Source organism: Scardinius erythrophthalmus (genome assembly GCF_964197995.2).
Source record: "Scardinius erythrophthalmus genome assembly, chromosome: 17".
NCBI classification, from domain to species: Eukaryota; Metazoa; Chordata; class Actinopteri; order Cypriniformes; family Leuciscidae; genus Scardinius; species Scardinius erythrophthalmus.
In genome coordinates, this window is record NC_138237.1 from 29,044,430 (window position 1) to 29,188,608 (window position 144,179).

General features: G+C 39.7%; 4 protein-coding genes across 9 annotated transcripts; 2 read left to right on the forward strand and 2 right to left on the reverse strand.

The window, feature by feature from the left end:
- Nucleotides 1-4,525: 4,525 nt before the first annotated feature.
- klf5l (Kruppel like factor 5 like) lies at nucleotides 4,526-22,374 on the forward strand. The gene is made up of 4 exons (XM_081390235.1): nucleotides 4,526-4,873; nucleotides 10,275-11,061; nucleotides 11,182-11,241; nucleotides 21,746-22,374. Exons 1-4 carry the CDS (start codon nucleotides 4,703-4,705, stop codon nucleotides 21,922-21,924), a joined length of 1,197 nt encoding a protein of 398 aa, XP_081246361.1. The 5' UTR covers nucleotides 4,526-4,702; the 3' UTR covers nucleotides 21,925-22,374.
- Nucleotides 22,375-30,452: 8,078 nt separating this feature from the next.
- On the reverse strand, nucleotides 30,453-102,061 carry klf8 (Kruppel like factor 8; the record flags this gene model as incomplete). Of its 2 annotated transcripts, none has more annotated exons than XM_081390417.1 (6): nucleotides 30,453-33,250; nucleotides 34,344-34,486; nucleotides 36,437-36,548; nucleotides 43,707-44,163; nucleotides 67,092-67,196; nucleotides 101,777-102,061. In XM_081390417.1, the coding sequence occupies 6 exons, from the start codon at nucleotides 102,059-102,061 to the stop codon at nucleotides 33,069-33,071; spliced, it is 1,284 nt and encodes a 427-aa protein (XP_081246543.1). In that variant the 3' UTR covers nucleotides 30,453-33,068. The 2 variants fall into 2 exon arrangements, with proteins under 2 accessions (XP_081246543.1, XP_081246544.1); XM_081390418.1 differs by lacking the exon at nucleotides 101,777-102,061 and adding an exon at nucleotides 89,570-89,907.
- A 990-nt stretch (nucleotides 102,062-103,051) lies between these two features.
- rbm41 (RNA binding motif protein 41) lies at nucleotides 103,052-109,852 on the forward strand (the record flags this gene model as incomplete). Of its 5 annotated transcripts, none has more annotated exons than XM_081390422.1 (8): nucleotides 103,052-103,123; nucleotides 103,748-103,864; nucleotides 104,573-104,774; nucleotides 104,898-105,102; nucleotides 105,183-105,667; nucleotides 106,262-106,409; nucleotides 108,440-108,491; nucleotides 109,542-109,852. In XM_081390422.1, the coding sequence occupies 7 exons, from the start codon at nucleotides 103,116-103,118 to the stop codon at nucleotides 108,445-108,447; spliced, it is 1,173 nt and encodes a 390-aa protein (XP_081246548.1). In that variant the 3' UTR covers nucleotides 108,448-108,491; nucleotides 109,542-109,852. The 5 variants fall into 5 exon arrangements, with proteins under 5 accessions (XP_081246548.1, XP_081246546.1, XP_081246549.1 ...); XM_081390423.1 differs by having other exon boundaries at nucleotides 103,066-103,123; nucleotides 104,608-104,774; XM_081390420.1 differs by lacking the exon at nucleotides 108,440-108,491.
- A 1,421-nt stretch (nucleotides 109,853-111,273) lies between these two features.
- Nucleotides 111,274-119,974, reverse strand: cldn2 (claudin 2). The gene is made up of 3 exons (XM_081390684.1): nucleotides 119,931-119,974; nucleotides 116,229-116,379; nucleotides 111,274-112,682 (listed from the first exon to the last, which is right to left on the reverse strand). The coding sequence occupies exon 3, from the start codon at nucleotides 112,625-112,627 to the stop codon at nucleotides 111,812-111,814; it is 816 nt and encodes a 271-aa protein (XP_081246810.1). The 5' UTR covers nucleotides 112,628-112,682; nucleotides 116,229-116,379; nucleotides 119,931-119,974; the 3' UTR covers nucleotides 111,274-111,811.
- Nucleotides 119,975-144,179: the final 24,205 nt, after the last annotated feature.

Below are 144,179 nucleotides of genomic sequence, written 5' to 3' on the forward strand. Positions count from 1 at the left end.
AGAAATATAAATTCACTTTAGATGAGCTCCCAAAAATAGTTAACTGAGAACTACTAAACTACCTGAATTAATCATGAATTACAGTAGGAATACATATTAATAAAATATTTATTAACAAACTGAGTAACTATTACTATGTCTAAATAATATGTATAAATGTACTTTAAATAGTTTATTAATCATTTACTTACACTTTCCAAATGATCTTTAATCATTTACTTACACTTTCTAAATTATCAAAATGATCACTGACAACTCCTAAAATACTTGTTTGTAAATAATGTAATAATTTAGAAATGATAAATTGATCACTAATAAAGTATGAAAATACAATTATTAAACGCATTATAGATATGCTTATAAATCAAGAATAACGCATTTATAGCTGTATTCTTACTAATGTCTATTAATGTTGGCACAATGCTTTATAAATTATGAATTAACTATTTACTTATGCTTAACTAATGATTCATAGCATGCAGTTATTATAAAGTGTTACCAACATTTTGAACAAAAAGCTGAGAAAATTGTTTGTTTGTTTTCTTTCAAAGACTACAACGTGCATTAGCAAATCTCCTATCGCTTGTTTCTGCTTCTTCTTCACCTGTATTTTGATCCGGAGATTCTGTACTCTTTCAGAAGATGCGTAATAGCACCCCCCACCGTACAACAGTGAAAACATGGATTGCCGGAAAATTCGGTCAATGAAAGAGTTAATAATGTTCTCAAAACGTCAGCACAAAAACGTCATTTTTGTGAAAGGTTTTTCCTGATCCGTTTTAATCGGATGTTTGTCTAATGTTTTTAAATGTTGCTATTTGTTTCAGAACATTTAGAGAACATTTAAAAGTAATGTTCCCATTATGTTTGAAGAATGATAAAAAAGAATGTTCCCATAACGTAAAAAAAAAAAAAAAAAAAAAAAAAAACGTTCTTAAAAGAGAGAGAATGTTCCAGAGAATATTCAGAAATAATGTTTTCAAAACTGGGAATGGTTCCAAGAACATATTGTTCACAGATGTGTGGTTAGCTTTCATTTTAGCTGTTTTGGTCAATCCGGTCACTCAAGACCTTTAAAGCAAGAAGCAATAGGAAGTCATATTTTAAATTTGTATTTTTATGTATTTATATGAGGCAGCATGAAAGAGAGAGAGAGAAAGAGAGAGAGCCATACAGCTTATGTGTTGATAATTTCTCTAAATGCTCTCAGCAGACAGCATAATAACCCAACAGTGAGTTATAGAGTACTGTGATGTTTTTTTTTTGTTGTTGTTTTTTTACATGAGCATTGTGTTTTAGAAAGTGGCCATAGTTTGTATTCACTGGAAGAACAAAAAAAATCTATTTTTCACCTTTTGTCACACTACTCATTCTGTCATTTCACAATGAGAGTCTAGGCGTGTACACGGTTGGTTGGCGCTGCACGGTTTGCTTAGATCAATGCTGATTCTTACCGTATTGAAAAGTACACATTTTAGCTGCAGTGCTGTAATAGCGGAGAACAATCAGAGCCTATTCAGGGCTGAAGGACACCCTCCCTCAGTCAACATTTGGCTCTCAAATCCATAGCCGGCACTGGCTCTCTGGCCCCCGGAATGCATCAGTTACTTTCAATGCTCAGATATTCATTTACAGAGTTGTTGTGTGGCCACTTTAAGCTGTTCACTGTGAAAGTGTACTGAAAAAAGTTTTCCAGCAGTGAAAAAAAAAAGATGCTAAATGTTAGCATATCTGTCATACTGTCTGACACGGCAATTAAACAATGAAGCAAAGTGGCATCGAAACACAGCGTGAGTGGATACGTGTGTATTGCCCCATAGCACACGTGTTCAGGAGTGTGTGTGAGAGCTGCTGCTGTAATTTGACCTCAGGAAGGTGAGCAATTGCAAGCAGAGCGCTAGTAACCACACACTGAAACTCACCGCAATCCATCAACCAATTGCCCATGCAAATCTGATACGAACCAGGCAAAGACAGGTCTGTTGATTACACAAGCACACATGCCGCCCTCAAGGTGCTCAGGTGAGATTCTTTAATAGTTAGTGTATTTAATTCTGCATAAGTACACATTCAGTCTCCCAGTGATTCTTTCTCCAAATGTTGTCCCGGCACTGGCCCTCTTAGAAGAAAAAGGTTCTGTAAAACTGTAAAGGATTTGTAAGATGCAGGAATGAATGAATGAATATCTATCTATCTATTACAATACTTTTTGAAGTTATATGAATATCTTTTCATTTTGAGTCATTTCAATTCTACTTTTATCAAATTTAAAGGGGACCTATTACGCCCCTTTTTACAAGATGCAATATAAGTCTCAGGTCTCCCTTAGAATGTGTCTGTTAAGTTTCAGCTTAAAATACCGCACAGATCATTTATTATGTTGTAAATTACCATTTTTGAGTGAAAGAAAAAGCATGCTGTTTTCATGCATGTATCATTAAATGCAAATGAGCTGCTGCTCCCCACCCCGCTTTCCAGAAGAGGGCGGAGCATGTACAGCTCGTGCCTCAGGTACTCTGCCAAAAACTAAATTGAATTCGAATTCATACGAATTAGCCACCTTGTAAAATTCATTCGAATTGCCGTGAGATTGGGTTGGATTTTCTGAGCGCACACATCCGAAGCTCGCGTCTATGAGAATTAAACTAAGTTCTCTTTCACGTCTTAATGCGCTTAACTGTCAAATACATACAAGGTTATGTAAAAAATACACAAAGTGCACATAAACACAGTCGGTTATGTCTGTGAACATAAACAGCAAGTAAAGAAATCGCTTGTGTATATACTGCTATATATGCTGTTTATATGAATCAAACAACAAAAGAAAAACAGAAAAAACTCACTGCTCTTGAATGAATAACTATAGCTTTACATTTCTTACTCGAATGCTGCTGTTAAATGCTCTGTCATGGCAGACTGTGTACAGTTCACTGAGGGCGGGGTCTATGCCAATAGGGCAGAGTCTTTAGCAGTCGTGGGCGGGGCCTAAGCATTTGTGAGGTCACTCTGCTAGAATCTGCAAACTGTTTGTTCTGAGACACTGCTTATGATTTATTGGGATTAAAAAAAGAGGTGTGGATGAATTTTTACCATTATAGGGTGGTTATTTACACGCACTGCTGACACACATGTACTGTATGTTCAAACATGTAAAAGTGAATTTTGCACTATAGGTCCTCTTTAAATTAGAACTGCATCCTGTCTATTTTACCGCAATTCAATTTCCATTCAAATTCAGGAACCAGAGAAATACAAATCACTCACATTAAGTAGCCTACTCTATATACCTTCTTCTCCAAATATAAGTTCACATCATGCAAAGATCTCCAGAATACTCTGGAATGTTTGAAGTGATGTAAGATTGATGAACGCCGAAAACTTATTGTTCTGAACTGGGAGGTGTTGACTCCTAACAACCATCATTTTGCTGAAAATTATTATAATTAAAGTCTATCACAGCCTGTACTGTCACCAAGGTCGTTCCTTTCCTCACTTTGTATGCCCATAACATCCATGAACAAAGAACATTCAAATAAAACAAAGAGTCTTTCATTTTTAAGAAGCAGAGTTTTGTTGTAGCACTCGTGTGCTCTCTTAACAAGATTTTAAATCAAATTAAGCATTATTTGCCTTTTGCATTATAAAATGTACATAATGTGCAGATTACACAAAGCATTTTTGGCATTCAGTAATCTTTCCATGATATAGCATTTATAAGGTAGCAACCCCATTTCAACCAATGAACAGGTGTTTTCACCTTGTCTGACCTTTCTCGCAGTGGCAGTTCACTCTGAATTGGCCCTAAACAGTAACACCTGCAGTGGCCACATCTGTTTTTGACTGACCCTGTCTGTCCTCAGGCTCTTTGATAAAACAGGAGGAATGCAGATGATCCAGTTTCCGCCCCTTCACTTTTTCTTATCCTTCGTCCAAGTTGCTGTGTTAAGTCTAAGAAAATTAATGGAGCAATAGAATGGCTGCTCTAAATCTTTACATCAAGATAAATAATTAAAACTGGTTGGTTTGGTGCTTCCTGTGAGGTATCTGGTGGAAACAGATTCATGTTCAGATGTGTTTGAGTCCGAGATATGCTTCAGACAAAACAATAACAGCTTAACAAGTGAAGTGGGATTTACTGAGTTTCACTTGTAATAAATGGGCATGTTACAATATGCACTAATGCCTTATGTAATGTCTGTGTGGGTTCCACACAACACAAGAGCTATAGAATTATGTTGTTATAATGATTGAGAGAGCCAGACATTGTAGACTGAGACTTTGGCATATAAAAGCACAATTGTTTGGTTCATAAACTAAACAGGGTTCCACCTCAAATATCGTTTATATAGATAGCTGTAATGAGGGGAAAAACTGTTTACAATACGATAGCATCGATGTCATTTTCTTGATGGTAAAGCCTCCATGTTATACACCTCTCAGGTGAGCCACGCCCTCCTGCACTGTGATTGGAGAAGCCGCTATTTCCTTCGCTCTGAATGGCCAAGGCAGATGTCACTCATGTGCTACGTGTCCACAGTGTGATACTTTACAACAGGTAAGGCTACCTGAGGGACACAGGGAGGGTTTTTGGATACACCGCGCGTCTGGATGTACCGACCAGGACGTTTACAATAACCCCGTTTATGTGTATTCGTAATTAAGAATAATTTTTTAATATAATATTCGTCATTTGCATATTGAAATGGCAAGTGTAGGACTGGCCGTAAGCGCCCCGAATACAGAAGAGAGAGCCGTTTTCACGCAGCTTAAACCCGTGCGGATGTGTGGCGCGGATGGCCCGGAGGACTCGTCCGTGTTTGAGGACGTCAAACCCGCGGTTAGAATCCCAACAAACACTGTTGAAATGGCTCAGGTATGACAGGCGCTCTGTGGTGTCAATACTTTCAATATCTCAATACCTCAATATCACAATAAAGATAGAGCAGATGCAGTGTAAGAGAAAGCACCTGATCAGTAATAGAAAATAATCTTTATGAAAGGCTTCCTGCAATGCAAGTATTTGTCTATTTAAAGAAAAAAAAATATATTGATAAAATATTGAATGTAGCTATTACAGGCATCTTTTTGAGGCTGTGTAACCTATGTTCTCATTGCAGTGTGCATGTTACATCCTCACATAAGAGGCCACTAAATTACTGTTTATTTGTCTTGCATTGTTTTTACATTTATTCATTTAGCAGGATTTGTATGAAAAGTTGCTTACAAACAATACAAATATCATTATTATTAACATAGATAACAATTAATCTCATATTTTTAATCTTATTTTATACACTACAGTGTAGATGCACTTTAAATTGTTTATTTTACATAAAAACATTTCTCTTTAAATTTGCATCTAGGTTTTGTAATAAACATTGACGTCATATTATTCTCATACTGTAAATGGTGTAGCTTATACTTGACTGTGACTTGACTTGAATATAATATACTTGGTCATGAATATATTCTTCCAGATAAATGGGAGCTCAACCTGCTTTACAAGGGCACTATGATATTAATACTTAACTTGCTAGTAAATGCACAAGTTTGGCCCTTAACATAACCTTCTTTATAAGAGTGCAATCTTAGTATTGGAAAGCGTATTGAAAAGAAAAATAAATGATCAAAATAGAAACATGTACCTTGATGTTTACTGGGGTACAAGAATACACAAATGCTCAGCAACTTATTTGAAGTTATGTATATAATCATGGTGACAATTTAACACTGGGACAGTGATAGTGAGAAGTTTAATGTATTAGCTTCCCCGCAGAGAAAATTCAGATTAAACCACAAGTTCATAGTTCATTTCAGATTTCTGTTTCTCTATAGTTTGCTCTTTGGCTTTGGCCATGGCCATCCATATCTACTACACATTTCTGTAATGTTGTATTTTCTGTTTTGATGATCGTATTCGGAGTCCACAATGGATGGGTCTGAATGGCATACCGAATGTGCTCTGTTGGATCGTATGGGATCCTAACTAGAACACCAGTGTTTATGACTGGTTTAGCCAATGACTGATGACCTCGTTGCACTCCTTCAAAAGCTGAAACAGCCACAGGGCTCATGTAGGTTGTCAGCTTCACTGAAGGAAACCGCCTGGGCCTTCGCTTTGGCCTTGTTAGCTTGTTGACGCCTGTGTTGTGTTGGTGATGAGAAGCATATGCTGACCTCGTGTGCTTTCAAGAATTCAAGTAATTGTTGGAAAAAAGTACCTGCTATTAAAGGAGTCATAATTACCCATAATCATAGTCTAATTTAAATAAAACTGCTTAAATAATCCTAAAAATAATCCTTTTAAGTTAAGATTATCTTAATTACTGACTGATTTTTCACATCTAATCAAAAGATCAATCCATCTCTGAGTGATACGTCCATCTGCAGCTCTTTTGCTGTAATTTACTTTAATTTTCGGTATATGGTTTCTTCACAGCGTTTAACAAATCCAGAAGTCACTAGTCATATCCACTGCTGTGACGAGCAGTCAAGATGGTTCCTTCACTATTCATTGGCCTGAAAAGCCAAAACAACTGTTATCTATTTCCCCCAAAGCCATAAAACATCATTTTCGTCTCAAAGGTTTTGTTTTCTCTTGCTTCTGCCCCTCGAATGATTTGTGCTGTTATGGCTCTAGTAAACAGACAAGAAGCCTATCAGTTCTGGTTTATTGGGATCTGTGGAAATCTCCATCTTTTTGAATTCCTTTTGGCCATAAAATGCAATTATTTCAAAGGGAAAGACCATTTGTGTTGTAATTCGGAAAAAGGTCTTTGGGCTAACCGGCTACTTGGACCTTGAAATAGGCTGGGAAACTTTGAGAAGGACACATACCGTGGTGCGGTTCTACAAAAGCAATCTTTGGCCAACTATGATCGCAATTTCCATTGAACTCTATTATGTTGGTAATGACGGAACTTGCGACCATAGTTGACTTTGTGTGTGTGTGTGTGTGTGTGTGTCATAAGTCATACAACTTTGGAACAGCATGTGGGCGAGAGACCTGATAACACAATTTTTCTTCTTGCGTGAATCCCTTTAAGAGCGAATGAGATTTTTCAAGAAAGTGAGCCGTATTTTTAAAGAACGTTGATACTGAGCTGCACGAAAACCTCCATCTTATTTATCTCAAAGATTATTTTTATGCCTAACTTGGCTCCCAGTCGTTATCGGTCTCTAAAATACATAACTGAGCAGTTGTAAATGTTCTCCAATCATTAACTCAGTTCTTGGGCCAGGGTTCAGCTGCTGTTCCTTCTCCTCACACATACCCAGTGAACAGAACCGGGTCTCCAAGGCCAACGGAGGCCATGGCCAAGTGCACTTGCCTCTCTGCCAGTGCCACCACAACACAAGGCCCGTTTGTGCCCTGGACTAAGAGCAGGGGCAGTACGCTTGCCAGGTCTGGAGATAAAGCGAAAACTATTTTCCATTAATTACCTGGGTTTTAACTTTCCAAAGCTGTCCTGAAGGGGATGAAGGTGGAATTGTTGCGGTTAACACTGAGAGTAGTACAATCGTCTGCAGTAAATGGCTCATCCGCAGCGACTTGAAAAGCTGCAGAAGCGTCAGCATTCATTGTACATTCCCAGAGAGTACATGACCTCACACGTTAGGGTATGAGTTACCTGAAAGGATGAAGATATTTGTACATGAAACCACATCAGTGGGTTGCCAAGGAAATGCATTTTGACAATACACGCCTTATTGTTGACATAGCTGCCACTTCAGACAGCTGGGCATTGCAGTGCTTTTGAAATGTTTATTGTCTAATATAATAACTGCAGTGAGGACAACAATAAAGGCAGTTGTGTATTTAATGTGGGGTCCAAATGTCTGTGATCACATTAATAGAATTAAAAATAAAACTATAAGTAGTTTAGCCTAATCTTGTATTGTTAACAAAACTACTTTGTTAAATATATATATATATATATATATATATATATATATATATATATATATATATATATATATATATATATATATATATATATATATATATATAGTCAAACCAAAAATTATTCAGACGCCAGATTTAATTTTTAATATTTTTTTTACTAGTGGGTGCAGGACACTATAGTTAATTTCATACAGTGGATTACCAGTCAAATTTATAAAAATTTGGGACCAGACACTTTGACCTGACCATGTTTTGCTTAAGTGTTTTTTTCATTAATTGGTAATGCAACCTTTTTACACCACAGACTGAATAAAATTAAGCATTTCTTGGTAATTGGTTGACCTAAATTGGTATTATCTAATAGTGTACTACTTAAATTTAACAGCTGACAGCTATTCAACCTAATTCATTTGTGAGACAGTCTAACAGAAGGATGGACAAAACCAGTGAAATATCAACTGATTTGATAACTCTGTGTTCTTGTCATAATTAATTACCATTTTCTAAATTATAGAGAATAAACTGAGAAATGTTGAAGGTGTCTATATATATATATATATATATTCTTAATCAAAATTATATTGATAAGATAAAACGTCATGATAACGAGAAAAAAAATTCTTGATGGTTACACGCACCACATCATCGAAGTTTAGAGTTTACTAGTTTTTGAAAACCATATGAAAGCAACATGACTACAAAGAGTAGTAACGTTTCAAAGAACTTGAAGCTTGAGTGCTGCTGTCCCAGCAAAAAGATGACATAAATAATCATTCTGAAATGTATTAATTTTTTCGTATATAAAATAATATAAATTGTTATGAAATATGAAAAATAGAAGCATTCTTCACTGGTCTTTATTTTGGTTACACGCTGCAGACACTATGGACTGTATAAACCTGGAACGTTTCGTTCAAGACAGGTATTTACGTTGTTCAGGTTTTTGCATGTGCTAACCATTTCATCATCGCTCATTTGACTTGTCAGTTGACTGGTTTGGTAAATCTGGTTCTTTATAATCGCAAAAATGCCCTCATTTATCAGTCTCGGGGGTTTACAGCAACGTTGCACCTGAATGGCTCTCCAGGGTGCACTCGTTTTTTAGAGTTCTATTTTTATACATTGTTTGTGCCCATATCTCCTCTTGCTATCACATGTCACTGTTTTGGTTTTGCTTTGTGTTCTATAGTCCTTCATGGCTGCCACACCTATGAGGTTTCTGTTTACTCTGTGCTGCATTAGAGCACTATGCAGAGAGCTCTTGGCTTTGTGCGCGCGGTTAAAGCAGGGAATGATCTCCCACTGCTTGTGTCAGGCACTGTGATCACAAATCAACTTCATCTAGTGTGAAAGACAATACATAGTATATTCTTGCCAAATCTCTTCACTCAAAACAATCTTTTTGAACAGCTGCGGTGAAGTGAAATGAGTAAAATGGCAGAACAAATATCTCAGTTTGATGCCAGCTAATCCAATTACCAAGACACACACAAAAGATATCTACCTGGACTGCATGCAGACAAACAAATAAAAATGACATTCAATAAACTTAATTAAATTAAGTAAAATATTTCCAATTAAATTTATCCTTTTCATAAATCCATTTCAATTTTAGTTCTGGTCTTGTTATACAACTTAAAATAATTCAGTTATACCTACTATATACCATGAAAATGAAGTAAATTTGATTTTCTTTTTTTGTCTTTTGTCAAAAAAAATTTGATTGTCTTTTTTTTTCCAAAATAAAGAAAGTCATTGGCTATTTTCTGGCATTGAACAATTCATAAATAAATTACTGTATTTTAATTGAAGTGCTAAATTAAATAAACTACATTTAAAAAAAAAAAAAAAAGATAAATTTCCTGTCACTTGTCAGTCTGGATTTCTGTACATCTGGTTATGCCAATGATTTATATTAAAACGGACTTCCATTTTACAAATTTAGTTTGATTGCATTCAACAAAATAAAATTGTAATAAAATATTCAGTTGAAGCGCAAAAAGATTATTTCTATTAAAAAAATATATTATTACTATATAATATTATCACTATTATTATGTGCAAATCTTTTGATGTAACAGAGTTTTATTGGCATACTCTTAAAAATAAAGGTTCCAAAAGGGGGTTTTCGGGTTCTCCAAAGAACCTTTCAGTGTTAGCGGTTCTCAAAATAACCTTTTTTTTTCTTAGTGTGAAGAACATTTTAATAATCTAAAGAACTTTTTTTTTCCACTATAAAGAACCTTTTGTGCAATGGAAAGATTTAATGAATGTTAAAAGTTCTTCATGGAACCACCGATGCCAATAAAGTAGCCTAGCTTTATTTATAATAGTGTACTGTATCATAATCATCTTCTGTTCATTTCAGACACGGATGGAGATGGATAAATATTTGCCCCAGAGCGGCCCGGTGCTTACCCAAAACATGATGGATAAGAAGTACCGTCGGGAAAGTGCCTCAGTGGTGGATGAGTATTTTGCAGATGAGAAGCCTGCCCCTTACAGTCTCAACATTAACGTTATCCTGCCCAATACCACACATCTTCGCACTGGCCTTTACCGCCCAAATAAACCTCCAGTGCATCAGATCAAAACCGAGCCTGGCGTGGACGAACCTTGCGGCATTCAGGCGCTCCCCGAATTCACCTCCGTCTTCAGTGTGCCCCAGACGGTCAACAGCCTCTTCATCAAACCCGACATGTCTGTCGCAGACGAGCTCCACATCGGCCCTCAGCAGCCGTCAGTCTACCAGATGCCCGTCAGCAGCAGCGACCTCACCACAATGACTTTCTCCCAGAGTCAATCCATGAACGGGATCGGCTCGTCCGGCAGGACCATGCTCAACCTGAACACTGTGGCCTTGACAGCGCAATCTGGTGAATTTGTAATGCCCGAGCCGTTCTTCACTTCACCCCAGCCACACAGTTTGCCTCCATCGCCTCCCAACTCCCAGCCCGGTAGTCCGGAGAACCAGGCAGATCTCATTACCTCCCCTCCCCCACCGTACCAGGGTAGAATGGGAATGAAGGTTGGACAGATGACCCCTCACTCCATGCTAATGGCCCACGGTCAGGGCATCCTCACAGGGCCCAGATACAACCGACGGAACAACCCTGAGCTGGAGAAGAGAAGAATTCACCATTGTGACTTCCCAGGTTAGTGTGCCTTTCCAGTAAATAGTTTGGATTACATGATGTGCCATGTCTTCCAGAAGATGAGCAGAGATTATCAGGGACTTTTGTGAACTAACATTTGGGCAATTTTCTCTGTACCAGGATGCACTAAAGTTTACACAAAGAGCTCTCACTTGAAAGCACACCAAAGGACTCATACAGGTAAGAAACCAAACACAGGCACCCAAAAAATTAAAATGATGCAATTATTTATTCACCCACATGTCGTTTCAATGGCATATGATTTTCTTTTAACTCCGTGGAACACAGAGAAAGGAGATATTGAAGAACGTTTCCATCCAATTACAGTTTATGGAGACTGAGGATTTTCAAGCTTCATAAACGGTGCAAAAGCAATTTAAAAATATCCCACAAGTCTTCTGAAGTCATACAATTGCTTTGTGTGAGGAACAAACAAAATGTAAGTCGTAATCTTGACATCCGCCCTTGTCAATTTTCCTCAATCGGCGTGAATCCAATCTAAGATTCCAAAAGTTTTGTTTATGAACCTTAAGCATTTCAATCCCATTCACATATTACATGTGCATTACTTGTATTCTGAACAAAACGTCAGTCAAAAAGTGTCCAGTCAGTGCACTCAGAACCTGAGCTACTGCAAGCATAATTGTTATTTTTGCCTTGATGACAAATGTAAAAAGAAAGCTGACATATGTCAGAAGAACAAGCTAACATGTAGTAAATATATTCAGTCCCCTCCACTGACAAGTTCATGAACATACAGACATAAACATGCAAGCATACGCATCATGGCAATGATGTTTTTGAATCTAATTGAGAAAAAAGTTGGATTTAAAGGTGCAGTAAGCGATTTCTGAGACATGCTGTTGAAAGTGGATCAGCCCGAGTACCACAACAAACTTGTAGCCAGTCAGCAGAAGGGGGCATGTCCACTCATGAGAGAGATTGAGCAAGAGGGAGATTTGAAGAAAGACTGTTGGAAGAGAGATGGCTGAGAGACATTACAAAAGAGAAAAGCAGAGGAATATCACTGGGAAAAGAAGAGTTCTGATCAGGCAAGAGCTTTAGGCCCCGTGTTAATAATAGAAAAGCTTTCCAGCGCTGGAGAGACCTCAGTGGGAAGGCCTGAAAACGGACGCCGAGGTTGTGTTGTCTCTGCTCCATACAGGGTATGTGAGTAGCATTGGTTTTGAGTGTGTGTGACTTGTGTACTCTGTTCATTTTTTGTTATTTCTTGTCGTTAGTTCATCATCTTCGCTTCATTTTTCGCAAAGCTTTATTTTGCTTTGCTTTTGCTATGATAAAGAGACATAAACTCTTGCATTGTGAGTTTTATGCATTTTGGGGGCAGAGCAATGAAGGGAGGGGGAGTGCTTGGATTGATTTCATATATCAACCGTGTTCAACAATGCTTCTTAGAAATTGCTTACTGCACCTTTAAGCATTTAAATGCTTATACAGTATGTTCCCTACTGATCAGATTTTTTCAGGTCTACACCATCTCTTTCAAACGAATCAAGGATCAAGCTCAATCGGATTGATTGAGGAGCTTACATGAAGGCTTTTCAGTCCAGTTGATCCATCAATCTGATAATAAACAGATTATTTGGATCCATGTAAACTTAGCTGGTGATGCAGTTGCATCATTTAAAAGCTCGCTGGAAGGGAAGATTACCAGTGAATAGTGCCTTACATTTGGTCTGTTTCTCACACAAAGCAGTCATATTGCCCTCAGAAGACTTGGAATATTATTATCACTAGTGATTCATAGTTCTTTTGAATCACCTTTTTGATACTTTTATTAGTTGTAACTGCATGTTAAAGAACGGCAGATCCATTATTCAAAACTTCTTATTCTTGTGTTCCACAGAAGACAGAAAGTCATACAGGTTTGGAACAACATAAGGGCGGTTAACTATTCCTCTAAAGTTAGAAGCAGTTGTTACTACTTGACCAGATGCAATGTACCATCAACACAAAAGCTACAAATACAGCAACAGCTTGCAGAGAAGATGACAGCCTAAGGACAAGCAATGTAGAAAGACAGAGAACAGGGTGGAGGGAGAGATTAATCGACTCTCTTTTCATGCTTTTATACACATTGTGTCTGCATGCCTGTACAAGCCCTGCATGCTTTCCCGAGGGGGGAATCGGCAAGTGGCGGAGGAAAAACCTGTTCCTCCTGCTTTTTCTGTCTGTGTTCGGGGAAGGAGTGAGTCGCTGGGAGAAAATAACTTGGCAGTTTCAGTGTGTTCAACTCTGTAAGATGAAACCCACTGCAATCCCAGCACACTTTAGAATTAAACCGAAATCTTCCCTCCCAACACCTATGGGTGCAATTTTTTTTAACACAATGTTAAGCTGATAAAAGCACCTTTTCCGCCTAGTTACCTTTTTTTTTTTTTTTTTTTCGGGGTGGTCACCGTGAATGCAGAGGGATTCCCTGTAGCCTGAGGTATCATTATTGTTGTACTCAGTTCTCTGACTCACTGATGCCCTAGAGGTTTCTATGTAACTCTGTTTAAGCTTATCTGAATGTTCCCTTGTGGTACGTTAGGAAATCAAATAGGTGTTGGCGCAGTGCAACAAGTACTAGCATGGATGAAACTAAAGCACTTAGCCATTTGAGATTGTGCCTTACTACGTATTTTAGTACAGTTAAGGGTCAGTCCTTGGCATGATTAAAATGAGTGCCTAAAACTACCTTAATTGTGGTAAAAACATGGCTTTGTGTGGTTTATTGCATTATTTTGGTGGCGAACAAAATCATTGAATATGTCGCATCTCACTGCTTTTCTTCTCAGACCATGAACAAAAATTCAATATTTAAAAGCGTGTTTTGAGATTTTTGATTTCTAAATTTTTTAATAGTTTTATTTTTTTCAATAGGCCTAATTAATTCCACGAAATTTACCACGGAAATGTAAAACAGCCTTGAGTGGCTTTTTGCATTATAATAAAAGACACCAGTGTTTAATATATAGTTAATGTATTCTAATAATTTGGCCTGTAAAAAAATAAATGATTTAAAAAATATCAAATAATTACTTGATTAATAATCACAATGCACATAAAGAAAATTATTCGTACATGTAAACATTTGCTGAGAAAAGCCCCTAAATAATTGCCTGGCTAACGTCAGACCTCTTTCTCATTGAGACGTGGTCTGGGAACCATATGTTAATTTTCTCGTATTTGAGGCGTGGTTTATGAATGCCCAGAGCCGTTTATTGGGCAATCTATTGAATGTCTATCAAATGCGCCTGTACGTAGCTCATAGCCAATCGTTTCAATTATACCAGATGATGTATGTAGAGCGACAGAAATTCGACGAGGAAGAAGACGAAATAAACTTGCATTCTAAACTACTTAGAACACGATCTAAAGCTGCATCGAAAGGTAACTTCGCGTCTGCTGCCATGTTGGATCCATAGATATAAACAAACTGCTTCGGTGTGTCGCATTGACGTCGTCATCGTCTTGCTGCTCCCTCCCCGTTCTGTGATTGGTTCCCTTTTTGAGGGGAAAATCTGGTCCATGGTATCCAGGCTGCCTAGCAGCGTGAATAAAATCGTGCAAGGCAGCATGGGGAAACCCAGGCTACCTAAATGAAGGTAATTTAAGAGAAAAATGCAAAAAAAAAAAAAAAAACTATTAATTCCACTAAACCAACACATTAATTTCACAGTCCACATAATAAAAATATAAATAAATTATCTGGCAGAAGAAAAGTTTAATTCAAATAGCCTGTAGTCTGTAAACGGTTGCCGAGTTGGAGTTTTATAGAATGTAAAGTAATATAGAACAGCTTTTGGAGTCATAACTATGTATCTATTTAACACAATCTATTTTCACATTTATTTTTAAATGGAGTATTGCATTAACCTTTTATGAACCTTTTAAAAGCACCGGTCACCGAACATTTAATTTTCGAACTACCGTGATACAACAACCAACATAATAAAATATTGCTAGATTCACTTTTTTGAAGAAATGTCGGCTGGGTTATTTAACCCTCTGTCCATCAGCATGGTATGTTTCTGTTGTTCACGTCAGGTCATCATTCCTCAGGTGGACATGGTTTGGAGTTGTATTTCAAAAGATGTTGGGGGTTGGGAAAGATCCCGCCGCACTGAAAGCTGTCAAACAACAGTTAAGAGCTCTAGAACATTCTGTGCTGACAGATGAAAGTGAAAACAGGTCTATAACACGGGTAATTTTAATGTCTTCAGGAATGATGTGTTCTTTTCACAAGATCAAATAAACTATGTCAGGATGTTCTAGATGTGCTCTGACTAAGCAATTAAATACAAGCCTGCAAAACTTGTTGTTAGCTTTGTAACCTAAGTAGTAATTTAAGCAGTTAGCTTGGGTTATGCTAACGGCTCTTAAAAAAAAAAAAAAAAAACTTTGCCTTTATAGTGGAGCATATCTAAACATGCTTCAAAGGAATTGTACAGAATATATTCTTGCAGCCTTATCCTGTTTATAATGTGCTAGCCCCACGGTTGTCAAACTGGGGTACGCGTACCCCCAGGGGTACGTGGACTGATTTCAGGGGGTACGCGAATTGCCGGTAATCTTGACAACCGCACCACCGCGGTGGCTGAGTAGTACCGGCGGTGGTTTGCCAAAAAAAATTAATGCTGTTTTACATTAATATTATGACACACAAAGCTTTGTTTACAAAATAAATAATAGGTTAGCAATTAAATGTTATATCGCAGCCATGGAAAAGTTTGAATTCATGACGAATGAGAGAGTTGTGCGTGAGCCCATAAACTTAAGCTTAGTCGGCTTTGAATTCTGGTTTGCAATCTGGTCATCCGATTATTAGCGAATTTAAAAATATTTCATTAGTTATTCCTTATAGAGAGCTTGAACCGTCTACTTTTAAACAAAACAATTCAAAACGAAAATAAACCGACTAACATATGCATGTAATCCGTATGAAGTGTGCATTTCTCTCTATAGGCGCGTTCATGCGAAGATGACGAGTCAGCATCGTCAACAACTAACTAACACTGACACAAAAAAACAAACACTTTATTAATAAACTATTCAAATGTCTCATTGCTATATTTGACACATTCATTACTTTTGAAGGGTCTTTGTGACAGCTGTTATGTGCGTTATTGGCAGCGTCACCCTCTGGTTACATGAACTCGTCACCACCGCATCAGCACCAGAACATGGAGATTTTATTTTAGAGAATGATCGCACAACAGACATTAGAACATTAGATATTCTATAATTAAATCAACTAATCGAATATTCAAAAATCGTGACTCATCCCTGCATGGAATCTCTTGTTTCTTTTCCCATATCTTCACTCGCGTCTCACCCATTTCCAAAGGGGATTATAAACGTTTCTTCCTTTGTTCGCTTTTAGGTCGATTATTTTCGTATTCTTTACTGTGTTAGGACAGATAGCCTACATTTTTACTTGTACGTCAAATTCTTTTTAACACAGTTTGTGCTTGTTATTAGACATATGATAATTGGTAAGGCGCGTCAAGTTCATTTGTAAAGCGCGTTTCACACGCGCGGGTAATTTTAGTTTGGCTTTCTCTGGCAGTGCGCAAACATAGCCTAAATGCCATATCAGTGGCTAAATGCCCTTGTGGAAGATAGAATTCGCTCTTCATACCTTTTACAAGTAGAAAACATGAAGATACCAGAAAATAGATCGATGGTCTCTTTCCTGCTCGTGTCCCACATCCCTCTCAAAGAGCAGAGCGGTAGGCTGTATCACGCGTCTTTGTGTGGAAAATTTAACGAAAGTTTTTATTTATTTATTTATTTTTAAATAGATTCAACTTTATTATATTATGTAGGTTACCAGTATTTACTGATATTTATTTCAATGCTTTACAGGCTTTAGTGTGTTGTTTCTTTGTTTTGTTTTTTTATTTATTTCAAAACAACCACCAGACCACCGCAACACCGCCGGTATTTGGGTCCATTACTACCGCGGTGGTAAAAAACTGCCACCGTCACAGCCCTATTTGTATCATATGTTGACTTTTGATTAGATTTGTATCATATGTTTATGATTCTATTCACTATTCTCGACAAAATTGATAAAAATAAATATTAATAATAAAAAAAAAAAAAACTTGTTAACAATTGGTGGTGTTGGGGGTACTCCGGAAGATCTATAATGTCTCAGGGGGTACATGCCTGTTAAAAGTTTGGGAACCACTGTGCTAGCCTAACAGCTTCCACAATGCAAAACTTTCACAGGGGCAGTTTACACGAAACCGTTTTTAACCAAAAACCTTGTGTTTTGTCCATTCATTTACACGACAACAGCGTTTTGCCTGAAAACGCGATTTTTGAAAACATGTTTCGAAGTACACGTTTTTTGGAAATGATACAGTGTAAGCAAAAGCGCAAATCTGTGAAAACTGAACTAGAGAATGTCTAATAAGGGGAGAACTTCCACTCTCAGTAAACTTCTGGCTTCTGAACTGGTCGCAGTTCCACTCTGGTTCCATATGAGGGCGCTCACAGGACGAGTGCAGAATGAATGGAGGTCTATGGAGCTATACCCCTCAAAATCCACTTTTCTCAGGATATAATTTTTGTCTAGTAATTTGAATGTTGTATTGGAAAGGAGATGCAAATAAATTACACATAGCTGGGTGTTAGATTTTTTAGAGTCACTTATTTGCATTAAAAAGTCTTTTAAAATGTCAATGATGCCATACACATCGTACGACCAGAGATACTGCTTTACGGCAATCCTTCAGTCACTTTGGTGCTTTCGCGCTCTGCACTTTCTTTTCTTTCGAGGCATCGACAACACAGCTGACAGGTAAATACACGTGCTAGAAGAGTTTTTGTTTTGTTTGTTTCTGGTCCCGCTTCGGATGCCACCATGCCATCAAGTGGTATCTCTGGTCGTAATCAGTCCTTCACTGACCAATCAGCGTTCATTAATAGAATGCTAGCGTGTTATGGGCAACAACAACTTATCCTGTAAGAAATCGAAACACAAAACAACGTTCATTCAACTTTCGACCTATAACCCATGTTAAACTTGCAAAACCTACAATCAAATCTGAGATTTCTCAACGGCAATCGGGTGAAAGAGACAAATTTAGCCGTCTAGCTCCATAGACTCCCATTCATTTTGCACTCATGGGCGATCGCCCCCAGTGGAACTCTGGTGGAACTACAACCAAAATTCGGTACAATAGGACTTAATAGGGAGTGGCCAGGCTCTCCGTAGACGGGCTCTGACTGAACTCATGCGCATGCGTATTACGTGTTCAGTCTATATGCACATAGTGTTTCTTTACAAAGTGACGTCGCCAACTATTGGCCTGGTAGAATAATACAGCGTTTTTAGTCATTTTCACGAATCCGTATAAACAGGGATTGTTCTGGCGACGTTATACGCAAAAAGCACAAAGGGAAAACTTTCCTGTTTTCAGTACATCGTTCTGAAGTAAATGTACCCTAATTACTTTGAGGGTAATTGGTGCGTTTGTGAAAGCCTGTATTATCTTAGTAATTGAACTTGCTGCCCACCTTCCTCAAACAGAAGCCACTGATAAACATCTTACAATGGTGATTTTATGGCTATCCCTATGAGTTGTGGAGGTTATAAGCGATAATGGTTGTGTTGTAATACTGTTCTCTTTAAGTGAATTCGAATTAATGCTAAAATTAGCATTTTTTATGTCGATTTGCGTGGTTAACCATATTCAACCTCCTTATTTTTATGTCTTTATAACGGCTGTGTGTGCGCAGTAAAATGCTTTAGCGATAACAAATTAGCCGTTGCACAACCTCCAGCTAACCAAATAATATCTCTGTTGTTTGAGCTTGTTGGCCCTTAAACACAGATTCCACAAGCTGAAGTGTTTGATGGGGGCATTACCTTGTTCAAGACCCTGAGCTATTGGAGTCTTTTGTCAGAAGGGCATTTGTTCATCTCCTTTTGAATTCTGGTTTCATGTTTAGAAAAAGAGGAGGGATGAGCGCTAAGCTTAAAGAGCTTTCAGCACCATTCAAACAGCCAGTCAAAGAGATGAATTTGTGCTCTCTTCAGATATTTCCCATATCCGAGAGCTGTGTAGTTTCACTGTGGTAAAGTTAGTAGCTGAACTGAAACATGATATTTCAGAAAACTTATTGTTTGATGTTATGTGGTTAAACAACTCTTATAGAAAGCTAGTGTTTATTGGAGTATAATAAGGTTCCAAAGAGACAAAGAAAATTAATACTTTTATTCAGCAAGGATGCTTTAAAATGATCAAAAGTGACAGTAAAGGCATTTATAATGTTACTAAAGATTTCAATTTAAAATAAAGTCCTTGAGAACCTTGAAAGGAGGTTTTTATGTTTCCACAAAAATATTAAGCAAAAAATATTGTTAAATAATAATAAATTATTATAAAGCATATTAGAATGATTTCTGAAGGATCATGTGAGACTGAAGAAGACTGGAGTAATGATGCAGATTTTTTTCTTTGCCATCATATGAATAAATTACATTTTTAAATATATATATATATATATATATATATATATATATATATATATATATATATATATATATATATATATATATATATATATATATATATATATATATATATATATATATTAAATTGTAATAATATTTCACAATATTAATGTTTTACTGTATTTTTGATCAAATAAATACAGCCGTGGTGAGCATAAGAAACTTTCAAAAACATTTTTAAAAAATCTTGCCAACCCCAAATATTTGAATTGTATGGATTTTTTTTCTTTTTTCTTTTTCTTTTTTTTTTATTAAAACCATGGCCAGTTAGAAGTATTTATAATGGATAATAATAAAAAAATACACATTTTTGTAAGGTGTGGTTAAAAAAAGTTTTGGACCTTGCTCACAGTAATTCAGGTAATGCACAACAACATACCTGTGCTAAAAAAAGTTTTTTTTTTCTATAATGAAACACAAACCTATTATACATGAAAAGCGACCAGAACCTGCTTACATCTGTCAGTCAAACTCCAGTTGTCATGAAATAGCAGTTAACCAAAAGAAAGGGTGGGACTTTCGTTTGACAGCTGCTAATGGAACGCATATAGGATTTGAATTATAACATAAAAATACATACAGTAATAAACAAACTCTTTCTTTCACTTCCCCCTTTTTCTCTGCATCATGCACAAACATACAGACACACATTATTAGTCTATTCATAACATAAAGTGATTTAGTGTGATTTTTGTGGTGGTAGTATCAAAAATGTGTTGAATGAGCATTATCTTTTCACACTGAACGTGGCTTTTCAGGATTCAGTGCTGTGGCAAACCTCACAATGTCAGATGTTATCAGTGTGTGTTAAGCGTCATGGAAATGACTTCCGTGTTTACACATGGGAGTTCTATTACTCTCCAAACCTCAAGCACATGCATGTCTAATTCCTCTATAACTGCCATTTAAAAATGTCACAGTACACATTGTAACATGTTCAAGCTGGACTTTGTATGAGCCTGGACTTCGAAACATTGCCTTGAAATAACATAAATGACAGTCATTTGTCTTAAGTTATCTTTTTGCTAATTTTGAAGCAAAAAATATATATAATATATAATAGAATATATAATATTTTCTTAAAAGTTTTGTCGTTTTTGTAACATTTTGTATGTTTTTTTTAAAGCTAAATCAACAATGATCAAAATTATTCTGTGGTGAAGTAAATACTACAGGAAAAAACTAATGTAATTTCTACATGAAAAAATAAATTCTGTATTAGTACTCAATTCAAGCTTGTAGAAATTAAAGCGTATATATCAACAACATAAAATTAAGTTAAAACTACTTAAAGCTGTAGTCAAAATGTATATAAGCAACTAGTACATCATGAATCCATTTTCCAAACTGTGTTTTTGTCTTATCCTGAATCACTATGGTACACCAATAGTACGTGTTTATATTCTGACTATTTTAGACGCCAACCGCCACGGATTAACCGAGTAACTGCATGACTCGTCATAGACATAAACAAAGAGAAGTAGCTCCGGCTACAATGCAAGACGCATGCAGTTCTACTTATTAACCACTAGAGCGCCAAAAGTTACAGACTGCAGCTTTAACTTTTCTGATACTGATGTTCCCATGATGCACTGGGGCATAATTAGTAAGGTTGATTTTTCGCTGTTTTACAGCTGTATTTACACTGTTTTACCAATGCTTTTGTTGTTAGGTTTAGTAACTTGCCATTTTGTGACATATGAAGTTAATTTTCTACTCAAAAAGACATTGAATTATAGCGTCATTGTGTATTGTGTAACAAGTATTGAGGTCTCTGTGCTCAGGTGCCATGTTACTTCTGTTATGTAGATATGGTATCTACACAATATCTTTTGTATTATTTACGTAGATGTTTCTAAGCATACACTTCAAAGCGTGGTTTAATTCAGTGTTAATTTTTACTTAAACAACATAGAAAAACAACAAAGTAAGCTTCAACTAAGTAGAAATTACTCAACAAACTTTTTCTGGCCAAGTTCAATTTTCTTTGTTAATTTTACTTAACTTAGTTAAGTAGAGTTTACCTAATTCCATATGTGAAATTGACTTAAATCTGTGTGCAAAAACTTGCGAAAGAAAACTAAATTTTATTCTCTTTTTTTTCAGTGAATGTGATTTAACTCTGTTTTCTTTTCTTTTTTTGTGTAGGTGAGAAGCCATACCGATGCAGTTGGGAAGGATGTGACTGGCGTTTTGCCCGCTCGGATGAACTGACGCGGCATTACCGCAAACACACTGGCGCGAAACCCTTCAAATGCATCGCCTGCAGTCGCTGCTTCTCTCGTTCAGACCACCTGGCACTGCACATGAAGCGCCACCAAAACTAATGGATTCACATCAACTTTCATAACAGTTTTATTGTTCTAAATATTTCACAATCATTCACGTATACGAAGATCAAACTAATGAAAGCTCTCCACACATTTTGTCATGAAGAGGACTGGACATCACAGCAAAGAGCTCCAACAGGATGTATACTAATGTACATATGTTTTGTATGTGTTTATGTTTGTAGATTAATGTGAAAAGATGTTATGAATTTTATACTTGACCTCCATCCACTTTGTCTGATTAAATTTGGAAATGTTCCTTGGGAACGTATAGTGTCTTCCTAATAACTTGAAATGTAAAGTTTGATCTATTAATTCCAAGGTGATAGTTAATTGTTCATTTTAGACAATGCTAGTCTATACTATTTATATGGAATTTCCCACTCACAAAAAGTTGTTTGCTTTTGGGTAAGATGCTGCGATAAAAAATAAATGTTTGCTGTTCTCACAGTTGTGTATCCATGGATACAAATCTTTATGAGATTGTAAAAAAGTAGCGCTCAGATCAGTCAACTGTTTGACATTTCGGCTCTTTGTATGACTGTGATGAATGTGAAAAATGAGCTCACAAGAGCCCCATTTGACCATGTGTGCCAAGTTTGTATTTCACACAACAGTTGATTGTTTTATAAAGGTAAGAAACTTTAAAGAAAATAAGTGACGAGAGTGCGATAAGTGGAAAGTTTTGAAACTTCACAACAATCCCTTTCTTTTCCCAAGAACAAATTTGTATTGTTGTGGACATCGTAGCATTTGCTTTTGTAATGGGCTCCAAGACGGGTCTTAAAAGTTCTCCAGTTCCCTTTGTACATGTCCTACTCTTATGAAGGGAACTCTGATGGATCAAAAGGTACTGTACATATACTGTTGTTAAAGTTTAACTACATGTAAATACTTTTCTCTTTGAAGCTGATTGTTTTTATTATGAACAAATGGGATTTTGCTACGTTTGTCTTGAATGTGGGTTAATTGAGTGTGTAGGTCTTGCATACTAAGTGATCAGTTTAACATTTTGTATGTAGTAGTTTGAATACAGAATTTTGAAAATAAAAGAATAATCACATTTCATAGCTAGTGTCTTTTCAAAGTGTTCTGTATGTTAACATGCTTCCTTGACACTTGATGAGTGGAATGACATTTGAATAGTACGTAGTTAATACTTAGCTATGGAGACAGACTTTCCATGTTATATTTATGAGGGGCAATAATTCTTGGAACTATAAGAAGGTGGACTTTTACTTACTCTCTAAGAAATGCTGGGTTAAAAATAACCATTGCTAGGTCATTCTGACCCAGCTTGTTGGGTTTTATACATTTAACTCATAGTGCTGGGTCAAACAACCGGATTTTGCATCTATGCATATCATATTGTGGAAATCTGCTTTTAAATCTACAATTATTATTTTTTTAAACTGATTGCATAATTGGTGTGATGTTCAATTCAGCTCCCGAGATTGAACAATATTCAATTGAACATAAATTCCGCTTGTATTTAGAAACTAGAACACGGTGTTAGAATGTGACCACAGTCTTCATTATCATTCAAACGAATATAAACTGCTCACGTGCAAGAAGACGCAAAAGAAACGTCTCGATTACGTATGTAACCCTCATTCCATGAGTAGGCGAATTCATGACGACAAATGGGGTTTCACTTAGAAAGCCTCTCACCTTTGAGAATACAAAACGAGCCAATGGCAAGAAAATGCCATGGGTCTGCGGAATTTGCATAGCGTAACTCCGCCCCACCTCGTGGGTATATAAGGAATTATGCTTGCAACGTGCAGTTATGTTTTCTCGCTGAGGAGCCGAGATTGAACTCCGGCATTTCAGCGGTACAGCAGAAGTGGCAGGGAGACGTGACGTCAGAGGCTTACAGTGGAAATACACATGTGGGGGTCGCCCAGAGGGGGAACCATGCACATGGAGGCACCTAGCCAACGCGAAAGCTGCCGGTGGCATAACGTGTTGGGTGTCGCCCAGCCTGCAGCTCTGCAGATGTCTGTTAAGGAGGCGCCATGCGCTAGAGGTATCATCCCAAGAGGAAGCCAGTTTTTGTAACATTTTGTATGTTTTTTTAAAGCTAAATCAACAATGATCAAAATTATTCTGTGGTGAAGTAAATACTACAGGAAAAAAATAATGTAATTTCTACATGAAAAAATAAATTCTGTATTAGTACTCAATTCAAGCTTGTAGAAATTAAAGCGTATATATCAACAACATAAAATTAAGTTAAAACTACTTAAAGCTGTAGTCAAAATGTATATAAGCAACGAGTACATCATGAATCCTTTGTCCAAACTGTGTTTTTGTCTTATCCTGAATCACTACGGTACACCAATAATAAGTGTTTATATTCGGATTATTTTTGACGCCAACCGCCACGGATTAACCGAGTAACTGCATGACTCGTCATAGACATAAACAAAGAGAAGTAGCTTCGGCTACAATGCAAGACGCATGCAGTTCTGCTTATTAACCACTAGAGCGCCAAAAGTTACAGACTGCATCTTTAACTTTTCTGATACTGGTGTTCCCATCATGCACTGGGGCATAATTAGTAAGGTTGATTTTTCACTGTTTTACAGCTGTATTTACACTGTTTTACCAATGCTTTTGTTGTTAGGTTTAGTAACTTGCCATTTTGTGACATACGAAGTTAATAGCCAACGCGAAAGCTGCCGGTGGCATAACGTGTTGGGTGTCGCCCAGCCTGCAGCTCTGCAGATGTCTGTTAAGGAGGCGCCATGCGCTAGAGGTATCATCCCAAGAGGAAGCCACACTCCGAGTGGAGTGAGTCTTCACACCAAGGGGGCACGGTCAACCTTGCTGCTGGTATGCCAAAGCAATGGTGTCCACTATCCAGTGAGACAACCTTTGCTTGGAGAGAGCCTTTCCCTTCAGCGTCCCACCATAACAGACAAAGAGCTGGTATGAGGTCCTGAAACACTGCATTCTGTCTACGTAAGCACGGAGGGCGTGTACTGGACAGAGCAGTGCCAAGGCTGGGTCTGCATCCTCCAAGGGTAGCGCTTGCAGGTTCACCACCTGGTCTCGAAAGGGAGTGGTGGGAACCTTGGGCACGTATCCAGGCCGGGGTCTCAGGATCACGTGAGAGTAGGCCGGCCCGAATTCCAGGCATGCTTCGTCAACCGAAAATGCCTGCAGGTCCTCTACCCTCTTGATGGAGGCCAATGCAACCAGGAGCGCTGTCTTCATTGACAGGAACTTAAGCTCCACTGACTGCACAGACTCAAAAGGAGCACTCTGCAGGGCAGTTAAAACCACTGAGAGGTCCCAAGAGGGCACGAGAGGAGGGCGAGGAGGATTCAGTCTCCTTGCTCCTCTCAGGAACCTGATGACCAGATCGTGCTTTCCCACGGACTTACCTTCGACTGCGTCGTGATGTGCGGCGATGGCAGCAACATACACTTTCAGGGTGGAGGGAGACAGCCTTCGCTCCAACCCTTCTTGCAGGAAGGAAAGCATGACACTGATCAGACATTTTCTGGGGTCTTCTCAGTGAGAAGAGCACCAAGTGAAGAGGTTCCACTTCAACACGTAGGCATGTCTCGTGGACGATGCTCTAGCGGAAGTGATGGTAGCCACCACCGCTAGTGGTAGAGTACTCAAACCTGCCTCGTCCCGTCCAGGAGCCACACGTGGAGGTTCCAAAGATCGGGACGAGGGTGCCATAGGGTGCCCCATCTCTGAGAAAGGAGGTCCTTCCTCAGAGGAATTGGCCAGGGAGGTGCTGTCGCGAGGATTACTAGTTCAGAGAACCAGGTCCTTCCTGATCTTGCACAGGGTCTGTGCAAGAAGGCTCACTGGGGGAACATATACTTGCAGAGGCCCCGCGGCCAGCTGTGCACCAGTGCGTCCGTGCCGAGGTCAGGGAGTAAAACAGGCTGCAATGGGAAGAGTCGTGGGAGGCAAACAGGTCTACCTGTGCATCCCACTGTTCCCAAATCAGCTGAACCGATGGGGATGGAGTCTCCATTCTCCAGGAAGAGGCTGAAGCCGTGAGAGCTCATCGGCTGCACAGTTCAGGTCTCCCGGGATATAAATGGCTCGAAGCGACCTCAGATGCTTCTGACTCCATAAGAGGAGGTGGCGGGCGAGTTGCGACATACGGCGTGAGTGTAGACCACCTCGTTGGTTGATGTACGCTACTGTCGCGGTACTGTCTGATCGGACTAGTACGTGCTGGTTCTTGAGCAATGCATGGAAATGGTGCAGAGCCAGCCGTACCGCCAGCAACTCGAGGCAATTGACATGCCAAAGGTGCTGGGGTCCTGTCCAGGAGCCCGTGGCAGCATGTCTATTGCACATGGCACCCCAGCCCGTGGTGGAGGCATCTGTTGAGACAACAAAATGCCTGAAAACTCGTTCTAAGGGCAATCCAACCGCCGTTGCTGCGGCTGCAGATGCCATATGCCCCAGAAGCCTCTGAAATAACTTCAGTGGAACCGAACTCTTGCCTTCGAAGTGTCTAAGGCAAGTCAGCAGTGACTGCACGTGCTCGCTAGTAAGCTTCGCACACATGGCAACCGAGTCGATTTCCATACCGAGAAAAGAGATCCTCTGCATGGGGCAAAGTTTGAAAAGTCACGGGAACTCTCGCAACCTGGAGGCGTCCTGATGCACGTCCGGGAAGAAAGGCACTGGGGGCGAGTGCTGGTAAACCAATCATCCAGCCTACAGCGTTAGGGGCAGGGCGGCGCCAAAAGTATCCCCTCTCGAGGAAGAGATAGATTGGGGTGTGGCAGAAGGGACTCTATACACATGGAGATCATTGAGTCTTGATCTAAACATCGTAAAGAAAACATGACTCATCCATGATGGTTGCCGAGCGTGATTAAGCCAACACGCCAAACAGCACTCGTGACCGTTAGGCAGATGAATCACGCACCCACATCTAGAAACACATGGGCGAGCCGTCTTGAAAAAGACGTGCCATGTGCAGTTCTTTTAGAGAGAGGAAAAAGCTCAGCAGAGTGCTGAAGCACCCAGGGAGAAGCATACACACTGTCGGCAGATCACTGCACAGACCAGCAGCAGGCAATGTGATCTCGCTGGAACACGCCGTTGCACCAGAGCCGCTCGTCTCGTAGAGTGAAGATAATTCAAAATGGCTTGTGGGAGTGAAGAGAACTTTTGGCTCCGAAGCAAAAAACTCAAGGTATCTTGAGTTTGAGAAAAGTTTTATCGCGCTTAAACGGACAAATACACTGATAATTACGTTAAAATGCCAGTTTTGGCAAGTATCCTCGTAACAACAGTCTTAAATAAGTTAAAATATAAAGTCTTAATGAACGTAAACGGTTGGGAAAAAATCTGATGTGTATTTCCATGCATTTGTTCTTAAAGTGACTTTTGTTATAAAATAAAGTTACAAAATCTTTTACGGGGAAAAAAGTGAAATAATTAATGTTAAAGGACATCTCAAAGCTGGAGCCAGGCCTTCTACTAGGTATTAACTTGTATATTGTTAAACACTGTATTGTTAAAACAATGAGTCAGCTTGTAAAAATAAAATGCACCAACAGTTGTAGTTAACGAAGGACTAAAATTGGGTGGGGAACAGATTTTAGCTGAAACAGAAAACTCATAATTACAGTCTGACAAGATAATTTACAGAATGAAACCCAGCCTACAACAAAAGACGATGACTGATGAGGGGAACACCCATTACAGCGCGTTCTGTGGAGATGAAAAGATGAAAATATGTAAACCATTTCAAAACAGTGAGCGCTACTTCTCAGAGTAAAAGTAAAACTGTCTTTATTGTTGAGAATACCTATAGGTATTCTTAAACATAGGCCTATTTAAGCCTTGCTCATTCCTGAGGTGTTAACTGTGCTTATTGTGGCAGCGCAAATCCAGTTAAAACTTGCCCCACTTCTTATACCACTTGATAGAAATGAAGAGACCAGAGATAGACTTTAACATGTCTTGAAAAAAAATTAAATAAGGATATTTCAGATTATTTAAATGTTTACTAAAACAAATTTTACTTTTGTTTGCTGAAATTGCTGAAGGATCAATGAATGCGCATCGCTCAAAAACCAAGACCTTTATAGGCTACTAACCCTTTTTAGTTAGGTTTACTTAAACCATTTTTTTTATTTAGTAATATAGCCAGCCTACTATACACATACTATGACTTTGTAACTCAGAAAATCCAGGTTGAGATTAGGCTACTTGACTGTTTTGTGTAGGACTTCTATTTTGTCAAGCAAAATAGTTGAAGTGGGGCAATTCTTAATAGAATATTCCTCCACTTCTGCACTAATCTTTCTCCCTAGTTGCCTTTGCTCATTTTCCAGTCATCTTGAATGTTGAATTGTCAATACAACCGAAAATTTTGTGTGAACAGCACTTCATAAATTGATGTTGATTTCCTAAAATGGTTTTGTCACCAACGCTTATGGGGATTTGTGTCCCCTTTGGTTGGGCACTTGAAACTTCATTTATGACTAATTATTTTTCATTTATGCAAAAACAAGGTTTGTGCCAGTTTCTTACAATCAATCTTGCTTGAGTCACTCAACACAACACAATAACACTGACCATTACAAAACTATTTTATTTTCTGTCTTTATTGTGCTAGTATACTGACACAATACAGCAAATAAAATGGTCAAATAAATCAAAAAGCAATTGTTTTTTTTTATATAAATATAGGCTACTGTTACTCGGATTCTAAGTTTTACTGACTTAATTTACTAAGTTATAAAAACTTGAAAATATTGATAAACTTTAGGCTACTATATTTTTTCTGAGGCAATACGTTTTCAAGATTTTTTCCAAGTAAAGTTAACAAATTGAAATTTACTATTGTGTAGCCTATCTCAGGGTATGTGTTAATCATTATTGCACCAGTTGAGAAGTGAGTGTCATAAAGATTGTGTTTTGACCATAATTTATCCTCCCAGACACTAGGGTAATATAATCTTAGGAACAAACAAAGGAAGAGCACCACTTCTTATGAACTAAAGTCCTGACCAAGTTAGTGTTGGACTTTGACTTTAATAGTTAGACCATGCCAGGCAATTTTATTGACAAAAGTATAAAATATTTCTTCATAATACATATTTACCTATTTGATACTAGTGGAACGATAAGACTTTAAAAGAGGCCACCGCACAATGCTTTGACATGAGCTGTTACACATCTGCACCACTAGAGGACGCCAAACCGCTGCAGTCGCTGAACCCGAAACAACAGCAGAACATCTCAGCACCGTCTCATGGTTACACAGCAAATTTCTTTAAGATATTGACAGCTGGATTGTTTTATTAAGGCCATTCTCATATTAGAACAAACTAATTAGTATATAAACCCTCAGGTATAGTATTTTGAGTGAGATCGATACCAAAAGTGAGGGACTTTATTTTGCCAAACAGTCATAGGCCTAATCCTAAATCCAAGGATGTTGATCCAGGAACACGTCATACTTTCGTCTTAATAAATTAGTCACCTTTAAAGGGGCAGTTCATCATTTACTCACCCTCATGTTGTTCCAAATCTGTATGAGTTTCTTTCTTTTGCTAAACACAAAAGAAGATATTTAAAAAATGTTAGGAACCAGACAGTTGACATTAGCCATAGAGTGCATGGCGCAGGTATGACATAACTTTGTAGGCCAAAACGCGGACTTTTTAGCACTTCCGGTTCCATACAGAAGTCAATGTTTTTTTTGAATGGGGTTTTGGTTAAATGGATGAAATAAGGTCTGTGGTGAACACAAACTCAAGACACTTTCACGTTTTATTCTACGACATAAAATACATCAATATTACCCAACTCATGATTTTTTTTAAGCTGTTACATGTCATCATGCCGAAAAGGCCTCATCCTCTTTTACAGCATCGTTATACTTATAATTGTGCTCATACAAACTATTCTTACTCAAACGTTCTGGGAAAATGTTTGTAGATAAAAACTGAAAGATTTGTCGGAAGCTTAGTGGTGGTGACGTTGAATTTGTGGGACCATGGTGTAGTTTGTTTATACACTACCTTTAGCTTTTTACTTCTGGCAACTGCATTTAGGCTTCAAAATTCATAAAAGTTGTGTTAATCTGTGATAATTATCTTGATGGACAAAACGTGCAAGTATCATAAACTTTTGTTGACCACAGAGCTTGTTTTTAGGGATAATCCAAAAGCCTATGGGAAAAACCTATTGGGTTTTTGTCGAGGGAACCAGCGTGATGCTAACTGCCTATAAAGTGATGTCATACCTGAACCACTCTTATAGGCTTCCATAGTAGGAAAAAAAAGTCAATGAGTACCGTCAACTGTCTGATTACCAACATTCTTCAAAATATCTACTTATGTGTTTAACAGAAGAAAGAAAGTCATACAAGGTTTTGAACAACTTGATGAGTAAAAGATGACAGAATTTTCATTTTAGGGTGATTTTTCATAATGAAATGGGCATGGGGTCAATTTTTTTTGGAAATACTGTTATAAAACTATTAGAAAAAAAAAAAGAAAAAAAAAATACACAACGCACCGTGTTGCACCAAAACATTTTATTCTATAAAAGGAGTGGGTAATCACAACTGTACAAGGGAAACTGACTTTTAACACCATTTCTCACAGTATCAAAAAGCTTGTGTTTTCCTCGCTGATCTTTACAGACTTGTTCTGTACAAATACAAAAGAAATAACATTAATTACTTGTTTTGTTATAATGATAACTGCATTGCACTGAGTAATATAGTACTGGCCCATAAGTTACTGCATTCAATATAAAATACCTATGATTCTGAAAGTTTAAAAGAATTTAATGATAACCACACTTGCACACATACACATACACTCACACGAAACCCAAACTCTTTCATGATTTGAGCACAAGGTCGCACATTATTTTAAACAAATCATATGCAAGTAATGAAAGCAAACATACTTTTAGATAGACAAGCATGTCACAAAATTCAGTCGTGGGCACTTCAACATTGATAAAGAGGCTGACTCCTAACATTACGCCATCTTGGAATACAATTATTTCAATTTAGGATGGTATGAAGGTACATGTTTTACCAGCATGTCTTGTAGTAGTTATAAATAGGCCATGCATATGCTACGAATGGCCATGGTTGCACACATTTCATGTGGATTATCAGTGCTTATAGGCCACATCTGTCAGGGCACCAACGCTTTGACATGCTCACCGACTTCACAAAGAAAACTCTACTCTCCATGCAACACTTTAGGGGTGTACAACACATTAGGGACTCATTTCAAGGGATTAAAAAAAAAAGAAGATTCAAAGAAACAACAAAAAAGAGAAAGAAAACGAGTATTTCACATTATCTAGTCAGTGTTAAAAATAGAAATCCACCCGTTACATTTATTCAAGAACTTTGTAGATTATATACAGTATGTACATTAACTCTTTAATTATTCATTGTCTGTAAGTCTATGAACAGTTTTAAAAAAAAGAAAGGGATCGCAATCAAATGCATATACTCTTCTAGAAAGATGTGCTTAGTAACTTTGAGTTGAAGCAAGAGAACAATACAAAATCTTACGACTACATTGCTCTCTGAACCAAATATCGTGCAGCTGCTGCAGACATGCACTTAACTCTCAAAGGCTGGAATCAAACAAGCGTTTCTTCTGAAAAAAGGCATAATGCGCACTTAATCAGCTGCGAGCGATTGAAATTATGACCATGGCAATTGCTAGTTAGAGGGAAGAAGTGTCCAGGATACCCTCTCCTTGCAGATTTACATGGACTCAGCCCAACATTTTCATAATATCTCTGACCAATAACTTCAACATATTTTGGGGGGTTAAGGGGGTATTTTTGCATATCATGCATATCAGGGCAGGAGCTGTTAAGACATGTTTGTCACTGTGATCTAGGTGCAAATAGGGATTTTCAGGGTGCCTCACAAAAATAGGGGTCCCAGTGTCGAACCCTGAGGAACTCCGAAACCCTGTTGCGCAAATCAGATTTGCACGTTTACTTCAATTAAGGCTCTGATGGGCTAGAAGTAACAATGCATCTAGACATCTGTACTATTATATCTCTGATTATGTTTTTTTTTTTACAAATATGCAAACAAGTGTGCTTATACACAGACATACACACATACATACCAATTTTAGTAAGCCCCCCTTTCCCTGCCAGCTATGTTGCTTTTTTTAAAACATTTTTTTTTTCACAGCCTTATGAAATAATATCTGAAGGTTAGATTAACACCCATCAAAAGGTGTTCTTTATGTTAGATGCCATTATTGGCAATAAACATGTCTTTTAAAAAACAAAAAGAAATACTGTTTTTTTTTTTGCGCCAAACTATTTTTGGGAAGATGCTTAGACAACAGATACTAATCAAGAAAAATATTTTACAAAAATTCACAGTCTTGTCAGCCCCCTGCCTCTACTTCTCATTTCGGTTAGGGTAGATATAAAAACTGATTTGTAAAAAAAAAAAAATAAAATAAAAAAAAAATTGTAAAACAGGGTACATCTTCAGCTGTCTTTACAATGCGCTCTACGTTAACTTCCTTCCACACAGAAACGTACAGGCCCTAAGATGCATGTAGAGCTTGTGTATACAAATTTAGGACAAGAAAAAGTTTGGATAAAACGTAAGAATTCAACAAGGCAGCTGTAGATGTATCTCCAACCCTCCTATCTCATTAAAATGATTACATTTATTACATAACTTTACTTTTTCCAAACCATCTTGCATAAAATCCTTTACTTTCATCTTTTTCTAACTTACAACAACTCTCAATAAGGGGTACCTTCCCCAGTCTTCACTCTCTGCTTATAGCAGTGCTGCGTGCGGTTTGCCTTTCTTGTAGTCCCTTCAAGTATTGGCTAATGATCAGGCATGCATCTAGACATCTGTACTAGATGAAGGTGGAGGTCACCAGTGGACGGGTGGTTTGTGGCTTTTAGAAGCTTAGCTGAAAACTGCAGTCATGTTCTGACCAGGAGGGGTAACCTATATGATTGCGCCACCCTTTCTCCATATCCAACTCATGTTCTTATCCGGAGACTGGGGAGGTGACGTCAACAGCGTTTGGACTCCCCGGATGGGCGCGCATGTCTCCTGAGGAGCAGGCAGGGAGGTGAGGGCTGGGGAGGGTGGCGGGAAAAGTGTATCACATCATGACGTGGCGCCGTCGGTGAAGTGCCAGGTGGTCAGAGCGGGAGAAGCTGCGGTCGCAGTCGGTGCAGCGAAAGGGTTTGATGCCGGTGTGCTTGCGAAAGTGTCGCGTCAGCTCGTCCGATCGGGCAAAGCGCCAGGTACAGCCCTCCCATGTGCACTGGTACGGCTTTTCACCTGTAAAGGCATCACCACGTCAATCAATATGCCCGATATATATATACATAAATACAAACTTAAAAATATACACTCATGTATATATATAAAGAAACATACACACACTTCTGTTTAAAAGTTTGGGTCGATGTCTAATGCTCACCAACACTGCTTTTATTTACTCAAAAAGACAGTAAAAACAGTAACATTGTGAAATATTACATTTTAAATTCTATTTTAATATAATTTATAATGTATTTTTGTGATGGCAAAGCCATCTTCAGTGTCATATGATCCTTCAGAAATGATTCTAATATGCTGATTTGGTAATCAGGAAACATTTCTTAAAGTCCTCCTGTGGTGAAAATCAGGCTTTTAATGTTATTTATTTGTCTATGTGGTGTTTTTAATATGCTTTAAGACAAACCATGTGCAAATTCATAAGTCAACACCATTGCTGAGTATTTTCTGCTTAAAACTGCAGTGAAACAAAGACAGTCTCAAAAACTCGGTTTGAAATCGCTGGTGTTTCTGACATCACAAAACTGCCTACCAATCACGTCAACGTGTGATCATCAACGAGTGTATCTCTGAGCTGCTGTGAGTGAGTGGAGATGGGGCTAATTTGCATATTCATAGAACCGCGTATAATAAATGAGGCAAGGGTGTAGAGTTACATTAAAGTTATTTTAAGGCATGAAGAAAAAAAATTTTCAAGGAAAAAGTTTCAATATGTAATTTTGGAGTTAAGAGATGAGTTTTAAGAGATACAATTATTGACTACAGGGGGACTTTAATATTATCAATGCTGAAAACATTGTAATAGCTGTTTAATATTTTTGTGGAAACTGTGATAAAAAAATTTTATTTGAGTATTTTTTTTAATTTTTTTTTATTTTTATTTCAGCATTTATGTGAAATAGATTTTTTTTACTTCATAAATGTCTTTACTGTCACTATTGATCAATTTAATGCATCATTGCTGAATAAAAGCATTAATTAAATATATATAAATATATATATATAAGTAGATAGATAGATAAAATAAAAATCATTTCTATAATTTTTATAAATAAATTACAATTGTGCCAAAAACAGCAGAAAAAAGGCATACCTGTGTGTATTCTCCGGTGGGCTTTCAGATGCGAGCTCTTGGTGTAGACTTTGTTGCAGCCGTCATAATCGCACATGTGCACACGTCTTCTCTTCATGTCCGGCGAGTCGGGGTCAACTTGGATGTCCACATCTGTATTCATACTAGGAACAAAAAGTGAAACGTTTTCGCTATTAGGGTGTGGCGATCAATTCAAGTCATACCAAACCTTACCTATCCCTGGATTATCTAAAGATTAAGAGCGCATTTGAGCATGTGAAGGCAGGTACAAACATTCAGCATTATCTTCATGAATAAAACAGATTAATCCATCACTTGGATTACAGTGATCAAATTTGATCAGTGATACATTGAAAACTTTTATTGCAACACTCTTAGCCCTATAAAGCCAATAGTATGATATCCGATACTCAAATTTTTAAGGCCTCTAAATGATCAACATGATCAAAAACCTGCTGTTCACAATCTACAACATGCCTTTGTCTACTTGTATACTTTTTTAGCAAGTTAAAAGGCCTTTTAGTATATTTCTAAATACATCCTCCTTCAGGTCACGGTACATGTGTTCCTTTTTTTTTTTTTTTTGCTGTAAAATATTTACTGATTTAATAAAGTAAATGTAAGTATAACTTTGATATTGTTAGTAATATTCCAAGATGAACATTTTCTGGACAGATGCCTTAGGTTTACTTGATTATAAATACATAATTTATGTTAAAATGTGAGTCGAATCAAGGGAATGGTCAACGGTGTTATTATAGCTGTAATTACAGAAATTAATTACATATTGGTCACAAGAAACTGGAGGGTGAGTGTCACAGAAAGGTAATACCAAGTCTCCAGATGAATCACCCCTTCTTGAGGGAATTTTTATCAACTTGACATCTCACTAGTTTTTAGTAACATTTCAAGGTGCAGTGTTTAAGACCTGTGGCGCTTTCCCCTTCTACTACTTCTGTATAGACTGAGCTCTAATAGAAAACACAGGGACAAAGCCCCATAAAAGAATGCTAAAAATAAGGAAGTGCACTGTGTATTTTATTTGCCATTACATAGTTTCATGTTTGGCTTGGGAGTTCACATTTATCTGACAACTTGAGAAGGGGTTTGATAAAACCAATAGTGATGTAATCAAATATGTGCCTCTAATTTATATGCATGCATAAAAAAAACCTAGCTGTATAAAACACTACCTAAAATGATTCTTGCATCACAGAATTATATATGTAAATAGTACTATTACGACCCCTAGTGCAACAATCCTAACTGGCCAGCAGGGAGAGCTAAAGAGCAAGTGTGTGTGTGTGTGTGTGTGCGCGCGCGTGTGTGTGTATCTAAATTCCATACAGCTGGAGAGCTTCCAGTTCAATGCCGATCTCTCTCCCTTTCCCTTTCCCTTTCCCTTCCTGCTCCAATCCCCCTCCCCCTGCCATGGGTTTTTTTTCAGTCTATGTCTTTCTCCCCTCCTTTCCTTCCTCTCTCTTTCTCAGCCTCTTCCTTTCCCCTCCCTGGCTGCAAACCAGTTCACCCCCCCCCCCCCCCCAACTCATTTCCATCGGATTTCTCTCTCCCAGCAATCACCTGACCGCATGTCCGAACAATTATACACACACTGGCAAAAGACCCTCTTGTTCTCCATCCTGCCCTGTCACCCTGCCACTTCTGTTTGTCCTTCTTTGCGTTTTACTCCCTCTTTCAAAGGTGTGACGACATTGCAAGTTATGTAACATTGTTTACACCCAGTTTGGAGAGAACCCTGCCCAGCAACACACACACACACACACACACACACACACACACACACACACACACACACACACACACACACACACACACACACACACACACACACACACACACACACACACACACACACACACACACACACACACCCAACAGAAGAGGATGCATCCAGCTTAAAATCAACACAAAGAAGAGCCATGGGCCTCCAGTGTGTTGAAGGTTACATAATCATCCAGAGGAGTGGTGCAGTGATGCCATTAGACCAGGATGTCAGATACTCTAGCACACACTGTACATATCCCGGGATTGAGATATTCAGATGTATATGGGATATGGGATATCTCTCTCACCTGGGATCCATCCCTTGCGTGCTGAAAGAGGCCGATCCAGACTCTGTTCCGCTTTCAGCATCACTGTCAGACTGAAACTCCACTGGAGAGGTTGAGCCTGGCTTTATACGCACTGAAATGGCATGATATAAAAGAAAACAAAAGAAATTTGAGTGAAATGCTGAATTGGAAAATCAACATGAATTTCGACATTTTTTAAAGTATTTAACCTTTCAATGACAATAATTGTATATTTAAGTGCCACTATTATACCATTTTAAAGGTTCCTAATTTAGTTTTCTCTTACAATATGTTTACATGCATCCAAGGTCAAAAAACAGTTTAATTTTCTCATTATATAGCATTGCAGCATCACCACTTTTCTGAATATAATGATTAATGATTCGGTCTCTCTAAACCCCTCCTTTCCGAGAGCCTACTCTGCTCTTACTGGTCAGATGGCCCAGTCTGTTGTGATTGGCCAACCGCTTAAAGCACGTGTCTGAAACAAAACGCATCTCTATCCATATCTGAATTTCAGCTCTTCCTCAACACTTGTTTACGCAGTGATACAAACTGAAACAATGGTGTCAGTTTTACCGTGTCAATTCGAGTACGAGTCATCCTTTGGAAGTGCATTTCTTTTGCTTCCACAGCACGAAAAACAGTGTCTTCTTGAATGACATGTCGACAACATGAACCAAAATCTTTCAGGCTTCAGCTACAACAGCAGTGTTTGAGGACGGGTCAAAGTAGATGTGTTTCACGGGCAGCCAATGAAGACCATAGGCAGACATTGTGTAAATCTACATACAAAAGATGTGTTTACACAGACTTTCAATGACTTTTCACTCTCTTTTCTTAGAGGTAGCATAAAATGGCCTTAACCAGTTAGTTTAATTGAAATTATAGTTATTAATATATTGACTTTTTTTAAGATTTATTTAACTATAATAACCTTGGCCTTTACATATTAACTATTCTTTTTGTAAAATACCAATTATTTTTGTAAAATACAACGATGAGCATTTTTACTGTATCCATCCATCCAACAGTCCGTCTATCTATCTATCTATCTATCTATCTATCTATCTATCTATCTATCTATCTATCTATCTATCTATCTATCTATCTATCTATCTATCTATCTATCTATCTATCTATCTATCTATCTATCTATCTATCTATCTATCTATCTATCTATCTATCTATCAACAATGTAATTAATTCTATTTATTAAAACCAAGTATAAATCTCATCAAGTTAATGTTTTAAGCATTTTTACATTTATTCCAAATCAACTAAAGCCTGTTAAACAATATTTGTGTTTTAAACAATATTTGTGAACTGATGTTCAATAGTCAACTTTTGAATCATCAGTCATCAAGCTCTGTATACACTTAAACCTTAACTTCTTTTCGACTGAAGAAAGAAAGACATAAACATCTTGGATGACATGGGGCTGAGTTAACATCATCATTTTGTTCTTCAGACTGATTCACGAACGCGAACGAAGAGGCGGGATTTATTACATGAACCAATCATATCCAATCACATCCAATTATAGCACGATGGAGGCATTGTCTCCTCTCACGTGACTTTCCCTTATTCATTCCCAATTACCCCCGTCAAACGCACCGAACATCTGTTAAAACGCAATGGGCTTGGTGCGGGCTCCTGCTGTAACTTTAACTTTATCTATCGGTTCTGTTCACATGTTTGAGTCGTTTAAAAAGCCTCCCACTGAAATGAGGTGCGAGTCAAGCACTGGGACAAGCAATTCAATCAAATACAGAAAAGCTTTCCTGCCGAAAATTAAATTCAAACAACATCACTTTCAGAACCTAACATCTTCTTTGTGTTTTTTGGCAACCAGATAGTTCTTGAGTCCACAGGATGAAGAAATAGAGAAAAAAATAATAATACAAGTTAAATTCATGTTCAATGTTGACACAGGGTGTGGCTAGTTGAGTACTGGGTTGATATCTCTTGACATGACCTTTAACCACAGACAGAGGAGATGATTTGGAGATGCCCAGGAGTTCGCAAAGATTATCTTCTAAATGAAAGGGGGAGAGGTGCTGCCCATTCATTAATTGTCTACTCTCCCTAAACCCAATTGTCCCAAGTTACTCAAAAGAAAGAAAGAAAAAACATCTACAGAGATACTTAATCTACAGCCTCTCATTGGAGACAACATGGGGTGCTATGGGCCTGTTCAATAAAGCATGCTGAGTCCTCCACCTCGGTAGTTTTCCCATAAATTGAATCCAAAAGAAACTGATCTACATTATGGTTTCTTTGAAGATAATCCCCACCCAAATAACACAATTTACTGACCTTTATAATCTCTCCATTACATTACTTGGTTTCAAAGAGCTACATACAAAGTTAATAACCAAAAACAAAAGAAGCCAAACACAACTCCTCCCTGAGTTTAAAATTTGTGGTTGAATCAGTGTGTTAAACAAGCATTAACATTTTTTTCCATAGTGTTATTTGGGTGGGGTTCTCTCATTAAAAAACATTCAGCAAATTTTATGCATTTTTGGTGTGTTTTAATGTTCTTATTACGGTCCAAGACCTGCATGGTGTCTTTCAGGGGAGACTGAAAGCCCTGAAATTAAAAGGGCAATGGGAAGGAAAAGACCCAGGCGGAACAAACCATTTCACTCTTAAGAAAATGGGGCAGTCGTGGCCCAATGGATAAAGAGTCAGACTGGTCATCCGAAGGTTGCGGGCTCGATTCTCAAGGCAACTAAACCCCAATCCCTCCCCAGGCACTGCAGCAAAATGGCTGCCCACTGCTCAGTGTGTGTGTGTTCCCTACTCACTGCTTCTAATGTGAGTACTGCTCACTAACTTGAATAGGTTAAATTCAGAGGACAAATTCAGAGTATGGGTTACCATTCTTGGCCTTGGGTTACATCACCTCAAAAAGAGGGGTGAAGCATAGGTTCTTTCAAAAATATATATTATGGTTTAATACTTAGTCTAAGGGATTTGTTTGAAATCCCCAAAGACTTTATTGATACAAAGACAGTGCACTTATATCACTATGAATGGAGAACGTGCAACGCGTAATAAGATGGAAAAATCCCGCCTTCTAAGTTATTGCTTTTGGTTCTATAAAAACACACCGTTAACCCTTGCTGTAAAAAAAAGGCCAAATTCTGACAATATCATACCATTTTCCATTAAAACAGTAATATATAGTAGAAAACAAAAATAGCCTACTACAGGAATATACTGTGAATTAACAGCGCTCAAAATCTATGCTCAGAGGCTGTTTTCACAATCACACCCTATACCCTGATTCACTATTCCCTACATTAGTTCACTAATATAGTCCACTTGACAGAGTGAATAAAAAGAAGTGAGTGAATTGAGACACTGATGAATACCTGAAAAGCAGAATCACTGAAGGACAGAGAAACAAGAACAGAAAAAAAGAGAAACACAAGAACTACAACTGACTTCCAGCCACCGAATGTGAAACCAGTTTACAAACCTGTTTACGATTATTTCTTTCATACATGTACAAAAGTTCATGTTGAGAATTAACAGAGATTTAGTTAATAATAAAGTTTGTTGTCACCATAATGGGGATCAGTATTTGCTTTAGTTGGTCTCTTGTCTCTTGACTTCTTACCATTTATCTCTCCCTGGCTGCTGTAACAGTGAATTTATAAAGCACATTTGTTATGGCAAGAAAGAGCCAAGAGGAAGATGATCAGGTGTTTTTGGCTTTTGTGATGATATCACAACCATCCTAGACGTGTCTGATTCTCTGATCATTCCTGAATATATTTTTGAATTTATAGGTATTTCATATTTAGCATATATCTGTGAATCTACAACATGAAATCCTTATTTCCGTAATCGGGTCTTCTGAAGAATATCATAATCATACAGTGCATTAAAACATTTTGAACTCCTGCTTGACTTAAAGACACACAGACATCAACAATCAGCACATGAATCTCAACAATGGTGACAATCAAAAGTTTCATGTCGCAATGCATGCTGGGTTCCAGGATAATATAAAACTCCCAGCATGCACTGCTGGATGAAAAAAAATATATATATATTGCCACCATTGTTGAGATTCATGTGCTAAATTGTGATATCTCTGTGTTTCTATAAGACAGTGTTGCTCTGTTTCTTTGGTTTATGCATGATGTGTTAAAAAAAAATCAGTCATTCTAATTTATTGCTGTGGTTTCACAGTGGTGGTAATGTAACACTTTTAATTGAGGATTAAACTCTGAATGAGTGAGAATGAATTTCCTTAGTGAATGAACAGGCAATATGATGATTTTATCATCATAATCATTATAACAGCAGTCATTCATAAACTATGTGTGTGCATAAGTGTGACTTGCACAAAAACAGCTCAAGCAGCAAAAAAAAAAAAAAACATCAATATTTTAGCATCAGCATCCCAACTAAAGCAAGCACTGATCTCTATAATGGTAACTTCAAACCAAACATTTTCAATTAAACATCTCAATAACAACTTCTGTGGATGTATGACAGGAATAAAGTCATACTGGTTAATAATAAGTATAATAATGTGTAATGGCTGGAAGTCAGTTGTAGGTCTTGTGTTTCTCTATTTTGTGTTCTTGTGTTCCTCTTTCCTTCAGTGATTTTGCTTGTTAACAGCAGGTGTTCATCACTAATGCTCAACAATCAATTGCATATTCCCTTAATTATCTCACTGCAAAACTGCGTCAATGTTACTTTTACTCTTTGTAGTGTGGATTTTCCTGTGGGATTGAAAGGGTTAACAGTGTAAGATAAAAAGACACACCCACAAAATGTATTTTAACAGTAATAAACTAAGTTATAAAACAGGTTTATACTGGCAACACTGTTGCCAGTAGTTTACTGTAAAGTTTTGTTTTTTGGGTCACCATTGTGCAGAAGAGTAGAGCCTGTGCTTCAGTCCAGGAGAAGATCTACAGACATTGTTGATATGCTGCATGTTGCTTTATTTAACAGGCGGTGACTGTGTAGTTGCTGTTCCAGTGGAAATCTCTTTACTTACAAAAGTTTTGTTGTGGTTTCAAATGAAATAAGTTCACAGTAATACTTTGCTCATGTTATTAATGCATTATACATTTTAGTAATACATTTAAATGACAGTTGGTCAATTTAAGGCAGTCGGTTTCTGTAAGTGAAATTAGTTAACTCGAGTTTTAGTGCACTTTTACAGTAACATACTGTAGATTACAGTAAAAACTGTACAATTAACAGTAAATTACTGGCAACAGTGTTGCCAGTATTTTACTGTAAAAAACCTGGTAAGGTCTAACAGTGCAGTCAGTGTTCTGAGACGCACATGAGCATTGACTGGACCATTCTAAAAAATCCAGTTTTTGGTCATGATTTGAGCATTTAGAAACTAAATGTATGAGATCGTCAGATTTCATTTGTGATTTCACATATGAAATTTAATTTTGTACCATTGTAACTATGACATTTGAGGGGAAACTGTGGTAAAGTTATATCATTTGTCCTGCTTAAAAATTAAATGCTATGTCAAAAGATGATGAAACAAGTCCATGATGTTCCAATGTTTCTTTTAAACAAAAAAGCTTTTTTTCAATCAGAAACCTCAGAAAACCCTTTTTGTGAGTGAAACTGTAATACGGCCTATACTTGTTACTTAGCAACCTGTATTCCTTTTAAATAAAGGCCAAATTTTTTTTTCATTATCTCCTTTAATTAAAAGTTTAAGCTTGTTTCTGCCTCACCCTGAAATCCTCTTTTGTGTCTTTTATACGCACATCCATATGTGTGGGAAGAAGCTGCGTCTGAACACAGATAACTAAACGGCAATGGCACGAAACTGTAAGAGGGCGAGACCAAGGGTGTGACCACCTAAAGGAAACGGGTAGAGCTAAAGGAGAGAAGATCAGCAGTAACTGATCTTCAAATAGAGGAGACAAGATTCGTCCAAGACTCATATTTGCATCCTTACTTCTGACCAACTTCAAAATGCCACTAAACGCATGACAACAAAAAACATTTGTACTTGCGCGAACATGTCACTCTACCGAATAGGAATGAATGTGATTTAGATTCCTTAACTGGTCCTTAAGTAGTTTTGAGGATTAAAAAAATGTATAATGATTGGAAAATTAGACTTACAGGAGCCTGTCAAATGAGAAATGATTAGATTTTTTTTATTTTAAGATGTCAACAAAACAGCAAGAACGAGAGCTGTTAAAGTTAATGATGTAGTTAAAAAGGTAATTAAAGGGATAGTTCACCCAAAAATGAAAATATTTCCTGCAGGTTTGAAACAACATGAGGGTGAGTAAAATGACAGATTTTTATTTTTTATTTTAGGGTGAATCTACTACCCCTTTAACACTATTTTTACCAGCATTAACAGATTCATTAAATTTGACATTATAACTTCTGGATTCTGTTCTCTATGGTTTCTAAAAAACTGATCTGAACCTTCAGAGATGATTGGAACTGATGTAAGATTTCATCTATAAAGAGTCATTGAATTAATGCAGATTTAACTACAGTATACACAGCTGTTAAAAAGTTTGGGGTCCTTTTATGTTTTTTTTGTTCGTTTTTCTTAAATATTATTACTTTTAATAGTGCATATTGTTTTTCCTTAAAAAATAAACTCAAATGTTTAAACTATGAAAATATTATGATAAATAAAATGTAAATATTTAATAATATTATACTTTGTATATTATTAATTAATATTTTATATTTCAATTTAATTAAATATTTGATCGATTCACAGTTCTGGTAACAAACAAATAAAAAAAAAAGAATATTACTGACTCAAAACTATTATTAAACTGCTCGGATTTCAAGGCATGTCATCAGCAAAGCAGCTAGGGCTGTGCAACAATTAATCGTGGTTAATCGCATTCAAAATAAATTTTTGTGTTTACATAATACAAATGTATTTAAATACTGTATATAATTATTTTGTACATATAAATACACATGCATTTTTGAGAAATATTTTCATTTATATACTGTATATAAATATATATATATATATATATATATATATATATATATATATAAATAGAAATATTTTATATATAAATAACTTTTTATTTATACATATATATATATATACACATGCATGTTTGTGTATTCATAAATACAAAATAATTATACAGAGTACACACACATGTAAACACAAACTTTTATTTTGGATGCGATTAATTGAGATTAATCGTTGCACTATTCCTTGCTATTTCTCTTTCAGTTCAAAGGTCAGAGCGCACGGCCATCTCACCTGATCCCTCCGACCGGCCGTCGCTCCCGATGAGAGGTACAGTGATGGCGGCGGTGGCCACTCCATCCGTGGGTACGGTTGTATAGACCACCGGTAAGGATTGCACCACCACGGGGATGGTCTGCAGTTGCCCCATCTTACTGGGCATGCTCACAGAGGGTATGGTGTGGATGACATGGAGGATCTGCTGACCTCCGACCCCTTGCGTGGACGCCAGTATGGAGCCCGCTGACAGCACCGCCGGGATGGTGGCGCTTATGTTCTGGAGAGTTGGGTTTGCAGGGGTGGAGGTCGTCGTGGCTACCGGGAGGGAGGGGCGGGGCTTGTTGAGAGACAGGTCCACGGGTTCCGTCTGGTCGTCATCGTTGTGTCGGGCACTGATGTCACAGAGCGGAGGGGGGGAGGATTTGATTTTGAGGTCTGTAGGCTCAGGACAATCATCTAATGGCTCTTCTTTCTGTAGAGGCAGAAAAATAGAAGAAGATTTAAAGAAAACGAGGGTATAAGGGAGATAAGGAAGGAATATGGAAGAGCAAACAAGGTGAGGAAGGAGATTAGGAGGGATGGAAAGGAAAGGGAAGGTACAGAGCAGAAGCTCCACAAAACACAAGGACAATGGCTGGCCACATTGGGCAGAGGAGAAGGCCTGAAACTGGCACGAGTCCAGCTCAACACAGTCAAACGTCGACACTCCCATTTATACACACATAGTCAAAGCAAAAATCTGTGTGTGTGTATGTGCACAAGCTCCACCCACTAAACTCCCACTGCAGTAATGGCTCGTTTCCACTGAGCAGTATGGTACGGTACGGGACAGTACGGTACGGTTCGGGTCTGTTAAACATGATCTGGCTAGCGTTTCCACTGCCAACAGTACCCTTACTTGATAGGCGTGGTGTTTCGATCAACGTCATTTTCGCGCGAAGAAGAACATAGTAAACTACAATGGATGACATACAGCAGATCTTGTTCTTGCTCCTCGACATGTTTGTCACAAGAAGACAAGCGCAGACATTAGGCTTTTCTCAATATCAAGTAGGCTACGCAAAGTTTGTACTTGCCATGTGCATGCCTGCTTGCCTACATGCAAATGGTACAGCGCGTTCTTAAAAGCGTCGCTCAGCTCGCTCTGCTACTCCGGTTATCTCTGTTACTCTGTACATTTTAAGCAACAATAAAACGAAATATGTTGTAAAACACCACTCTGCCTCTTTTCGTTTTCATTTAAATAAATTAAACATTATAGGGACACAAATGTGGTTCATGCGCAACGCATATTGATTATTCACTGCACGTTATAAGTTATTCTATTTATAACAAAACGAAATTTAAAACACAACCCTAACGTTACCTCTTTTCGTAAAAAAAAACAAAAAACATATTCCAGGCAAATATGCATTTGTACAAATGCTGCAATAAACATAAGTGATAATCTTGTAATAAAAAAATGACAAGAAACCATATTTCTTTTTGTTAAATTTCAGTTTCATCAATAATAGCCAATATAAAAGTTTAAGTAAAAGGTACAAGAAGCTATACAATAAGAAATAAAGCAAACAATTCAGTCAAATATCCAAATGCAGCGCTCAAGTCTAACATTACAACAGTAAAGTTAAATACAAATAGCCTATAATATGAAACTAAACTTAGCCCTCAGCCAAAACGATTGGCAGGGAACGAATTATATATTCACGAGACCAAAGATCGCCCGTCAGGTCTACACAAGACGAATTATATCTCATGTTTAACCACTACCGTCGGAGTCAGCGGCGACCGTCAGAAGAACTAACGTTAACCGAGGAAAGGCTCATCCAGCCGGGAAACATGAGCGCTGAGCGCCCGCTGATCGCATGGATCCGGGGGGGAAAAATCATCTTTATAAATAAACCACAGATTTGAGCTTTTAACAACTACATTCTCGCCTGAAAAACTCTTAAAATTACATTTCGTGATACAGTAACAGTAGTATTATATTAAACTGTATATTAAAAAATGGCGCTTCTTATGTTGTCATTCCCCTTGTAGCACGCGCAAGTGACGATTCTCTGTCAACCAATCAACGTCCTGCAGTGAGTCTAGCTCCACCTTTTAGTACCGTTCCACTGTGCTAGGTACCCCAATGGAAGGGTACCTAAAAAGTGGTACAGTACGGTTCGGCATTTTGGTACCATTCACAACTTTTGATAGTGGAAACGCAAATAAATGCGTACCGTTCCGTACCGCTCAGTGGAAACGAGCCATTAGACTCATAACAAACCTCTTTTGGTAAAGGCAATAAAAAAGGCAATTCTTGAATGATGCCTCATGCAAACAGAGATGTTAGTGTGTTTTTAGCGCCAGCAAGGGAACAGTCAATGCTAAACGCTAAACTTGTGGTGCTTATTTGTGCAAAACTTGCTGCCATGATGCTAGGAATTCATAAGTGGTTGTCAGGGCATTGCTATGTGGTTGCTAAGGTGTTCTGAGTGGCTTTTAGCAAATTGTTTTGCAGTTTCTGGGTATATATGATATTCTGGTCTCTAGACATGGCTCAGTTCCCTTCTTCAAATGTTTGTCTATGGCAATTCTAGGGATGTAAATAGGCAAAAACTACTATTCAGACTATTCAAAATAGTTTTTGTTTTCATTGGCATTAATTAAACATTTCTCAGCCAAATATTTTCCCTAATGGCAGCTGACTACTTTTTAACCCTTAAATGCATGAATGTTTCGCCAATCATTATTAATATTTGGGTCTTTAGCGACCTGGATCTATATCTAACATGGATGGATCTCTATCTGATGCGATAATATAAAACTCTCCTGATACTAGAGTAACAATTAAAGAAGAATAAAATAAAGCATATTTTGCTACCTTTTGGAGCTCGGAAGGGTTCAGTTTGAGCAGATGTTTTATACTATCATCACTGTCCTCGTCAGAGCTCATTCCCGTATTCAGCATCTAGCCCACATTCACGATCTCAAACATATTCTCAAAACCACCATTTTCAACATCTTCAAAATCAATATTTTGATCGCTGACAGCTTCTTCACCAGATCCACAATCTAGTGACAGTGACACTAATATATGATTGCTTCAGTACTTCTCTGCAGTAAATCACTGAGCCATTTCAAGTTTTGCTGATGATACTTTCTATTCTTTTGTTTTCTACCTGTGGTAACTATGAGTGAAACGTCACTTCATCATTGCGTATCAGACAAATCTAAATACAAATTTTTATATAATCCTTGAGAGCCTGATTTTACAAAAACAAAAGTCTCACCATTAAAAGCCATGTCCAAAGCACACAATTATAATATTATAATTTTTAATTGTATATAGCCTATATGATAGACTTGCCGCTGCACATGCTACATCTTATATTCAAGTGATTCCAAATCCATCATGACTAACCGAAGAAAAAAATAATCTATTATTTCTTTTCTTTGTTCTTCTTTTTTTTTCCTCCAAATTTTCTTATCGGGCAGTTAACGATAACATCAAAAATGAACATATATCGGCCGATACAGATATTGTGGCCGATATATCGTGCATCCATACTTAATAATAAAGTTTTTGTCAATTTGTTGTAATTTAAAGGTGACGCATGTAAGATTGTATGACACATGTAAGTTTTATGTCAAACAAAATACATTCTCTTAACCCAGTTTATTGTTCATTGACTACTTTTAAATGGGCTTATCTCTCCCAAAAGTGTAAACATTGAGCCTCCCAAACACAATGAGAGCGGTCTGCTCAGATCTGCCAATCTCTTTCCAGCTCAACCAATAGAGTTTGAGGCTTGGCTACTGTAGCAGGAAGAGCCAGAGGGTGTTTAGCTGGTGTGGGACCAAAGCTGACGCATTACATGGGAAAAAACATTCAACTTTGGTTACAGAAGTGCAAGCTAAAATTAAACAGATCTTGAAAGTGTCAAAGCAAATAGGGCATTGCAATCCAACGCACTTCAATGGACGCTTCAGTACCATACAGTATCATCATGTACTCATTCAGAAATACCAATGTACCAGTTTATAGTGTTAGCCTTACCCTCCTCAATTGTTTACTTATGACATATAGCAACACAGCTACAAATATTCAGAATATGTTGGACCTTTATTGAAAGTAGCCTACTTTTTTACCTGTGCGAAAGGAGCGCTTGCAAGGTTGTTTGAAAATATGCCATTTGTGTAATTCTGCTAGATTCCACTTGTGTCACAGAAACTACATTATTTGCCTTTAATAAGGTCTTTTGACCTGTGGCATCCACACAAGGTGATAAAGATGCCTGGCTTTTCAAATAAGCTGCATGGCAAATTGTCATGACGTCCAACAATAAAAAGCAATAAAAAAGACAGGTGGGTGGTTGACAAAAAAACATACATATACATATATATATATATATATATATATATATATATATATATATATATATATATATATATATATATATATATATATATACACATTTTTTTTTTATTTTTTTTTTATATTAGGCATACAAAATATTGAGTTGTGTTGTACTGACTCTTGAATTTCCAAAAATATATGTGGTCTTTTAGATTTTGTATTGCAAATTGGATTTATTCATCAATTTGTTGCATTCGTGCCTAAATTGTCATATGGTGTGACATAAAAGTCATTCTATATAAAATGAAAATGGGATATACTCTCCCTAAGTAACTAACTTCACCATAAATCTTTATCATTACTGTCTTAACTTTTTTTTTATGCAGATTCGTTAGATTTTTATATTATTATTCTAAATCATCATGCAAAGTAATACATCTCTCCTCAGCCTTTCCAGATATTTTAGATTAATTATGTTATACCCTGTTATAAATCTATCAAAATGCTTGTCACTCTTGCTGATACTGTTTCTCTTGTGTTCCATTTACTTTTTTTATGATTTAAAACAAAAAAAGTTTTTTTATTGTGACAATTCTGAATGTCACACCAAATTATTTAGTGTCACACTATATGATGATCCGCAGCATATCACATTTGTTAATTTAAAAAAAGTATATTTTATATGCATTCAACATGCAATTACTTCAATCCAGTTAACATTAATAAGAATAAAAATCATCAAACATACTAACATAGTTTTAAAACTTTTAAAACGTTATTTAAGAAACTCAGAAATATGAATAAATCAACCATCTCAAGAACCTTTAACATGAACATTTTAAAATTAAAAGAGAGTGTGTGTTGTAACAACAATTATATTTGTTAAACAGTAAAAATATTATCAATCTACAATAAGTCAAATGTTGGTCTAGAATTAGTTGTATGGTGTTGTATGATAATTGTTCACATTAAAAACCATATAGATTTTTGGGTGAATTTCAGTTCGTTTCAACATGTGGAGAGAAGAGATCGGGGAGAAGGGGTGAATGGAATGAGATGTAAATTAAGACAATACCGAGGTGATCGGTTTGGGCTGACAGTATGAACATAACAAATGTTTTTGACCGTATGAAATTTATGAGGCTATGAATATACAAAATTGACGTGTTTCAATTGGGCGTATTTTCAATTCGTAATTTCAATTAGCTCAATTTGAAGAGTAATGGAAACACAGCTATGTTCATGTTATATATAAGACAAAAAAACAATTTGCAAACTATTGCAAACCCCTCTACATTGCTGTTGTTGTTTTTGGCATATACCCATAGAAACCAATGCAGATATTACAGAAGACGACACGGGTCACACATTCTATTGTATTTATTTATTTATAGAGCACTTTACAGGTAACACAGTAACTCCAAAGTGCTGTACATCCCAAGAGCATAAAGCAATAATAAAAAAATAAAAACAAACAAAAACAACCTATGAAAAAACAGAAACCTACGGAATGTTGCACAAGAAACATTACAATTAGGTCTTAAAGGCAAATAGATGGTAAGAAATACCATATTTAAAAAAATATATCATTCCCAAGGGAAGCATAAGCCCATATAATGAAAACAAGACAGGGCCCACAATGAACCCTTGTGGAACCCCACTGGTGATAGGTGCTGGATAAGAAAAACAATTTCCAATCTTCACTGAAAAAGATCTTTGCTCTAATCGGATATCAAATCTGACACAAATCTGGATATGAACTGTTGTGAGACTAAGTATGGATCAGATTCCAAACCCTATAGAAGGTGTCTGTTCTGTGTGAACTGGCATGATCTCTTTACTTTTTCCTCCTTTCCCTCAGGACCTCCTCTCTACTTGTATGGTCAGCAGAGTCTTTCCCTGTATTTTTGTGTCCTCTTTTTACTTGACATTTCTGCCTGACACAGAAAAATCGCATTTTTTAATATGCAAAGCATGGCAAACATGGTGAAACATGGTTAAATTATGTATAAAATTGAAAAGGGAATACATCAATTGCATGGGTAATTTAATGTTCACCATTGAATTCATTCAATATGTTTTGAATATTTATTTATTTATCATTTAAAAAGGTGTATGTAATATTGTGTGACAAATATATCATATGGTGTTAAAAACGGTCAGACCATATGATACAGTCACATCATATGATGTTTTGTTCAGTTAAGCTAATCTCTTGGTTAACTAAAAACATCTAGCTTACACTTAGCATGTAAATTGACACATGGCAGCAATGCTTTTTAAGAATTAATTTGTAAAAAAAGTGTTTAATTTTTTATGTAAATAATGTCACACCATAAGACACAAAACATACAGATAGAACTTTTTAATTAAAAATGTAAAAGCCAGAACTAACCTCTTGACCTTCCAAACCACTCGAGAGATGACACTGCAACTTTCTGGTTGTGTGTGGACCTCTTCATCATAATGATGTCCAAATTATTGCCCGTTCAAAATATAGATTGCAGTGTCACACCATATGACACCCATTTTTCGGACAAAATGTATTTGGCCAGAACTTGCTTTAAAATCATGCACAGACATCAACACTTTCTGTGTCCATTAAAAATGCCTAATTGTGTTACTTAAACTGTAAATCTACCAATTATTTATACTTTGCGGAGATATATTGTCATATTAGTAAGGTCACACATACACGGACCATCACACCATATGACAGTTTTGATGTTTAGATAAAAATTTGAAGTAGAGGTCTTTAAACACCAACTACAGCTATGGTATGCTGTAATAATATCTTGTCAGAGGAACAACATAAAGGTATATTTTTATTAGTATATGACATCATGGACAGGTAGAATTGCATGTCATGTCATCTACCCAGGTACAGACAGAGGTTGTACAGCTGAGTTGTGTAACTGGAGGTGTTAGGAGGAAACGAGTGAGAAAAAACAAGAGCGAGTGGGCCGGGGTGGGAGCGAAGCAGAGAATAAGGGGAGAGTGGGTGGGAAAGGCCTCCGGTTGTCATGGAAACTGGGAGGTATATCAGCTGACTCATTTTCCCTCTCCCAATCCCGCCCACCTTTCTCTCAGTCTCTCTATGGTTCTCCACCCTGCTACCTCGCTGCATCCCCACCCTTCATCCACTCCACCTTTCTTGTTGTTTTCCATTGCTCAAACCTAAAGAAATCCCATAAAGATGTGTCGATGGAGTCAGGTGAACGACATCCATAAGTGACCCAATTATCACTAGCGCTGTGTGGGATGATAACTGAGTGTGTTCAATATCTATTAGCAGTTGTAGGAAACGGTCTCGACCTGAGGCGGCGAGTGAGTGTTGTGATAAAGACGAGCCTTGTGGCTGTCATTATCAAAACCAATTGTGTTTGATCTGTGTGATGTTTTTACTATTTCATATTAGTTATACGTCTGGATTGCGTTAACCGGAAGCAGACAAAAACGTAAACTAATTGTGAGAAACAAACAACACATCATACGGGTTCTTCACAAATCAACATTGCTAACAAACTGCTAACAAAACATTTGAGGTATATTTAATATATATATATATATATATATACAGTAAGGAAAATAAGTATTTAAACACCCTGCTATTTTGCAAGTTCTCCCACTTATAAATCATGGAGGGATCTGAAATTGTCATCGTAGGTGCATGTCCACTGTGAGAGACATAATCTAAAAAAAAAAATCCAGAAATCACAATGTATGATTTTTTAACTATTTATTTGTATGATACAGCTGCAAATAAGTATTTGAACGCCTGAGAAAATCAATGTTAATATTTGGTACAGTAGCCTTTGTTTGCAATTACAGAGGTCAAACGTTTCCTGTAGTTTTTCACCAGGTTTGCACACACTGCAGGAGGGATTTTGGCCCACTCCTCCACACAGATCTTCTCTAGATCAGTCAGGTTTCTGGGCTGTCGCTGAGAAACACAGAGTTTGAGCTCTCTCCAAAGATTCTCTATTGGGTTTAGGTCTGGAGACTGGCTAGGCCACACCAGAACCTTGATATGCTTCTTACAGAGCCACTCCTGGCTGTGTGCTTCGGGTCATTGTCATGTTGGAAGACCCAGCCTCGACCCATCTTCAATGCTCTAACTGAGGTTGTTCCCCAAAATCTCGCAATCCATAGCCCCGGTCATCCTCTCCTTAATACAGTGCAGTCGCCCTGTCCCATGTGCAGAAAAACACCCCCAAAGCATGATGCTACCACCCCCATGCTTCACAGTAGGGATGGTGTTCTTGGGATGGTACTCATCATTCTTCTTCCTCCAAACACGTCATGTAGTGGAATTATGACCAACAAGTTCTATTTTGGTCTCATCTGACCACATGACTTTCTCCCATGACTCCTCTGGATCATCCAAATGGTCATTGGCAAACTTGGGGCCTTGACATGTGTTGGTTTAAGCAGGGGAACCTTCTGTGCCATGCATGATTTCAAACCATGACGTCTCAATGTATTACCAACAGTAACCTTGGAAACGGTGGTCCCAGCTCTGTTCAGGTCATTGACCAGCTCCTCTCGTGTAGTTCTGGGCTGATTTCTCACCTTTCTTAGGATCATTGAGACCCCACGAGGTGAGATCTTGCATGGAGCCCCAGTCCGAGGGAGATTGACAGTCATGTTTAGCTTCTTCCATTTTCTAATGATTGCTCCAACAGTGGACCTTTTTTCACCAAGCTGCTTGGCAATTTCCCCGTAGCCCTTTCCAGCCTTGTGGAGGTGTACAATTTTGTCTCTAGTGTCTTTGGACAGCTCTTTGGTCTTGGCCATGTTAGTAGTTGGATTCTTACTGATTGTATGGGTTGGACAGGTGTCTTTATGCAGCTAACGACCTCAAACAGGTGCATCTAATTTAGGATAATAAATGGAGTGGAGGTGGACATTTTAAAGGCAGACTAACAGGTCTTTGAGGGTCAGAATTCTAGCTGATAGACAGGTGTTCAAATACTTGATATTTGCAGCTGTATCATACAAATATATAGTTAAAAAATCATATATTGTGATTTCTGGATTTATTTTTTAGATTATGTCTCTCACAGTGGACATGCACCTACGATGACAATTTCAGACCCCTCCATGATTTCCAAGTGTGAGAACTTGCAAAATAGCAGGGTGTTCAAATACTTATTTTCCTCACTGTATATATATATATATATATATATATATATATATATATATATATATATATATATATATATATATATATATATATATTACTGACAACTTCACAGAGACATTAGGTTAAGGTCCCAAGTGTAATAATAATTATGGTATGTATATGACCAACATCTAAAATAATTTATACCAGGATTGTTTGGTATCATGTTAACTGTACACAAACCATTATTTTTGCTGGAAATTCTTCATATATAACAAACATAACCACAGTTATTTTCTTTATTTATCTAGCGACTTAAAAACAGCAACATATTCTGAATATCAGACAGAGTAGATAAGCCATGTTTGAGGCCATTATAAAACACCTGATACAAGCATAGTTAGTCACACACTCCATATTAACGTGCCAAGTCGCAACATAACTGACAACAGTAAACAACTGGTTACACAGGTTACACTATGGCGCAGTATGGCATGACGTGTCAAAACAAAATTGTTACCATTATAATCAACAAAGCTAACTACAATGGAAGTGTCCATAAGTTACACACTTTCAAGTGTATGCTAGAATTTTCTGCTGGGTGTCAGATTTTTTAAATCTCGCCGTGAATATACTGCAGTATAAACAAATCAAAAAACAATATCAAGGACACACAAAGATCCAAAGTGAACCGAGTAGTCCAGTGAGAAAGTATTGAAAGCATATGAACGAGGACAGAAGAGGAACTAATTATGGTAAAGGCTGGCAGCGCAGAGAACATTGATCCATGTTTCTCACAGTGTAGAAAAGCAGAACAAACTGGTAGAGCAAAAGAGAGGCTAAAACTGTAAACATGAGTTTCTGGTAAAAAATGCTTCCGTTTAATATTGTTATGAATGATGTACTGATGGCAGTATGACCCTTTGCTGACCTTACTGATGACCATTAATGGGGAAATTGGCCATTAATTATATTCCTAAGAGAGTGCACCAAATTTACATTCCACCGCAGAAATTAGAGAGTAAAAAGCTGTTTCGGTTACTAATCAATTATCAGTTCTCTTACGAGAGTTCTCTCGTACTGCGTTCGTAGAACGCTGCGGGAAAAGTCTCTTTTCACGAAATACTGAAGCAAAATTATCCTTAATTTTCATATTTGTAAAACGCATTGCAGCAGTGCACAGCCATGGCGAGACGGCTCGCTCACTCATTGGCTGTTCTGCGGCAACTGCATGAGCCTATCGAGCGAGGGCTGATGCAATATCAGACCAATGAGAGCGCTTCGCGCGCTCCTCGTCACATCCCGCCGAAACGGGTGTGGCCATCCCCTATAAAAGGAGCTCGAGTAGGCTGATTCAACTGATTTTCATCTCTTCAGCGAAGCTCACGCATCGCTGGATCACGGAGAAGCAAGCGTCGTCGAGGCAAGCTTTTCAGCGGGACGAGCCCTCGAAGCCGCTGGCCTCGCCGCCTTCTACTGCCGTACCTGCTGCGCTTTCCGGCGCTTCATATCCTTTATCTGCTCTGTTTTGTGTATGTGTGTGTGCAGTGTTCCCGAACACTCACCCCTAAAAGAGCCGCGTCTTTTTCAAGATGCCATCCTGTGGCTCGTGCCGAGCCCCGCTCATCGATGGAGACCGCCATGTTATTTGCGTCTTCTGTCTGGGCGAAGAACACGCAGCGCTCGCGCTCGCTGACGGCGGCTGCCCTCACTGCGAGCTTTTGCCGATGGCGACTCTGCGGACTCGCCTGGCACAGTTCTCCGAGCCTGCGCCCCCCGCCGCGTTGCCGCGCCGTAAGAAGCGCCGCTCGCAGCGGGCCCCGGAACCCACCTCTTCCCGACAAAGCTCGCCGGCTCGCCCGCCAGCTTCACCGGCTTCCCCCGAAGCACTTCCTGATGCTCAGCGCCCGCAGTCTGCCGCCGCTTCATCTGAGGAAGTTGTTTCTGAAGTCGAGTCGGTCGAAAAGGATTCCTGCTCTCTGCTAGCTTCAGGCAGTGAAGACTGGGCGAGCTCTGCGGATCTCACGCCTCCTGCCCGAAAGCCGTCGGCTAGAGCTAGCATCGAGAGGGAGCTCATGCGAGTACTCGCGTTGGCCGCGGCGAGCCTCGGCCTCGAGTGGTCTGCACCGGAACTCCCCTCGCGCACCCGGCTTGATGGTAGCTTCCTCCCTGGTGAGCGTTCTTCTCCTGTGTCTAAGCCCGCTCCGTTTCTTCCTGAGCTTCATGAAGAAGTGGCGAAGGCCTGGAACGCTCCCTTTTCTGCACGAACACGTTCGTCTGTATCCCCAGCATTTTCCTCCCTGGATAATGCTCAGGATCGAGGCTACCTCACTCTGCCGCCGGTGGAACAGGCGATAGCAGCCCACCTTTGCCCGCCCTCTGCTGGACGGCGGACTAAGCCAGTGCTGCCGTCGAAAGCCTGCCGCATGACGTCGTCGCTGCTCGCGCGGATCTTCTCCGCCGCTGGGCAGGCGGCATCGGCCCTGCACACCATGGCCACGCTTCAGGTGTTCCAAGGCGATCTCCTCCGCAAACTGGACGAGATAGGACCTGAAGCTATCTGCATCACGGACCTGAGAAGCGCGTCGGATCTTTCCCTCCGCGCTACCAAGGCTGCAGCACAAGCCATGGGACGCTGTATGGCTTCCGCTACCGTAGCCGAGAGGCATTTGTGGCTGACGCTCACGGAGATGGCTGATGCAGAGCGCAACGCGTTCCTCGACGCCCCGCTATCCTCCGCTGGCCTCTTTGGATCTTCTCTCTCCGAGTTCGTGGAGAGATTTTCCGAAGCCCAGAAAGCGTCACAGGCATTCAAGCACTTCCTACCGAAGCGCTCCAGTTCCGCAGCGGGCCGTGAGAAACAGGCCCCTCGGAGCTCACAGCCTCAGCCTCCGGCCGCCCCCTCTCAGCGACAGCAGCGCAGCTCACGCCCTCGCTCTCGCTCTACCAGCCGCCGCCCCACTCACCGCGGGCCGCGACCAAGGGTTGTGTTGAAGCCGGAAGCCCCAAAGAAGTCCTAGCACGCCTAGGAAAGCGCAGGTGTGTAAGCCCCGTTGCGACCGGGCCCTCACCAAAGCGCACCGCTGTCTCAGTCCCAGGAATTGCGACTGCTTCAGCGTTCTCAGCAGAGCACAAGCCCGCACAGCTGCCCGCTTGCCTGCACACAAAAGCCGTTTTTACGGCTACCCAGATAAATCCCGAAAAGAGTGTATTTTCTGGTGTCCCGGCCAAGGCCGATGGTGCTATAAATGTAGTGTTGATGCCCACTTCCCTGTGCCCATCCCTACACACAAGCACAGCCCTGCACACAGGGCCCGTACTCATAAGATCGACACAGTTCGATCGCGCCACAAACATAGTCAAAGTGCCCACTTCCCAGTGCCCACAAACGCTATGTCTGGCAAGCCACAGGCTCCCTGTAAAAACGGGACCTGTGAGCACCCGCTCTGTTCAAGCAGACAGCGCGGCCAAAGCAGTAAACGTGCCCGGTCCCCGCCCACGTTCACTTGTAGGCTGCATGAGTCCCATGAGACCTTCTCAGACCTCCCTCGTTCAGATAAACACTGTAGCGGGGTCGAGGATGAGCGTGTTGCCCGCTGTATTATGCGCGCTCCCCGCCTCAAATGTCACAGGCGTAACGCCTATGCTAGCGCGCCCCGAAGCGCCGCCGTCGCACAGCGAACAGAGCGCGCTTCGCATCCAACCCCTAGCCGGCCATGCAGACGCATGGGCCGCGCTTCCAGGGGTTTCGGACTGGGTGCTAGACATTATAAAGAGAGGCTTCTCGCTACAGTTTTGTCGGCGCCCTCCACGCTTCACAGCGCGCGTCGAAACTACGGTGAATTCAGAAGTAGCACACCTGCTTCGCGCCGAAATATCAAAACTGTTGAGCAAAGGGGCGATACAACATGTATCCCAAGCTCAAAGCGAAGGGGGGCTATACAGCAGATACTTCCTAGTCCCCAAAAAGGACGGTGGTATCAGACCCATACTAGATCTAAGACGACTAAACAGAGCTTTAGTGAAACGCAGTTTCAAAATGCTCACAACCAGCAAAATCCTCGCGCACATTCGCCGAGAAGACTGGTTTATGTCGATAGATCTAAAGGACGCGTATTTCCAAATACAGATAGCGTCACGCCACAGGCGATTCTTGAGATTCGCCTTCGAGGGTCGGGCATACCAGTATACAGTCCTGCCATTCGGCTTGTCCCTGGCACCCCGTACATTTACGAAGTGCATGGACGCAGCGCTCGCCCCCCTCAGACTCAGGGGCATGCGAGTGCTGAACTATTTGGACGACTGGCTGATCATAGCTCAATCACGATCTCAGCTCGTGGAGCACAGAACCATGTTACTCGATCACCTCGAGAATCTTGGTATCACGATCAATTGGACGAAGAGCTCCTTGAACCCCAGCCAAACTATTTCGTTTCTGGGCATCGTTCTGGACTCTCGTTCTATGACGGCGCGGCTGTCGCAACAGCGCGCGCTGCGCATACAGCACGCAGCGAGGTCCTTCCGCTGCGGTGCGATTATCCCGCTCAAACGTTTTCAGAGGATGCTGGGCCTCATGGCCTCAGCATCATCAGTTCTCCAGCTGGGCCTGCTTCGCATGCGCCCTCTGCAGTTCTGGTTGAAAGCGCGAGTGCCACGCGGAGCGTGGGCACTCAGCCGATTGCGCCTCAAAGTCGATCAAGACTGCGCAGCAGCCCTGAGACCATGGGCGGCGGGCGATTGGTACCGTTCAGGTGTAAGCCTGGGGACTTCCTCGAGAGTGAAAGTGGTGTCTACGGACGCATCCACCTCGGGATGGGGAGCGCTGCTCGAGGGCAGGCCGTTCTTTGGCCTCTGGTCAGAACGAGAAAAGCTCCATCATATCAACTGCCTGGAAATGCTAGCAGTTCACAACGCGCTGACGCGCTTTTGTCCCCACATCAAGGACCAACACGTCGTAGTCCGCTCGGACAACACGGCCGTGGTGTCCTACATAAATCGCCAAGGCGGCCTCGGTTCCAGTTCCCTTTACAGGCTGGCCGAGCGCCTCCTAATATGGGCTCAGCGCAACCTGAGCTCGCTGAGAGCGGTGCATGTGCCCGGGACACTCAACCTGGGTCCAGACAGGCTGTCCAGGAACAATGTTCCCACGGGCGAATGGTCTCTACACCCACAAACAGTCCGGCTGTTGTGGCGGAGATTCGGCAGAGCGGAGGTGGACCTTTTCGCGTCCCCAGAAAACGCTCATTGCCCCGTGTTCTTTTCAAAGAACAACAGCGCGCTGTCCCACAAGTGGCCGCACTGCCCGCTATACGCGTTTCCCCCAGTCTCCCTCCTACCTCAGGTGCTGGAGCGAGTCAGGGAAGTGAAATGCCCGGTACTGCTTATAGCACCGTTCTGGGACAACCAAGCCTGGTTTCCAGTCCTGATACAGTTAGCAGACTCCGCTCCATGGCCAGTGCCATTGAGGAGAGATCTCCTCTCGCAGGCCAGGGGCTCGATTTGGCACCCACACCCAGAGCTGTGGTCCCTTCATGCGTGGACGTTCAACGGTTACCCGTTAGCCTCACGGATGGAGTGCTGAACACCATCACTCAGGCTAGAGCGCCTTCCACCAGGCGGCTTTATGCCTCGAAGTGGTCGGTTTTCTCCAGCTGGTGTACACCTCGGGGCCTGTCACCCCTCGATTGTGAGGTGACGGAGGTTCTCTCCTTCCTACAAGAGCTGTTGGATAAGGGCAGATCCCCTTCCACGCTCAAAGTCTATGTGGCGGCTATCGCAGCGTGCTCGACAGCAACGCCAGGCCAGTCACTGGGTAGGAATGATTTAGTCATCCGCTTCCTCAGGGGAGCTAGGAGGCTGAATCCCCCCAGACCTCCCTCAGTCCCGGTGTGGGACCTTTCTACGGTCTTGGCAGCCATGAAAGGCCCCCCCTTTGAGCCTATCCAATCTGTTAGCCTCAAACATCTGTCTTTCAAAACGGTGTTTTTGATGGCCCTCGCTTCGGTGAAGCGCATAGGCGATCTGCACGCGCTCTCTGTGAGTCCAACGTGCTTGGAGTTTGGGCCCAATGACTCCAAAGTCATACTCAAACCTAAGCACGGCTACGTGCCGAAATCCCTCAACACTCCGTTTAGGGCTCAGGTTATTTCCCTGTCTGCCCTGCCGGGGTCAAACGAGGAAGGGGACTCGAGCTGTCTTTGCCCCGTTAGGGCGTTAAGAGCTTATGTGTCCCGCTCCGCTGCCTTCAGACAGACGGAGCAGCTCTTTGTCTCGTTCAGTGGACGTTCCAAGGGAACGGCTATTTCGAAACAGAGCCTGTCCAGATGGGTGGTTGACGCCATAACAATGGCTTATACTACCAAGGGCCTTCAGTGCCCGTTGGGCATTAGAGCGCATTCCACGAGAGGCGTTGCCTCATCGTGGGCCTGGTCTAGCGGGATTTCCTTACAGGAAATATGTACGGCGGCGGGCTGGGCCTCGCCGTCTACATTCATAAGGTTCTACAACCTAGAAGTTCCCGCCTTGCAGGCCAGGTTGTTTTCGGTTTAGCCGTATCAGCTGTCTACCACGACACTGATTTCGCAGGCGCACAACGCCACCGAATACTTCACCGCACTTGCAAGCCAAGTGTTTTCGGCGTATTCGAGTCAGCTGTCTAAAACGGCACTGATATCGCAGACGCACAGCGCCGCCGAAGTTCTCTGGGCAGAATTGTGTAAGACCCATGTTTTCCCACATTAGCCAGGCTCCCTCCTGCCTATGTGATGTTATATCGCGTCTAGAACGCACCTATTTGGGCGAAAGTGTGTAAGTCCCACATTTCCCACATTAGCCAGGCTCTCCCTGCCTATGTGACGTTGTATCGCGCTTAAGGGCGCATCCATTGGGCGAAATTACGTAAGACCCACATCTCCCACATCAGCCAGGTTTTTCCCCTGCCTATGTGGCGCTGTTTCGCGCCTAAGGGCGCATATATCTGGGCAAAAATTTGCGTAAGACCCACATTTCCCACATTAGCCAGGCCTCCCCCTGCCTATGTGATGTTATATCGCGTCTTAGGACGCAGCTATCTGAGGGTGGTTGTCCCCCCCCCCCTCCAGACTCTCCGAAGTCTACCGGGTGATTATGCACTGTATACCTGGACTAGCTTCCAGTGGTCGGTGTTTTCTCATCCCAGCACGCACGGCGTCTTACAAGTGGTTCCCGCAGCGTTCTACGAACGCAGTACGAGAGAACTCTCGTAAGAGAACGTACTCGGTTACTAACGTAACCTCGGTTCTCTCTAGAAGAGGGAACGAGTACTGCGTTCCCTGCCGTGCGCGCGGTTCGCTCTGGTTCGCTTCGGCGATGAAAACCAGTTGAATCAGCCTACTCGAGCTCCTTTTATAGGGGATGGCCACACCCGTTTCGGCGGGATGTGACGAGGAGCGCGCGAAGCGCTCTCATTGGTCTGATATTGCATCAGCCCTCGCTCGATAGGCTCATGCAGTTGCCGCAGAACAGCCAATGAGTGAGCGAGCCGTCTCGCCATGGCTGTGCACTGCTGCAATGCGTTTTACAAATATGAAAATTAAGGATAATTTTGCTTCAGTATTTCGTGAAAAGAGACTTTTCCCGCAGCGTTCTACGAACGCAGTACTCGTTCCCTCTTCTAGAGAGAACCGAGGTTACGTTAGTAACCGAGTACGTTATCTAGCATGTTAAAGCAACTATTTGCATTCCTGCCTCGGAAAATAAAGATGTATGTAGGGCTAAAACGACGTGTCAACATAATTAATTATGTCGATTAAGTCAATTAGTCGGTTTGCATGGAATGCGTCGATTCGTTGAGATAACTCGTTATGTTCCCCGATGATGGCGGCTCCAGGGCATTTTAATCTCCTGAATGAGCAAAACATTTCAGGATTTACACTTATAAGCAGTTACATCTGTAAACCGCAAAACTTTACTGAGAACGCATCCATAGTAAACACCTTTCCTAATTAGGCCTGCAATAAACCTTGTCTTTTGTGATTAATAATAAAAGACATGATGATGGTGTCAAAATTAGGTCCACAAAGGATGACGAAAAAAAAGGTATCCATTCAAATAGTAGAGTAGCTTTAATACAACAACACAAAAGAGAGAATCAAAGTAACAGTGTGTACTGAAACCAACCAACCAACCAACATCAGATAATGGAGGAACTGAAACTGAGGGCATATACTGTATACACAAGATAAACTCAATATCAAACAGGAGTGAGAACTTAATCAAAAACCATAGTAACTAATGATGAGCGAGAACATGGGAAACTAACTAAAACTAAAAGTCCAATATAAAACAAAACCAAAACAAAGGCAAACATGACAGTTGGTGCTGCACTATGCGGCTACACTTTATTTTGATGGTCCCCCTTGAACATTCCGTTGACTATAAGTAACTTTGCAACAACATGTCAACTAACTCTCATTAGAGTATTAGTAGACTGTCTACCTAGGCTAATATCTGCTAACTCTTTATTTTGATGTTCCCCAACAGACATTCTACTGACAAGTAACTTTGCAACTACATGTCAACTTATTCTAACCCTAACCCTACCAGTCTATTCATACTCTACTAACACTATAATGAGAGTTAATAGACATGTAGTTGCAACGTTACTTAAAGTCAACAGAATGTGTTAAAGGGACCATCAAAATAAAGTGAAACGCACTATGTGAAAGTTTTTTTAGGCATAAAAACAAAGATGCACCACCAAATAGAGTCATTAATCTCAGTAGTCTAACTGAAACAAATATGTCATTCTATTTGGCTAGTTGAGACCTTTTCAACAATGTGAAAAGTCTATCTGTTATGTACTATGATTTTACATATCAAATTTTCATGTAAAGCAGTTATTTTTAGCATTTTTAAAATACAAAAAATGTTGCGGAGTTGATCCTGTTCCCAATTATCACTATAAAGCCAAGCTTCTAAGCTTTGAAACAACACATTTTGTGTTGGTTAAGCAAGTAGTTGTTAAGTAACATGATAACTTAGAAGCGCCTCCTGCTTCGAATTTAAGAGGTTATGGTTAACGTTTAATCAATTAATTGATCATTAAAGAGTTAGTTCACCCAAAAATTCTGTCATTAATTACTCACCCTCATGTCATTCCAAACCCATAAGACATTCGTTCATCTTCAGAACACAAATGAAGATATTTTTGATGAAATCTGTTGACCCCTCGATAAGCAGCAACATCATTGCAACTTTCAAGGCCCAGAGGTAGTAAAGACATCATTAAAATAGTCAATGTGACTACAGTGGTTCAAATGTAATGTTATGAAGCGACGAGAATACTTTTTGTGTGCAAAAAAACTTTACTCAACAATCTCTTCTCTTCCACGTCATTTTCCTATTGTGTTGACGTAGTGTAAACAGTGCAGCGCTTCCGAGTTCTGCGTCAGAAAGCCGGCTCGTTATTGGCTAGCTCCCGTTTCAGCATCACACGCATGTGTCTTGGTGCTCACGTGACCAGCTTCGGCCAATAGTGAGGTGGCGTTCTTGCGTAGAACCCGGAAGCGCTGCACTTTGTTTAATATGCAAATAGCGTAGGAGATCTGACACAGAAAAGAAGAAATTGTTGAATAAAGTCATTATTTTTGTTTGTTTTTTGCGCACAAAAAGTATTCTCGTTGCTTCATTTGAACCACTGTAGTCACATGGACTATTTTAACGATGTATTTACTACCTTTCTGGGCCTTGAAAGTTGCAGTGCTGTTGCTGTCTATGGAGGGATCAGAAAGCAAAAATATCTTCATTTGTGTTCCGAAGATGAACGAAGGTCTTCCGGGTTTGGAATGACATTTTTGGGTGAACTAACCCTTTAATTTAAAGGTGCATTGCGCAACATTTCATGTTAAAAATACCCGTTTTTCTAACCCATACATGCTTGAACAATTGCCTGATGGGCTGAATGAGCCCTTCTCTGATCACTGCGATTGCCTCTATAATCCTGTACAGTAAAATAAATAAGAGGGATTCGGGTCGGAATTTGAGACTGGGCCTATTAAATTGCCTATATTGCAGTTTCGCTTGTCGCCAGAGGGGGCATAGTTCTGCAAAAACTCAGAGACTTGCGCAATGCACCTTTAAATAACAATCGATTATGGGAATATCCCTAACTCCCACAAACAATACTACCCACCCTGGGCCTCAACAGCCTACCGGTTTACAATATTATACTGTTTACGGAGATTTATTTGATAGACAAACGGTTATGTGTTTGAGCACAAGACTACCTGAAATACCTGGCAACCGACTGCAAGCCCCTAACTTCCCTTTCACAACCGCATGGCGTATCAGATAGCGCATGTGAAATGGACAACAGATCTTAACGGAAGCTACAAGGTACTTTTTGCCCAAACTGAAAAACTCAATCAAGATCAGCAGCTGACTTGGACTTTTCCCCATTGGATTTTGTTCACAGATTTTTTCACCAATGGCAAAGCTGTTCTATAATAAACACTAGTAGTGAGTCGAGTCTTTATGAAGTGCTGGCTGGGTAAAAGCGCATTAGACACAGAGAAGGCTGTGTGTGTATATGTGTGTGTAAAGAGGATGAGGATAAAAGGGTGTGGAGCACATCTTTTTGCATGAGTGCTCCCGTTAGTTCCAGAGTGAGCGTGTGCATGTCTGGCATGTATGGCGTATGTAGATGTGAGCATGTCTGTACCCCTGCAGGTATGTGGTGTTCCATGTGTGTCTTACGGTTTAAGGAGTGGGAGTGTTGTGAGGGGGTGGGGTAGTGTGTCAGTGTGTGTGTTCAGGCGAAGGGGTATTGGGGAGGCTATATCACAGTCGTTCCAACTCCCGCCAGAGCCTCGTTGCCATGACTACAGTAGAACGGAAGCCTCCCTCGATATATCCTATTAGGGCTTTGGCGAGACTTGGAAGAAAAGATAGAAGGACAGAAATGGAAAGGTACAGAAAGAAACCACCAAAAAGTGGAGGGTAAGAGATCTGGCATGTAAAAATATTAGGTAATGCTTCCTTATGTGGAACTTTGGTCTATAAGATACCACACAGCAGAGGGAATGCCAGTTAATGATCACTCTTTCATTTCCTCATGCTCTCTCATATATTTAGTAATGGAAGACTTTCCAAGTTCCCAAACATTGTTCTAAGGAATACTGATAGGTGGAGCTGTATTTATGTCTTTCCTACTCTATTGCTAGTCTATGGTATACATTTCTGCTGCATTTTCAACACAAAACAGGAAGTGCTTTACAAAAACACAAATTCAATTTGATTCGCTGACTTTGCACAATTTCCGGGAGTCAGGGTGCACGGGTCTGTATTGGACTAAAGGGAAAACAAAGTTGTGTTATGTTGCAAGGCAGCTAGTATGAGCTTTTCCGAGAAAGTCAAGAGTTAAAGTTTGCAAGGTTCATGGTAGAAAGTAAACATCACACGAAAATCTATGGCTGATCATCTTGCATCTCACTCAGACAGCACCTTCCTGTCTAATTTAGTGGCTCTTCACCAGGAGCATTGTGCGATTTCTTTTATTTTTTGATTGGACAACACATTTTTGGTCTGTTTTCCCAGAAGAGAAAATGCTATTTTTCAAAGCATATATGCAAAAGATGCCTAAAAGCTATATATTTTTTTTAAAATACAAATTGTCCTATATATATATTCTATAAACGCATATCACTGATTTATTGTGAATGATTAATTTATGCATGTTTAATGTTTTTATCTTTTTATTTTACCACATAATTTTTCATTTAAAAAATATGGTGAAACAACCTCCTTCTATTGACGTATAGCGGACTTCTCCAATCATTTAGTCCGCATAAACCTTTTATCCTCCGAACATCCTTTCCAACAATTGATTCCATGCTTGCATTCAGATCAGTCTCAAAAGGGATTTTTATTTCGTTTTTTATACCAATGTTCCTTAACCAATCATTAACTGTTAACCGACAAGATTTTGTTAAATTAGAATTAAATTAAATAAGTATGAATAAGAGTCTGTGACCCATTAAAGGTGCATTAAAGGGGGGGTGAAACACTCAGTTTCAGTCAATCTCATGTTAATCTTGAGTACCTGTAGAGTATTATTGCATCCTTCGTATCTCCAAAAAGTCTTTAGTTTTATTATATTTATAAAAGAAAGATAGGCTGTACCGAGTCTTTCCGGAAAAAAACGAGCGGCTGGAGGCGTGCCGTGTGGGCGGTGCTAACGCGCCGATAGCTAACAACACAGAGACATTTGAAGCAGTTTGTCTATGAGTTTCACTCACCAACTGCGGTTCCAACGCACGACCGTGAACCTTTATCGTTGGGACTGCTAAATCCGGCGTCGAACTGGGCCTTGTTTATAAAACAATCATCGTCGAAATGCAGGGAACAAACAAAGTCCTGTGACTGCAGCGAGCACAGCGCTGAGGTACTGCTTTCGCTCTCTCGCTCTGGTGGTCTACGGGTGCGCGCGCGCCCTTCCGGGAGAAGAGCCCCTAGGACCCATATAAGGAAATTCCGCCCTATCTTACGTAAGACAGAGCCATACTCGAAAAAAACTTTCCGAAACTTGTGACAAACCGGAAGGAGTATTTTTGGAACAAAAATACTCCTTCAAACGTACAACTTAACTTTTGAAACTTTGTCCATGTTTAGCATGGGAAACCAACTCTTTAACAGTGTAAAAAACTCAGTATGCATGAAACAGCAATTCACCCCCCCTTTAAGCAACTTTTCATGTTAAAAATACCCGTTTTCTAACCCATACATGCTTAAACAATTGCCTGATGGGCTGAATGAGCCCTTCTCTGATCACTGAGATTGTCTCTATAATCCTGTAAAGTAAAATAAATAAGAGGGATTCGGGCGGAGGGTGGACGTCATGCACGTTCACGGCACGCTCACATAGCTATGTCTGGCAGGTTTGTGTATTCGCCGGCATTCTCCGTAGAAGATGGATTGTAAGAGACCTGCTTGTAGTTCATTTCAAACACCAACGCAAACTCCACGTAAGATAAAAAAAAAGAAAACTTTTGTCTAGTGAGCATGCACATCTCTGGCTGCAGTTTCGCTTGCCGCCAGAGGTGGCATAGTTCTGCAAAAACTCAGAATCTTGCTTAATGCACCTTTAAAAATACCAAAATTAGTTTTTCCAGAGCATGAGGATTTAAACATTGTCACATCATGCACCTGGGAGCACTTCTGTGAATTCATATTTATATAAAAGGAATAAATATGTGAATATATATATACACATACACACACACATATATACATACACATATATACATATATATATATATATATATATATATTATTATTATTATTATTAGACAAATATATTTCACTTAAATGGATCATGAACTGCATTTTATTTTTATAATGTCATCATTATATGATGCAGATCATTATGATCATTTAAATTTTTGGATGAACAATTCCTTTTACTGATAGCATTAATCAGTCTGTCGATTAACATTAATCAGTCTGTCGATTAACAGTTAACCAGTTAATTGTGCGCATCCCTAGCTTCCATCCAATCAACAACCGATAGATAGAACCCCACCCTAATTTTTTTCTTTTTTTATGATCCGTTTCACTCATATTTCAGAAATCTTCCATTTCATTGTGACTTCAACTACTGAATGTACAAATCACATAATCCAGATAATCATTATGTAAAACTAATATTAAATGCATTTGTAGTATAAAGTAAACATTGGCCTAACATTTAGATTTTGCCCTGGGCTTATCTTGAGAGAGGAGATCCAAGTTCTCCCAGTCTAGAGGAACCCTGAGGACCACTGACTTCATTCTCACGACACTGCAACCACACCCCTTTCCAATAACTCTAGGCTTCATACTCTCCCAGGACTCTCCCACTATGAAGTTCAAACCCTGCACACATACATACACCAAATTACAAAAGCTCACTCACCACCATACACTCCACCTCCTCTGGCTCAGACTTGATTTGTATGGATGGCATCTCCTCAACAGGCTCAGAAGTGGCTGCAGTGGATTTCTTCGGACTCGTCTGACACTGCAAAGGAAAAACAGAGAACACTTAAGGGCTAATCAGAGCATTGAGATGTAGTTTTACCAACAGTTCCGAGAAGTTATCAGAATGCTAACCTCTGAACAGATTTGTAAAAACCTACAATTTGCTTGAACAAAAAGACCTGAGTTATCCAAAAAGAAAGAAAAGTTAACAGGAGGTCACAGAGGCTATAGAGAGAGAGAATCCATTAGCCTCAATAGACTGATGTGAGAAGAGTTAGAAGATAGTTACTCTCTCTTAAGCTAAAGTTAGTTGGGGGAGGAGGACACAGAGACATCAAGGAACAAAAGAAATGATTGGAAATCAAGTACAGGTCAATCAGATGTGGGGGATGTCTGAAAATGGAGTGAGAATCACAGAAAAGGGAAGACCTCAAGGAAGAGAAAGGCAAAAAAAAAAATAGTTCTAATGGTTCAAGAGATGGTTCTAAAGACTGACCAGCTGGAGAAAGACAAGATGAGAGAAAGAACAACTGAACAAGCAGGGAGGAGTAGTCAGCAATCCTGTGTCGCCTCCCTCTTCAAGCAGAGCAGTCACACCCAGTTCTTTAAGACCGAATAGCAAGGGAAAGAGGCCTGTCTCACAGAGTAGAGCAGCAGTATTAGTGGAGAGAGAGGGAGAAATGTGGTAATGCTTAAGCAGGGGGTGGGAGTGGGGGTCATGTGACCTAGCTGCAGTGGATTCCACAAAGGGGTGTGGCCCCCCATAAGCTGGGGTGTGGCCGTCCTCAATGTGCCCCTCCTCTCAACCTGGCACTGACACACAGCAAACCCGTGCACGGTGAACAAAATGTCTTCTGATGGCTAATATTGTCTGAGATAGCTGGAAAACAAATGCTTCATTCAAACTGAATGAGAGTAGAATGTCTGTAAACAGGGTCCAAAACGTACTCACTAAGTGGCTTTGGTGAGTAAATAAAATTGTGGTACTCGCACATGGCCAGTGACTTTAATTGCCACATTTAAGACAAATGTTATGAATGATAGTCATTTGTCATTTGCTGAAGTAAACTAGAACCACAACGAAAGGGGAAATTGTTTTTAAGATTAAACCTAAATACACAGTAAATGTTCTATTATTTCTAATTAGGCACTGAATAATGTCCCCATAAAAAGTTGTCTTAGCCAATGAAATCGGTTTGGTGTCCAAGGGGAATGGGTCTCTGCAGGGGATAGGATCTTGCACAACACATTTTTCCATCCATCAAGGAGTGTTTTTGTCTGAAAAAAGTTAAAGACCCTTGTCTTAGAGATTTTATCATCAATTTATTTGTCAATTTATCAAATGATCAATTTATCAAGGTTTTCTTTTTTCAAACTCCTTTTGAACAAGACATATTCCTCACATAGTGATGAAAAGATGAAAATATGTCTTTATGTATTTGTTTTAGTTGCAGCAAGACTAGATGACGGAGAATGGCTCATCTCAAGAGTCACAATGAGCTGCACTGTCACAATTATGCAAGGAAGAACACAGATAAATAATTCCAATGTCAACAATCCCAAAGAATAAAAATATTTGTAAAAAAAAATATTCATAAAAAAATAATGTAAAATCAATTTCATGGCCAGTAAGTTTTTTTCTTTTTTTCTCAATGCTATGCTATTGGCAAAAAGTAGCTTTTGGACACTGTCTGCAAGTTATACACAGAAGACTGGCTCCGGCAATATAAAAGTATGTGAGCACTTCAGTGATTGAGAAGTACTCGTCCACTGGCAAACCCTTTGGAGAGATGATGATGTATATCTGTGAGGAAGCATTACCAGAGTATGTGTGCATATACATGTGTGTAAATCCTCCCCAGGGAGCCTGTGCTGAGGGTAGTTCCAGGAATAAAAGAGGGTGGGGTGGGTGTGAACCCAGTCCCTCTATACCCCAGCAGGAAGTTATGGAGAGAGGAGGGGGCTCTCATTACCAAGAGAGGGAACATCAAGGATTAGAGAGAGGAAAGCACAAAGTAGAGAGGATAGCAGAGGCAGAGAATCAAGTTAAAAAAATGAAAGAACAAAAAAGATGTGAAGAAGCGAGAGAATGAATGGGGGTGGAGGGGGAGAGGAAGAGAGAACCATCACAATCTGGGTCATGGCGTTCTCTCTCACTCAGTTGCTCCCAAGCCCCCGTGGCAAACCAGTCCCCGCCTCAATGCAGCGTGGGTAGAGTGGCCGTCTGGGACTGCATTGCTCACCACACACACCCTTTTGTCCACATCTCCTTCTCCAAAGAAAGTCATTCTTTAGTACTCATATTTAGGATTTACTGGCTTTCTTGAACAACTTTAGAAATTCTAACTTAAACAATCATTATCATCTTAAAGTCCCTGTGGTAAAAAAATAATAAAAAAAAAATCAAGCTTTTACTGTTGCTCATATGTGGTGTTTTTAAAATTCTTTAAGACAAACCATGTGCAAATTCATAAGTCAGCACCATTGCTGAGTATTTTCCCCTTAAAACTGCAGTGAACCAAAGAGTCTCAAAATTGCGGTTTGAAACAGCTGGTGTGTCTGACGTCACAAACTACCTTGTAACCAAACAGGTCAACGTGTGATTGTCAACAAGTGGATCTCTGAGCTGGTGCGAGTGAGTGGAGGTGGGGCTAATTTGCATATTCATATACTAAATGAGGCAAAGGTGCAGAGTAACATTCAAGCTAATTTAAGGCGTGAAAAAAAAATTCAAGGAAAAAACGTTTAAGTATGTAATTTTGATGATCAAAAACGAGTTTTAAGGGATAAAATTATTGACTCAGGGGGACTTCAAGCATTTTGAAAGGAAGCGCTGAAACTTGGTTGTGTGAAGAGGTAACCTTTAATCTACATGGTATAAACCAGTTGTTGTTGAAGAAACAGTTAGCAGCACATCCCCAGTCCGAGTGACATGGAACATTATATCTCTTGGGCACTTCCAGAAAAATATCAGGAGCTTCCAAATCTTGAATCCCGGTTCTCCAAACTTGACCATCAACTGAGGCATGTCAGAGGATCTAAGGTCAGCAGAACCTTATTTATAAACCCTATTTCTTGTTGAGAATGAAGAATCTGATAACAGAAAACCATGAGACTTACTAGGACCAAAAGGGGCTGGACCTAGCATGAGGCCCTGAGAAGGAAGTTAAAGGACTTCAGCTCTGAAGGGCCGAAAGGGTGTTCAAAGCCGCATGTTGCACAATCATGTAACCAGAGATTGGACGCTGACTCATGCTCCATGCACCACGACTAGGCCCGACTGGACCCCCCTGTGAGGAGTGGTTGAGAGGGTGCAGAAGAAGTACATGCAGAGGGGGTAGGGAGGGAGGTGTGTGTTGTTCTCTGAGTGGTGCTGGACAGTTTTCCTAACAGCGGGGGGAGGGAAGGCAGGGCCTCTCCATCTACCCTGCTGTTGTGTTACAAGTTCCTCTGACCACTGTACACAAGCAAAACCTTTGCCCAAATTCCAAAGTGCAAGAGCTGCCACACTCTTTCTCTGGATAATGGAGGCAAATGGAGGTGGAGTTTAAGAGTGAATTTAAGAGTGAACCCATTCCGAGTTTACGAGGAGATTTGTTAAGTCCATGTCCAAAATTTAATTCAATCCAAGACTCCTTTTCAGTTTTGATAAATGGGTATCTAAATTTCATTAAATTTTTTCATTTTCTCCCAACCACCATCTCCCAACATTGTACCAGTACATATCACTGCTCTGAACTAATGTTATTGTTGATATTCACCCAACTATGCACATTGCACATTGAAAATTCAAGGAACTAAACTTAAATTCCCAATTTATACTTTACACAACTACATTAACTCGTTAATTGAGGTACTTGTTAATGTAACTCTTGTTACATTAAGTATCATATGTAAGCTCACAGAATAAATAAAAGGAGGATGGGGGGGGGGGGGTGTACTTGGCTGTGTTAGTCTAGAGAGCATTCAGCCCATAAACATTGACATTCACACACATTGGTCTACAATCTAGTACAATGGCCCCATAAGCCCAGAGAGGGGAAAAAAAAGACCAGCTTTCTTCTATAGAGTGAACACAGAAAATACGACAGAGGAAACTGATTTGAGATCAGATTTTGACATGGTGCATAGCAAAGCTTGAGGATAGGTAGTGAGTTGAGATTATGTGTCCATTATCCTGCTCATGGATTGTTATACACTATTACTTATTGTGAAGAAAGTTTCCCTAACCTTTTACCTAATCAGAATAAGTAGGACGAAAAAAATCTCGTTTGCTTGTTAAAGCTCTTTTGTTTTTGAATATTATACATTTTGGAATACTTTTGCGCTAGTTTGCATGTTTCTTTCCAATTATTAGTTTGCACAGTTCCACTGACAGTGCTTTTTTGATCTTAGCTCTTCTAAAGGAAGTCAGGTAAAATGCTTGGTTGATTGATTTGACACACTTTAGTGTTTAGGGAGCAAGCTGGTGGTGTATGAATCTGGTTTGAACAAAGAATGTTCTCAGATATTCATATTTGAAAAATATGAAAATCAAGATAAATTCTAAATCTACTTAATTTCCATTCAGCAAGATCTTTCCCTACAGACTGTTACTTACACCATACAACAGGACAAGATTGTTTGACCGATGTGTAAATTTACCAACAGGTTATGATAAATCGGCCAAAGAATGTTGCAATGCAAAAACATAAGACTTTCTTTTTTTTTTTTTTTTGCTTTGATGCATCTATAAGCTAATATAAATTAACATTTAACAGATATATATATTTTAAATATATCTTGATTTTTTTTTTTACTTTTATCGGATATTTTTACATTTAAAATGCATGTCTTTCTCTTCTAGACCAAAAATAATGATGACTCATCTTGCACTCAGTGGAGTATACAAATTTCTGTCAAGTAAAATTAGCAATAGCAAGTAGCAAACCGTGGTTCACAGCTGTCACATAGACTAAAGGCTATTTTCTTATATAAAAACTCACCCTCCAATGTTCCACCCTGATTATTTGTTTCAATTGGAAATATGTCAGCATAGCAAACTTAGCTTATAAGCAATTTCATCAGGTGTAAATTTCTCTCTTGTTTCTATAAAAAGCTTCTTTGAACTGTTTTATGTGCTCACTCTCAGTCTTGCACCGTTATACCTTTCTCCACTGTCATCTTCATGTAAAGTAACGGTATCTAAGTCTCCATACTTGCTTTATTTGCTAGGATGCAAGCTCTTCATACATGTAAGAACTTTGAGCAGTTGTCATTTTTGACATTTGATGTAAAGCAAAATTTTAAATTGCCCTTACTATATGCTGTAATTCAAGAATGCTGTAAAATAAATTGTGGCGTGAGTGTGAAGTGAACCGACCTCTAAGAGAGTAACTGACTGACAAGTAAACTTACTTTGTCATTGCTTTTCTCAGAGTCGCTCCACTAACTCCATGCACTGCCAAATAAGGTGCTCGAGGATCAACTACGAAAACAAATGAGATGTTCCTTTAGTGTTCATTGGAGAAGATAGCCTGTACATCACTTGGGGGGGATACTACTCTTTTTGTCAAGAAAACAAGATCTATGGTTGTATATGAATGTGCAGATCTGTGTGTACGTGTACATGTTTTCCGCTGCTGTTTAAATATGTCAGAACAGTGTAATTTTAATGCAGTCTGTTGGGGCCTGGGGCACATCTTGTTCTGTGTACCAGCCAGTGCTGTCACTGCGTCCCTCTATGTAATCAACTCATCGGTCCAAGAGCGAAAGAAGAGAAAGAAAAAGAGTGAGAGAGACAGGGAAAGAGAAAAGAGGCAGAAAGGGAGGCTACACATGTAAGGTCACATCTGCGTAGGGTGTGTAAGGGGGATAGTCAGGCAGAGGGTTCTGTGACACACACTGTGCTGCAAGGACTATGTCCTACCCCCTGGTTCTTTCCTTTACCCTCTTAAAGGTGCATCGCCTCCCTTTGGCCAAAGACCACCCTGTGTGTCGGGCTTCTCTCCTTTACAGCACTATGCCCTTACAAAGTACAGTTGTGGTACCAGTGATGGTTTCAGACAGTACTTTGAAATTAGTCTCACAAAGCCAGACTTTTGAAAATTGTCACAAAGTCTGGTCCACTTTGCAGCTTATTTTATACAATACTTCCCACTAAAGGCGCCGTTACATTTTGGCAAAATATGCGTGGGGAAATGTTTTGCCCTGACACAATCAGGACTCTATATTGTGTGGATTCTTATTGAAATTACTAGATTTTGTAAGCAGAAATACTGCAAGATGTGTGAGACAGAGTCATGTCACCCTCACACACAGAAGTCGTGCTGGAACAAAAGCGCTGTGTGCAACTGAGGCCCTGCCTCAGATGAGTCTACTGAGGGATGAAATGAGAGGAAGTGAGCACCGAAAAGAGAAACTAAGGAGTTTTTGAGGTGAGAGTTGAGACCAATAGTTAATCACCTGATTAAGTCAAGGCCAACTGGATGACTAAAGTAGGAACGTCTGGGCTACAAAAGGTCTAAAAGAGGGGCAACCGACTCAATTTCAACACATATCACCCTAAAACAATGCATTTCAGAAAATGCTAATTGCAAAAAGAATTTCAAGAAATAGTTCACGCAAAATGTTTTATTCTGTCATTATTTACTATTTTGAAAGCTCACATGACTTGTACACTAATGTGTTTTGAAGCCATATGATAGATATTTGTAATGAACAAAAAATTTAAAAGCCTTTATTTACTGAGTATCTCCACAGTTCTCAAATCAAACACGGCGCCATTGATGTTAATGAGGTTTGACCACAAAACATGTTAAAAAATAATTCCAAAGGGTGTTAAATAGCATTAGCACTCCATTTTGCAATCTGAAAGACTTTTGCAGTTAATTTGGCGGAAGGGAAAGATAAGTGAATTTCAGTTCGTTTATCATACACAACTATTATATGGCTTCAGAAGACTTGGAACACAGTGCTACTTTTAGGGGTGGTTTACACCAGGTATTTAGATGCGTTTTGGTCTATAGTATACATTCCCGTTTACACCTGGTGTTTTAATATGTCTTTTTTGTCCACTTTCAACCACTTCTGTCCTGATTTCTTCAAGGGGAGTGTCTTTGGGCGGGTAAATGTATGGGCGAAGGAAAAGCATTCGGAGAACAGCTTTCTCTTCTGCTCTGATAAGGGTTAAGTATCATGCAAATTTTAGTGATTTCAATTCCAATTCCGATTATGCTTATCAATTCACAGTTGATTCCAATATGGTAAAAAAAACAAAAACAAAAAAACGGCAAACATAGATATCCAACATATTTATTCAGTGTCTTTTTGCAAAATGTTCTGTTGCAGCTGAATAGGCCTACTAGGGCTGTCACTTTTGTGAAAAAATCCTGTTAGATTTTTGAGACATATGTGTTCATTGAATCGATTGTAAAATCGATTTTCCATGTCTAAAGACGTTTCCATTTTAAACGCCAAATATGGGCAAATCCACGGACAACTAACAGGCATTAGGACGAACGTAAAGAGGGCGCTTGAGACGCGCACAAATCAGCAATATTCCTGTTGATTTATTGGCGTGAAGTTTCGTGCACAATGACAAACAGGAGTGCAACATTCTCGAAAAGCAATAAGCAGAGTGGACTGCCATAACATCAATGAAAAACATTACTGCAGTCTTCAGCATGCGGCATGTTACATACCTGTGTTTACGGTTAGAAAAGTCAAACAAATGTTGCCTACGTAGGCGATTGTGCACCGTAGCCTGAATCTGTATCTGTATGCATGAGACTGTCTGAATACCGGCAGAATTCACATTTTTTTAGTAAAAATAGAAACATTATGCAGAAGTATAATGTGTGTTTGTCATGGTGTGTTCACACCGGACGCGAATAGCGCGTCAGGCGCGAGTGATTTCAATGTTAATTAAGTCAATGCAAAGACGCGTTATGTGCGTAAAAAATTCCTGCGGCGCGAATGAGGCGTCAGAGTTGCTGTGTGATGCGCGTTCGCTGCGTATCGTGACGAGCTGGACTCGTTCCGAGAAAAGACCGTTAAAATCGATTCCCTATTTTCGTTTTCGAAACTTGTGTTGGTTGGTTGTGCAATCAATTGTGCAATCGATTTTCGAACGTAAAGTGACAGCCCTAAGGCCTACTATCAAAAAAAAATCAGCAGCCTAAAGAACAACTTACTAATAAACTAGACTAACTAATATAAATTTCAAACATTATTAAAGACAAGTGAACAGTCAGTTGCTAATACAATAACAAATAATCAATATAGCACAAAATAAATACAACTGAACAAAGTTCAGAAATTGAAATCAAATGTAAAATAACACTGCATAGTTTTTTATATAAAATAAAATATAGATTAATACTTAGTTACGAAAGTTATTCAGTCAAGATCAGTGAGCGATTTTCTTTTGTTCTTTGATTATCTGTAATGACACAGATGGCAGCAGGAATATTTGGCTGCTGTCACTTTAAGACCGAATGCATGGATCCAATATACTATTACACAAGCAATTTCTTTCTCAACTGTTAAAAATCACTTAAGACCTAACCGACTGTTTACGAGGATATTTTGACATAATTTTGTGTGTATTTGTCCATTTAAGTGCAAGGAGACGCAAAAGAGGAATCAGTTTAGTATTTGTGCACTATACAAGAGGCGGCTTTCTGTGCGCATGCTCAGGATGTTCCCAGCCCAGAAAATTGTGTCTTGTGCTTGAATGGTTTAAAACCACATTAAAATGCGCACACAGGAATCGACAAAACAGAATCGAAATTTTTATTTTATAGCAAGTATCCGATTCCTGACCTTAAGTATCCGATTCCAGAATTGGAATAGATTTCCGATTCCCAACCCTAGCTCTGAGCTGCAAAATCTTGCAGAGTGCTGTGAGTGCGTGTTAGAAATCAGGAATGGTGAGAGAACATTGCGCTTGGTTCGTTTTCCGTCTTCAAACCAAACTAGTGTCTCCAGCCAACATAGTTTAAATCCCGTCAGGCTAGCACGCTTCCCATAATGTTTACGTATTAGGTCAGTAGGCAGTCTTTTGTGGCTGTGAATTCGAAAAAATTCGAATTTTTTTTTTTCATTTTTACAGAAAAATAAAAACATGTTAATTGGTTAACTGTAACCTGTAACCTTTATGGTGTTTAATCTTTGTATGTATGACCCTGTGAGGCGCCAATATACAAGTATTGACCATGTTTTATGAACAGCTACTGTATACAGTATATATATAAATATATGTATATTTAAAGGTAAAAAGGCAGATTTTGGTAATAATAAATAATTATAAGCATTTTTACCGTAAATTAAACAGGATTTTTTTTTTTTTAACAGTGTTAGCGTTTACACTATGAAAGCAATCCAGTCTAAAGCGTTTTTGAATACCCCTGAAAGTGGACAAATATTACACCCCATTTACACCTGTATTTAGCATCATCCACTTGGGATCCGATCAGCCAAAACTCATCTTAATACCAGGTGTAAACAGGACCATAAGATCTTTTTGGTCCTATTTGGAGCTTGACAGAGCGGTTAAACTGAACGTTTTTCAGAATTCTTCTTTGTGTTCTTCTGAAAAACTAACATCATAAGGGTTTGGATTCGGAACAACATGATGAAGAGTAAATAATGACATAATTGTCATTTTGGGGTCTACTGTTTCTTTAAGAATACCAGTGATGGCTGGGTGTATACATTAGCTGCAAGTAAATTCAAACAAGCGCACAAGTAGGACTTTCTCTTCATGGTTGGCAGAGTCACCATAGCAGTGAACTTGCCCTTATCTCACCACACCCTTCTGACGCAAACTCTGCAGCTACTTCTCATAGCCCTCCCCACCCTAAAACACACACACGCACAATAGTCCAAACCTGCTCATTCCTCTACCTTCAGTTCATTTCCTCAAAAAAGAAAGGTCTGTCCTGCATACCAGCAGAAATAAAGTTTCTTCACATGATGAGCCAATGTGTCAGTGTGTATACCTCAATGTTTCACATCCTCTCAAGCCATTAAATGTCTGTGATGCAGACGAGCACCAAAGACAGGAAGGAAGAAGTTTCTATCTTTCTGTAAGGCAGCTCATCTCTGCTGCAGAGCTGCACCGAGATAGAAAAACAAAGCAAAAAAAGAGCTGGTGATGTCAACTTTAAAGGTATAGGGGCAAGCTGCAATTCCCAAAGCACATATCTGAGCGGATAGCCTTCACTTCCCTGGAAGAATGTGGTTGGGAAAGACACATTTTCACCTCGCTCCTTATAATTATGCTACAGTAAAAGGCTAATGCAAATGTCCAGCATTTGCATTTGTTTAGAGGGGGTTACACAAACAAAGGTTCGCAGCTAGTTTTCCAAAATCACCTAATTTTCACATTCTGAGCAATGGCTTGCATCAATAGTCACACACACACACACACACACACACACACACACACACACACACACACACATACATATATTGAGACACACCCTCCCCACCCTGAGCACCCCACCCCCGCTCCCTCTTTTTCACTGCAGACAGTTTGGCAGAACTGCAGGGGTTGCTATGGGGATGGGATTCTTTCCCTGGTTAATGATTGTGCTGCAATGGTAGGGGGTCATTCTGTCACATCGGCTCTAATCTGGGGAGACATAGACAATATCCTTACATTCCCGTACCATACACACAAACACACCCCAGAGACCCCACTCATCCAAAACCTCACCTCGAACTTGGTTTACTTCTTTTAGGTCTGGGAGCTAAACTGCATAATGCTGCAAGTTCCCTTTAACCTCTTTCTTACAAGTCTTATTTTTCCTTCCAGTCAGTATGCTGGTGTCTCACTTCCTCTGCTCTCTCGGACAACCGAATCCTCAACCGAAAAACGTTTGTTTCTTCCGCCACCAGCAATATAGCCTACACAACCTCTAAAAAAGAAGTCCAGCACAATGGCAAGGCTTTAGCTGAACTTGATCTTGTTTTTATTTAAAAAAGAAATTAAATTAAAATGTATCTTATTTACTTTTAGGGATTACTTTTTTTCCAAAACGAGTACCAGTACTTTAATTTTTGGTACTTTGCAATACAGAAACTTGTATTTTCATTGCATTTGTAATTTTTACAAATATTGGGTTGAGAGACCAAAAGAATAAGTATTATATTAGATGACTTAATTTGTTTAGTTAAAGGGGTCATATAATGCCATTTTTGTACAAGCTAATATGATTCTTTAGGGTCTAAATTAAAAGTTTGTAATATACTTTAATTAAAAATTCTCATTAGTATTGTAAGAAAACACTAATTTCACCTGCTCAAAAACAGCTCTGTTTTCAGCACGCCGTTTCAGTGCATGTGTCTTTAAATGATAATGAGCTTTGCTCACCCCGCCCCTCTGTTCTGTGCGTACACCGTTTCTAACACAATAACCACGCGTTGTTCATTATAAACGTGGGATTATGAATTATATTGAGAACGTCGTACATAGAAAACATGCCGTAATGTACCCGGAGTGTAAACCTTAGATGCATTCATCATGAAGCGTGCAGCAAGGTTTGCAAATTTGCAAAGATTAATATAAATATTAATATAAAGGTTAATAAAACATCACACTCACTTCTGGAGGTTCAGCAGGAACACGTTGGTTCCGATCCGTTTTTTCTCGTTTGTAAAGCTGTCTGGTGTGAAATGATTCGCAAACAGGAAAGCCAGACGATCGTGGGGAATCCCCGTGAGGGAATCCCCGCGTCAATCCTTTGGGCATATCCCTTCAAAAACAAAACTCAGCCACTGCATCTTCAACGGCTCGGATTTAGGAACATCCAAATGACTGCTGTGTTCCTTATTACACCGAAGAACAATCGCAGACGCCATTCTGCTTATAGACAGCGCTCCAGTGAGGGTATCAACAATGACGCGCGGACTATGATTGACAGCTCGCTCATGAGCGAGGGCGGGTCTGTGTTGAAACGCTGCAGCTGTCAATCACAATCGTGGGAGGGGCGTCCGACCGTGTGACGTCACACGGTCGAACGGCTTGATTTCAGAGAGGGTCAAACAGATGATACCACAATTTTTATCAAAAACAGCGACGAATTGGATGAAGTCATTAAAGGCATTGAAACTTTTTCTGAAATCTCTGGATTAAAGATGAATAAGAATAAGTCCACTTTATTTTCCCTTAAAGAATGTATGTTGAAAGAAATTTGTGGGATTCCAATCAAAGATAATATTACATACCTTGGGATAGTGGTGTGTAAAGACTTGAATCAGAGAAACCGATTAAATTTTGAGCCTATTATTGAAAAAATTAAAAACACATTTAATATGTGGCTTATGAGAGATCTGTCCCTAAATGGTCGTATTCTACTGTCAAAAGCAGAAGGGATGTCAAGGTCTGTTTATATATCTATGTCAACAGATGTTCCAAATAATGTGCTCAAGGTGTTGGACAAGAATCTTTATGATTTCATTTGGAGGAAGAAAGCACACTATTTATGGAAAGATATTCTAAATAATAATAGAGAATTTGGTGGCCTTGAAGTTTTAAATTTTACAGATCTCAATAATGTGTTTAAGATAAAATGGATAATCGAATTTATTAAAAATAAAGATAGTGTATGGAATGTTTTCCCAAATTACATATTTAACTCTTTGGGTGGCATTCATTTTTTTATTAAATGTAATTTCTCAGTTGAAAAAATCCCTGTTAAACTGGCAAACTTTCATAAGCAGGCACTGCTGGCTTGGCAATTGATCTATAAACACAACTTTTCTCCGCACCGTTACTTAATATGGAATAACAAAGATATCTTGTACAAAAAAAAGTCAATATTCAATAAGACATGGTACGACAATGGAATTCTTACAGTTAATCAGCTACTTAATGAACAAGGTCTACTTTTAACATACTCTGAGTTTCTTAATAAATTTTTGATTCCTGTGAGGCCAAACGAGTATGCTATTATTTCTGATGCAATCCCTAATAGTGCTGTATCACTATTACGAAATCCTGGATTCTATCCTATAAATGTTGATCGTCAAAACATTTTTTGTAGTGATGCGATATTTATTGGGGATATTAATATATTAATAGATAAATGCAGTAACAAATATATTAGAAATACTTTAAAAACAAATTATTTGCCCTGTTCAATAGGATTTTGGTCTACTAAGTATGAAAATATTAATTGGAAAAGAGTATGGTCTATAACAAATAAGTTTTTTATTAATAATAAAATTAGAGAGGTATCCTATAAAATTGTACACAGAATTTACCCTGTCAAAGAGTTACTTTTTGAACGCTTCCATTTGAATATTGAAAACCTGTGTGAATTTTGTGGTAATGCCAAAGAATCTTTGACTCACCTCTTGTATATATTCAAAAATGTTTTGGTTGGATGTTTCAAATTTCATATCTAGATTATTTGAAACATGTCTACAAATCGATCTGTATGATGTTGTATTTTTTTTTTGTGCAGGACAATGTTGATTCCAAAAGTACGATGTGCTTTCTAATACAACTTTTTATTTTACTTGGAAAATATCACATTCATGTGAAAAAATGGTCTAAAGCTAAGCCAAGCTTTGAACACTTTATAAAAGAGATTAAACAATATGGTAATAGATTAGATCTAATTAAGAACAAAAAAGCAAGAAAGACATATGAAGCTTTTTGTTACTTTAATTTATTGTAATTTTACCCCTAGTGTGTTCTAATTTTGTATTTTTTTTTTTACATATTCTAATTAATGTTACTTTCTAATGGTGGTGAGATTTATATTTTTGTACAAATCTTTGTATATTTTTTTGTTGCAATAAAAAAAAAAAAAAAAAAAAAAGAGAGGGTCAAACATATAAGGAGATTAAAAAAAAAACACTGGATGGATTTTTATCATTTTATGATGGTTGTGTACAGGCACTGCCAACACACATTTCAGTACAATCAACTTGTAAAAGTGCATGTACCATTATATGACCCCTTTAACAAATGTACTAATACAACTATCTGTAATACTAGTATCTGTACCAGTTCATCCTTATATAGGCCTAATTTATTAATTCACGTTTCTGGTCATATTTTGTTATTTGAAAAAAGTTGTACATTTCTCAACTCTGAAAGGACTTTACTCTTTTGCTGATGTCAACAAATTAAATTTTCACATACATATACAGAATTTTTCATCACTTGAAAGTGTCACACTATAGATGCAAAATGGGTTGTGAACTCTGCTTCATTACAATGTTATGTGGAGGACCAAAAACACAAGCTCAAATATGTCCACTTTGTTCATTAACTCAATACTGAAGCCTTTCAGTAGAATAATGTGCCGTGTGCACAATCAGCGAGCTGAAACGGTGGATATTAGTGTAAAACATAGATTATTAGAAACCAAGATGCTGAGAAACCAAACTAAATGAAGGGGCAGATAATATTGAAGTCAATGGTCCTAAAATAAATTTTTGGAGCTCAAGCTACGACTGGATATTGCATTTAACAAACTTTCATTTCTACAGATGACATAGAGGGCTGATTCATTTGTGATTTCCTTGAGAATATAAGGGTTCCTTTTCTTAAGAACATTAAAAAAAAAACCCTCATAAAACCTGTCAGCAAGCTAAATAATTTTGTGATTCGATAACTAGGTTGGACCGCACTGGCCGATAACCAATTAATCAACAGATAATTTTTTATTTGAATACTAAATGAAAATAAACATAACACTCAAATTAAAATACTGCTGAACTTTATTACAAAAAAAAAAATTGTACTGAACCATGAACATTTAATGTACTTTTAAAATGAAGAAAAAATATTATTAAAATGATTCTTTCCCTATATATATATATATATATATATATATATATATATATATTAGTGGTGGGCCGTTATCGGCGTTAACGCGCTGCGTTAACGCGAGACTCTTATCGCGCGATAAAAAAAATATCGCCGTTAATCTATTCTCCAAATTGGGTTGGGAGCTGGCTCTAACTACACAAGCTGATGACGCAATCTACCCGCGGCCGCGAGGAACACCCGGCCGCAACGCATCAAATTCGTCGTCATCTTAAGTAAACACGGCTGAAAGTGAAAGCTGGTGTAAAAGATCGGTGCAACAACATCCATTATTTGGACTTGGTTCGGATTTAAGCCGTCCGACGTAGACTGTGTGGTGTAACAGTTCGGTAAGTTAACACACGACTAATCCGTTCTACCACCTCAAATTCAAAACGAAACATATCACTGAATACCAGCGCGCGCGTATTATTCCCAATATATCTTAGTGAGTGGTGTAGCACATAATCTCTTTTTATTAAAAGCGCCCGATTTTAAGAATCGTTGTTGTGTTTCTTTTTAACTGAAAAGACATCAGTTAGACAATATTCTAATATTAAATTTGGTGTTTCATAAGCTCCAAGCCATAATAAACAAGACCTACTTAAGTCTCTGCAGCTAGTGTACTTAAATCTTATTTATCTGCAAAATTATGTTGTATACTTACAGTTTTGCACAATATATGTTCTCAAAACTACATACACCCTTTCAAAAAAAAAAAATACATTTAGCAGTTGTTTAGCAGGGTCTGTGTAACCTGTTCTGAAATAGTTTTATTATAATATCGTTATCGCAAGAGGCTGCAATGTATATCACAATATGGATTTTAGGCCATATCGCCCATCCCTAATTGATAGCCTATAGTAGTTGATAATAACATAGGCCTACCTAATGTTACCTACGGACGGTAACAGTACAGTAGTAACCTTTTACAGTCTATGAGTAGAACAGCTTTCTCAAGCAGTTTGTAATGCATTTTGGAAACAAGAGATGAGCCCCTGGTCTAATGCGCCACCTGGCTTGAAGACTTACTTTTATAGTCATTATTTGGGTAGCACACATATTCTGAATGCTTTCGGCAGAACTCAAATGAACCATTTTAATCTAGATTAATCTAGATTAATTTCAAAATTAATCTAGATTAATCTAGATTAAAAAAATTAATCTATGCCCACCTCTAATATATATATATATATATATGAAAGCCTATATTACAATTTATTAAAGCCACAGAAAGACAAACGTTTAGCTTAAATGCACAATATTACAGTCATTATGCACATATTAACAACGATTTGGGACAAATATAATGTAATTTAATGGAAAACTATATGACATGCCGGCAGGATTTTGAACCACCTACTGAGTCATAGCTAGCCGCCGTCGGTGTGTGTACATTAAAAACAATGTGTTACAATTTTAAAGAACTGAAATCGTACATATTTCTGATTTGTTTATGTTTCTGTCAATTTACTTTCACACATTAATAGCTTTAAATATACAACTTCGCTGGCTAACAAATGCATAAAAGTCACCAGATGGACTAGTCTGGCTATCAACAGACCATGCTCAATCTTTTAAGACTGAACATTAGTCTGGGGAGTTAGCTCTGTATTTTCTACTGCACAAGAGGTGTGATCAACGGGCATAGTTCAAATGACTCTGTACGCAATTGGATAATCCTTCAACCAATCAGTGACGCGAAAACTCCAGGCAGGAAACGTGTCAACAAATGTGTTGGTTTGTAGCATTGTTCAGCTGTTTGCAGAAGCAGCAATGGCATCGAGCGATTTTTGGAGGTTGTGCAAAAAAAAAAAAAAAAAAAAACCCTTGAAAGTGAGTGGTATTTACCATAGATATCATATAAAGGCTAGATGTCTTAAGGCGGAGTCACTTCCGGCATCACCGGCAGCCATCTTAGGACAGGGCTCTGTGAATTAAGGTGAGTGAGCAGCACGCACACAAATCCTCTTATCTCGCTGAAATCTGGACGGATTTACAAACGGTTTGGTTTCTTACAAACGTTATTAACGTGGCTATAATTCTGAATGCTTAAACATTTTGAACATAATTATTCATATGTATACAGTATAATAGCTACATCTCTGACGTTTATAACAAACCAAACCGTTTGAAAATCGGTAGAAAATTGAGCAAGTTATGGTTATTTAAAAGTACATGCACCATGTTATGAGTGAGCGAGCACCCTGTCGTAAGATGGCCGCCGTGTGCGGATGTCGAGCTCCATTGGCCAGCAGCGCGGACGAGACATCTAGCATTTATATGATATCTATGGTATTTACACCCACGATTTGTTTGCTAAACTAAATAAGCCATTGAGCATCGTCGAGAGGTTAAACGGAAGTGGATTGACGGTCGTGCGAGAGACAGATAAATCAGAGTGTGTGCTTCTCTATCGTCATTGGGTTAAACCCGCCAATAGCGCGCCAGGTGGATAAGCCAGTTTGTGACTGGTTCCCGCAAATTTGTAACCAAAGCAGGAGAAATAAATGCACACAGGTTTCAATTCCAGCCTGAGCTGCAGGGCGAAATCAAATTGCTGGCAGATCAGGCTGGGTTTACCCAGTCTAGCTGGACATACACTAATGCAAATAGATGGTAACAATCGTGACATTAAACATTTGGGTTAGACTTCCATGTGTTTTTGTCACACCGGTTTAAAGTCCAAATGAAATCAAGATTGACCCTATTTACTTTGTTAGCGCATATTACTAGTCTTGTGGTGAAAAACTAATCCGTGCAAGTTAATACACAGAAAAAAATTGTTTGCCGTCGTAATCTTTAATCAAAGTCTGAAAAGTTACTTCCGGTCTGACTGGAATGGCGTTCCTTCTCTGATGATGTAGGTTTGACGGCTTGGGTTGGGAAACGCTTAACCACTCCCCTCAAACCGTTAGTCTGTTATGAGCAGAGATGGAGATGAGGAGCGCAAGAGTAAAACCCTGTTCAATATTTCTTTTCACTGGGAAATACGTCACAACACTGGAGAAAAGTCGTTTGCAACTTCCGGTTCACTTTAACCGCTTGAAGTAACTACTAATGTTAGTGTCCTCTTCGTCTCGATGACAAACATACTGCTGTTCTTTCTCTACTAACGCTACATCTAGTCAACAAATGCATTGCTTCATAATGGTATGACAACATGTACTGTAGTGTACTGTATATGCCGTTTCATTGACTGTTTTAAATCTACATCTGAGTGTACCACTCTGTGCAGCGAAGACTCGCGTGTCAAAACAAACTCCATAAGGCATCACTGATTTGCCTTTAGAGGTCGCTCTCGTACTGTATGACGACAGCGGACACTTCTCAGCCGCTCCAGTAACGGATGCAACATGGAAAAACTATCGCTATAGATTTTTGCCAAAAACAGATTTATCGTGACAATTAATCGGCAAAACCGCTCAATCGGTCGACCTCTACATAAATGTGAATGTATCTGTTCGAAGCTTATTAATTAAAGCCCAAAGCATACTTTGGTTTTTACACGCACCCTATGGTATATGTACAGTGTGCGAGAAACACATTTAGTCATCAGCACATGAACCTTGAATTTTTTATGCACTAATTAGGTGGTAAAACTGGCCCAGACCACTGTTACACAGTCGGAAAAGAAACAAAGAATACGGATTACTGGAGACGGCAACCGGTAGTAGAAGTTGAAGAGCACTTGTGTTGTGTGAGAGGGTTAAAAGACACTGGCAGCTCTAGTTTAAACGAGTACAAAGACATTTTTTATAACTATGAACTTTTGGAGAAAAAGACACTGGACAAGGATGAAACTTCTAGTGTGCATGTGTTGACCTCCAATCAAATAGCATACAAAAAAGTATACTTTGAAAGGCTGTGCATTCAACTGTGCGTACTTTGGGCTTAAATGGTACTATATTCATTCAACTTAAAGACCCCCTGTGGTGAAAATCAAGTTTTTATTGTCGTTTGTGTGTCTGTTGTATTCAATATGCTTTCAGACAAACCATGTGCAAATTCATAAGTCAACACCATTGCTGAGTATTTTATCCTTCAAATTGCAGTGAACCAAAAACAGTCTCAAAAACACGGTTTGAAATCGCTGGTGTTTCTTGCGTCACAAACTACCTTGTAACCAATCACGTCAACGTGCCGGCGGGTTTTGCATATCATCATTACTTTTCTGTGAAGCACAGGAATCTCAAAAGAAGCCATACCGGTATATCTTTCTGCTGATATGAAAAATCATGTACATTTAACAATAAAGCAGGTAAATTATGTATATGATGTATAATATATTATGATGTTATGATGAACTATATGCCTTTCTCCACTGACATTCTATGATGTTCAAAGTGTTTCTAAGGATGCTGATTTTTAGAAGGCAGACTGAGACTGAGACAGCGAACGGGAACATGGTTTGTGTAACATTAGCAACACATTATTAGCCATTTGATAACGTAGTCAAGCAAAAGGCTAGGACTAATTATATTACCGTTATGTGTCCGACGTTGAAGAGAGCGATACCTTTGAGCAGTTTACTACAGTAACTTGAGTAAAAGTTGAGCGAGTGGATCTCTGAGCTGGGTGAGTAAGTGGAGGCGGGGCTAATTTGCATATTTGTGGATTCACATATAATAAATGAAGCAAAGGTGTAGAGTTACATTCAAGCTATTTTAAGGCACGAAGAATTTTTTTTTCACAGGAAAAAAACATTGAAATGTCATTTTGGTGATCAAATATGAGTTTTAAGGGATATAATTAATGACTAGCGGGACTTTAATGTTTATGTTCAACCTTTCTTGAAATGTTGAATATTTAATGAAATACAAGCTTTACAATAAAAAGTTTTTCACTTATGACTAATTAAAACTGCAAAAAGTCTATTTATATTATACCAATGATTAAAGGAATAGTTCACCCAAAAATGAAAATGCTGTCATCATTTATGCTCACCCTCATGTTGTTCCAAACCTGTATGATTTCCTTTCTTCTGCTTAACACAAAAGAAGATATTTTAAAGAAGGTTGGTAATTAAACAGTTGCTGGTCCCCATTGACTTCCATAGTATTTTTTTTTCCTACTATGGAAGTCAATGGGGTCCATCAGTCGTTTGGTTACCGACTTTCTTCAAAATATCTTCTTTTGTGTTCAGCAGAAGAAAGAAAGTCATACAGGTTTGGAACAACATGAGGGTGAGTAAATGAGGACAGCATTTTCATTTTTGGGTGAACTATCCCTTTAACTACTCGTCCATGTATCCACAACAGCAAACCAGTGAACAACAGGAAGAACTTCAGATCTGCAGGTGTAATGTTGACCCTAGTCTGCAGGGTGTAAGAATATAAAGGGATTTTACACCTGACTGAGTGTGAGAGTTTTTTTATGACCTTGTATTAGTGGATCATAAAAGACATGCTGGACTTATCCCACCTGTATCTGTATTCACACACACTGTACTGTATTCAGAATAAGGCCTAAACTGAAGGTGTCAGAAGCTTCAACTTCACATGGGTAACATTCTTGACAATAGAGCAGACAATGGGCTTTTTAAGAGGAGGCAATGATCAACAAAGCATGTGATGTTGAGGCACTACACCATATTGTTGACTTACCTGAAATACCAAATCAAGTTTATACAAAACTGAACACTGACTAATTGGTGTTGCAGTTTTAGAGCTAAGCTTTAGGCCAGGTTAAGGGTGTGACTGAATTGCAGTCAAAAATGCGAGAGGCGATTTAAGACGGAGTGAGAGGAACTGCTAGGCGTGCACCATAGCCGCCCTGCAAAAACACAACCTCAGTCACACCCAGGGCCGACTGCACCCTTCTCCTAAAAATAACTGTGCTCTTGGACTGAGACAGTCCCTAACTGTCTCAACTCCTAAAAACAGATACACTTTACATCACCCCCTGGCTAGCTGGCTTGATTAGGCTGCCAATGGATGCCTCAACCTAGAACACCCTCCTGAAACGATGTCACCCAGACAAAACCCAAAGGCTGAGACCTACAGAGGGTTAGATGAGTGTTAAACCACTTTGACCAAAGTTTGTCCACAGATGTTAATGATTACCAGCTGTCTGGCACGCCCAGAGCACTCTCTGTTCCTCCAATGATAACGCCTCATTCCACTCACCTCCCTGACTCCTTCAGTAACTGCTCCTGCAGGAGACGGTGCTCCAAAGAAATGAGCTCAAGTGCAGAACACATCAACAGAAGATATTAAAGGCAAAAAGTGGTGAACAATTACATTAATGTCTTTTAAACTTGCGGGTTGCTCTAGAGTAGATTCAAATGTGCAATACCTTAACAATGTGTCTTTGTAGAGATGGATCAATATATCGGCAATACATTTAGGCATATTGAGATGATCACATCCAATAAGCTAGATGGTTTTTGTTTTTTCTTTTAATAAATGAGACTCTCTACTTGATTCTGATTGGCCAGTCACTGCATTTTGCTGTCAAATCGTTTGGAATAATGACTGTTGTCCAATGCATTGCTATATAACTGACCATTAATTTGTGAAACCACTATTACCATTAATTATCTTAACAATGCATCTTTGTGGTGGATGAATATATTGGCCAGGCTAATTATAAGCCAGCCATGAGATATATATCATTTAAAAGTGCCCAAATATCTTGCAATAATAAGTCTAATATAAATAATTTCACAGCTCTCTAAAATACTTGATTGTGTTTGACCAATATCTGCATTCTGATGTGAAATAGTTCATAGGCTATATCTGAATAATGACTGTTGTCCAGGCCATCACATATAAATGTTTATTTGATAAACCATTTTCCAAAATAACAAAATAACCTCTTTGCTGGGGGTGCTAAACATCCTGTTAGGCTGTTATTTTGTGATAGTGACAGACATTATAGCAGCTCTAGATATCAATATTACCCTTTAAAAGTCCCAGAACATACTTTCGTGCAACAATAAAAAAATAAAACAGACAGTTAAATGCACACAACAAATGTGACCCCTTCCTTGTCATGGGATGTTCATGACAGTTTTCAGTAGCCTACGGAAAGTCCTTAGTTGAGTACAAGCTCTTGGTCTCTTATTAGGCAATGCATTGCCGGCAACACATTCATATTTTGCCCTTTAATAACTGAGAGTGGATGACAAAAGACGATAAAACATAGAATTAGCCAGCAGCAACAACAATTTCTTCATCTCATGCAAATTCAAGGCTGCTGTCCCTTTAAGAAATCAGCTAAGATGGTGTCTCTCCAGCAAGCGGCACTCGGCGCGCTTCCTTCCTGCGTTCACAGCTTTAAAACAGCACAGCAGATAAGACGACCCTGACGGATGTGACACCCTGACTTTCTCACAAGTTGCACAAGTATTTCAAATGCACCAGCATTATCGTTAGGAGGCTTTCGGATAACGGGCTGGCTCAGGCGCATGCACAGGAGTGAAGTAATCACCCAGCAGCTCAGCTATTAAAGGCTCGTTACGGTTAACGGCGAGCAAACCGAAACCGGGTAACTGCTCATAGATGAGGAACTCCCGCAGAATGGAAATAGGACAGCGACTGCCGTCTAAAGCTATCGGCTACGTTGCAAATGAGTCTATAGCGAACGATAAACGGACTTACTTTTTTGTTCCGAGTCTCCGTGTGCATCTCGGTATCTAAGCGGCGGCGGAGGGGTGGAGTGGAGGGGGGGTCGATCGGATCGGGCGGGGTGATATTTGAATTACAGTCGATGTCAGTTTTTCCACCTCAGTATTAGAGGAGAAAGGTGCTCTCTTTGCCTCGGCGGATCACATAAATCATATCCCCGGCGTCGAGAAATAAACCCTCTTTCCGTCGCCCCGGTCGTCTTTCAGTGTGTGTTTGTTGCCGTGTTTCAGGGTTGGGCTCGAGCTGTGAGTCTCTCCTCCGCCTCTCCCTGCTGCTGACCCCACCCTGCGTCCCCACCCCTTCGCTGTGTCAATCACAGCCGCTGTGTGTGTGTGTGTGTGTGTGTGTGTGTAGCCAGAACCAGCAGCGGCGCTCAACGCGCCACTGCGATAATAGGACTTCAGAATCATCATCATCATCACACAACCCGTGTTACCTCACCTATTGACGTCGAGTTGCACCGGATGTTCGGAGCTACTTGTGGTCTTTTTGCTAAAGATGATGCCTCATGTGCATTCATTGCTGTGTGGAGGTCTGGAGACAAAATTGCCCCTAAAGTAAGAAAAATCAGACATTTAGGGCCCCAGAATGAATTTTAATTTAAATTTGATCTGATTTTGCTTACTTTAGGGACAATTTTGCCCTCAATTAAAATGATTCAGTGTTTTTTTTCCCCTTTTCTTTCTAAAATGCAGAATAGGTAGGATTATGACTTTAAACATAATTAGCTGTATATAAAATAATCAAAGTCTATAGAGCGGTACAGGTATAACATCACTTTGTAGGCCAATTGGCAGTTAGCATCACACTGGTTTCCTCAACAAAATCCAAATAGGATATTTCCATAGGCTTTTAAATTATCGCCAAAAAACAAACAACAACAACAAAAAAAAGCTTTGTGACCAACAGAAGTTTATGATATCATACTTGCACGTTTTGTCCATCAAGATAATTTAACTTGACATAGTCTTCTAGACATAACTTGTGAACTTTGAGGCCTAGATGCAGTCACCTGAAGCGAAAAGCTAGGCTATAAACGAACTACACCACGGTCCCACTGTTTCAACCACCACCACTAAGCTTCCAACAACTTTCAGTTTTTACCTAAAAAACATTTGTATAAAACGTTTGAGTAAGAATAGTTTGTAAGAGCACAATTATAAGCATAAAAGGCTGTAAAAGCTGACTGACTTTACCTTTTCTGGTAGCCTAGTCACACTTAGCCACTTGTTAGCAACCACCTTCATTTATATAGTGGTTTTAACAATATTGTTTCAAAGCAGCTTTACTTACAAATTAAAGTATCAGAGATTGTTTTGGCTTTACAGCAGCTCTAGAATAAAGTTATTGTCCAGCTAATGTTAGTTTTGACTGATTCACTTCCATTGCAAAGATCATTAGTTATTAACCTAATAATGTCGCTCACACTACACCATTTCAAGACACAAAACAGCTTAAAAAAATCACAAGTGGGGTGATACTGATGTATTTTATGTCTTAGAATAAAACATGAAAGTATCTTGAGCTTGTGTTCTCCACAGACCATATTTCAGCCATTTAATCAAAAATCCATTCAAAAAACCCTTTGACTTCTGGATGATGGAACTGGAAATGCTAAAATGATAACTCGCTTCCGTGTTCCAGCCTACAAATTTATGTCATATACCACTCTGTCTCAAGATTTTTCAAACTGGTGTGCAGAGGCCCACTAGGGGTCTTTAAAAAATATATTACCACTCACCGAACTTGGCACAGTTACCATTTCATTCTGCATCTACTTAATTTAAAACCAAAATATTTTTCAGATAAGATCTCTTTCTTTTGGCTTTAAATGAAAATATTATTTACTATTTATTAAATAGTATTTATTTTTAGGAAATGTCTTTTTTCATTTTATATTTTATTCTCACAAAATTTCTTTGAAGAGGATTAAGGAGTCTAGTTTATTGGTTATCAACTACGTTTCCCATAATCCTTTCAACCTACACTTCCTGTGATAACCGGAAGTCTCCGTACAACAGGAAACATGAAGCGGTAAGGGACAAATCTGAAAGTGACAGTTCAAAGAGTTTTTAAATAAATTACTCGCAAGTTGCAGGGTTGGTGTAGGGTAAAATATTGTCGACACTGCCCCATCCTTTAATATCAGCTTCTTTGCGAAGCCTGTATCGAATTGTGAGCGGTTCACAAATCAGACCGAGGGGGATGGCGTTATTTTAATGACAGGTCCATGTAATGCGCGAGCGCGAATCTCTCCGTGCTTTTGCACAGTAGAAAGCTCCTGCACCGATCCGAATAGACTTCCACGACTGGCCGATGAAAATGCAACATTTAAAATGGAACAATGGCAATAATGCAGTTATGTTTCCTATCAAATCAACATGAAATGCAATAGAAGATAATGTAAGTGATGAACAATAGGCTTATACCATAACACAATAAATGCTCTACTAGAATCACTGTAGCTGCTACATTTATTGGGAGTGTTTTTTTTTTTTTTTTTTTTTTTTTTTGTCATCCAGTGTTTGTTTTCAGGTCTGATTTTCAACCCACTTCATAGAGATGCTTGGATTAGCTCTAACGTCATCTAACTGCGGTTAAAAATAAATCATCTGCACCCAACCGTCACATTAAAATTATTTTAATTCTCAGTGTTAAAGGCAGGGTAGGTGATTTGCTCTAGAAACTTTTTTTGTTATCCTGGTTGAAAGTTTCTTCTCCACAAGTTAAGTGGTCTAAATGTATTTACCCATGTATATATACACACACACACACACACACACACACATATATATATATATATATATATATATATATATATATATATCGTCTGTGGAAGGCGTAGGACCATAAAATGTTTGTCCAATCATTCCACTCGGTCCGAATGCAACGATACAATGTCCTACCTGCCTGTCGACGTATGTATTTTAATACCTCCACACACCCTGCTCGCACAGACATCACCCCTTGAAGCTAAATGGTTATAGAGCTGGTAAGTCCTGCCCCTTCCGCAAAACCCCGCTGGACCTCAAAGTTGAAAAACCGTCAATGCAAGTGAATGGGAGAAAATAATTATTTTCTGGTCCCGTTTGAATTGTGCCATGAATGTGAACATATGTTGTCTGTGAATTTTTTATATAACTTTTCATGTTACGAGTTTGACAGTATATGGTATGATTCTTCGGCTAGCAGTTGTGGACAAGACATAACGAGAAAGACTACATGTCGCCTATGTGACGTCACCCCATAAAGTTGACTTACCCGTGGTTTTCGCCAACCTCAACGATTTTGTCCTCTCCCTGAAAGAAGGCGGTGAAGTGCACCAAAGACACAGACATGTTTAGCGGGATCCGTGAGCTAGTCCGTGTGCTAGTGGTGTTGACGTTTCAAACGCGTCGAGAGTTGTAGTCCACAAAGTGCTCTCACACAAAGTCTAACTGTATCAAACTTCTACCAGCTAAATTGTATCATTCTTTACACGAAAAGTTATATAAAAAATTCACAGACAACATATGTTCAAATTCATGGCACAATTCAAACGGGACCAGAAAATAATTATTTTCTCCCATTCACTTGCATTGACGGTTTTTCAACTTTGAGGTCCAGCGGGGTTTTGCGGAAGGGGCGGGACTTACCAGCTCTATAAAGAAAAACAAGTCAAAATCTCCAGCTTGGTTATATTCGATATCCGTTGGTTATGTCTTAAATGAACATAAACATTTAAGACATAAGTCGCATATGTATTAGTATTGGATCCGTGCAACCGGCCTTAAAGTGACAGCAGCTTAATATTCCTGCTGTCATCTGTTAGTTAATGTTAGTCAAACAACAAAAGACAAAGAGAAAATCACTCACTGCTCTTTAGTAGATTTAGTACGATAAAAGGTGCCATAGAATTCACTGATACAATATTTTAAATTGTTCTCTGATATCTACATAGAAGTTTTGTGGCTTAAGTAAAGGCAAAAATTCTCCAGACACGGTTTTACATGTCCATTTACAACCTTAGGATTTGTCCCTAGAAGGAAATGGGCTGGTATTACCTTATTTCGAATGGTCATGATGAATAATAATGTTGAGCTCTGCTCTGATTGGCTGTTTCACAGATTTGTAGTAGTACCCCAGAGTGCAGTCTGGAGGACACACCACCCCCATTTAATTGGTTTATAATACAGCAATCTTATTGGAATTTACGCTTCAAGCCTGCGCATGCACATTCCTTTGTATACGATTTTGTGAATGATTTGGCCTTATTAAAAAAATATTAAGTGCTAACTCTAATTGTGTCTTATTATCTGTTAGGGTTTAACATGGTAATTTTAGTTAGGATCTACTGGCTTTATTGTACTTAAGACACAGAATAGATGAAGTTATTGTTTAAAGGGGTGGTTGATTGCTATTTCACTTTTTTCATTTTAAATACTGTGTAATGTTGCTGTTGGTGCATGAACAGTATCTGCAAAGTTGCTGCGCTGAAAGTTCAACGTAAGCAGAGATATTGTCTTTTAAAAATCAGGAAGTTTAATGCCTACAAAAACGACTCGAATGGGACTACAACGAGATACTTCCCGGGTTTTATACGTAACTAACCCATACATTTACATCAACCCTCCCTCCGGAACATGTTCTGCTGTCGAAGAGGAGGAGTTATAGTGGAGAGCTGTAGCTGTCAGGTCTTCTGTGTTCAGGCTTCCTACAGACGCTGTAGTTCGTCAACAATGGTTAAAATTTAAGTTTGGTTATGTTCCTGACAATTACAATCGTAGTTTAGCTCTCTGTGCTGCGCATTTTACGGAAGACAGCTTCCAGAATCTACACGAGTTCAATGTCGGATTCAACAAGAAACTATTACTCCAACATGAAGCAGTTACAGCTTTAAAACCAGAGGCCACAACCTGCAAGTAAGATTTAATCATTTTAAATGTATTTGCCTGTATAATTTAAGACGTAATGTTTTAGTTTTATCAAGGATGTAAAAAAATGCCGGTGCTGGCTTTAGTATATGACAGATGCGTATAAACATTTTGGACCCGAATTTGTATATGTACAAATTTTGTAAACGTATTTTCTATGTATACTTTATGACGTAATTTTTTTATTTGATCAAGAACGCAAACCAATGCCAAAGCTGTTTGGTTATAGTAGCTAGTTAGTTCGATGTTATTTTGTGTGTATAAGAAACGTGTACAAACTTCAAAAAATTATCGCAACAGCGAACTTCAGCTGCTGTTATCACATGTACACCTAAAGAAAACGACAAACTGAGTAACCGGTAAGTTTTGTGAATAGTTAAACGGTTGTTCATTCTATCAATAAAACAATATCTTTAAAAAACGGTATTACTCAGTCATGTATTCAGTTATATTAAATGTTTAATCAGGGGGAAAGCGTATCTCAAAAGCTAACAAACAGCAGTAGCATTTTCAAGTAACAGCGTATGGGAATTCTTTAAGAAAATAATAATAATTAAAAAAAATTACCATTCAGAAACGTTTAGTAAGAGCCGTGTTTGCGGAGGTTCTGCTTGACTCTCTTCATCACCGTTCTCTGGGTCTGATTCTGGCTCAAACTGATGAGGCAATATTGACACCATTACATTTGACCGGGTCCGGAGCACATGCTACTGTCGCCCGTAAAGGTAATGGGCGTGAAGATTCCGGACGCAGTTTAGCCAATTACAACACACCGGCCGAACTAACCAATCTTAGCTCATTGCCTCTTTCTGAGGGAGTGGTTTCATAGAATCAGGAAGTCAACCGGTCGTTCGAATGACAGAGGAGGAAGCGGCTTACAATAAAGGTGAAATTTATGAAAAATAAGGCGTTTTCTAACAAACGAAACACAAAGACATGTTATATTGCAGCCCATAAACACAATCAAGCAAAGAAAAAAGGCAGTAAACCACCCCTTTAAAAAAAGAACGCTTGGTGACGGCACCTCAGTGTACTTCAGGCTAATAGAGCTATTTTACATTAGTGCATCATTCACTTGGCTTCTACATGTCAATCAGGATTGGTGGATCAGCACAAACTCAGGATTTTACACAAATGATGATAATTCACTGTATTAAATTAAGACTTAATTTAATACAGACAAACCCAAACGCAAGCAGTTGATTTCAAATTTCAATTTCAAAGCACAACCGTTTTTTTAAACGAGATTTGTTGTCCAATGCTTGCATTATTTGGTACAAAGTGCAAATAAAATGTTTAATGGCAAACTCATGTTTCCTTGTTTACCGGTTAATAAAATATGAGGGTCTATATATGGGTTCTGTAGCCTATAGGCCTTTGTTATAGTTTTTAAAGGTTCCTATTTTCTATTAGGCCTAAATAAGTGTCAGCCGGATAACATGACTATCTGTGACTGTTTTTTCGAGTATGGCTCTGTCTTACGTAAGATAGGGCGGAATTTCCTTATATGGGTCCTAAGGGCTCTTCTCCCGGAAGGGCGCGCGCGCACCCGTAGACCACCAGAGCGAGAGAGCGAAAGCAGTACCTCAGCGCTGTGCTCGCTGCAGTCACAGGACTTTGTTTGTTCCCTGCATTTCGACGATGACTGTTTTATAAACAAGGCCCAGTTCGACGCCGGATTTAGCAGTCCCAACGATAAAGGTTCACGGTCGTGCGTTGGAACCTCAGGTGGTTAGTAAAACTCATAAACAAACTGCTTCAAATGTCTCTGTGTTGTTAGCTATCAGCGCGTTAGCACCGCCCACACGGCACGCCTCCAGCCGCTCGTTTTTTTCCGGAAAGACTCGGTACAGCCTATCTTTCTTTTATAAATATAATAAAACTAAAGACTTTTTGGAGATACGAAGGATGCAATAATACTCTACAGGTACTCAAGATTAACATGAGATTGACTGAAACTGAGTGTTTCACCCCCCCTTTAAAATGTATTTATTTATCCACCCCTGCATTGTGTTCATGTTATAATCTGCGTATGTACGGGATAAAAATAGTTTCAAATATTAACACTCATAGCTGCATAACTATTAAAAAAAATCACTGCTGTAAATCTGTGCAATACAACCTGCAGTACTTCAAAAATGAATAAAAATACCCAGCAGAGAAGTGATATGAACATTTATTGCTTAAATACGCTCTTGAGCAAATAAAAAATAATATTTGCCATAGATTGACTTAATAACATATGTTTTAGTAAAAAAAAAAAAAAAAAAAAATATATATATATATATATATATATATATATATATATATATATATATATATATATATATATATATATATATATATATATTTGATGTTGTTGTTGTTGTTCACTTTCCAGCACTATAAGGGTTTTATTCCCATTGTACGCACAAAACCCAATTGCCAGGGCTTGTAGGCTATTTGGTTGCCTATTATTGTCTTATTTGTCACCGTGGTTTTGCTTTAAAGGGGTAGTGACATGGTTTTTGTTTTATTATGTTCCCTTAGGTGTAATTATAGTATTACTATAGTTTTTTTTTTTGGACAAAAAAAAATAATTAGTGACCTTTTCCCACCCTGTTTCTCATCCTCTGATTCAAACAGTTTGTTTTGGGGGTGTTTCCCCTTTAATAGTTAAGTGTTAACTGTTTAGCCCACAATCAAGCCCACTGTTATGATTGGCTAACGTCATTGGCTAAAAGTAGTTTTAAGATGAAATACATTACTTACAGTTTGCGGCGTCGTTGTTGTGCCCAGAATAGTCGGCACGGCCTGATCTTTTTTAATCCTGATAATTATTGTTGTGTTCTGATTCTGTTATTTCACATTGTAAACTGAATGTTCAAATAAAGCATTTTTTTTTATTTTTTTTTTGATCGTTACTGAAATCGCTATGGATCACTTAAAGGGGCCATCGGATGCCCATTTTCCACAAGGTGGTATGATTCTTTAGGGTCTTCATGTAAAGTTTGTAACATATACTTTGGTTAAAATTCCTCAATTGTGCTGTAAAACAACACCCTTTTTACCTTCTCAAAAACAGCTCTGTTCACAGCGACCCGTTTTGGTGCATGTCTCTTTAAATGATAATGAGCAACTGCTCAACCCACCCCTCTCTTCCATGGGGCGTGTGTCGACACAAGACAAGAAAAGTGCTGCCTTGGCAGAAAGTATACAAATGGCTGAGGGAGGAAATATGCTAATACGGGACAGTCCGTCAGCGGTCGTGGGCGTAGCATGAGCAAAATGACATCATATTGCTCAGAAAATCCAAACGGCTTGATTATTTAGAGTGTTTAGACTTTTTGAGGACAATAAATAAAGGAGTGAATGGATCTTTTTCAGTATATGGCTGTTGTGCCCACACACTGCAAAGACACATGTATATGCAAACACCATATAAAAGTGAATTTTGCATCCGATGACTCCTTTAATATTTCTGTAGTACGGCCAAAAAGCGTAGTAGATCATTCACAAACTCGTACATTAAGGAATGTGCATGCTCATGCCTCAAGCATCTACGCCAATAAGATTGCTGTATTATAAACTAATGAAATTGGTTGTGGGCGGGGCGACACGGGTTTACGCAGAAGCTGTGATGTACTATGAAATACAAACTTGCAAAATAATCATACTTCAGTTCTTAAACAAAAAAATATTTTGACAAATTGACTAGATGCACTGTCAAATGACAATCGTTTCAATTTAAGTGGTGAAGAAGGTCACGTTAGCTAGGAGCAACTAACCTAGTTAGCTCCTGAGTTATGTGTTGTTGATGAAATATAGGCTAAATTATAATACTACCAGACAAAAGGGATTGACATAGATGTATCTAGAGTTGTATTTTGTTGATTTATATGACAACACAGGCCAGAAATAATATTAACCTCTGTGTAAATAGATCGTCATACTATTTAGTTATCTATGCTCGTTACTTGGAGCTTGCTAGTTAGCTAAGGTTAACGTTATTACCATCTTATGTTCGATCTCGACAACAATGGGAAAATTAACGTTAATGTTGCTAGCTAACCAAGAAACTTTCGATTTAAACAGAAATGGCTTAAACAGTCAAGAAGTGGATAAAATCACTAACGTTACTTACTGCTTGCGGTAGGGGTTGTAATGGCGATATTGTTGGAATTGCCCCCTTCTTCAGTATCAAACGCTGAGCGAAGCCTGCTTGATATTGTCCCAGGTTAGAAAAACTGTCAGTGGTGAAATGGGCAGAGCAAACTAACAACTTTGAATTTAAATGTTGCGGTATCCTGTTGTAGATAAACATCAACCATGCCTGCTGACTGTTCTGTTCTGTGGGAAGGGTGTGAAAAGTGCTCACATCCCCTGCACAGCCTGGAACATAACATTTATATCTATGATCTGCTATTTTCCCTATTGTCCTTGCTTGCTTCTTTACAATACGTGCACAACTTGTGATGATTCGGTTGTGCAGGTCCATGTTAACACTGCCTGGCCAAGAACATGGGCTGGTATATGCAAATTCTGGGGGTGTAAATATTAATGATCCTGACTGCAATGTCACAGTTGCTGTTATGTTGGGATTCACCCGTTTTTCAGTGGTCTTTTGCAAACACAAGATTTACATATGAAGGAGGAAACAATGGTGTTTGAGGCTCACGGTATGTCAGTTCCATGTACAGAGCTCTTATTATTTAACTATGCCAAGGTAAATACAGTTTTCCATTCTATGGCACCAATATTTAATTTATACATAAAGGCCAAAATTAATGGAATGCATAGCTGATATAAGGATGACTAGTAATTTCCTACTACTTAATTCTGAAAGAACAGAGATTCTAATTATTGGACAAAAAACGTCCTCACGTAATAACCTAGAATACTGTCCCAACACTTGATGGCTGCTCTGTCAAGTCTTCGTCGTCGGTTAGGAACCTGGGTGTGCTCTTTGATAGCAATCTTTCATTTGAAAGTCACTAGTATTTTCTAGTATCGGTAAAACCGCATTTTTCTATCTTAAAATATATATCTAAATTATGTCATATGCTCTCAATGACAAATTCGGAACAATTAGTTAATGCTTTAATGACATCAAGGCTAGATTATTGTAATGCTCTACTGGGTGGTTGCCCTGCCCGCTTAATAAACAAACTACAGCTGGTCCAAAACGCAGCAGCTCGAGTTCTTACCAGAACCAGGAAGTATGACCATATTAGCCCAGTTCTGTCAACACTGCATTGGCTCCCTATTAAACTTTGTATACATTTTTAAATATTGCTGATTACTTACAAAGCGTTAAATGGTTTAGCTCCCCAGTACTTGAGCGAGATTAGGTCAGCTGGAACCGGGAACACTTCCCATAAATCCTGATGTACTCGCTACATCATAAGAAGAATGGCATCTACGCTAATATTAGTCTCTCTGTTTATCCCGAGGTTTACCGCAGTCTACAGGATCCAGTCCGTATCCAGATCTGATGAAAGACCTGTGCCTGGACATGACGACAACGCAGTCCTGAAGTGTCAACTAGTCTCTTCCCTGTGAAGGCCCCCTTCTCCTTCCCTTTACCTCTGTATAGATAAAACATTGTTAAAATAGTTCCGGTTCACGTGGCTACGCGGAAGCGATAAATAATTCTGTATTTTAAGGCCAGACAAGTAATTTGTTGAGGTCAATTTGTAAAGAAAGACTACACGCCTGCGCACATATATTCAAATGCACATTCCTATAGACTTAACACGTAATACGCATGTGGACGCCATCAGCGTTTTCACAGGTTTGCGTTTTTAAAGCTTGCGCAGAGATAACAAAAAAAAAAGTTTTTTTAAGGCTTGCACCTTGGAAACTATTTCAAGGTTTACGTTCTCGAGCCACCAGGCACTGTTGTTGTGCAAATGAGAGGGCCAGAGCATGTTAGCGGTTTTCTGTTAGAACGGTGTTGTGTTAGCTAAGTTAATAACTAATGATCTTTGCAACGGAAGTGAATCAATCAAAACTAACTTTAGCTGGACAATAACTGTATTCTAGAGCTGCTGTAAAGCCAAAACAATCTCTGTAACTTTAATTTCCTATCACTGTAAAGCTGCTTTGAAACAATCTATATTGTTAAAAGCGCTATATAAATGAAGGTGACTTGACTTGACAGTGTTTTTTACTATTGTTATTTATTTCACAGGAATGGTATATTTGTTAAGCTCTAAGCTGTTCCTAATCACCTCTAAGAGAGGGAATGGAATATGTTGCACATGTTGTTTGATGAATTTCCGCCACAAATACATCCTGGCTAATGTATTTGTTGAATACTGTTTCACACAGAATACTTTACTAATTGAATATACTTTAAATATATATATAAAAAAAAAAAATTTTTTTCCTTAATGGGAAGTCATGCATTGTCATGAATTGGTTTTTGACAGAAGGGGATTCTGTTTAAATTTAGATCATGCATAATGCTTTTTACAATGTATGTTGGTTTTTTTTTTTTTTTTTTTTTTTTTTTTTTACAATTCCTATTTGCTTTCTTTTGATATAAAATACAAACTCATTCTGCCCCAATGTATGAAATCGAAGCTACAAAAGCTAGTTTGCATAAACTTTTTAGTTATAACCCAATGTTTTATTCAATGTTTTAATGTTCAATATAGTTTAATGTTACCAAAAAAGTAACATTAAAATAATAAATGCAATTATACTCTATTATAGCCTGTATGGGCATTTAAAAGTAATGTTCAACAGGGTACTTAGTAGGTCTACTCTGTTTTTAAAGCAGCATCAAATATTTTAAATAAAGAATAAAATATTGCAACAAATGTGATACAGAAAAGAACAAGGCCAAAAAAACTTTCCGCTTTAATCACTAAAACAGTCCTTACAGTGTCTCAAAAACCTGTCAGTTGTGTTTTTTTTGTTTTTGTTTTTTTTTTCGTTTGAATACCATATGATTTTTTTTTTTTTTTAATGTAGTTTATAATTGATTTAGGGCTTCTATATAATCGTCATGTCAGTTAGGCTATCACTCACATGATCACTCAAACTTTTACCTTTTCCGTAGATTTTAACTACATTCCCCATAATCCTCTTCGCGTACACTCACTTCCTATTGAAACAGGAAGTTCTTGTACAATGGGAAACATGAAGGGATAAGGAGCAAAGCACTTTACAAGGTGTTTTATCGTTAGTGTACGTAGGGGTTGTGTATGCTGATTACACCTGTGATCACCTGCCAACTTCTTCACATGTAAAAAAAAAAAGAGTAAGAAATCTTACTTACGGGTTGCGGGTTTGGTGCCAGGTCAAATATAGTCGGCACTCTCCCTTCCTTCAGTAAGAGTTTACTTGCGTAGCCTGCATTAAACTGTGACAGGTTCACAAAAGAGTCCGGACTGAAATGCGCTGAACAGATCGTTAATGTCGGACTGTAACGATCGGGAATGTCGGTAAAGAGAAACTTCAGCCATTCGTTTCTGATGTTGGGATCTTTTGGGAGGCTGTGCAGAGACGCGGGCTCGATCCTACAGCCGGGAATGGCACAACGTTTGATGGATTTACCCCACATATAGAATCTAGATACACACAAATAACACCGGGTTCTTCCTCCTTTTTTTATTGTATTTATTATTATTTTTTTTAGAAACAATATAAATCTCCTTGTGGTTTCACCATGGGCGGCCCATTAGTGTGGGCGATCATTAATGTGCTCAGCTCATGGCTGTGACGTCAGTAGTACCACGACGGGTTCTTGAGTGAGGGGTCAGTTGCATAAACATAAACAATAATAAAAAGTTGCATAAACAAAGCCATTATGTGAAGCCAGTGTCTTAAGATCTAGTATGATCCACTTGCAGTTAGTTACTGGACAGACCGTCTTACTTTTTGTTATCAAATTTAGACCAATCTATGTTTTTATGTTATTGACACACAAAAAAAGTTATAAACAGCCTTGAAAAAAAAAAAAAAAGACAAACTTGTAACTTTTTCCATCTAAAAGCAATGTTATCTTTAAAGGGATGTTTAGCAAACCATATGTCATTTCCTATCGGTCTAGGTTTATTATAAGAATTAATGTTTGGCTGTTACCTAATAAATATGTCATTACAAATAAGATGGAAATTTCATTTTTAAAATATTGCACAAGTTTTTTCCATGCTAAGCACTTACCCCCCCCCCCCCACCCCCACCCCCCCCCCCACCATCCTGCGAACATTCATTATAGCCTAAATGAAAAACACAAAAGGGTGTATATGAAGAACATTTATTTAAAGGTTTATTTGCATATTTTCTGTTCATTTATCATTGCTTGTCTTTACATTTACATTTAATTTTCATTCCACACGTTCTTTTCATTTCATATTGCTTTTCTTTTACACTTTTTCTTTTCATTTTACATAACTTTACTATAGTCTTTTAGTGAGTTATTGTACAAATTTGTTGCAGACTTTGCATTCGCGGTATTTACATGAGGGTTTTGGTTTTTGGGCAGGAGTGCCCAATTTGCTCGACTGGTCCTTTGATTTAAACTACATTTCACATGATCCTTTCAACCGACGTTTCCTTCCTGTTGAAACAGGAAGTGTGGTTCTGGTGTATTTTTTACAGTCTATGGTGTAAACATGAAGCGGTAAGCGAAAGGCTATTTTTATGTTTTAAAGTTAATTAGGTCTGAAACTACGTGAACGTTGACCGCTTTATAATAAATATTCCCACAGAGCCATATTAAATATGAGCAGAGATCTCTTGTATTGATAAAGCAAGCCACATTGCTAGCTGATTGCTACATTTGTGAAGGGTTAATGATGAGAAAACGCGTATATCTGTTGGATGACCTGGCGTTTTCTGAGACAGGAAATATAACTAAAATTCACATATATATATATATATATATATATATATATATATATATATATATATATATATATATGTCAAGCATATTAAATCTTTAACATTTAAACATGAATAAAAAAAGTGATTGGACTTTCAGTTTTCTTCCTCATGAACGCAGGATTAAATAAAAGAAAAACGAATACAAAACAGAGATATTGTAATAAAACTATTCTACTTGCACATCATGATAGTGTTATCATGTACTGTCTTTATTTTATGCTGGTTAAAAGAACAAGAATAATTAGATTTGCAAAAAAAGAAAAGAAAAAAAATCAAGATGCATTTGAGGGGGGGGGAGAGTTTAAAGTAATGGTTTTTGAGGTGAAAAACAGTTGACAGAAATGTGTTTTGTGATTTTCAGGGTTACACATCATGCCTGTGATGATGTGCCCATCCCTGAAGAACAGGAGACAGAGGGCCAGAGACAACTACACAATCTGCTGCTACAGCAACTGGATACAGATGCAAACATTGAGCGGTCAGTTTCTCATAACTAAGCATGGCTTTATTACTGATTTTAATTGGGTACACACATATACAGCAGTAACTGACTTGATTGTTGGTGTAGAGCACTGCAGGGATGACGTATTTTTGTAGGCCAATATGTAAATAAGCATCATTCTGGTTCCCTCCATAGACTGTAAAAAAAAAAACACACCCACAAAAAAAAAAAAACACACCCACAATAATATTTTTCCATTGGCTTTTGGATTATCGTAGAAAATAAGCTCTGTGTCTGTGACCAACAAAAGTTAATGATTTTTACATATTTTATTCATCGTGATAATCTTCACAAATTGTATGAATTTGAAAATATAATCGCCAGAAGTAAAAATCTAAACATAGGCTATAAATGAACTGAACCCAAAAACCCATTGACATCAGGGCGTTGGAACTGGAAGTGCAAAAATGCGAACTCGTTTCTGGGTTTTGGCCTAAAAAAAGGCTGCTTCTCTTCAGCCCTCTATTGTTTATTTTACGTTTTTATTTTTAAATACACTTGTAAATATGTATTTTTTTATTAAAAAATAATTTATTTTATATTCAATTAAATCTATAATTGTATTATATTGTTTTTATTTCAATGATTAATAAATAAATATATTTATAATATATTTCATATTATTTGTTTGAATTGTATTTACATAATGTATGAAATATTTCCTCATGCACATCATTGTTGTAGGTGTGTCGCTAAGAAGAAATGCTTTGCTCCAGCAGCAGTATACAAGCCTTTTGGGGAACAGGCAGCCGGTGTGAAGAGTCTGTCCCAGTTCCAGGCTTTGCAGGACGGGGATCAGGAACTGGCCGCTCTTAGAGAGTTGGGCCTTACAGAAGCTGAAATAGAGCTGTGGAGATGCAGGGACCAGCCGGAGAGCTCTTGGAAGGTCGTTTTTCAGCTTTAACATTACGTGGATTCTGAACGGAATGATTTTGAACTGTAAGGAAAGTGAGAAATGTAAAGGCTGTAGGTCACTCAATGCAATGTCACTCAATTCACTATTTTACAGGACAGAGGGTTTTGTGTGGCACCAGAGGCAAGGAATATGCGCCTACAGGCCATCCGGGATAAAATGGTGGCACATGCGGAGCTGCTGTCCCGACCTCAGCGTTTCTCGAGCAGTCGGCCGCTTTCCCGTAGGGAGATGGAGATCGAAAAGGCTCTTTTCCATGGCACTGACCGCTGCAGCTTCCTCACTGCCCTTTACCATCGAGGTTAGAGGATAAAGTAATACTAAGCAGCACATGTAGGAGCTTTTTTTTGTTTTAATCATTGCTGTCTTTTCTATTCACAGAAGAAGAGTCACTGGTCAGCCAGCAGGGGGCGACATCTGCCATCACTATGGACCATTTCTATAAAGACTTTCTTGAAGGCCACAACAAACATGTTGCTAGTACTTCAGAGTTTTTTCCTCAACCAAAAATTGACACTAATATCCAATGTAAATCATCAAGCTCTAAAACTGACCAATCAACTAGTGCGGTCTGTGATTTCAGCCCATCCAAAGACCAACACGTATCCCAGGATTCAAGCTCTGTATTGGACGCTGTCCTCCAACCACAGTCTCATGAAAAAAGAGTTAAAACTATGAAAATGACAGTTAGTCAGTCCATTGGCTCACTGAGTGCAGCTTTTGTCCAAGGGCATGATGGGCCCCTTACAGTAAGTGGAAGGATAGAGGAAATTTCAGATGAAGAGATCAAGAACAATCGTGAGACAGAAGAGGATATATGGAATATTCCCAGATTTAAGAACTACCAAAGAGGAAATCCATCCAACGTAAGTGAGGATAATAGCAACATACCTGCTTTAGAAATGTTATAAAATGTTTACGAAAGAAATAATGAATTAGTACGAAATCTTTATAATATATTATAATATAATTTAAGTTGGGCTGTATTATATATTATATTATATTCAAATGTTTTGGGTTTTATGTTTTTTGGACAAAATCTCTTATACTCGCCAAGGATGCATTTATTTGATCAAAAATACAGCAAAACAGTAATATTGTGAAATGTTATTACAATTTAAAATAACCGTTTTCTATTTTAATATTAATTCAAATGTAAATTATTCCTGTAAATTATGAAAACAGTTGTACTGCTTAATTTTTTATGGAAACCGTGAAAAAAAAAAAGAAAAAACGAAAGTTCAAGAACAGCATTTATTTGAAATAGAAATCTTTGTAACAATGTTAAAAGTCTCCACTGCCACATTTGATCAATTTAACGCATCCTTGCTGATTAAAAGTATTCATTTCTTTAAAAAAAAAAAAAAAAAGCTTACTGACCCCAGACTTTTGAGTGGTAGTGCTCTCAATAAGATATTTCTATACATCTGAATACATTTGTTTCTCTCTTGTGTGTGTAGGTCCTGTGTGTGAAGAACATGAGTCCACGGGCAACAGTGGCTCAGCTGGTTTCTCTTTTTTCAAGGTTTCAGAAGGACGACAAACAGCCCATTCTGTACCGCCTGCTGACTGGCCGACTCAAGGGCCAGGCTTTCATTACGTTCTCTGGTACGAGAAAGACTCCATTGTGCTATATTATTTCCCATAACAAACAACCATACAGGCTTAAAGGTGCAGTATGTAATATAGACTAGAAGTCGACCGAATGATCAGTTTTGCCAATTAATAGACACTGATAACTGATTGCTGGAACCAATGGTTATCTGCAAAAATCCATAGCGATGGTTTTTCCAGGTTGCGTCCGTTACTGGAGCGACTGAGAAGGGTCTGCTGTCGTTATACAGAACGAGAGCGACCTCTAGAGGCGAAATAAAATATCACTGGTGCCTCATGGAGTTTGTTTTGACACGTAAGGCTGAGGGAGGGACATTTCCAATGCGGATTTTAAACAGTCAATGAAACGGTATATACAGTACACTACAGTACATGTTTTCATATCATTATAAAGTAATTCATTTGTTGACTAGATGCAGTATTAGTAGGGAATAGGGCTGCACGTTTTCAAGTTTTTCGTTAACCGAGGCCCTTAGCGGTTAATACTCGGTTAACCATAGTGTGCGCGCCGCAACCCCGAGATAGGTGTAATTTGCGGGTGGGACATGTCCCCACCACTATTTTCTAAGGTTGATATTGTCCCCACCACTTTTGAAACATCTCGCGGCACGAAAACCAATACAAATAAACAAAACATCTCCAGTTAACTAGCAGAGCATTCATTTCGTTCGTTTTTTTTTTTTTAGGCGATCTAGCACTGAAATGTTTTGTTTTTTAAATCAAGTGATCAAAGTGCTCGTTGCCGCTGCGATCGAGAAGGGTCTTGTAAAACGTGCTGAGGTAAAAAAAAAAAGGAATAAAAAGCTGTACGAGAATAGTCGGCCTTCACTGAAGAGCTATCTTCACAGGTAAGAAAAACAGTTTAATAATTATTATTAATTCGTGGCCACGAAATAATTCACCTAAATATTCACCAATTCACAAAAAATAGGTCTTTAGCATTCACTAATTAATAGTATCAAACTGTTTTTGGCCACGTTGTAATTTGTTCAATCAAAATGAGGGAGGGAATAAGTTGAACGTGTCCACGATTTATTAAAACGAGGGAACAAATAAGTCGTCGTAACAACTAATTATTTAGATCAGTGGACAGGGCGCATAAGAAGAACAAACAGTGAGAGAGCCCCGGCCGCGCGCGCGCACTCACCGCCTTCAAACAACACGAGCGCTGTATTGCTCTCTCTCCCTCGCGCATATCAACACAATAGTAAAAGGTCGGAAGACCGATTGTGTTTTATAGATTAGTAGTTTGTTCATATAATGTGTTTGATTAGCAAGTACATGTTTAGGAAATGCATAATACAAATTGTATGGGTGATGAAACTGTGCATGCGCGGGGTAAAACTGCTGGGGTAAAGCTGTGGCTCTGCAGACAGATATTATTGTGCTGCGATCAGTGGCGCGGATAGGCTACTATGTTTGTTTCTGGCTCGCGCACAGCCTTCACTCTCGGACGCGCGCTTTCTTTGCCCGCTTCATATTAGAAAACTGGTCTAGCGGTCTCTGGTGGTGCAAAAATGTATTACAACTAAATTCAATGCACGCCATTGACGCCACTTAACCGAGCAAAATGTTTCACTCGGTCACGCAATTTTTAACGGTTAATCGGTTAACCATGGACACCCCTAGTAGGGAAAGAACAGCAGTATATTTGCCTTCGAGGCTGAGAGAACACTAACATTAGCAGTACCTTGAGCGTCTGACCCAAATGTTTAATGTCACGATTGTTACCATCTATTTGCATTAGTTTATGGCTGATTGCTTTTATGCATTTGTTATAATGCATTGAAGTTATTGAAAGCTTGTCATGAGAAAGCAAACTGCATCGTCATGCAGCCGACAGACACATATAAACAAATCAGGAACACATTCAATTTCAGTTCTTTTTTTAATCGTCACTGTAAATACATATTTTGTTAATTTGATTAGATAATGAAGTGTTTTAAAATAGAGGCAAATAAAGTATGAAAGTATACATATAATATACATGTGTGTCTAATTTCAATGCTATGGTCTTTGTGTAGATATTTAAAGATGGCCATCTGTAAGCGTGACTGTTTGGATTTACATGAAATGGTAACACTTTACAATAAGAGTCCATTTGTAACATTGATAAAAGTGTTGTTCATTGTTAATTTCAACATTTACTAATACGTTTTTATATTTTATTGTTGTATCTCTTAAGTAAGGGTGTCCATTGTCAGGTATTAATGGACGACGGCGAGGCGTGAAAAGGTTGCCTCCGCCGAAGTCCATTAATACCTGACAATGGACACCTCAAAGGGCATTAACCCGCTTATACCATGGTCACTTGCCAAATAACACATTTTTAAAACATTAGTTTATATTTTAATTAGTTTTACAATCGAAATCTAAAGTTTTTACAAACAATAACTTGGTTTCGGAGATATTTAAATAGTCTGCTCAGCTCGTAGATCCCTTCAGTTTTGTTTTGATACAATAAATTTTAAACGGATACTTTGACTGCCTGTTGCTATGGTTACTCGCAGCTGATGTAGCCAGCGCATTTATTTATTAATTTCGAACGGTAAACAGTCAGTTTCACCAGAACTCCTTTACTAGGTGTCCTCTATCACTTTTTAATGGACACCCTGCAGCCAATCAGAATAGAGTATTCACCCAGACCATGGTATAACATTAGTTGATGCACCATGAACTAACATGAATGATCAAGGTATAATTAATATATTCATATTTTTTATATTTAAAAAGTTCAGTACATTTTCATGGTTCAGTACGGTTTTAAATTTTTGTAATAAAGTTCAGCACTATTTTATGTGTAATGTTTGTTTTCATTCAGAATCCATTTTAAAAACTATTGGTTGATTAATCGGTTATCTGCTAGTGTGGTCCAACCTAGTTATCGGTATCAGTAAAATCCACTATCGGTCGACCTCTAATATTGACAGCTAGTGGTTGAAATGAGAAGAAATTCATACTGGTTTGAAACAACTTGAGTGAGTAAATGATGGCAGAATTTTCATTTTTGGGTGAACTATCCCTTTAATGCAGAACTTCATATAACGCATCTGGGCACACAAGTACACAGTTGCTGGTACAGTATGCTATGTAACATCTGGATTAACTGCCTTCTGTGTTTCACAGATGTCAAAAGCGCCCAAGCTGCTCTAGACTTGTTAAATGGCTACAAGCTGCTTGAAAAGCCTCTGATCATTGAGTTTGGCAGAGAGATAAATAAAGAGACTGATGCACAGACTCATGGATCCTCTGTAGATCCCAACAGCCCTTCTTCAATACAAAAGATGAACAGTCCTGCAACGAGAAACCCACCTAAATGTATTTAAGTGGCTTTTTCATTCCGTTTTTGTAAATAATAAATTGTATATGCTGTTTATTTGGAAATAATGTCACATTGTGAATCTCTTAAATAAATCCCAAAACAAATGTCTTAAAGTATATTTGTAATTCTTTTGTTGACCAGCAGATCCCACTCTTTCTTCATTACTAAAGTCACCATAAACACAAAATAAACAATTCTTTAACAGTCACCAATAGAAGCAGAGTGACACTGTCTAGATACTACTATCTGCTGTTGCTATGTGTAGATGTTTTACTTTTGCTTCTCTAAAATATATGCAAGGTTATGCTCGCAGTCAATGAACCCTGCAAGTACAGGACTCTGCAAAAGAACCAATTACATTTCAGTGCCATGTTTGCTATGCTATCTTTCCCACATAGTTACACATTGAAATAAGGTTAAAATCAATGCACTCTAGTTTCATTTGGAGTGCTTTTACTGTAAAACACTTGTTTATATGATAACATCACCTTAGCATAAATGTGTAACACACAGGCTTCAGTATATTGTTTTGTACATGTCTGTAAGGATATATTTGGGTAGTTAATGAAACAAAAATAACCCCTTCTTTCATTTGAAGAACAACAAATAGTTAAGTAGGATAATCCACCCAATCACGAGCTGCGCCCACCCCAGGGAAATGCTAATTTACATGAAATTTACAAAGATCAAATCATTTTTTAAAAAGGCACTATATTCTTCTCTTCTTTATTCTTAGTAAAATAGGATGATGATCCAATTACTGCCAGCAATTTATGTAAAACATTAACAAAAATCATGTATACAATTTTTAAGACTTTTTACTTGGTTATTACTTACTACAATGGACATTTTTATTTTTTAAAAAATGAATCAATCACTATGCAAGACCATTTCAATTTAGGGAAAATGACGACCACTTACACGATCCAAGATATATATATATTCTTCACACAAATATGTAATTTTAACCTGAGTCTTGATGCTGAATTTAAAATGATTTTGCATTATTTTTTATCAAGAATTTCTATTATTCTACCCTGAGAAAATCATAGCCTAGGGTTCTCACTCTTAAATGCTAAATTTGATCATCCTTGTGCGAGGTACCTATGTCCCAAAACGTAAAAGAAAGCTATTTTCATCTATTCATCCATTCATCTAAAGAGTCAAAAATAAAAATGTGTAAAATATTATTTGGAATTAATTTGTGAACTATTATGTTACATTATTACATGTATACTCACTATAGTACTGTACTATAAAGGTTAATTTTGGAATGATTTGTTTTATTATTTTAATATTTTTAACATTTATTTATTTTATTTATTTATTTAAAAAAAAAACTATTCTCTAAACTCTTGCACAGGCTTGCGGCCCCTGGAGATCCTCCGACCCCAGTTTGAAAACTCCTCCCACTTTTATTTGACTTAAAACTTAACTACAAAGTATACCAGTCTTCCTTTCACATTTTTACTCTAAAATTCTCTCGTAGTTTCTAAGAGAAGAGGAACATAGTGTTTTTGAGTCTGGAACCAAAGACTAATAAACAACCCAAAACTTTATTAACAGTGAATATGATCATTTAGAGCTCAAAGTGAGTGCATATAGATTTGTTAATTTTGACAAAGTGAACATTACTGTCATATTCAAATATTCAAACAAACTGTGTAAAACAGTCAATGTTGCAAAAAACATGTGACTACAAAAACATTTTGTATGTTTAAGTGCAGTTATGATCCAGTGCTTCATAAAAGAGGGCAGCTGAAAAGTCATTGTCAAATATTAGCTCTGCATGTTAGCATATGATCCTGTCGATTCATATTGAAAATCATCTTGCTGTTTATTTAGTATTTTTGAACCTCCAAACAAAAAAACAGAAATGTCCAATGTGAGACCGAAACCAAAAAGCACCTCATTATTGTGTTCAATCAAATTCTCTGGGAATGTGTCCGCTCTGCTTGTGCCTTAATCCAACAATCCAACCCATTATAAGAGTCTTTTGACGGTTCAAGTATTAATCACTTAAGTGCTTTTAGGAGAAACGGTACAAAACGACTGCACAGATTAGTGCAAATCCTCAAACATAGCCGGTGACGTCATACCCGGCTGCTGTGTTCTGCCGAGCCGATTTCCTGGGATCCTGGGCGGGCATATTGGAGTGGGTACTAGTGCTTGTATGGCTGTTAAGGGTCTGGTTCTTGTTGGTAAAGTTGGGGTTAGTGGTGGAATGTAGAGTAACTGGATGGTAAGGCATGGAAAGCGGCTGTCCGCGCGGGACTGTGCGGTCAGGGTAGGGGTAATGGCGTCTGGTTCCCCTGCTACCATCTAAATCATCACAACAGGATGCACTCAACAGCCCTCCACCAAGCATGGACAACAGCGAAGAAGCCAAACCCACATACAGGCAGTCGCCAATCTCAAACTTGAGCCCGGCTGGCATGTTCTGCATGTAGAAGGTCTGCACCACCTCATGGGTCTTCCAAGACACGGGGATCAACGCCAAAAGCCCTGCCAGGAGAAACAGGGAACCACCTGCCCCAGCCACCTTGGTCTTGATCGAAGAGCCGTCCATGCAGACGGTGCACTGCATGCCGACGGTGGACACGGCACAGGCCATGACTGAGAAGATGGACGAGATGACCATCATGGCTCTGGCTGTTTGTAGATCAGTGGAGAGTCCCAGAAGGGTGTTGTAGGTCTCACACTGGAAGGCTCCAGTGCTCTGGTACACACACTCCATCCACAGACCTTTCATGCTGACCACCGCCGTCACGATGTTAGGGCCAACGTGTGCGGACGTCGCCCAATATGGCAGAAGAGTGGCTACCAGGGTCCCAAGCATGCCAAAAAGGCCAAAAAAGAAACCCATCAACTCCAACGCTGCTATCGCCATGTCTCCCACTGGATGAATGTGTTCTCCAAAAGTCAGACACACTTCTGCTTGATCACTGTAAAGGAAAACAGCTCACTTTAGCTTTTTTAATCATTTTTAATTCTCAATAATTTAACTGCAGTGTGTTATTCAATATTACATTTAAAGTTAACTTAACATTTAAGGCAAGGCAAGTTTATTTATATAGCACATTTCATACACTATGGCAATTCAAAGTGCTTTACATAGAAAGGAATACAAATAATCACAAAATAAAAGCAAGGAAAATTGAAATGGTATTCAAAATGCTTTACATAGAAAGAAATAAAAATTTCACACTATGGCAATTCAAAGTGCTTTGCATAGAAAATAAGCACAAAATAAAAGCAAGGGAAATTAAAACAGTTATAAAAGGAATGAATTAGAGTAAAATGAATTAAAGTAGTAAAAAGATGATACATAGAATAAACTTCTCATCTGGCAAAACACCGATGTATCTTATTTTGCATCTTTCAATTTCCCCAATTAAGTGGTTTATGTTTCTCTCTTACCCAATTCTCAGTGCCATTTGAGCTCAGTTTAGAATCAAAAGGAAGAATACAGTGCAGTCAGTCGGACGTACAGTAGATACTCTGAGATTTTTCCCTCAGCGCTCCTATATACAGTGAGGAAAATAAGTATTTGAACACCCTGCTATTCTGCAAGTTCTCCCACTTAGAAATCATGGAGGGGTCTGAAATTGTCATCGTAGGTGCATGTCCACTGTGAGAGACATAATCTAAAAAAAAATATCCAGAAATGACAATGCATGATTTTTTAACTATTTATTTGTATGATACAGCTGCAAATAAGTATTTGAGTGATTGAGTGAACACCTGAGAAAATCAATGTTAATATTTGGTACAGTAGCCTTTGTTTGCAATTACAGAGGTCAAACGTTTCCTGTAGTTTTTCACCAGGTTTGCACACACTGCAGGAGGGATTTTGGCCCACTCCTCCACACAGATCTTCTCTAGATCAGTCAGGTTTCTGGGCTGTCGCTGAGAAACACTGAGTTTGAGCTCCCTCCAAAGATTCTCTATTGGGTTTAGGTCTGGAGACTGGCTAGGCCACGCCAGAACCTTGATATGCTTCTTACAGAGCCACTCCTTGGATATCCTTGCTGTGTGCTTCGGGTCATTGTCATGTTGGAAGACCCAGCCTCGACCCATCTTCAATGCTCTAACTGAGGGAAGGAGGTTGTTCCCCAAAATCTCGCAATACATGGCCCCGGTCATCCTCTCCTTAATACAGTGCAGTCGCCCTGTCCCATGTGCAGAAAAACACCCCCAAAGCATGATGCTACCACCCCCATGCTTCACAGTAGGGATGGTGTTCTTGGGATGGTACTCATCATTCTTCTTCCTCCAAACACGTTTAGTGGAATTATGACCAAAAAGTTCTATTTTGGTCTCATCTGACCACATGACTTTCTCCCATGACTCCTCTGGATCATCCAAATGGTCATTGGCAAACTTAAGACGGGCCTTGACATGTGCTGGTTTAAGCAGGGGAACCTTCCGTGCCATGCATGATTTCAAACCATGACGTCTTAGTGTATTACCAACAGTAACCTTGGAAACAGTGGTCCCAGCTCTTTTCAGGTCATTGACCAGCTCCTCCCGTGTAGTTCTGGGCTGATTTCTCACCTTTCTTAGGATCATTGAGACCCCACGAGGTGAGATCTTGCATGGAGCCCCAGTCCGAGGGAGATTGACAGTCATGTTTAGCTTCTTCCATTTTCTAATGATTGCTCCAACAGTGGACCTTTTTTCACCAAGCTGCTTGGCAATTTTCCCGTAGCCCTTTCCAGCCTTGTGGAGGTGTACAATTTTGTCTCTAGTGTCTTTGGACAGCTCTTTGGTCTTGGCCATGTTAGTAGTTGAATTCTTACTGATTGTATGGGATGGACAGGTGTCTTTATGCAGCTAACGACCTCAAACAGGTGCATCTAATTTAGGATAATAAATGGAGTGGAGGTGGACATTTTAAAGGCAGACTAACAGGTCTTTGAGGGTCAGAATTCTAGGTAATAGACAGGTGTTCAAATACTTATTTGCAGCTGTATCATACAAATAAATAGTTAAAAAATCATATATTGTGATTTCTGGATTTTTTTTTTTTTAGATTATGTCTCTCACAGTGGACATGCACCTACGATGACAATTTCAGACCCCTCCATGATTTCCAAGTGGGAGAACTTGCAAAATAGCAGGGTGTTCAAATACTTTCAAATACTATTTTCCTCACTGTAACTCTAGACGTCTTTAGAGAGATCAATTTTCACCTCAATTGAAAAAGGTGAACACTCACAACTTGCTCACAAATTTGATTATCCAGACCCTCAAGGTTTCCCCCACTACAATACTGTGGATTAACTAAACCCACCGGACTAGTATCCCCATACTAGTCACCACAGTGTTCCATTGACCATCATGAGTAAATCCCCCTCAGGTACCTTTTAACAATTTAGACAGTTATAAAAATAATTAAAAGAGATAAACTGGCAAAACACTGGTGTATCATATTTTGTACAGCTGCTTTCTATACTGTGAGATTATCCCATGTGAAATGTACTGTGTCTGTGGTGATCTTTCGACATGTCTAAAAATCTATTTGACGTCTCCAATAGACCCGTTTTTTCCCTAAAATCAGACTGGAGGAGCTCTAGAACTGACTCCTCGGGTTCACTGCCCCATCAGTCCACAGAACCTCGAGTTTAATTGACACATCAAACTCACTACTCCACCACAGACCCAGGTCATCAGCATGGTTTCATCTCTCAATTTCTCCAATTAAGTAATTTATGTTTGTCTCTTATGCAATTTTCAGTGCCATTTGAGTTAAGAATCAAAAGGAGGATGCAGAAATAAAATACAGTGTAATCAGTCGGACGCACAGTGGCACAGTGCTCATTCAGTAAATGCACTGGAAGGTGGTTCGGAAGAAACTTCTTTTTATGTCTGACCCTTCTCATATTTTGTATGAGGAATATCAACTTTTGCCGTCAAACAGAAGACTTAAGAGTAGCATAAGCTAGAATGAGCAGATTTCGCAAATCTTTTGTTCATTGGACTGTAAAATTAATAAATCAGAATTGGTAGTAAGTAAGTAAGTCTAAGGTTCTGAAAAATAGAAAGGACTAAATCAATGCACTGCAGCCGGTTATGTATTTACAGACTTGTATTTGTTTTAAGTGGTGTTTATTGTATTGCATTTTGTTACATGATGTGGATGTGTACGGATGTGAGACAGTAAACGCTGTGGGATGGGAGAACATTTTTGGAAGACAATTCCATTAATAAAGTGAAATCGAATTTAATTTAATTACAAATGTGTAATTTCAAGTATATTTCTACATGACATACAAGTGTCAATGCTTGTCAGAACATTCAGCAGTACACAAAGACAACAGAAGTAATTAAGAAATAACATATAAAGTTGTACATAAGCCTTACTTTTAAAAACACTCTTAAATTGCAAAAATATTACATTCAATACACACTTATGTATATTCTTTTATTATTTCCATATCAAGTACTCTTTTTAAAAGTATGCTAAAGTGTAATGCGAGTGTACTTACACTACATATGTTAACGGGTGAGAAGTTTCCAGTGGTTCTTAATTCACTCGTGTGGATGTGTGTTCCCACAGTCCTTCTATATGTGATCCTACCATCTCTGTTGTGCTGTAGATATTAGAAGCTGCCCCTGGTCATGTACACACAGGCACCTCTGGAAAAGATAAGTTAAATATTTACTCGTTACTCACCCCAAAACTGACCTTTTCTGCTTTCATCCCAAAAACAAGGCCACTTGGAAAAGGACAATGTCAATCCTAGCATGTAAGTGTTATTTTTTTCCAGCAGTGTGGAATTCACTCAAATGTTATCAGATGTTTTGCATTTTATAAAAAAAAAAAATATATATATATATATATATATATATATATATATATATATATATTAGGGATGCACGATATTTATCAGCCGGTTTTTGATTCATTTAAAACCATCGGCATATCGGCAAAAGCATGAAAAAGGCCGATACCGATGGTTTATTAATTAACTGCTTGAAGGTTGAAGGAGCCCATTGTCTGAGTTGCATGTCATTTGCATATTCAACATAAAATAGTTTGTCAGATGTGGATCGGGGGTGGGGAATTTGTAAATACGTGAGTGATTAGTCAACATTCACGTGAGAAATGCACGCTGAATAGGAGTCTCGGAAAAATATCTGCGGTCTGGTCCTTTTTCAAAAACTCGGATAAAGACCAAAAAATCGCCATTTAAAATCAATAAAATCTCAATACAAATCGCAACTAAGAATTTCGCCATTTAAAATTAATAAAAAACTAAGAATTTCAACACATCCAAATTAATCTGCCAGCTGAAAAAGCATCCTGGGGTGCATTTCCCGAACAACGACATAACTCGCTGCTTAACAACCGTAGTGCGATGCATCGTTGAAGAAATCAACTAGCTAGTCACGACTGTTTACCGAAAACGTATTGTCGGAAATTGGTCGTTCAACCACGTTGGTTAATGATGTCACGCACGTGGTGGAGTAATACCTTCTTTTAATGAAACTGTTTGAGTTTGAATTAACGCTAGTTTTGATAGATGTTTTGATATAAATTACAGACATGGCATTTGAGGACTATTTCTCATTTTTCTCAGTTATTTTGCTTTATTTCCAGATTCAATCATAAGCTCGTTCTTACATAGTCGAGCACGTTGACACATGCGCAGTCTACAAAAACGGTGCTTTAAATCTCTTGACAAACTAAAAGATGTAAATGACATTTTTATGTATTCTAAATTAAAGGTGCTCTAAGCGATGTCACACGTTTTTTAGGCCAAAACATTTTTTGTCACATACAGCAAACATCTCCTCACTATCTGCTAGCTAGAGTTGGGGTACTCGAACTCGGACTCGAGGCGTTTCTCAATGTCAAGGTAGGATCCTCGGAAGCCAGAATTTCGAGGATGCTACGTCATCGACATCCGTCTAAGGACTGTTCCAATGTCGAGGATCCTCGGAATTTCCACCAAGGACTGAGTCCTTCGTTCGAAAAATATCCCATATACAGGAAAGGATGCATATGTGTAGCCTTCGCGCTCTTCGCGCTCTCAAATCACCCACAATCCTATGCGCGCAGTTTTGCTATCTTGTTCAAAAAATTCAAAATGTTGGACGTTAACGGAGTCGGAGCGTTAACGGGTCAATATGCTTTCAAATGTAAATATATTTACGTTACCAAACATTTGTTTAAAAAAAATAATTACATCCATTATGTTACGGGTCAAATTGACCTGCACTGTTTAAACACACTTGACAGTCAAATAATCAATATGATTAAGTTTATTGATTTAAAAACGATTATATTGCCTGAGTGAACAGAACTGCGTCCATAGCAACGCTCTGTTTTTCATTTTCACTGACGTAATGACGCACTGGCGTGCACTTGCTAGCCTGTTCCAGAGCCATAGAGAGAAAGAGTTGCGACACTCTTTGATGTCGCCGCTATGGCTGTCACGTGGTTCATGTAAGCCCCAATAGTTCCAAAACATACGCTGGCTGTCATGCTCTTCTATGGGACAGACAGCAGCGATTGCATTATTGAACGGTAAATATAAAATAAAACACACACCCAAGTACTTTTTCAGCTGTTATTGCATTATTGCATTTTGTTAATGTCAGTTTTGCATTTGGAGATAAGTTTTAGGCTTTATTTTTGGAGGGAAAAGCTCAGTGTTCATGTTCGCATGGGTAGTAGCACTGGCTTTAGCGGCTCTAACTTAAAGGTGCAATGTGTGATATTTCTGAGGATCTATTGACAGAAATGCAATATAAGATCCATAACTATGTTTTCAGTGGTGTATAAAGACCTTACTTAATGAACCATTATGTTTTTATTACCTTAGAATGAGTCATTTATATGTACATAACCGCGGCCACCCCTTCTATGAAGGTCGCCATATCGTGACGTCATGTTTCTACCGTAGCCGACAGCGAACAGACAGACGCGTTTCATCACTAACTTGAATAAGAAGCAGCAGAAAAAGACGCGGCTTCCTACGTCGGCCACCGTAGCCTCTCATTCGAGTTTGAAATTTCAAGGAAAGGCCGCGAATTATTGACCGATTGCAATTCGCAAATCTCACCACTAGATGCCGCTAAAAATCACACACTGCACCTTTAACTTTTCCATATCATTCATCTGATGATGGACATCTCATGATATTTATTTTAGCACAACTGGGCTGTATCAGGCTATTGATTCCCGTGATTTTGCTTATAAATTTTGATTCAGCCATTAGCCTACCTTCGTGATCACGCAAAGAGGTCTGCCGTGGCGGTCCGTTCAGAGTTCGCTTAAATATTTTTTATAAAACAATGACAGACAACAAAAATGTGTGCTTGTGTGGGTGTGTGTGAACAAGAAAAACAAAAACCAGGGGCAGGTGATCCACAGGACTGGTGATCCCATAACAATCATAGAGGTCCAGCATGGTTCTCACAAGCCGCTTCACTCAAGACAATAAAACATAATGAAAAGTTAGTATATCCCAAAAAATTAAATTAAATTAAAGTTGCTATAAAGGTGGTGGTGATTCATTACCGAACTCTTATTGTCACAGCTGACGAAGTCGCACTAGCTAGCAGGCAGTGCTTGAAAATTGGTTGAAACAACCAACATAAAATATAAATAATTACGCTGTGCATATACAAATGAAGACCAGTATAAGCATCGCAAAGGGCCTCTGATACAACATAGACAGTTGACAAATCAAAAGAGCTCGATATTTCAGCAACTTAACTCTAGAACAACTCGACGCGCAGCAATGTAAGTGAATGGTGTCCAACGCCAAAATGACAGTGTTTAGAACTATTCCGATCTTCAAATCCCGGAAGTAGGCGGTTAAAAGCGCCGCCATTATTTACAACGGAGGTCTATGGGAGTGTCGCAACTCTTTCTCTCTATGGCTCTGGCCTGTTCCATTTACGTGTTCTCCGAATGCTAAAGAGGAGCCTCGCCTAGCCTCTGAAGGAAGTGACTTGGAAGGAAGTATCCTTGACATTGAGAAACACCTTCGGACTCGAGTCCGGACTCGAGTCCAATTTTTAATGAACTCGGACTTGTCACGCACTCGGATGAATTTGTACTCGGACTTGACACGGACTCGGACATTTTAGACTCGGAAAATTTGCCGAGTACAGTCGAGTCCGGGCACTGGAGGACACAATATTATTCAAAAACGAAACGAAACGAAACTGCTTACATTGTGTTGTGTCAGTGTTGAGCATTGTAGCCAATCACAGATATGTATATTAAGCGCATGAACACAGTGGCCAATCAGAGTCGTTTTGAGTCACCATGCGGAGAAGTCGCTCAAAACGTATGTTCAGAATCAGCGCGAGTTTTATCCTTTCGCAAATCTCCTCATAAACAACAAAGTCTTGACGCGATATAAATAAGAGATTCGCTGTGCAGTGCGGACAACTTCAGTGTTTATGACGAGAGTTTCAGTGAGAGTGCAGAACGCGGTAAGTAAGTGATGGCTTAAAGTGAGCGCTATTGATCTAAATAATATATTTGTTCATGCTTGTAGAGGACCAGTGGTTACGTTCACACTGTAAATTAAAAAGAGTGATAACTGCATTTAAATGTGGGAGAGAATCCGCAGAATTTTAGTCCTGTGAGTCATGAAATTGCGATCGATGATTGACACAGTAACCATAGCAACATGAGAACGTGATAACCATAGCAACATTTTGGCATCTAATAATGTTATGATTTTTGTTACATTGATTTAGCCTACACTTTAGTCACAAGTTTAGGCTACATACACCTTGCAGAATCTCCAAAATGTAATATTTATTTATTTTTTAATGAGGATGATCATAAAAACATTGTTTCTATTTATTACTGCCCTGAAAAATCTTTTTCACATAATGGATGTTTTATAGCCTAGTCCACAAGAAAAAATACAAACACAAAATACAAGACAAATTATATAAGCTTGATTTTAATATTGTGTTTCATTACCTGAATGATCCACAAGTTTTTTTTTTAGTTTTTTTTTTTTTTTTTTATGGTTGTTCATGAGGAAAAATCCTCCAGCTCCTGCACATTCTTTGCTTTTCCAGCATCTTCTGCATATTTGACTCCTTACTAGCAGTGACTATGATTGTGAGATCCATCTTGTCACACTGAAGACAACTGATGGACTCATACACAACTATTACAAACCCTGCAAACATTTAGTGATGCTCAAGTAGGAAGCAACCATTAGGAGCCAGGGGGTGTACATTTTTGAACTGGATCATTGGTGTAAATTGCTCTTATTTTATTTAAAAATTCATTAATTAATTTAGTCCTGCCATTTAGAGGCTAAATAAGATATTAGCATGTAAAACAAAATAAGATAATCAAAATAAATAAAAATGTAAAAATCGTCATCTTGCTCAAAAGTTTACTCCTGGCTCTTAATGCATCGTGTTATATTCTTGGGCATTACCTTGCAGAATCTGAAAGATGTACGATAGGTAAACGTATGACTGTAACTATACATTGGAATCATTTTGTAAAGTTTAACAAATTAATTTAAGAGCTCAGTGTTGAGACCTTTCACTGGAATTTGATTGACATGCGATCTGACCAATCATAATGCAGATACCTGCCATTTTTGTCTGACAAACAAACCAAACCAGATAGTAAATTAAAGTCATTGGACTTGAACTTGAAAAATGGTGTGTATTGAATCCTTTTTGCAGTTCTGCTGTTCATTCATGTTTAATTCGTGCTATAACTAGAAGATATTATCAGTTCATGTGCTGCTTGAGTTGAGGCCTATATTAAAGCACCACAAAACGGTGTGTATTGTTTTAATTTCATAAAAATTACCAAATTTGAAAGTTGAGACTTTTTCATACCAGAAGTAGCCTTGTCTTGTCTGTTCGCGCATTGTCAGTGTCCTCTTTGCTCCGCAATATATATTTCACTGTGTGAAAACATGTGCCATTTTACATTCAAACCATTTAAATCTTTGTGGACTCGGCCGGACTCGACTCGGACTCGGATGTTAAGGACTCGGACTTAAGTGCGACTCGGCCCTCTTTGGACTCGGACTTGGACTCGGACTCGATTGTTAAAGTGTAAGTTGCAGGTTAACCACCACAGCCAATTAATGTGTAAATTAAAGTGCTCTATATGTATATATTTAATTATTTCTGTCTTAAAATGCGTTAAAATAACATTTATTGGGGTTTCTTCAATGGTAGCGTGTTTTTTCAGTTACTGGGTGATGACGTCACAAGAGGAACTCGCAACCCATACTCTGCTAGATTCCTACTGTATTATGGCTATTTGGAGAATGACTGAGGATGTGGGAAACCATCAAATTCTTTATGGACCACAGCCCTACAATTTTTAACTGGTGAGGCGTGAGAGAGGGCAGCCATGGCACTCAAAGAGTTATTAATGCTTGGTGTGAGGAGAATTAGTGGAGGGTTGGCCAAGTGTCCTGGTGAGTAACGTTAGCTACGTTATAGTCTAGCCTGGTGCAAACTTAACCCGGATAATATAACGGAACAAGCAAGTCTTTTCAAAATATTGCCGTCATGTAGAATAGCAAGGAGGGACAACGACTGAACTGAATACATTATTTACTTACAGTAAGTCAGTCCAAATCAGAGCTGCAACGTTAGAGATGCACACACTGCACAGGCATCAATCGCTAGTCTCATCGCCGCCTCAAACGTCATGTAATACCCTTCCTCAATCCACGCCTTATCAATTTCTCACGATTTAATTAGCGATGTTTATTGTCAGAAAAGAAAAAGAGAGATCGATGTCCCCATCACTGTGTTTGTGTGGGCTATCAGCAGTGGAGAGTGTGTGCTGCCGTGAGGTGAACGCGTTTTGTTCAGTGGAACAGCCCGCGACCGGCTGATCTGACGTGCCTGAACCCGTTTGTTTTGCGAATAGCTTATTCTCATTTCAGGCAGGATCACGGTCCCCTTGAAGTCAGCACACACGAGTATGTTTACAATGGAGTTATTTTATCCATAATTTTTTTTATCAAATAAAACATACAACCAACTTTTCTGTAGTTATGTAAGGCATCTATAGCTGCTAGTGTACGGTAACTCTACTAGTGAGTTCCTCATATGACGTCACGCCCCATCTAGTGGAAGGGAGCGGGAGCGGTTAAAACCACTGTTAAAAGTGCCAACTTTTCATATTATATCAGCATTTTGGTATAAAAAACAATGGTGGGCGGTTCTTATCTTTATGTTTAATAAACACATTGCATTATCTTCGTGAAAAATTTAACCTGCAACTTACACTTTAAGGACTTGGACTCAACTCGGACTCGACAATGGTGGACTCGGACCCAACACTACTGCTAGCTACTAGAGATGCGCGGTTGGCGGTTACAGCCACGGACTCCGCGGATAAACCGCGGATCGGGCGGATGACGTGACGGAAAATAATATTTTAATTCAATTCGGGCGGGTGGCGGGCGGTTGAACCAATCAAATGAAAAATATTATGTATACAGCAATCAGCGGATGGCGGGCGGGTGCGGTTTTGAAAATTGGTCAAAAACGTTGGTGCGGATGGATGGCGGATGGATGATGAGTTTTGTGATGCGGTTGCGGATGAAGTAATAGCCCATCCGCGCATCTCTACTAGCTACCTGTCACCTGAACACACTGTAAAAATACTCTGTCTCTGTAGACACCTAGGGCTGTCGCGGTGAAGGATTTTCCCTTGCGGTAATTTTGAGTGGCTCAACAGCGCAGTATGCGGTTTTACCGCATTTATTAATTTATTTTGATTTATTTATATTTATTTGTTGCTATATAAATAAGTGTCACGATGTGGTCAGCATGCACAAAAATGAGTACATTTTCAGTAACCGATGACAACCGAAACTAAACAGCGTCTCCTCGCATTGAAAGCCTGTCACTCAGCGCGCAGTTGTTATGGCAACGGACTGTCTTTGAGTGAGTCATCATAACCATTCCTTCAACGAACACGTTCAAAAACGCTGATTGATTCATTAAAAGATAGTAATGAAACAAGGTTAATTATTTTTAACTCCACTTTTCAAGGCTCAGCTGACCAGCAATGCTGTCGCATGGGTAACGCTGAAGCTTCTCTTAATAGAGACAAATGGCATTGGATTCAATGCGTGACTCACTGGGACTGGGTTTTGTTTCCCGCAACCGCAAGTTCCTTGCGCTGTGGATGCTGACCAGCGCTGTCGCTGATGCCATTCATGGTAAAATACCCTTTATTTTAAACGTTAAAAGGATGACAGGACAAATATTTAACTTTCCTTGGACACGGCAACCTTTTCACGAATATGACTTGACCTCAAAGACAGACGAAGGTAATCACACACGCTCAGTCGATCTCTCTCATTCACTGTCTGTAAGGCTTAAGTGCAAATCCACGAAGCCTCTGTACAATTCACCATGATAAAACCATGATCGCCGCATCTTATTATCATTATTAACTTATTTAACATTCAAACATTAAATACACATGCACGAAGTTCAAATCAAGAAGGGTATAGCCTTATGAATAAATAAAACATGCGAATATCGCGGTTACTTGAATTCCTCTGCGGTTGGCTTGTCAGTAGCGCGGTACTGCAATATTGCGGTTATTGCGACAGCCCTATAGACACCCCAGGCTCCACAAACGGCAACAAAAACAAACTGGGCTAACCCCAAGGGGGTAATCTTTCAGAAAAAATCTGAAGCTTCCCCGGGGGCCACCATTGATTAGCAGACCATCACCTGCTGTTAGCATTCCATTGACTTCCATTCATTTTGGCGTCACTTTGACAGCGAATAACTTTACATCTGAGGCGTTTAAAGACTCCATTTGTCCATTTTTTATTTCTAAAGAAACACGAAAATATATAAAAGAGTCCATTACCTTGTATCTTACGTTATGGCCCCGTAGAAGCAGTTTTTGTAAAAAAATAGGCTAACGATTGCATCATAACCACGCGACTCTCTGTCGCACAGCAGAGAAATTACCCTATGGACAGGAGGAGAAGCTCGCGGGCAATCGGGGGGACGTGGAGGCAAAATGACAAAACAATTAATCAGAATACTTAGCAAAAGTTTCTCCTGCTCCTAGCTCATGGACACCTCCTACCCACACTCTCCGTCTCTGCAAGTTTTGGAAGGGAATGATTCAGGTTTCTCTTGGCACAGCCACTAGAAGACATCTACGTCATCAAGCTCAGTTTGAGTCTGCGCAGTACACTCAGCCATCAGGAAGTGAGTTCTTCTAATTGACTTCACTTTTCTCTGTTGAATCCAATGGGGTCGCTGTGTCCATTTCTTTTACTGTCTATGGCTAACCCGCACCACGAAACATAAACTCTTCCAGCCAATAACCGACAAGAAGGATTTGGGGTGGGGTTTGGGGAGTTAGTGCGCGGATGAGGAGGAGGAAGGGTCTAGCTAGCCTCCGTATTGTTTGACAATACTTTAAACGTCAACAAGAAGTGACGTCACCCAACATTACTTAGGGCACCTTTAAAGACACAGGTTGTACTGAAAGTCAGCTTGCTTATTTGGCTCAAGGTAAGGATTTATTCAGTCTACATGTTATGCACACTACGCTTCTAACCACAGGTCGAGAGCTGTTCCAATCACACAATTTTGCAATGCTGTTTGTGAATGTTCGTTGGAACGATGGTTTCGGGAAACACGGACTCGTTGAACTATGCTGATAAAGACGGAACTTGCGAACATAGTTGGCCAATGCTTTTGGGAAACGCACCCCTGAACAGCATGCTGCGTTCCTCAGTGCTGCCAAGGAAAAACTGCCGCCTCCCAGTGTTCCGACACCCTCTGTGTTATGACTTTCAGAAACGAACCCAAGCGCAGACAGTCTTCAAAACACACAGTTTATTATAGACCGAAAAACAGAGAAAACAAAACCCACGAGGGGGCAAATAACATAGACTGGGGAAAAATACAAATCACAAAACTAGACTAGACAATTAACAGACAGCAATCACTAGATAAATCTTCACAGAGAAATCACATGACAAGACTACTCACATGATAATATAAAACAAACCAGCACAGGACAGCAAACACAAGGGACTATGTGTAGCTTTTTAGGTATTTTATTATCTAATATTTTTTTATATTTATTATCTAATAATATCAATATTTTTATTAATAAATATGCCCTCAATGGTGTACAAATACCTATGCCAATGATCAGACTAATCCTCGTAAACGAAGAATTAATTATCTTTATATACATGGGACGGGTAGGTCCACGGAGGCTTCCATGTAGTTCCGCCATCTTGAAAAACAATAATAGCAGAGAGGGACAAAAAGTACTAGGCCAACGCGTTTCCACAACGTGTTTTCGTTCAGAACCAGTGTCATGTGACTGAACCCAGCAGAAGCGGAGGAGCAGAGCAGTAAGAGGCGCTTGTCACTGCCCCGGCAAAAAATAAATTGTATAGTGTTACTCTTGGTACACTGTTAACCCTTGCTGTAAAAAAGGCCAAATTCTGACAATATCATACCATTTTCGATTAAAATTAACAGTGCTCAAAATCGACACTCAGAGGCTGTTTTCCCAATCACACCCTATACCCTCATTCACTATTCCCTACATTAGTTCACTAATATAGTCCCCTTGACAGAGTGAATGAAAAGAAGTGAGTGAATTGAGAAACTGATGAACACCTGATAAGCAGAATCACTGAAGGACAGAGAAACAAGAACAGAAAAAAAGAGAAACACAAGAACTACAACTGACTTCCAGCCACTGAGTGTGAAACCAGTTTACAAACCAGTAAACCAGTCTCTGATCACATTAGGAGCAAATATATAGCAGGCAATGTAATAAGGCGCCATGCAGCACAACTTGCATTGCACGTGAACTGGAGGGCGCCCGAAACTGAGTTTGTGCCTCACAGATTTGAGAAATATAGGCTATCTATTACAGAAAGATTGAAATGTCTACTTTTAAACGAAAATATTCAAACCAAAATAAATAGGCTACTCTCTGATTATCCATATGAAATGTGCATTTCTCTCTGCAGCGACACAGAAAACACCAGTTTATTACTAAACAAATAAATGTCTCCTTGCTAATTTAGATACATTCATAATCATTACTTTAACCGGTTCTTTGTGGCAATGCGTGCGGTCATAAGGCTTATTATCCTGTACCAGCCTATTTAAGTAATTAAATTAATATAAAGGGGCGATTTGTCCACAAATGGCTTAAATTAACAACTACTAGTCGACTAGAAAAAAAAAATTGACGGAGACAGCCCTTATTCCACATATTTTCGAGCCAGCAGGCCATTCTGGGTTGAGGGAGCGGAGCGGAATATTCAGAAATGCGCTCTCCGCTCACAAGCTCTGATCGGAACAAACCCGAACCACTGTCTGCTGAACTTGCGCAGAAACATCAAAATAGACATAGCCAGCTTTTTTAAAACTAAACATTTAGACTATTTTAGTACACATTATGAGCTTATTGACGATTTTTTATAATTCTTGACAAAATTAGAATATATTAAGTTTTTTTTTTTTTTTTTTTTTTTTGGGTGCACCGAAAACTAACGCCGTGCCTGGCCCCCACGGAAGAATTTTTTTGAAAAATAACGGCCTGAAATGATGACTTCTGGTGAATATTGTAGAAACTAATTGATACATTTATATAAATATATTTCATATATTATAGCATATTATAATACAACTTATTAGGCCTATATATTTATAGAATAGCAAAGTAGGCCTAATCAATATACAAGACTGAACCACATAGATATATAAATATAAATATAGTGAAATATAAAGGCTATCATTTTTACATTTCCCTCTGTTGTCACTTGTCGTCATCGTTGCTACGATACGTGACTCACAATGACTGAAACGACCAATTAAAAGGGGATTCTTATGGAGCGAAATATGTGCCATAATTTAACAAACAAATCCAGCATTTTGCAAACAAACTCAATCTACTTTGCAAAGGAAAACTCGACTCGCAAACAAACTCAATCTACTTAGCAAAGGAAAACTCGACTCGCAAACAAACTCGATCCGCTTTCCAAAGGAAATCTCGACTCGCAAACAAACAGAAAGCAATGTGCAAGCACAAAGGTCACAAATGCGTGCAGGCAGATTTTCTCACAAATGCGTGCAGGCAGATTTTCTCACAAATGCGTCCAGGCAGATTTTCTCACAAATGCAGTTGAGCAACTTCCTCCTCTAAAACAGTAGATGGCGCTAAACTATAGGCTAATTTAGCGCTAGTCTCCCAGGAGAAGCACTGATTTGAAACTTGCCTTTGCCTACAGCTGAGGAAAATGACCGGTGAACGGGTGTGTTTCTGTCTTATTTGATCTATAATTAACCTTTTTGAGGTTTTCTCTTGCCAAACGTTTATTGCATATCTAGACAGAAATCCACATTAGCACCATAAATTAGTGATTATGTCTGCACTTGAACGAATCTATTTCTTTCGTTCTCCATAAATGAATGAGAACATTTCATTTAATTGAGCGGCGGGTTTCATTTGTGTGTCCAAAATAATAATTTGGGCACTGCATAGGCTACGTCACAGGCAAGATAAGAAACAATTGTATATATATATATATTTTTTTTTTTTGCATTATTTTATTACATTAATTGTTAAGCTGACTGAATTCCAACTAGGCTAAATAAATAAATAAGTGGGAGCCTCCTTTCAATTAAATTAAATGTTCTCATTAATTTATGGAGAGCGAAAGAAATAGATTCATTCAAGTGTAGACATAATCACTAATTTAGTAATTTCGCATGAGTCCGATGCAGAAAAAAATGACAAAAAGCAACAAGATGGCAGAGCTTTCAGCTTATAGATTCCCCGATCCTAGAGAGTGAAGTGCTACTAAGTGCTAATGTGGATTAGATATGCAATAAACGTTTGGCAAGAGAAAACCTCAAAAAGGTTAATTATAGATCAAATAAGACAGAAACACACCCGTTCACCGGTCATTTTCCTCAGCTGTAGGCAAAGGCAAGTTTCAAATCAGTGCTTCTCCTGGGAGACTAGCACTAAATTAGCCTATAGTTTAGCGCCATCTACTGTTTTAGAAGAGGAAGTTGCTCAACTGCATTTGTGAGAAAATCTGCCTGGGCGCATTTGTGAGAAAATCTGCCTGCACGCATTTGTGAGAAAATCAGCTTGCACGCATTTGTGAGAAAATCTGCCTGGACGTATTTGTGAGAAAATCTGCCTGCACGCATTTGTGAGAAAATCAGCTTGCACGCATTTGTGAGAAAATCTGCCTGGACGTATTTGTGAGAAAATCTGCCTGCACGCATTTGTAAGAAAATCGTCCTGGACGTATTTGTGAGAAAATCTGCCTGCACGCATTTGTGAGAAAATCTGCCTGCACGCATATGTGACCTTTGTGCTTGCACATTGGTTTCTTTTTGTTTGCGAGTCGAGATTTCCTTTGCAAAGCGGATCGAGTTTGTTTGCGAGTCGAGTTTTCCTTTGCGAAGTAGATTGAGTTTGTTTGCAAAATGCTGGATTTGTTTGTTAAATTATGGCACATATTTCGCTCCATAGATTCTCTGATGATTATCCAAGATGTTAAAAACGCATCTCGCATTTTTTTGTTAGAAATTAGTATCTAAGTTACCGCACCGTCAGGTTTTTTTTTTCTTAGCATAGCCTACAAATGTCTTCGTTCATAGTCTGTCTGAGGCTATTAGAAGCTAATAATGTGTCTGTCATGGATTTGCACTGAATTTATTCTCAAAAATACGGAACAAAGTGTGTTCCGTATCAGTTCAATACGGAACAAGACTTTTATGTGTCAAATACGGAACGATTCCGTATTATACGGAACAGTTGGCAACCCTAAGAAAATGACAGCTCCGAAGAGACGCTGCTTTAACCTCGAGTGTTTTAGCTTGTAGCCCATGGGCGTAGATTACGCGGGGGACGTGTCCCCCCCACTTTTTATAAAATGTAAATTCGTCCCCCGCACTTTTTCATAGGGAAAGTGTGTCCACGACAACCTGAGGTTTTCGCGGGTGTGTATAGCCTACATCGAGATTTAAAATCCAAAGAGTCCAGGATAGTCTACGTGACATTCACGTTTCCATGGTAATCAGTCACTCGCGCATCACGACACGCCTATCCGCGGCCAATCCATTTTCTTTTTCATAGAGGTCGTCGCAATGAGTTCAAAATGGCAAAACACTCCTTCACTCCTTTTTCACGAAAAAGTCAAGCACTGTAAGTAAGTTGTCATGTGGTATCCGAATTGGGTTGCACAATGATGAATAACTCGTCTATTTCTCTTGTTGAATAATTAACAAGTTTACTAGCTAGGCTACTAAAAATATTCACTACCCGTGAAACGTGCACTTATTTTTAATCTTTTTTTATTCGTAATGTCTTTTATTTTCACAGATGTTATCAAAGCTCTTCAAATTAGAATAAACATGGTGATTGTTATAGCCTGCTTGAGGCAGCGTTGTAACGTGTAGGCCTACATGACAAACTAAGTTCTCTTGAAAAAGCCTAACCAGAAAGTTTGAAGTAGTTTTAAAAGCTTTAAGTTTGAAGGTTTTCAATTGGAAAGTTTTAGTTTAGTAAGACAGACAGACAGACAGACAGACAGAATTATATTAATAATATTAATAATAAATAGGGAAATAACAGATAGCCTAATGCAAGGATGATTCTGATTTAATTTAATTTAATGTTAAGTGGTGATTGATTGCCTGTAGTTGATAATACACTGACGGTAACAAAGTTTCGCTGTTTTAGTTTGAAATGAAAGATGGAGCATAGGCTACATTTATTAAAATTAAGGAAAAAATGCCCTTTATAAAGGTAAAAAATGTATTCTGATAAGAGTGTTTTCCAACAGTGATGTAATGAAGCATTGACAATTTAAGTTTGAAGGGAGCCTCTGTTTAGTCTATAGGAAATGTAATTTTGCCAAAAGAAGAACTTTTATTTTAAATAAATGCTATTTTTAAAGCAGCCTACTTCAGTGTGACTTTTTACCATATTATCATGCTTAACACTGAGAATTTGAATAATTGTAATTGTGATGATCAAATATCATAGGTTAGGGTGGTTGGCGGGTGAATTATTTATTTTTAACAGCAGATTTGGGTGACTCAAAGTGCACCAGATTAATGAATTTATCTTTAAAATGTAAAAATTTTCTTCCGGGGGGGCATGCCCCCGTACCCCCCTAGAGGTACAGAGCTCCACCCACAAACACAGTAGACTATATAATGGTCTATGAAAAATACTAATTTTATTATCTTATTATTAAAATACATGATCAGGATTTTACCACCTCCGAGTTTGGAGCCAGGAAAAACCCTGCATGTGCGATATAAAGTACTGAACATCTTTTTTTCTTTCGTTCTTTCTTTAAGCCAATTAAGCAAAAACCTGTCAACAAAAGTCTGAAAAAAAACTGGTATTACACTTGACATTCTGTCCCCCTCACTTTTGAAATGATGGCTACACCCCTGCTGTAGCCTTTACTTTTCGCAAAACTTGTGAGCGCGCGAACCCAAACGCTGTGACCTCGCGCCAAATGTTTTTATTGGTTTATTAAGTACAAACAGGCGAGTTATGAAAAATTGAGTGTGAGGGATTTGTTCACTTCACACAAAAAGATCTTGGAATGAGATGGCTAACTGTAGTAGCGTTTAGTCCACTGTCTATAATAGCCTAACTTAGAGATCACTTTTTTTTTTTTTACCGACTACCGACAACTTTGATCGGTTAACGTTGATACGGTCAGCCATCGGTCAAACGGTCATCGGTTAACATCCCTAGATCACATCATTGAATTTATGGGTATTTAATATTTATCATATACAGTGAGGAAAAGAAGTATTTGAACACCCTGCTGTTTTGCAAGTTCTCCCACTTGGAAATCATGGAGGGGTCTGAAATTGTCATCGTAGGTGCATGTCCACTGTGAGAGACATAATCTAAAAAAAAAAAATCCAGAAATCACAATGTATGATTTTTTTACTATTTATTTGTATGATACAGCTGCAAATAAGTATTTGAACACCTGTCTATCAGCTAGAATTCTGACCCTCAAAGACCTGTTAGTCTGCCTTTAAAATATCCACCTCCACTCCATTTATTATCCTAAATTAGATGCACCTGTTTGAGGTCGTTAGCTGCATAAAGACACCTGTCCACCCCATACAATCAGTAAGAATCCAACTACTAACATGGCCAGAACCAAAGAGCTGTCCAAAGACACTAGAGACAAAATTGTACTCCTCCACAAGGCTGGAAAGGGCTATGGGGAAATTGCCAAGCAGCTTGGTGAAAAAAGGTCCACTGTTAGAGCAATCATTAGAAAATGGAAGAAGCTAAACATGACTGTCAATCTCCCTCAGACTGTGGCTCCATGCAAGATGGGGGTGGGGTCTCAATGATCCTAAGAAAGGTGAGAAATCAGCCCAGAACTACACGGGAGGAGCTGGTCAATGACCTGAAAAGAGCTGGGACCACCGTTTCCAAGGTTACTGTTGGTAATACACTAAAACGTCATGGTTTGAAATCATGCATGGCACGGAAGGTTCCCCTGCTTAAACCAGCACGTCAAGGCCCGTCTTAAGTTTGCCAATGACCATTTGGATGATCCAGAGGAGTCATGGGAGAAAGTCATGTGGTCAGATGAGACCAAAATAGAACTTTTTGGTCATAATTCCACTAAACGTGTTTGGAGGAAGAAGAATGATGAGTACCATACCAAGAACACCATCCCTACTGTGCAGCATGGGGGTGGTAGCATCATGCTTTGGGGGTGTTTTTCTGCACATGGGACAGGGTGACTGCACTGTATTAAGGAGAGGATGACCAGGCCATGTATTGCAAGATTTTGGGGAACAACCTCCTTCCCTCAGTTAGAGCATTGAAGATGGGTCGAGGCTGGGTCTTCCAACATGACAATGACCCGAAGCACACAGCCAGGATAACCAAGGAGTAGCTCTGTAAGAAGCATATCAAGGTTCTGGCGTGGTCTAGCCAGTCTCCAGACCTGAACCCAATAGAGAATCTTTGGAGGGGGCTCAAACTCCGTGTTTCTCAGCGACAGCCCAGAAACCTGACTGATCTAGAGAAGATCTGTGTGGAGGAGTGGGCCAAAATCCCTCCTGCAGTGTGTGCAAACCTGGTGAAAAACTACAGGAAACGTCTGACCTCTGTAATTGCAAACAAAGGCTACTGTACCAAATATTAACATTGATTTTCTCAGGTGTTCAAATACTTATTTGCAGCTGTATCATACAAATAAATAGTTAAAAAATCATACATTGTGATTTCTGGATTTTTTTTTTTTAGATTATGTCTCTCACAGTGGACATGCACCTACGATGACAATTTCAGACCCCTCCATGATTTCTAAGTGGGAGAACTTACAAAATAGCAGGGTGTTCAAATACTTATTTTCTTCACTGTATCTGTTAATATACAACATGAAATACAGCAATATTTCTGTAACCAGTTATTCTGAAGGATATTGAAATCATATAGTGCATTAAAACATTTTTGAACTCCTTAACTCAGACACACACAGACATCAGCACATGAATCTGAACAATGGTGACAATCAAAAGTTTCATGTCACAATGCATGCTGGGTTCCAGGATAGTAGAAAACTCCCAGCATGCACTGCTGCATGAATAAAAAATAAATAAAAACAATATTGCCACCATTGTTGAGAATTATGTGCTAAATTTTGATATCTCTGTGTTTCTACAATATAGTGTAGCTCTGTTTCTTTGGTTGTGCATGATGTGTTAAAAAATCATCATTCTAACTCATTGCTGTAGTTTAACAGTGATGGCAATGTAACACTTTTGATACAAGATTAAACTCTGAATGAGGTTAGTGATTCAACAGGCTATATGATGATTTTGGCATCATAATTAAGGCAGTCATTCACAAACCATGTGTGCATGCACAAGTGTGACCTGCAAAATCACAGTTCAAACAGCAAGAGAGAAACTAATGTTAAAAAGTCAAGAACCCAACTAAAGCAAACACTGATCTCTATAATGGTATCTTCTAGGGCTGCACGTTTTCAAGTTTTTCATTAACCGTTAACCGAGGCCCTTAGCGGTTAATACTCGGTTAACCATAGTGTGCGCGCCGCAACCCCGAGATAGGCAAAATTTGCGGGTGGGACATGTCCCCACCACTATTTTCTAAGGTCGATATTGTCACCACTTTTGAAACATCTCGCGGCATGAATACCAATACAAATAAACAAAACATCTTCAGTTAACTAGCAGAGCATTCATTTCGTTCGTTTTTTTTTTTTTTTTTAGGCGATCTAGCGCTGAAATGTTTTGTTTTTTAAATCAAGTGATCAAAGTGCTCGTTGCCGCTGCGATCGAGAAGGGGCTTGTAAAACGTGCTGAGGTATTATTAATTCGTGGCCACAACAATTCACCTGATACTGATAAATATTCACCAATTCACAAAAAAAAAAAAGGAATAAAAAGCTGTAGTCGGCCTTCACTGAAGAGCTATCTTCACAGGGACGAAAAACAGTTTAATAATTATTATTAATTCGTGGCCACGAAATAATTCACCTGAATATTCACCAATTCACAAAATATAGGTCTTTAGCATTCACTAATTAATAGTATCAAACTGTTTTTGGCCACGTTAAATCAAAATGAGGGAGGGAAATAGTTCAACGTGTCCACGATTTATTAAAACGAGGGAACAAATAAGTCGTCGTAACAACTAATTATTTAGATCAGTGGACAGGGCGCATAAGAACAAACAGTGAGAGAGCCCCGGCCGCGCGCGCGCGCACTCTCACCGCCTTCAAACAACACGAGCGCTGTATTGCTCTCTCTCCCTCGCGCATATTAACACAGTAAAAGGTCGGAAGACCGATTGTGTTTTATAGATTAGTAGTTTGTTCATATAAAGTGTTTGATTAGCAAGTACATGTTTAGGAAATGCATAATACAAATTGTATGGGTTAATGTAACGGTAAACGGACTCTGCGGGTAAAACTGTTGTGATGAAACTGCGCATGCGCGGGGTAAAACTGCTGGTGTAAAGCTGTGGCTCTGCGGCTCTGCAGACAGATATTATTGTGCTGCGATCAGTGGCGCGGATACTGACTGACTATATTTGTTTCTGGCTCGCGCACAGCCTTCATTCTCGGACGCGCGCTTTCTTTGCCCGCTTCATATTAGAAAACTGGTCTAGCGGTCTCTGGCGGTGCAAAAATGTATTACAACTAAATTCAATGCACACCATTGACGCCACTTAACCGAGCAAAATGTTTCACTCGGTTACGCAATTTTTAACGGTTAATCGGTTAATCGGTTAACCATGGACACCCCTAGTATCTTCAAACCAAGTGGACGGTCTCGGAGCGAGCTTCCTCCCCCTCTGTTCGAGCCGCGCAAACTGCGCCGCTCACAAGGGATGGCAGAAACGGACGGTCCTGGAGCTCTCTTTACGTTACAAGAAAGCTACTCCGTCCTCGCGCGGACCTACCTCAATTTCTCACACATTTCTCAGTCTCCTCTTAAGTTCAGGCGACTGGAATTGTTCATATTGAAATATACGAGCCTGTTTTAAATACACGCATGCCTGCAAGGAAATGCCGTCACAAGACATGATGCTTTATATGCTCGCTCTAACCTACAGCTAATGTGTTCAGGCTTAGTGGCAGAATCTTAGGCTTTTGCTCCAGAGACCCGGGTTCGATCCCGGCTCTCGCGGCAGATAATAATTTATGCTGTTCGCTTCTCCAAGCTCGCGGCCAGTTTTTCTTACATACAGAAAGCGAACCCGCACTCCCCCTTGTTGGGCCGCACAGATTGCGCCGTTCACAAGGGATGACAGAGCGGACGGTCACAAGCAACGTTCAGCGCGCGCGCCTCACTCACCGGCGAAAAGAGGAGAGAGAGGGTTTTCGTCCCGCTGTGGCCGGACAAACCGCCAATTCTCAAACATTTCTCAGTCCCCTCTTAAGTTCAGGCGGCTGGAAATATTACTATTGCAGTAAACGAGCCTGTTTTTAATACACGCACGACTGCAAACAAACATGAGGTCGTACTCTTATATGCTCGCGCTGACCGAAGCTAATGTGTTCTTCCCTGTAGCCCAGTGGCAGAATCATAGGCTGTAACGCCAGAGACCCATGTTCGAGCCCAGCTCTCGCGGCAGATAAAATTTTTTTTTTTTTTACTGTTCGCTTCTTCGAGCTCGCGGCCAGCTTTTCTTACATACAGAAAGCGAACCCGCCTCTCGCACCACATGGTGCTTGATTGTTTATGAGCGTCTATACACAAGGGAAGAAAATACGGTTAAGTCCCGCTGCGGCTGCGCTCTGTCAGTCCCCGTTGCCACGGCTACTGCAGATGTTTACCTCGCAGCCAACGAACCGGTATATCTACCCGCTCGCCTGCGCGCAACCACCGTTCTCACGGCGACCCAGAGAAATCTCAAATGAGCATAATGCCCGGTAGTATAAATCCCGTGTCTCTCACAGAGCCCACTCTCATAAAGTAGGCAGAAGCCGCTCGAGTCGAGTGTTAAAAGTACGTCACGTGTCCACCTCACCGTGCCCACACCTACTCACTGCCCGCTCTGTCACACGGCCTCTCACGACCGGTCATGTTTTAAATGTAAATCCTGTGCCCGCCCTCGAGCGCTCACACATACTAACGAACATTTCGCCCCCGACGCCGCCCTCGCGCGTCGCGACTCACACTATGGGCGCTATTTTAACGATCTGAAACGCAAGTGGCAAAGCGCAAAGCGCAAGTAACTTTGTGGGCTGGTCTTGGTGCTGTTGCTATTTTCCCGGCGGGATAAATGACTCTTGCGCCAGGCGCAAATCTAAAATGGGTTGGTCTGAAGAGCTTCATTATTCATAGGTGTGGTTTGGGCGTAACGTGAAATAAACCAATCAGAGCGTCATCTCACATTCCCTTTAAGAGCAGGCGCGCTTGTTCTAAAGCGGATTCCTATCATAACGGCGGATTTGCCAGGCGCACGCCAGGAGCGGTTCACAGCCAAGGAGAGCAACGCTCTCGCCAGGGACGTTGGGGATGGAGAAACCCACCCAAATTAACTTCGGTTAAAAAGGCGTATGATAATTTGGGTAAATGTGTAAGCTAGATGTATGCTTTTATAATAAATTGTCTATCTATCTATCTATCTATCTATCTATCTATCTATCGTAATAATGTATGATTTGCAAAAATGAAAACTGCTGCTTCTGTGTAGATGAGAGAATCAAAGTGTGCGTTGTGCACACGCTACATTGATTATGGCCAAGCATGCGCCCCTTAAAATAGCTTATGAATAACATGCGCAACGCGCCACTGACTTTAAACAATTTTTTCCTGGTTAGTGGCGCAATTGTTTTCTAAACCTGCAAAATAGCATGAAGGAACGTTTGCGCCGGAACACGCCTCCTTTTTTGCGCTGAACCGCCCTGAGAGCGCAAGTTCATTCCCTAGTTTAGCGACGTGCTTCTGTGGAGGGAAAAGCGCGCTTTGCGCGGGTGCAAAATAGGAATGATACATGCGTCGGTGTACAAAGTCCATTGCGCTGGGTGCAAGATAGGGCCCTATATGTTCCCCGTCCAAGCCACCGGGACACTGTGTGTAAAACGGCCAGCTATCGCTGTGTGCGATCCGCCGTATCTAAGCACCGAAAGCGCGCGCGCTGCGCCCGCCCCTCCTTTTCGAGCTCTCGAGCCCGTGTTGCGCGGTGATCAGAGCCCGGAGGCCATTCTGCCCTTGGCTGCACACGCAAAAGCGTGGGAAGCTATTCCAGGCGCGTCAGAATGGGTGCTGAGCACAGTAAAACAGGGCTATACTCTGCAGTTCGCTCGCCGCCCTCCGCGCTTTCAAGCGTGTATCGAGACCAGAGTGAATGGGGAAGTAGCACATCTACTTCAAGCAGAAATAGCTACACTTCTGTGCAAAGGGGCTATAGAACCGGTTTCTCCTTCTATGAGCGAGTCGGGCTTTTACAGCCGTTATTTCCTCGTTCCCAAGAAGGACGGAGCTGTCAGACCAATTTTGGATCTGAGACATTTGAACAAGGCTCTTATGAGAAGACCGTTCAAAATGCTCACAACCAGGCAAATCCTCGCGCAAATTCGCCCGAGGGACTGGTTTATATCTCTCGATCTAAAAGACGCGTACTTTCAGATCCAGATAATACCCCGTCACAGGCCATTCTTGAGATTCGCCTTCGACGGTCAGGTATATCAGTACACCGTCCTGCCTTTTGTCCTGTCGTTGGCACCCCGTACATTTATGAAGTGCATGGACACGGCCCTCGCTCCCCTGAGGGGTCGGGGAATGTGAATTCTGAATTACTTGGACGATTGGCTAATTCTAGCACAGTCAGAGGCCGAACTCATCGCCCACAGAACAGTGCTTCTAAGCCACCTGGACAGCCTGGGGCTCACGGTCAACTGGACCAAGAGCTCATTAGTGCCCAGTCAATCAACCTCTTTTCTGGGTTTGGATCTGGACACTGTGGCAATGACGGCCCGCCTGTCAACATAGCGCGCGCGCTGCATTCGACACCTGGCCGCGTCCTTCCAGCTGGGCAGCACCGCACCTCTCAAGACATTTCAGAGGATGCTGGGTTGTATGGCTTCAGCTGCAGCAGTGCTTCAGCTGGGCCTGTTACGTATGCGCCCGCTACAACGCTGGCTGAATGTCCGAGTGCCTCACAGAGCCTGGGCTTCCGGCGGCATTCGAATCAGAGTGACTCAGAGCTGCGTTTCAGCACTGAAGCCCTGGTTAGCGGCCGACTGGTACCAGCGGGGAGTGACAATGGGAGCCATCTCACACCGCAAAGTTATCTCGATGGACGCTTCCACCTCAGGTTAGGGCGCTCTTTTCGAGGGCAAACCGGTCTTTGGCCTGTGGTCAGACCAGGAGAAATGCCTCCACATAAACTGTTTGGGGATGATAGCGGTCGAGAACGCGCTCAAGCGCTTCCTCCCATTCATACAGGATCACCATGTGCTAGTCCGTTCGGACAACATGTCCGTGGTATCTTATGTGAACCGACAGGGCGGTGTCAGATCCAGGAACCTGTGCAAAAGCTGACAGAACGCCTTCTCGTGTGGGCTCACCGCTCCTTGCGCTCGCTGATAGCCGCGCACGTGCCGGGCCACCTGAATGTCGGTCCAGACAGACTGTCCAGAGACAACATTACCCCGGGAGAATGGTCCCTGCACCCCCAGACAGTCCAGTTTCTCTGGCGCCTATTCGGCAGAGCAGAGTTCGACCTCTTTGCGTCGAGAGACAACACTCACTGCCCGAAATTTTTCTCGAAAAGCGAGGACGCGCTGTCCCAGACTTGGCCCAGCCTCCCGCTGTACGCTTTTCCCCCGATCTCCCTGTTACCACAGGTCATTTCGAGGATCAGGGAAACGCACCACCCAGTGCTTCTTATAGCCCCGCGTTGGGAGAACCAAACCTGGTACCCAGAGCTAGTGAGGCTGTCGCACTCATCCCCATGGCCGATCCCGGTGAGAAAGGATCTCCTCTCTCAAGCCGGTGGATCGATCTGGCATCCCCATCCAGAACGATGGTCTCTGCATGCATGGGTAATCAACGGATACCCGTTGACCTGCCAGAAGGGGTCGTGAACACGATCACGCAGTCTAGAGCCCCCTCCACGAGACGGCTCTACGCGTCTAAATGGTCGGTGTTTTCTAAATGGTGCACTACTAAGAACTTGGATCCACGTGCATGTGGGGTCCCGCGGGTGCTCTCCTTCCTACAAGAGCTGTTGGACAAGGGCAGGTCCCCTTCAAGTGTATGTGGCGGCTATTGCAGCGTTCGCTGAGACGATGCACGGCCGGGCAATAGGAAGGAACGAGCTCATTATCCGCTTCCTCAGAGGAGCTAGATGGATGAATCCCCCGCGGCCCCCCTCGGTTCCTATTTGGGATCTGTCCTTGGTCCTGGAGGCCCTGAAGGCTTTTCCCTTTGAACCGCTTGAATCCGTGGATTTAAAGTACCTGTCGCTCAAAACCGTTTTCCTGATAGCTCTGTCTTCAGTAAAACGCGTGGGGGATTTGCACGCGCTATCTATTAGCCCTGCATGTCTTGAGTTCGGACCGAACGACTCGAAAGTCATTCTCAGACCGAGACACGGTTACGTCCCCAAAGCGATTGGAACCCCTTTTAGGGCACAAATCATTTCCCTTTCGGCTCTGCCAACATCCGATAATGGGGACAGTGATAACCTCCTATGCCCTGTCAGGGCACTGAGAGTTTACATCACGCGCTCTTGCCGCCTTCAGGCATTCCGAGCAGCTCTTTGTTTCCTTCGGCTGGCGCACCAAGGGTCTCGCCACCTCGAAACAGAGCCTGTCCAGGTGGATAGTGGACGCGATTGCAGCAGCTTATGCCTCCAAACACCTGCAGTGCCCTCTGGGTATCAGAGCCCACTCTACTAGAGGCATGGCCTCCTCGTGGGCCCGGTCCAGTGGAATTTCTATCCACGATATTTGTATGGCGGCGGGCTGGGCCTCCCCATCGACATTCGTGAGGTTTTATAACCTGGAAATTCCCGCCTTACAGGCTAAATTGCTGTCAGTATAAGTGACATGTATGCTCTGCCCAGTCGCTTATGTGCAGACTACTGCTACATGCTGGCGATGTTTCTGGCACTTAGGGCGAAGTGTTTTATACTCAGACCGGCTGGTTACGTTACGCGCTGTTTACCGGAGCTGGCCCGCCCGTCTTCCACTCTGTCGCGCGTGGGGGGGGTTATTCTCTTCATCAAAGACCGATGATGTCGCTCTTTATTACCCTAATGAGTGCTTATGTACTGTGTGGGCTCGCGCTGCCGGCCCCACTGTTTTGCATTGATATATACTTATAGACCGGCCACGCCGCTCTATTGTATACACTGAGTGAAGTGCTTTGTACTGTGTTGGCCCGTCTCTCCAACCGGCCACCTGTTCCAGCAGAATGTTTTTCCCCGGTCTCCCTGGGATTCATGTGCTGGTTGCTCGGCGCGCACGGCGTTGACAAGGGGTTCCCGTAGAGTAAGCTATACTTACGCAATACGAGAAAACCTCTCGTAAGAGAACGTACTCGGTTACCTAATGTAACCTCGGTTCTCTCTAGAAGAGGGAACGAGTATTGGGTAACCTGCCATGTCGCGCCACGAGCTTTTGCGCTTCAGACTACGAAAACCAGATATTCAGCCTGTGAGCTCTCGTTATATACACACTGGCCACACCCATCTTGACGGTTAGAAGGGTGTGGAGGGCGCGAAGCCCTCATTGGATGCCACGTTCCACGAGGCTTACTGATAGGCTTAAGCAGTTGCTGCCGAGCAGCCAATGAGCACGCTTATACAGCCTGCCTTGGTCTGCCGGCTGCCGCACTGCGTTGACAATGAATACAAAATTAAGGATAATTTTTGGCTTCAGATCTCGAAGAAAGAAGACTTTCCCGTAGCGTAAGCTATACTTACGCAATACTCATTCCCTCTTCTAGAGAGAACCGAGGTTACATTAGGTAACCGAGTACGTTTTTGTGCATTTACAGGTCACCTGACGTAGATGACGCGGTATGTTTGGACATAATACGAGACAGAGTTCTTTATTAAATTCATATAAGACAAAATAATTACAGGAAAAATGGATTCTAAACCTCAAATAAATGCCACAATCAAGACCTCGAAGCAGATATGAGGGAGAAACACCCAGAAACACCTCATATGTGCCGCTCACAAATATAAGGGTCGTTCCTTACCATTAATGCTTTGAAAACACACATACATCTCCTTCGATTAATAATAATGGCTAGTGCACTGGCTGGGATATACATATTCCTACCAACATCCGTTGCCATGGTTTTTGGAATGATTTTACTTATCGCGAGAGAAAAAAAAATAGTTTTAGTCACATAACATCGGTTAATGGAAACACCGTCATTTCGCAATAGTTTTTTGTCGACATTCAGAAAAAAATCGCAAATCTGTAATGGAAATGCGACTAGTAGCTGCGTTCTCATTACAGATTTGCGCAAAACTTTTGTGATATTGTGATATAATGTCGATAAAATGACGGCGTTTCCATTAACAGATGTTATGCGATTAAAACGGCACTCGGTTACTAACATAACCTCGGTTCTCTCTGGAGAGGGAACGTCTCGGTTACGGATGTAACCCTCGTTCCCTGAGTAGGGAACGGAGACGTTACATCGGATGACGACGATTGGGGTTTCGCCTAGAAGCCTATCACCTTCGAGTATATAAAACGAGCCAATGGCAATGAAATGCCATGGGTCTGCGGAATTTGCATAGCGTATCTCCGCCCATCGCAGGGGGTATATAAGGAAGTACGCTGGCAACATGCAGATATGTCTTCGCTGAGTAGTCGAAACTGGACCCAGGCGTTTTTCAGCGATACAGCGGAAGTGGCAGGAAGACGTAACGTCTCCGTTCCCTACTCAGGGAACGAGGGTTACATCCGTAACCGAGACGTTCCCTTTTGGGGTCACTCCGAGTTACGTCGGATGACGACGATTGGGGTTCCAGTCTAATCACGCCACCTCGGCTGTCATCCAGTGCCCTGCGTAAGTCTGAGCTCCCTGTTGTGAGACTAGCACGAACAAAGGAGTCCTGCCAAACACAGGAATACCAAGGTACACTGGGAAGCATATCTCAGAGGAAATATGCAATTATGCCCCTAATGGAATACACATATGACCCCGAGGGCTGCATATGGAGTATCACTGGGTTGTCCAGCCGCAGGTGGAATATTTAAACCCCAGGGGTGGCAAGGTGGCTTGCCAAGGGAAAGACACACGCTCAAAAAGAGACTTACAGTGGAAAACACATGTGGGGGTCGCCCAGAGGGGGGACCATGCACATGGAGGCACCTTATGGCAGAATGGCATAAGTCAGGCGTTGATGTAACCAGTGCTGGAGGAAACTCAGAGCTTATCAGACTCACCTGAGAAGATAATCGCACGTATCCCGTCCGTGGAGAGGAATGGCGAGCAAGCGAAGACACCTGAGCAGAATCTAGTACCGGCTGGTTGAAGCGAGTACATGAGAAGAAACTGGCTCTACTCGGAGATTATAGAATCTCGCGAATGTGTTGGGTGTCGCCCAGCCTGCAGCTCTACAAATGTCTGTTAGCGAGGCGCCATGCGCTAGAGCCCAAGAGGAAGCCAGACTACGAGTGGAGTGGGCTTTCACACCAAGGGGGCATTGACGACCTTGCTGCGGGTATGCCAAAGCAATGGTATCCACTATCCAGTGAGATAACCTTTGCTTTGAGAGAGCCTTTCCCTTCAGCTTCCCACCATAACAGACAAAGAGCTGGTCTGAGGTCCTGAAACACTGCGTTCTGTCTACGTAAGCACGAAGGGCGCGTACTGGACAGAGCAGTGCCAAGGCTGGGTCTGCCTCCTCCAAGGGCAGCGCTTGCAGGTTCACCACTTGGTCTCGAAAGGGTGTGGTAGGAACCTTGGGCACGTAACCAGGCCGGGGTCTCAGGATCACGTGAGAGTTAGCCGGCCCGAATTCCAGGCACGCTTCGTCAACCGAAAATGCCTGCAGGTCCTCTACCCTCTTGATGGAGGCCAATGCAACCAGGAGCGCTGTCTTCATAGACAGGAACTTAAGCTCCACTGATTGCAGAGGCTCAAAGGGAGCACTCTGCAGGGCAGTTAAAACCACTGAGAGGTCCCAAGAGGGTATGAGGGGAGGACGAGGAGGATTTAGTCTCCTTGCTCCCCTCAGGAACCTGATGATCAGGTCGTGCTTTCCCAGAGACTTACCATCAACTGCATCGTGATGTGCGGCAATGGCGGCAACATACACTTTCAGGGTGGAGGGAGACAGCCTTCGCTCCAACCCTTCTTGCAGGAAGGAAAGCACGACACTGATGGGGCATTTCGTGGGTTCTTGATGTTTAGAAGAACACCAGTTGATGAAGAGGTTCCACTTCAACGCATAGGCAAGTCTCATGGACGATGCTCTAGCGGAAGTGATGGTAGCCACCACCGCTGGTGGTAGGGTACTCAAACCTGCCTCGTCCCGTCCAGGAGCCACACGTGGAGGTTCCAAAGATCAGGACGAGGGTGCCAAAGGGTGCCCCGTCCCTGAGAAAGGAGGTCCTTCCTCAGAGGAATTGGCCAGGGAGGTGCTGTCGCGAGGAGTATTAGTTCGGAGAACCAGGTCCGGTTGTGCCAATACGGGGCAACCAAAATGACCTGCTCCTCGTCCTCCCTGATCTTGCGCAAGGTCTGCGCAAGAAGGCTCACTGGGGGAAACGCATACTTGCGTAGGCCCCGCGGCCAGCTATGCGCCAGTGCATCCGTGCCGAGCGTGCCCTCGGTCAGGGAATAATTAAGGGTCGCAGTGGGACGAGTCGTGAGAGGCAAACAGGTCTACCTGTGCGTCCCCGAACTGATCCCAAATCAGT

Coding starts and splice junctions, on each gene's coding strand:
- klf5l (XM_081390235.1), top strand. CDS start 4,703: ATGGCAAGTGTAGGACTGGCCGTAAGCGCCCCGAATACAGAAGAGAGA. Junction 4,874..10,274: donor ACACTGTTGAAATGGCTCAG/GTATGACAGGCG, acceptor TGTTCATTTCAG/ACACGGATGGAGATGGATAA. Junction 11,242..21,745: donor ACACCAAAGGACTCATACAG/GTAAGAAACCAA, acceptor TTTTTTGTGTAG/GTGAGAAGCCATACCGATGC.
- cldn2 (XM_081390684.1), bottom strand. CDS start 112,627: ATGGCGATAGCAGCGTTGGAGTTGATGGGTTTCTTTTTTGGCCTTTTT.